The sequence below is a fragment of the Paramisgurnus dabryanus genome, chromosome 24 (genome assembly GCF_030506205.2).
Source record: "Paramisgurnus dabryanus chromosome 24, PD_genome_1.1, whole genome shotgun sequence".
Taxonomy (NCBI): Eukaryota; Metazoa; Chordata; class Actinopteri; order Cypriniformes; family Cobitidae; genus Paramisgurnus; species Paramisgurnus dabryanus.
In genome coordinates this window covers 13,069,944-13,214,122 of record NC_133360.1, presented here as the reverse complement: position 1 = coordinate 13,214,122, position 144,179 = coordinate 13,069,944, and the positions used below count along the sequence as shown (strand labels likewise).

Below are 144,179 nucleotides of genomic sequence, written 5' to 3'. Positions count from 1 at the left end.
TTATATTTCAACACCATTTTGCAAAAAGAATTATGTAGGAAGAGTCATTTTCTAAAATGTCGCAGACCAACAGGTGGGCCCAAGGTGTTAAAACATTTGTAAATATCCTATAAACATGAAATAACCTTGACAAACTATATATTGTTGGAAAGGTCTGTTGAAAAAATATATATTTTTGATGTTTAGTTTGATGACACGCAGAGCAAATGCGCGATCGGTTAAATTGCATGCGTCAGCACCATGGCCACTGAGAGGAACTGAGGTCGAATGAACCCAAACGCAAACGATGTCGGGGAGAACAAAAAACACTTTATTAAACTAACAAGAAACAAAAACCCACGAGGAGGTACACAACATGAAACACTAAACAGATACACTAAACTTGACAAGATATTTGGTTTAAGCTACCACACGAAACACGGGAACAGAACAAAATGAACCAGCACAGGAAGGGATTAAATAGCAAAAACTAAACAAGATAACAAGGGAAGAACAGGTGATGGGAATTAACTAATGATTAAACCGTTAACAGGAAGAGTCAAGAGACAAGACACCGAAGGCACATGACTCAAAACACAAGATCATGAGCCTTCACATAAGACATGGGACTGTCAGAACCCAGCCATAATGACAAGACATAATATTAAACATGATACCATGACCGGATCCTGACAGCCACCCTACAGCGCAACATTGATACAAGAAAAAGCAATCCAAATATACAGACTTAAACTAGATCAGATTTTTCCTTTTATAACAAATAAAAACTAAAATAAAGTCAGAAATAAAAAGATGCAGAACAAACGTGTGCACAATGCCTGAAGTGCAGGGGAACAAAACACTAGCCACAAAATAGTTGAATCTGATAACCCCGAGTGATCTATAAATAAAATAAAAATAAAGAAATTATTAAAATAACAAAAGTCTAGCCAGAATTGCCAGCTTTTCCTTTTTTTAACTACAGAAACACAGAGACAACTGTCTGCTTCGCAATGATTTATTAAAATGGAAACCTCTTACAATATGGACGTGTTGGATTATATTAATTGAAAGTTACTTTTTCATATGTTATTTGCATAGTATTATCATAATGATAATAGGCTTTATATTAATATATAAGGAGAAACCTGTTATAGCCTATGCGAAATCAATTGAATGATCCTCATTTCATAACACATCTGCCACAATTCGACTGTAATCAAGCTTCTCTTATGGAAGCACTGAATTTTCGATATATTCAGGTTTTCTTTGTTGTTGTATATAGTAAGATTGTTCAAAGCTCTGTACGTTGCTCACTATAGCTGCATTTTTTGTGGTTGTAGGCTATTACCAAGATGTTCAATAGTTCATTAGTTAACTATTAGTTAATGTATTAAACAAACCATGAACAATACATTTGTTACAATATTTATTCATATTTGTTAATGTTAGTTAATTAAAATGTAAGCTTTAATTGTTTGTTCATGTTAGTTCACAGTGCATTAACTAATGTTAAAAATATTTTAATAAAGTTTTAGTATTTGTTAAAATTAAGATTAACAAAGATTAATAAATGCTCTATAAGTGCAGTTCATTATTAATTCATGTTAACTAATGTAGTTAACTAATGCTGACTAATGAACCTTATTGTAAAATGTTACCAAATCGAGAATAAATCATGTAAAATTACATAAAATATAAAAAGTTAAGCCTACACTACAGTCTACGAAATAGTATGCACTTTGCTAAATCTACTCAATTAAATGATGGGAACAGATTACAAACAGCTAAGCACATTATTACATACAACAAATATGATAAGCAAGTAAAAAGATACTGGCATTAACCTAGTGAATGCATCGCTCTTGAGTGATTAACAGACGTGATGACTCAAAAACACAAGCACCAGTGTTAACCACAGAAGTCAAAACTATAACAGAAGCTCTTTTAAAACTCAAAGATGATTGTGTCATGATCTTATCCTTTGTTTAATCTAGTCTTGTGGCAGGATCATGACGGGCCCATGTTTGTGTGGGATCACGTGGTCTTAGTATTGGTTTTACTAGACCACGTGTTTCCCAGTGTCTTGTCACTTTTACCCCACACCCTTGTCACGCTCATTGTTTAATCCATGTCACCTGTTGTCTTCATTAGTTCTCCCCTATTTAAGGTCCTTGTGTTTGTTACTCTGTGCCTGCTCATTGTTGTTCCATGTGTTGTACTATGCTTCGTTACATCCGTTTGAGTACTTTGTCAGTCTAGTCTAGGTTAATCCCGTGTATTGTGTTCTGTCAATTTATTGTTTAGTGTTACCCAGTTTAGCATATTCTGTATTCCTGGCTATGTTTTGCCCCCTCGTGGGTTGTTGATTTCTGTTTTTGTGTCACAATAAATTCCCATTTTTTGTACATCTGTGTCTTGCACTTGGGTTCTCTCCTACGTATCGTGACAGAATGAACAATAAACATTATCTGAATAATTCAATCAGTAATGTCTTTCTTTAGGAATAATTCAAATAAACAAATTATAATCTTAACAACAAAATGAGATTTCATCCAAATGTTTTGTTATTATTTTATCATTTTAATTAAACTTTTGGTTTAAAAAAAAACATAGTTATTAGTTTGTTAAAGAATGTTTGTAACAAAGCTGTTCTGGGGCACGATTGACTCCCATAATATTATAAATAATATTATCTGTTTGGATAAAAACATTATTAAATCTATTATGTTCAGCAAAACAAAGTAATTTATACAGGGTTGGAACAACTTGAAAGTGAGCTTTGGCTGAACTATCCATTTAAGGACATTAAACATTTAATAAACTTGTAATTACTTTTACTTAAGTAAAGGCAAAGAACTTATATTGACAAGAAGTGAAAGTCAATAGAACGTTCCATTGCAACACCAGCCCCCAGCAGCAGCAGCCCTACAAATCCGCCATTTTGTAATGAGAGCGACTCAGGAGTCAACTAGAAGTGATGGCAATATCAGCTATTTTGTACATTAAAAGATCAAATTCAAACTGAATGATGATAACACAGAATAACATACAATCAGACCAGTGATCATTAATAATTTTTTACAACTTATTTTCAGATATTTAGACTTAGTCTTCCACTTTCATATAGGCTAATTTTACATACACACATATCGACATAAACTCATCCACACATAATATTTTGGCTCCACATACACATAAACACACATATACATCTGAATTCCTCGAAATGGATTAAGTTAAAAAAAACACAGCCACTGTCCAATTATAGGATAACAGACAGAACAATGCATCATGTTCTATAAGATTATAATGTTTGTAGCGGGATCCAGGGCATTAATATGTACAAAATATATTTCATACCTAGTGGAGTTGGTAGTAAATGTGTAAAGTAGCAAAAAATAGAATTACATAATAAAGCAAGAAAAAACTACCTCAAATGTGTATCTATTTAATGATTGGATTCCACAACTGGTAGCAACAACAACACAACACATACATACAATATAATACACTGTTTCGTGTAGGTGTAGCAAATGAACAAAAATTTTATCTAAGAAACTTACTATTGCGCTTCTGATTTGGCTGTGAGATTCGCTGAGAATGAATTGGCTGTGAGAATTTTCATTCCAAAATGGCGGCCGGGCTACTTAAGCACCACCTAGTGACTGTTGCCAAAAACGAATCAGAGTTTCCCCTCTTGTGCTTCTATACACTTTGGTAAAGGTTATACTAAAGCTTTGTTTATGTTATTATATATTAAATAAAAAAATCATAATATGAAATGCAGTATAAACAGCCTAAAAAGATCAAGGCATGGATTCAGCAAAATATACCAGGGGTTTCTAAATTTGGTCCTGGAGTTTCTGGCAATCCTGAAGTTCTCGAATCAGATTAAATTTCGCAGGACAGTGACCCTCCAGGAACTGTGTTTGTTTTCTTCTCAGCCACCTGAGTAGTAAGACCTTCATTAGCTGGTTCAGGTGTGTAACAGTAAATTAGGGTTGGACCTAAGCTCTGAAAGGCATTCAAGGAGCAAGACATTGATGTAGGTTGTTGTTGCAGAAATCATTTTAACAGACTTGTGCAATGATAAAGGTTTTCTTTTATTTCAATTAGGTACATAAAAATGCTGAAGAACTTAAATCAGACATGCTTTCATATTACAATGTTGAGTTGATCCAGCTTTGCCTTCCATGGTTTGTGTTGCTTTAAAGAGGTGCATTCATGATTTTATGAATCCATGGAAGGAAGTGAGAGATTTTAGTATACATCGTTTTGTAGCCTGTAGACTCATTGTAGAAAGACACAATGCCATGTGGGACATTTCCACAAATAAGTGGCCCGCCAGAGTCTCCCTATAAGAGAAATTGTGGTTTAGTTAGCCATAAATATAGCATTAAAATACAAACACAATTTTACCAAGAAATATTTTCAACATAATTGAAAGCTTATGAAATACCCGTGATGGCCCGGTTCCTCCCTCAGTGCGTATAAGGTCAGGTGTGGCACAGTTTTGAGTAAGAGTCAAGTTCACTTCTTTCAGGACATTTGATGGAGACGTGTGAGTGTATTCTTGCCACCCCCAACCCATGGCCATGCAGTTACTTGGGAATGCCTCTCCCTTAGTTCTTGGCATGTCAATGGTTTTCACATTCTTGTTCAGAGTTGCTCTTGTTTTAAGCTAAATAGAAAGATGTAATGTTTTTGCTTGACTAGATGTCCTATATGATTGTTAAAAAAGTGTGCACATACCAAATGCATATAAGACGAGACAAACCTTCAGTAGCATGATGTCGTCATGACCTTTCTCATTTGCAAAATCTGGATGTGGAATGGCTAAGACCTCTATACCCTCAGGTAAACGATTTGTGTCATCAACACCCAAATACACCATGAGATGTCTAAAGCAAACATAATAAAGTAAATGTTAAAATACTGCCACTATTTCAACCATACAGTAAAGACTTACACAATTATTTCACAATACTTTGGTTGCATCGTGCATATGTACAAATATACATTCATTTGATAAGCGTATGAATGTATGTTTGTTTTGAAAAAGTCATTTAATCTTTGTGAGATGTCCAAATGCATTGGTTATAAAGTTAATTTGATCAACCACATTTTCAATTACCTTGTTCACTATATAGAAAAATTGTAGTTTTTATTTTTGCAATTTTGCTTTTATAGTTCATTATAGTGACGTATAAAAATCAAAGTTTGTGTTTTGATGCGACTGATAGTATATTATTTTACTCACCTACTGTTACAGTGGGCAGCCGTCATCACAAAATCTTCTCTTATCAAAAATCCACCACATGCTGCATGTGTGTAGTTGTCATGAATGTAGACCATGTATGGGCGGCTGTGTGGAATGGACTCCTTACCGCCAACGATACCATGATTCATGCCGACACCTAAAGAGAGAATGTAAATGCATATACATATAAGAATATTAAATGTGATACCGTTTGCATGGTAAAAACAGATTCACTGCAATTTCCTCCTATTGTAGGAACTTTTAAAACTATTTAAAGGGTTATGAGAAACTGTCTGCTGTTATTAGTGTAGTCTGATATGAAGTCATTACCTGGGGTGCAGGAGTGCAGCAGTAGCAGTGTAGTTATAAACCAAAAGATGCTCATTGTAGTCACTGTTCAGTCCAGCGATGTGAGAAGCACAGTGAAGTCGTCTTCTGCTTTAAATACAGAGTCAAGGGACTCAGATCAGGAAGATGAAGCTAGAAATTGAACCATGCACTGAATTCAGATCGGTCCATCTAATTTAACACCTCTGAAAAGTGCTGATCATCAGCATTTGCTGATTTATCATGAAGTAACCACACTTTTGGTGATAAGACCAAACATACATGCTTATGTCAGCGATATCCAATCTGTCTCCTGGAAGACCACTGACCAACCCTAATCTGATCCAGACATATCTGCCATTAATGTTTAATCTCACAGATCTTTATTAACTGATTGAATCGACATGTTTTTTTTCTGTTCTTATGTGACTGCAGTCGAATGAAATGATACTGAAATAAGATAAGTCAAGAACTGATGAGATGTGCCACTTGTGTCATTTATAAAAAAGATCGATAAAATTGTGTTCCTTTTCAGTCAGTCACTACGACGTCACGTCGTGACCGACGAATTGGGAACTCGCTTAGAGAGACCAATCTGCTTCGTACTCTACTAAAACGCCAATGAACTTGGCATTGAGATATTTGCATAATGCTGGCGCCGCCCCGCCAGGTGCATATATAAGCCACAGGTGCAAATATGGAAATTAGCTTTTTCGCATCAAAAGCCGGCATTATCTGCTACTGAGAAGCTACTCTCTGCTCTTCTGGGAACAGTTGCTGAAGTTGATTGACAAGCAGTACTGACACAGCGGACGCTCCCAGTATTCCACTGCTCTGCATCTTTTTTGTTTTGAGTTTAGTGTGTGCGTTGCCTCTCCCTGTGTGCATCATCAGCTGAGCACCTAAGAGTGATTTCCCTAAAGAGTGATAGGTGAGAGCTCTGTGTCTTTTTAAGGACAGCCACTCTCTCGTATATTCGGAGATCAGCGTCCTTTTCAGGATAGCTTTTCCTCCATGCGATCTTGGATGCGAGAAGTACAGGGATTCCAGTGACGGTCACGAGTGCTGTCTTCGTGCTTGGGCATCAAGCACTCCGAGGCTGCGTTCGTGGAGAGCTTTTGCTCTCTCTGTGAGAGCATAACCCTCTTGGATTGCGGAGACGACTATCGTTTCTACGGGAACGACGTCCGCGCCTTTGCAGTGCTGAACGCCGCCATGGTGCAGCTATCAAGCCCTCGCAGGACGCTCTTCGCATCACTACGCTGAGTAGGACGGAGGATGCGTCCTTCACCTACCGGCCTTCTCATCCTCAGCCGGTTGAGGCTCGGGTGGAGACTGCAGAGTCGTGTTCTGCGATTTCTGCCGAATCCATTGGACCTCCTTCTGATCCCGTCACTTCTGCAGCATCAGAGGGGTGTCCATTTTTTCCTCCGAGGCGGAGTCGTCCCGGAGATGGCGGCCGTGCCCGCTCGAGCGGCGGAGACGGTAGAGTTGGAGGGGTTAATCCCTCTCCACCCGAACCGTCCCGCCCACATGATTGGTACTTCGGAGCTGCCCGGGCCTCTACGGTCCTCACCTCCTGTGCCTGCCTTTCCCGACGGCACGAAGAGCTGACGTGATTTGCGGCCGTCTCGGCCGTTCAGCTTTCACCCCTCACCTCCCTCACCAACGGAGCCGCTATAAGGACGGGGATCCCTTCAGTAGAGCGGGGGGTTGCGTTGCAGCTGCGTTCCTGGAGGGACCACCCAACCCTTCCCTCTCGTGTTTGTATAGACAGTCGTCCGGTTACGGGCGCTGCCCATCAGGCATGCGGAGACGCGGCTTCAGCCCTGCACGCAATAACGTTGCTGCAGTGACTTTAGAGATTTACAAGGGAGGCCACGACCTTCAGTCGTGCGATGTCCACCACAGTGGTTCAAGATCGCCACTTTTGGCTGTGTCTGGCTTACATGACTGACGCAGACGAGAACAACTTCCTGAATGCTCCTGTCTCACAGACCGGCCTCTTCTGCGAGCCCGGGGAGTCGTACAGCTCCGCTGCGCAGACTGAGGCGATCTCCTAGGTCGTGCCCCGGCGGAAGAGAGCTTCCCTGGTCCACCAACGCCGTCTCCTCAGTCTGCCTCTCGCCGTCGGCGTCCTGCGGCGGCCACCTCCTTTCCCCTCCTCGGACCCCATCTCGGCAGCGCAGGGGAACCGGTCATCAGCAGCTCGCCCCGCCCTCTTAGCTGCTTCCCGTGAAAATCGGGAGTTTAAGTGGCCAGAGACGGGCGACCCGGAGTGGCAGAGGATCACTCTTCAGGAGACAGTGATTCGCTCCTTCCCCCGGTAGAGGGTCGGGTGGAAAATCCTTGGTTTGCATATGTTCCACCGGCTGTCCAGCCGGTACCCACTTAACCACACATAAGAGTGCATTCCTCTTTCCTCTCCAGGTCTCCGGAGGATCGAGAGAGCCGTGAGCGTACACCTGCTCACCCTACCTCTCCTATATCGCCAGCCGGTGTCCTGAAGAGTCCGAGCTCTCCACTGAGGAGACCAGACGACCGTCACCCTCAGCGGGCTCAGGTCAGTGTCACACACACACACACATACTGTAGATGTTTATGCTGTCACAGCAGACGCACCGGCAGTCCTACCTGTCTCGCTTCGCTGCCCCACCACGGGTACTTCGGTAGTGTCGTTAATTCTCCTCGTACGGTCCCTAGATGCTTCGCTTCAGCTCCCAGCCCGTCTCGTTGGGTTTTACGCACTATCCGCCTCGGTTACGAAATACAATTACCGGCACTCCCCCAAATTCTCGGGCATTCGTTTCACTATAGTGAAAGCGTCCGATGCACATGTCCTGCTTGCAAAAGTCGATGTCCTGCTGGCGAAGGACGTTTCGAGCCGGTCCCGCTTACCGAGAATGATGATAGGGTTTTTCCAGCCTTTATCTCATAGTACCCAAAATACGCGGTGGGTTACGACCGATTTATTTACGCACCGGCTCTACAAATGTGATCCTTAAAGCTCCACTGTGTAAGATCTACTCCCATCTAGCGGTGAAAGTCTATATGACAAGCAACTGAATAATACTTTCTAGCCCCCCCCCATTCGGAATGCGTTTTAACTCATACGGTGGCCCGGCCGTGTCATGCCAATGTTAACATGGCTTCCAGTAGCTACAAAGCAAAAGCAATGAGTAAAAAATGAACAATTTGCAATGTCCTTTGCCTGTGATCCATCAAAGCACACAGATTTATGTTTAACATGAAAAAAGTCTGATTGTCATGATATGTCCGCTTAAAATCACATACAAAAAGCAACCATGACGGGTTTAAATGGACGCGAATTAATATTATGTCAAAGTACAATGCTTATGTTTTAAGTAAACGTTACATGTCCGTGTATATGTAAGAGCTTTCTCTCATATTGGTGAAAAAAGATCGCGCAACTTTCACACGCTTGTAAAATGAAACGAAATACGCGCAGATCAGACGCTTTTATCAGAGTATTATGTCAGACATTATGTCAGAGTACAATGCTTATGTTTTAAGTAAACGTTACATGTCCGTGTATATGTAAGAGCTTTCTCTCATATTGGTGAAAAAAGATCGCGCAACTTTCACACGCTTGTAAAATGAAACGAAAGACGCGCAGATCAGACACTTTTATCAATGAAAGGCTAAAAATAGCGCTGTCACCGTGTGTTTGTGCTAGAGGTCAGAAAAGATGAAAAACATTTATCTCAGTACCTCAGATTACATAAATGGGCGGAGAGACGGCGTGTGTCGGTTTGAACACATTAAACCACATGCATGTTTACACTAACAAGTGTTATGCATAATCATGCTAAAGTTAGCCAAGGAACTATAAAACTTCAAGTTTACAACATGGACTGTATAGATGTAAACGAATATGCTGAATTACCTGTGGAGAATATAGAAAGTGCAACTTCAGTGTCCCTTGAGCCCCCTCTTGGAAAACTAACTCCAATAGTGACTTTGGTCTTGATGTTTTTCCTGTCACGTTGTCGTTTAAAATCCCCGTTTCGCATCCTTGGCGACTTGTTTTAATGTCCTCGAGAATATGTCCTCATCAGGCTTTCAAATCAAAGCATTAGATCGCAGGTTCATCACGGTGTGCGGTTGTTGTAAAATCCGAAGGATTCAGCTACGCAGGTCACAGGCTGGATACGATACGTCATCAAGCCTGGTTTATTTAAATCAACTGAGCATTACATTCGCAAGTCATACGCATATTACATCAATTTACAATTAACTAAAAATAATTGTCAGCTTTATAATTGTTAATATTCTGAAATAAGACTGTCTTGATGACGTATACCGCCTACACATGCAACCTCCGGAGGCTTCAGCTATCGGCCAGCATGAGTGTAGAGTGAAAGCGCGAAAGGCGGAGCTTGAATTTCAGGAATGTCCCTCGTCGGCGAATGTATTTCAAAGATGGAGGCACAACATGGATTCAGCCAGAGAGCGCTTCGACGGTATGCATTTTAAATAGCAGATTCTACAGTTACGAGAATACTTTCATTAGTGGGTGGGAAGTAATTACACATGAATGAGCACATACTTTTGAAAGAAAACATGGGTTTTTGTTAAGAATTAACTCAATAAAGTACACAGTAGAGCTTTAAGGATGATACGCCGAGGCTTGTATTTCAATATTCAGATCGGTTTGCAGCATAGACCTGTAGACGTGTACTTCATGTGTCCATCTCCCCTCGCCTTAGACCATTTTTCGCTCTGCGTTCATGGAGTGGACATATTAATACTAACTACACCATTCGAGCTGTCTCTCTCTCCCCGTGTCTCCATGAAACACTGCATGAAAAGTGGGATTTTCGTCCCCGTAAGCGCCTGTAGGCTCCCGAAAATCTCTCTAATTTTCGGCAGCTTTCCTCAATTTACAGGCAGCGAGCGTCGCGTTTGTCTGTGTCACAAGTTGTCGTAAACGAACCATGACGCAGGTAGAGAGCCCCGTGGGGGTGCGATGCCTCTAATTAGCATATGAAAAGCAGCGAAACCTCTGCCGGCCAGGTAGAGCGTCTCTGGCCTAATTAGCATGTGAATAGCAGAAAACTAGAGTAACTGCCCACTTGAATGTAATCACTCAGTATTGGCTGAAGCCACTACTTTTAAACAACTAAAATGCCCCGTGAATGGTTGGCAGATCACTTCAAACCAATCAAAAGGTAATTTTCTTGTTTAAAAGTAGTGGCTTTAGCCAATACCGAGTGAGTAACTCTAAAGAGGGGGGTTATTGGGCACCCTGGCTCATTATAAATGTACAACCCCAAAACAGAAAAAGTTGGGACACTGTAGAAATTGTGAGTAAAAAAGGAATGGAATAATTTACAAATCTCATAAACTTATATTTTATTCACAGTAGACTATAGATAACATATCAAATGTTGAAAGTAAGATATTTTGAAATGTCATGCCAAATATTGGCTCATTTTGGATTTCATGAGAGCTACACATTCCAAAAAAAGTTGGGACAGGTAGCAATAAGAGGCCAGAAAAGTTAAATGTACATATAAAGGAACAGCTGGAGGAGGACCAATGTTTAGGAATGGGAATGTTGTCCTATTCTTGTCTAATACAGACTTCTAGTTGCTCAACTGTCTTAGGTCTTCTTTGTCGCATCTTTCGCTTTATGATGCACCAAATCTTTTCTTTGGGTGAAAGATCTGGACTGCAGGCTGGCCATTTCAGTACTCAGATCCTTCTTCTATGCAGTCTTGATGTTGTAATTGATGCACTATGTGGTCTGGCATTGTCATGTTGGAAAATGCAAGGTCTTCCCTGAAAGACACGACGTCTGAATGGGATCATATGTATCTAGAACTTGGATAAACCTTTCAGCATTGATGGTGCCTTTCCAGATGTGTAAGCTGACCATGCCACACGCACTCATGCAACCCCAAACCATCAGAGATGCAGGCTTCTGAAAAGAGCGCTAATAACAACTTGGGTTGTCATTGTCCTCTTTAGTCCGGATGAAATGGCATCCCAGTTTTTCAAAAAGAACTTCAAATTTTGATTCGTTGGACCACAGAACAGTTTTCCACTTTGCCAAAGTCCATTTTAAATTAGCCTTGCCCAGGGAAAACGCCTGTGCTTCTGGATCATGTTTAGATATGGCTTCTTTTTGACCTACAGAGTTTTAGCTGGCAACGGCTAATGACACGGTGGATTGTGTTCACTGACAATGTGTTCTGGAAGTATTCCAGAGCCCATGTTGTGATTTCCATTACAGTAGCATTCCTGTATGTGATGCAGTGCCATCTAAGAGCCCGAAGATCACAGGCATCCGGTATGGTTTTCCGGTCTTGACCCTTACGCACAGAGATTGTTCCAGATTCTCTGAATCTTTGGATGATGATATGCACTGTAGATGATGATAACTTCAATCTCATTGCAATTTTTCTCTGAGAAACTCAGAAAACTATTTTTTCGCCGCAGCATTGGGAGAATTGGTGATTCTCTGCCCATCTTGACCTCTGAGAGACACTGCCAATCTGAGAGGCTCTTTTTATACCCAATCATGTTGCCAATTGACCTAATAAGTTGCAAATTGGTCTTTCAACTGTTCCTTATTTGTACATTTAAATTTTCTGGCCTCTTATTGCCTGTCCCAACTTTTTATGGAATGTGTAGCTCTCATGAAATCCAAAATGAGCCAATATTTGGCATGACATTTCAAAATATCTCACTTTCAACATTTGATACGTTATCTATATTCTACTGTGAATAAAATATAAGTTTATGAGATTTGTAAATTATTCCATTCCTTTTTTACTCACAATTTCTACAGTGTCCCAACTTTTTCTGTTTTGGGGTTGTAAACACCAATAATAATAATTAATATATAATTTATGTTATAATAATTTTTTATATATTAATGTAATTGTGTTATGTACTACATTATTCACACCATCAAGAAATATAAGAGAAAACAAAGAGGCTTATTTAAAAACACACAGCTGTTTATTCAAAGAAAGAGCTTTAATTTGAAACACACAACTATGTACAAAGCAGAATAATGTCTCTTATGTTGTCCTCCAAACACGTCAAAAAGTGCCCAAGACATTCGGGAAAGATCCCTAAAAATCTTTTTCAAAGTGATCAAAGTGTTGAAAAAAAAGAAAACTCAAAAACGTTGTAAAAAAGTCACTTTTGCAGGCATATGGTGAGTTGCCCTGTACTTTGGTATCGCCTCTAATCTGGATTTCAGCGTGGCACAGCGCTCGGAGAGTTCCAGGCTGCGAGAGGGCGGTGGCCGCACAATCCATCCAGACACCCCGTCAACAATGCCGTCTTCATCAGACATGAGATCTATGGTGGCGCACTTCCAAATGTCCATCTCATCCTCAGCCAGCACACTTCGTCTTGCTTCCAGCAACTGTAATACAATCAATAAAGACAATAAGTGACCTGAAAAATACTCACATTGACAAAAAACTGATCTAATATAATAAATTTTACCCTCTTTCTTCTGGATCGACTCCGAGCTAAACTTTTCGCATTTTCCGCCTGCGATGCGAGTTCAGGTTGTTTGTATCTGAAGCTCCGGCGTACCGACTCATAATACGTTTAACAGGCAGCTGGAAAACAATTAAATGAGACTGGTATTAATAAAAAGAGTCACGGTACAATTAAACAATAAATGAGGAAAAACATTAGAAGTTATACTTACAAACAATGTCATCATTCTCAGCAGTTAAATCTGGACTTGCTGAAATAGCCCCAAGCAAATAGTGTCACAGTGTCAAACTGTGTTCTGTGTTTGTAATATGTATTAGTGTTGTTCCCCGAGTTAGCCACCAGATGTCTCTTGTCTTCACTGCCACATGTGTCATGAACTGCATATCCCATAATCCTGTCTGTCATCATTGATCATTGTTTTCAGCTGTTCCCACTCACCTTGTTAGTGTTGTGTATTTAAGCCCTGTCTGTTCAGTCTTTGTTGTGGATTCCTTGTTGTAGTTACATCGCCTTCTGTGTCTGTGTTTGTATTTATGTTCTGGATTGTTTCTATGGATTTTGACCTTTTGCCTGCACGGATTATGATTTTGGATCACCCCAATAAACTGCTTTTGGATCTTACTTTTTGTGTGAGCGAGTCGTGACAGAAGGAATCCACCATGAAAAGATCCAGCGGATTGGGGATCCGGATCAGTCCGCCCGCTACTGCTAGAGAGAGAATGGGGCGGATAAGCAACATAAGGGCCCTACGCCAGCAGGGTCAGCCGGTGGGTTGTCTGGCCCAAAGTTTTTGGACCTTGTCTCGCGGCCTAGGTTATAACGATACAGCACTGAAGGACCTGTTTAATACCTGCCTGGATGACCCTTTACCTAGGTGGGAAATGAACGGACTGGAGATTCTGGATTTCTGGGGGTTCACTCGTTACTTAGAGCATCGTAGCCAGTGGGATGACACTGTCACACCTGTGGGGCCGGACAAGATGGCCGCCACCAAGCCAGCAGCTGTTCCTAAGGTGGCTGTCTGCAGGGCTGCACCTGTTTTTGAGACTGCCACTACGATACCCGCACCTGTTCATCAGAGGGTCACGGTGGTAGAGGGGACTGTTTTCAACAGGGCTGTGTCCGTGCCGGCACCCGTTCTCAAAATGGCCGCCACTAAGCCAGCAGCTGTTCCCAAGATGGCCGTCACAATGCCTGCACCTACGTTTGAGACCGCCACGGTTATACCGGCCTTCACTTTCCAGATGGCCACGGCCTCACAGTCACCTGCTCTCAGAAGAGCCATCATCACACCTGCACCTGTGCTCAGAGAGGCTCCAGAGGTATGTCCCGTAGGCTCTATGCTTCTTATGTTTGCCATGGCTCTGTGGTGCGGGTGGTCTGTCTTCTGCTCTTTTGTTCAGCACGCCTCTGAGCCGAGGGAGTCATCTGAGCCGAGGGAGTCATCTGAGCCGAGTGAGTCATCTGAGCCGAGTGAGTCATCTGAGCCGAGTGAGTCATCTGAGCCCCCTGTGTCTCGTTGGCCAGTTAGGGTGGTCACCCCGAAGAGCCAGAGACTTTTTATTGTCACTAAGACTATGGCCAGTATTGAACTTTATGCCTGTCTTAAGATGGCGGTTCCCAAGCTCCCTGCTCTGCCGGACCCGCCCTGGCCTCCTGCTCTGCCGGACCCGCCCTGGCCTCCTGCTCTGCCGGACCCGCCCTGGCCTCCTGCTCTGCCGGACCCGCCCTGCCCTCCTGCTCTGCCGGACCCGCCCTGGCCTCCTGCTCTGCCGGACCCGCCCTGGCCTCCTGCTCTGCCGGACCCGCCCTGGCCTCCTGCTCTGCCGGACCCGCCCTGGCCTCCTGCTCTGCCGGACCCGCCCTGGCCTCCTGCTCTGCCGGACCCGCCCTGGCCTCCTGCTCTGCCGGACCCGCCCTGGCCTCCTGCTCTGCCGGACCCGCCCTGGCCTCCTGCTCTGCCGGACCCGCCCTGGCCTCCTGCTCTGCCGGACCCGCCCTGGCCTCCTGCTCTGCCGGACCCGCCCTGGCCTCCTGCTCTGCCGGACCCGCCCTGGGTTCTAGACCCTCCATCCCTCCCCCAGGTCCACCTCCGTTCCTCCACCCACCTGAACTTTTGTGTTTTGTCGTTGGGAGTGTCTGGAAGCCACTCCGTTAGAGGGGGGTACTGTCACAGTGTCAAACTGTGTTCTGTGTTTGTAATATGTATTAGTGTTGTTCCCCGAGTTAGCCACCAGATGTCTCTTGTCTTCACTGCCACATGTGTCATGAACTACATATCCCATAATCCTGTCTGTCATCATTGATCATTGTTTTCAGCTGTTCCCACTCACCTTGTTAGTGTTGTGTATTTAAGCCCTGTCTGTTCAGTCTTTGTTGTGGATTCCTTGTTGTAGTTACATCGCCTTCTGTGTCTGTGTTTGTATTTATGTTCTGGATTGTTTCTATGGATTTTGACCTTTTGCCTGCACGGATTATGATTTTGGATCACCCCTAATAAACTGCTTTTGGATCTTACTTTTTGTGTGAGCGAGTCGTGACAAATAGGAGGTCACGGCTTTGTTATGAGGCGATGTTAGTCTGTGAAAACAAAATGTGCGGGTTTAAGCTCGGATCTATTAACGTATCTATTTCCTTATACAAGAATAAAAACATATTCTTTAAATCGTAACGTTACCTTTGCTCTGGTTCATAGCGCCTGCAGTGTGCCTCAGAGACACCTCCTAAAAATTACAAGACAAAAAACACCTCTAAGTTATAAAACTCACAACTTGGGCTACTTAAAAATATGCTTTTACATAAAATTATTCTTACCGCAATCTTGGGATTGTGCATCCGTCTTCTCTTCTGGAAGAGTTACAAACACCAAACCAAACGTCTCTTATGCTCGTTTTGTACTGCTGTGTGAGTCGTGAGCCGTGGCCATGACCTCGCACGTGTTGGACGAAGGCGAGAAGCCTGTCGGGCTCCTCCAATCACATGCGAGGTTATTGATATAAGGAAAATCTTGTGAGACTTGCGCACATGCGTACAATCAAAGTATAATATAAACAACAAACGCGATGTGCCGGAAGCTCTGTGTGATATCAACACAGTGTGATGGAAGTACCAAGACTGAAGAAACGACTTCGGCACTTCTGTGAACATTGCAACACTGAACTGTGTCATACAAAATGGAGTTTGGGAGAAGAAAATCCAAAACGCCTACGTCAGATAACGTACAGAGCCTGCTGCTATCCAGTCATGAACCCGCTGTGAGTGATGTCCCGTCATGTGTAAAGACCCGGAGGATAACTTTACTGGAGTTAGAGAGATTGGTGAAAGTGAAATGCAATCCGAGGACCCAGAAAAATAAGTGATTGAAAATGCACCCAGCGAATTGCAGTTCAGACAACGGTGAGCATAATTACATATTTTTTATATAAGCTTGGCTTGCTTTACGTATGTTAACATTTTAAACAATACTAAAACATATCAACAAGTAAAATAAAATAAAATCAACAAGTTAAACAAAAACGTTTTGAAGATGCTATATCAAAAAGTAGCCATCCAGCATGTTTTATTCATTGTGGCAGCCCTTGCTCAAAAAAAGGTTGAAGACCCCTGGTCTAGTTAAATGTGGTTGATTATCACTGTTGTTGTTATTTTAATAGTAATTTATAATTAAATAGGAATATTGCGTTATAATGCATAACAGTATCTTCTGTTTGTTGTTTTTCAGACGAAACAGCAGATGACCAAAGCATTCACCTTTTCCTGGACATCTCCTGTTGTGTGGTAAGCATGAAATTACATTTGGATATACTAGTTTAAAGTTCAATACATGCTAATCCAGAGCTGAAATGGGAAAACCTAACATATTTCACCAACATGATTGTTTCCAGTGTTCGAATTGAAGGGGGTCTGGGGGGGTCCCGGACCTCCTATAAGCCTTAAGGGACCCCCCATAAAGCACAAAAATATAAATTAGGGGGGTCCCCTGGTTTTTATTAAAATTAAAATACTACATAAATTTAAAATCCTCATTTTGCGTGTCACAAAGCGATACTGTCCATTATTTGTCCCAATTTCACAATTAAATAATTCAAATGACTTCTGTCTGAAATAAAGAAACTCGCAAGTGCGCCTCATGCTGTTTTCTGGAGGAATTGACAGACGAGTTAATGTCTCTATCTGCGTGTGGAGTATTTTTTACCTCAGTTGCAGTAAGAATCTTTAGTAATCTTTAGGTTTAAGGGTTTTTTAAAAAATCTTCTCAAACAATTATTTCATAACAGTGGCAAAGCTATCCACTCAGACTGACGGCTGGTCAACCCAGTCACACAAAATATTTTATTAGGAAAGCAGAAGAAATCACGCTTAAATGATAATAAATGATAGTCTCTTTAATACTAGCCTATCGCTCAACTACGCATCTTTCAGAAATAAATAATTATTTGTAGAAAGTATCTTTTGCATGTGTTTTTTTAAACCTTGGAAAAATGTAACGAAGTGGGACTCATTTTCAGCCCTGGAGTTTCATGTCTTAGACCGGCCCACTTTAGTTCACCACTGACTATATTAAAATAATATAATTAAATCCTCAGTGCACTATTCTTTGCAGCCTTGCAATTAATATATTTTCCAAAAATATCATTTCCAATTCAATGCAAATAGTCTAAAAACAGCTATGATTTTGCCATAATCATGCAGCCCTACCATAAGGTATTTTAATATTATTCAATTAAACTTATTCAAAAACTGCTAAAAAGGATCAAATGTTTTCCCCTATATTTTTCCCCTAGCGTTTTGCATGAAATAGATGAAGAATAACAATTAATAGATTAATCATTGTTACATATATAACTTACCGGTAGATTTTTTTTTAATTTACATTTACCTTTTATCAAGGTATCAAGTTGCGCTCAAGTTTATTTTAAATCTAAACGTGCAGCAAGTGCACTCAAATAGACGCGTCTAAAACAAAACTCGTGTTCACAGCGACCGCTTTGAAAAGCAGAAGGCAGCGGCGCGTCATGCGTTGTCCATGCGTTTTAAATGAATATGGACCCTAATTATGATTATGAACGCAAGAATTACTTCGTGGTCGGAAGTTGGGCACAATCAACTTGGTCATAAAGCGATGGGGACGTATACCACGGGACGGCTGCTGTGAGTGCTGGGGACAGCAACCTTCAACCTGGTGGCATGATAACTATCTTTAAAATTATGTATCTTTAAAAAGATTAATTATATGTAATTTATACAGTGAAGAAGACAGTGTTATTATTCATTTGATTCTATTTATGTACCTAAATACTACTGTTAGATCTTGCTTTATTTGTAACTTTGTTCTTTTTTTCTATTTTTATATGCTCATAATTTCCAGTTTTGCTGATCCGAAAATTATTATATCTATGACTCAAAAAACGCAATGTAATCATCCATTTAACCACTACTATATAGTAAAATTATGTAATTTAAGAATGAGTCCACCCTATTTCACCCCTATTCTGTTTAAAAGTTCTGCCCTTGCCAGTGTTTCACACTAATTTGAGGGGTAACTTTTTTTAGAGTTTGAGTTAAGGGTAATTTGGGGTTTCTTTGATTAAAACCAGGATCAGATGATTGTTGATCAAGGACGATCACATCTTTAGTTGTGAAATCACAGCGACCCTATAATGAGGGGGGTGGAGCTTGGCCGGGGGGGTGGGGCTTAGCTAGGGGACCCCCCATAAGCTTTGACATAATTCGAACACTGATTGTTTCCCACTCTCAAATTTCTGTTAGTTAATCTATGAAAGCAACTAAAGTATAAACACACTTTATAAAGTATCCTAAAAAATCCTAAAATGAAGTTGAAGTGGATGAAGTTCCCACAAAGTACTTAACTGGTTCATTACACTAAAGCTAGCTGTTTGAGATGCACATGATCTTTTCCAACTACAGTTTTAAAATCTTTTCATACTCAAATGGCCATATTGATGAGAAATGACCATATTAATTATGTTCTTTTTAAATCTCAAATGACCATATTAACGAATAACGATGGGCTTTTCAATCTCAAATGGCCATATTTATGATGGACTTTTCAATCTCTAATGGTCTAATTGTGGTGCTGAGTATGTGCATTTCATGTGTTTTAAATATGTCCTTTAAATTTTCATAGGATGACTATGTGGATGAAGAGGGGGAAATCCTTGCTGAGGAGCAGAGTGAAGCCTATCCTCACATACAAGATGGGGAGGAGCATGGAAGTGATCAGTCCAGAAGTGAAAAACCAGAACACTTGTTGATGAAACTTTTGGCCATGATGAAATTGACTGGTATCCTCCGTGACGACTTCTTACAGTATGTGGTTTGTCCGAAATGTATGACACTGTGCATGCTTACTGAAACCTATGAGCGCAGACGGGATGGTACAAAGGTTTGCAGGACTTGTGGTCACATCCCATTCTACAATCACCCACAGCAGAGGTCTATATAAAGGAAGAAATGTGGCTCTGCCTTGCTAAGAAAGGCTACATATTCGAGCGGTGAAGAGAATGTCCATCCAATACGTTCTTACTGATACAAGAGTGTTGTGCAGTCTCACCAGTATGTGAATTTAATAAACTGTAGTCATGCCACTATGCACAGTATTTGAGCTGTGATGTAATTGCACAAGTTTCCTTGCTTCATTCCCATCCAGACAGACATTTTGTTGTTTGACATGTTGTTTGATGTTGTTTGCATAGAATGCACAGATTGAGCCTGATTAAAACTCTGTGAAATAAATTGTTTTGTGTATCTTTTTTTACCTAACATTGGTTATTGCTAATGACATACAGAGTAATTAATATACACTGTTAGCCTGGACAAATTGAATCTACTTTAAAAAATAGTTTTAAGTAGGATAGTTTAAAAAAAAATTAGGAAAATAGGAAAAAATATTTTGAAAGTTTTATGATAAATGATAAAGAAAATATTTTGATAAATGATTGTCATTAAACTTAAAGTTGATTTTGAATTACTCTGTCCAACATCTCCGCTTATTTAACCGAGTTGAAAGATTTTCTATTTTTAATTAATTTATTATTATAATTCTCTTAGTGTTATAAATGGTATTATAACACAAAACTCATGACTAATTCAGTCATTAAATAAACTTGATTCTCCACTGAAACACACACAAAATTGCGAAAAATACAATACAATGTGCTGTTTATGTCAATAAACACTGATCACCTGAACGGTGACTTTCATTAACAAAAGCAGGTAATTTATCATTTACAACTAAACAACATGAATAATATAAGAGCATAAACCTCTATGACATTTTAACAAATATTTAAGTAGTTAAAGTTCTTATTAGTTCTTAATTCTGTAAAAAAAGCTTAAATAATCATAATATTCAGGGACAATGGATTATGGGTATTCCTTACAACATGTACTGCTAAAGTTCATTCACTTGAATGTTTTAGTTTAATTAATTTTATATGCTTAAAAGTTAAATGAATACAGATTTTTTAAGTAAATGTCCAAAACTCAAAATATTAAGTGATGTTTACATCATGAAGACAATATCTGGGTTAACAGTGTACACAGCAAAAACTGGAGAGTTAAAATTTCAGTGTTAAACATTTCTGAGTTGAATTCAACACCCAAAGAGTAAATTTAACATATTTAGAGTAAATTGTTGTTCAGAGTTGGAGTTAATCTACAGAGTTAATTATGGCGGTGTTAAACTAACTCCTTGAAGATGTAATTACACTCCGCCCACACATTTCAGTCTTCCATTTCCATGTGTCCTGAAGATTGAATTGTAAGTAAAACTAAATTGTTTACACTATTTTTCTTAAATGCTCCTCTGTAACTTTATCTTCTCTATCACCATCTCTGTTTGAAACCTAAAGTTTCATTTTACATCTAACTTGTAAAGTTTGTTGGCTGTTTTATTTAAAGTCACCATCATTGTGATCAGTGTTTCCATTTCATTAGCTCATTTGCATTTTAATGGTCACAGCTAAAGATGGCACACTTTTGCCTGCACCTACAAAGTGGTAATTTTAACAGGTAAATTACATGTGGGGTATTTTGAGCTAAAACTTCACATTTGCACTCTGGGAACACCAAAGAGTTATTTTACATGTTAGAAATCTCATAATATGACCCCTGTAACACTTTTATGAGTCAAAGAAACTCTGGCCTAGTGTTAAAATATTAACTCTGACTTAGTGTTAAAAAATTAACTAACACTTATTTGAGTCAAAGAAACTCTGACCTCGTGTTAAAATTTTAACTCTGACCTAGTGCTAAAAAATTAACTCTCTTGAAAGTGTTCATTTAACTCTGATAAGTGTGGAGCTATATAAACTCTGAAAAAGTGTTGAAATTAACTCTGTGAGAGTTAATTTAACACTGGAGTTTTTGCTGTGTAGCATTCTTTAAAAATAAATAAATTCAAGCTAAAATTTAAGAGTCTGTAATTTGCTATACTGGTACCAGAGATTTTCTTAAAATGAAGTTAACACCTCTCAGAATGTCACCTGAGTAAAACTCCCCCAGCTGCTACCCTGATTTGTATTTGTATAGCTCACAGCATGTTCATTTACATGTTAAAGCCTCCTCTAGAGTTAGGGGAAGGGGGGACAACTTCCAAGCAAGACCCACGTCAACTTCTGACAACTTACGGCAGTTTTCGGTGTTGGTTGCAAATTGTCGTGCGCAGTAGTAAACTTGGAGTTTCACAACAATCTATAGTGCCACATTCTGACGAAAATTCCAGTTTTCATGCAGTGAAAGTGCTAGTCACGGCATTAAAATCTCAGAGAGAGAGCGTTGTTCGCATTCTGCTTATGTTTACGTCAACTTATAATAGCTTGTTCTTGGCAGACGTGCGCGAACACAGAGATTTAATGCTTCAGCATCTCGCTCGTTAAGTCATCAGGTCAACTGGGAAAAGAGCAACTTTGCCCCGTGCAGAGGATCCTTTTCTCAGTATGGAAATAGACTCGATCGACTAATTGGCGTGTTTTACAAGAGCGCGCAACCAGTCAGTTCTGACTTGCCTCGGTTTAATTCGAGGGAAGTACGCGGTCCCTCTGAAACAATTTCAGAAGCTCCTGGACATATGGCAGCAGCTGCGGCGTGACACTGCTCGAGCTGCTTCATATGAGACAGCTTCAGCATTGGTTTTACGATCGAGTCTCGAGGAGAGCGTGGCGCAATGGCATACACCGTGTAACCATTACACCTGCGTGTCATTTCTATTTTACCCCGTGGTCAGACCCAGCATTTCTGATAGCAAGATATGCCTCTGAGTCGGGTCTCCTGGCATTCTGTAGCACATGCGATGCCCCCAGCACGGGATGAGCAGCCACGTATGACGGGCTTGCAGTCTCAGGGGTGTTCATAGCACCCCAACTGCCGCGAGCGGTGCGCTGTATATCTGGGACTTGTACGCTCCGCTATGGAGATGCGAGGGAAGGATGTATTAGCCGACACCGACAACATTGCGACTGTTGCGTTATTTACCGTTAAGGCGGTTTTTGCGCTCTCGTCACCTGTCGCATCTCGCTCGTCATCTCCTCCTTTGGAGTCAGAAGCATCTGAGGTCCCTTTGTGCCATTCACATTCCGGGTTCGCTCAATACAGCGGCAGATGCGCTTTCCCGAGCTGTGCGCCCCGGAGAATGGCGACTCCACCCCCAGACGGTCCAGCTAATTTGGAATAAGTTTGGTCGTGCGCAGATAGATCTATTTGCGTCACCGGACGATACCCACTGTCGCCTGTTTTATTCACTAACCGAGGGCAGCCTCGGCGTGGATGCGCTGACACACAGCTGGCCGCGGGGGATGCGCAAATACGCATTCACTCCAGTGAGCTTAATCGCACCGACACTGTTCAAAGTCAGGCAGGACTAGGAGAGCCTTTTATTAGTCCCCCGTACTGGACGACCAGGAATTGATTTTCAGAGTTAATGCTCCTCGTGACAGCCCCTCCCTGGCGAATTCCCCTGAGGAAGGACTTTCTTTCTCAAGGAAGGGGCACATTGACACAGTTTTTGTCAATGAAAACTCTGACCCTGCTAGCATTGGCCTCCGTGAAGGCGAGTAAGGGATTTATATGCATTCTCTGTTGACAATTCGTGCCTTCAGTTTGGTCCTGCTGTCTCACTGAGACCCAGACCAGGCTACGTGCCCAAAGTTCCCACCACTCCCTTCAGAGATCAGGTGGTGAGCTTGCAAGCGCTGCCCCCGGAGGAGGCAGACCCAACCCAAGGCTTTATTATTATCCCGTACGAGCGTTACGCCTCTACGTGGATCGCACACAAAGCCTCAGGACCTCAGATCAGCTCTTTGTTTGTTAGGTGGTCAGCAGAGAGGGAAAGCTGTCACTAAGCAGAGGATGTCTCATTGGATAGTTGTTATTATCGCCCTTGCTTATAATCTGCAGGGCATTCCGTGTCTATTTCATTTGAGAGCTCACTCTACTAAAAGTGTTGCCTCATTTTGGGCACTCGCTCGTGGTTCCCCGCTAACAGACATCTGCAGAGCTGCTGGTTGGGCGACACCTCATACTTTCATTAGATTTTAGTGTTCGTGTCGAGGCTGTCTCCTCTCGTGCCCTTTCCTCGTTAGGGGAAGCACAGAGAACAGGCTCGCAGGTCGGCTTGCAGCCTCCGACTGCTGCTCGAAACTGAGCTCAGTATGGAAGGTCATCAAGGCAAAAACGCGTAATAATTTGTTTTGCCTTCCTCCGCTGCCTTGGCAGCCTGATGTTCAGAGCATCCGCTGCTAGCCTCTGACTAGCTGCATCCTTGTGTACCTGTGTTTGGCTTGGGCATCCACATTGCGTCCCACCGGGTTCCTTTGTGAGTATTTTTCCGTGGGGTTAATCCTACTAGCCCACGTTTCCCTCAGCAGAGCACTGCTTTGCTTACACAGCCACGGCTGTCATTTATACCTCAACTACGGTTGACTTTCGCCCACCAATAGCCCTTAACGGGGCGGTGGCTTCCGAAGCGTCCCTATACCGCTCAGATAGGGCGCTTCCCAGTCGCTGGCACTACTGTGGGGTTAAAGGAACATCTAGTGCACGGCCTTCTGCCTTAAAACCTAATTCTCCTTATCCTTAAGTGGAACCGGAGGGCTTTACGCAGACACTGGAAGAGGTCAGCCCTCAGTGGCGTTTTGGTAGGGATTCCCAATTCGTCGGTCACCCTTCAGGGAACGAGGGTTACATACGTAACCGAGACGTTCCCTTTCAGTCGGTCACTAAGACGTCACGTCCCGTCGCCACAGGGCTGCTCCCTGCTGTTTATCGGCCGGTCACACTTTCCTGCTTTCTCAGCAAAATGAAGCTAATTTCCATATTTGCACCTGTGGCTTATATACGCACCTGGCGGGGCAGCGCCAGCATTATGCAAATATCTCAATGCCAAGTTCATTGGCGTTTTAGTAGAGTACGAAGCAGATTGGTCTCTCTAAGCGAGTTCCCAATTCGTCGGTCATGACGTGACGTCTCCGTTCCCTTCCTTCAGGGAACGAGGGTTACATACGTAACCGAGACGATATTTTTACTTAATTTATTTATTGAGAATTTGACTTTTTTTTCTTCTGTATGATAAATTATTTATTTTTTCAGTCTGAAATGCTGAACATGCTGCTAGTTTGGAGGTGGAATCTAAACTTTTGTGATGTAAAAAGCTTTGTTTCATGGCAGTGATGGTAAGATGTGTATTTGCTGGTAGCATTTAATCAAGAATTTTTTAAGTTAAAACTAAATTTACATTTACAAAACACCGCTTTGGTTTAAAGACCAGAATAAATGCTTGGAAAAAATCTGTAAATTCTGTGTGGTGCTTGTGTGTGCGTGTGTTTGTGAGTGTGTGTGCGTGCGTGCGTGTTGTCTATTACCAGGGATGGATTAAGACAAAACAATCAGCCGACAATGAAAAATACAAATAGACGAAATAAAATAATTGAATGAATACATATTTACAATAAGCACTTAACTCAAATAACTAGTGCGTAATATTTAGAGTATCTGTTGTTTAGTTTAAGTTTAAGCATGCACAACACGTTCTCCCGTTCTACCACCCATCAGCGGGCTTAGGTGAGTGTTACATCACCTAATGTCCTATGGGCGGCCAGTCGATGTCCTATGGGCGGCCAGTCCCTCGAGCCGAGATGAGGTCAGGGTTTTACAGCCTTTACTTTATTCTACCCAAGATAATCGGCGGGTTGCGACCTGCGTACGCTGGACCGTGCACTTTACAAAATGCCGTTTAAAAATGCTGACGCCCAAAAGCATATTTCCATGCATTCGTCCAGACTATTGGTTTGCATCTATTGACCTGAAGGACGTGTACTTTCACGTACCAATTCTCCCTAGGCACAGGCCGTTTCTCCACTTTGTGTTCGAGGGGCAAGCATAGCAGTAGAAAGTCCTCCCATTCGGGCTATCTCTCTCGCCCCGTGTATTCCCAGGGAACTACACTAACCTTTTCCACTGGTGGCACTTGCGCTACCAACTTTTTCAGTTACTGGCGCAAAATATGATTTGGTCGCACATATTTTTTTCAAGTTGTATTAAGGCGCTCTGGATAATAATGAACAATAATGAAACTGTATTGCATTCAGATATGCTTTTTATTTTACTTGCCATCTTTTAAACCTCATGCCTTCTTGTTTTCTTAAACGTTGCACTGTTTCTCACAGATCTGAAATTTACTTGTGGTGGTAGCCGGTGAAAAGGGCAATCATTACCCACTGACAAATAATGGTCTACTATACATGTGACGTAGAACTAATAATGTGTGACACAACACAATACTTTGATTTATTGAAAATGATTATTAATTTCACATTATATTTCGTTAATCTAACCACCCCAAACTTTCTTTGCCATTAACAAAGCTGACACTGTTTGTAAAAGCACCACGAAAACACTTACTGTTTTTGCACTGATATATGAAGCAATTAGACCCCTTTTATCAAACTCAATATAATACAATACCATGTATAGTATATTAATAGACAGTGCAGGTCTATAGATTATAAATGTGACTGACTGATGTTATAATGGTAATAATTTCTATTAGATAGGCACTTTTACTGCTTCTGCTCTATCTTTCTATTTCTCTCTTGCCGATTTAAAAAGCTTAATCCACTCAGCATTTCAGATTTAAAAGTCTACTTGCTGTCCCGGTGACAGACTTTACATTGCTTTGCTCGTTCAGTGCAATGGGCTTGACATTAGCACTGCTTTTTGCTACAATCTCTGTGCAAACTTAATATGGATATGGTTTTAGAAAAGATATGGTTTATTAATAATAAGATTATTAAAAAAATGTGAGAAAGAAAATGCAGCGCGTGGTCGTAACAAGAACCATCGCCATAGAAACCGGAGGCACGCTGAAACTGCACTCGAGTTTTAGCGCGGTAGCGCTCATGGCCGTTTTCCGATCGACTCGGGTTATAAACACAATATTAATCAGACTTGGGACCCAAAGTAATTAAACTAGGACCTAACCGGACCCGACAGAACATTTAAAATATAAACCCGAAACCATACGGGTCCCGCGTCCTCAGTGAAGAAAGACCTCTGCTCAAGTTCAGAAACATGGAAGACACTTTGCGTCGCACCCAATTCATTGAGAAACGGCTGAGCACGCTAACGCACACTGATAGGGAGAGACACGACGTGCTTTCACGCAAAATGAAGCCAACGTGTTGAAGGCTCAGAGCACGTTATAAAACATATTCTTAAAATCCACATTTCTGTTTTAATAAATGCTCATAGTAAATCATAGCATATTGTCTAAAACATTAGGTAGCACATTTGCGACCCATTAAAAATTAGGGTCGCAACGGCAGTTCAAAAGGTCGCATATGCGACCATTTTGGTCGCAGTGTAGTTCCCTGATTCACCAAAGTAGTGGAGGGGGCATTAAAACCCCTGAGAGAGAAGGGTGTGCGCATTCTCGCGTATCTAGACAATTGGCTCATAATAGCGCAATCATGTCAGACGCTTTGCGATCACAGAGATTTAACTCTAAACCACCTCGCTCATTTGGGTCTTCGGATCAACTGGGAAAAGAGCAAACTTTGCCCCGTGCAGAGGATCTCTTTTCTCGGTATGGAACTGGACTTGGTCGATTTGACAGCTTGTCTAACAGATGCGCCTGTAAAGTAGATTCTGACTTGCCTGAATACATTCAAGAGCAAGAGTGCGGTTCCGCTGAAATTATTTCAGAAGCTCCTGGGGCATATGGCAACATCTACGGCTGTGACACCACTTGGGCTGCTCCATATGCAACCGCTTCAGCATTGGCTTCACGACCAAGTCCCAAGGAGAGCGCGGTTCACTGTGTTATCATTACACCTGCGTGTCGTCGCACATTCGCCATTTGTCAGACCGTTCGTTTGTCCAGGCCGGTGTGCCTCTGAGACAGGTCTCCAGGCACGCAATAGTATTCACAGATGCTTCCAACACAGAGTGGGGGGCCACGTATGATGGGCTTGTGGCTTCGGGGGTCTGGACGACACCCCAGCTGCATTGGCACATAAACTGCTGAGAAATGTGGGCTGTATATCTTGCACTCGTCCACTTCAGCAACAAGTTACAGGGCAAAGACATATTAGTTCACACAGACAACAATGTGACTGTTGCATATATCAATCGCCAAGGCGGTTTATGCTCTTGTCACCTGACGCATCTCGCCCGTCATCTCCTCCTTTGGAGTCAGAAGAATCTGAGGTCTCTTCGTGCCATTTACATCCCGGGCTCGCTCAACACAGCGGCAGATGCGCTCTCACGAGCTGCACGTCCCGGTGAATGGCGACTCCATCCCCTGTCATTTCAGCTGATTTGGAAACGTTTAGGAAAGCAAAAGTATATCTGATTGCTTCCCCAGAAACAACCCACTGTCGCCTGTTTTATTCACTAGCCGATAATTCACTCAGAGTGGTTGCACTGGCGCATATGTGTTTCCCCCAGCGAGCCTCATCGCACAGACTCTGTGCAAAGTCAGGGAGGACGAGGAGAGCATTTTATTAGTTGCGCCTTATTGGACAACCAGGAGTTGGTTTCCAGAACTCACCCTCCTCACGACAGCCCCTCCCTGGAAGATTCCTCTGAGGAAGGACCTTTTTTCTCAAGAAATGGGGACATTATTGCACTGCTGGGATAAATCACTTAGAACCCACGCCAGCTATCACACATGGTTCCAGAGGTCGGGGAGCAGAGATTCTGAGTGATTTACCACAGTGGGTATCTAACACTATAGCTGCAGCTCGAGCGCCATCTACGAGACAGGCTTATGCACTTAAATGGAATCTGTTCGTAGTCTGGTGTTCTTCCCAACGTGAAAACCTGATCAGTGTTGTGCTTTCTTATCTCCAGCACCGTTTGGAGAATATGCTGTCACAATCTACTATCAAAGTCGATATCGCTACGATATCTGCCCACCACTTGCCCGTAAACGGCATAACTGTGGGTCAGCACGACCTGGTCATTTCTTAGAGGCGGCTGGTCATTTCTTAGAGGCACTCGCAGGTTAAATCCCTCGCACCCTCCCTCTATTCCTCCTTGGGATCTGTCCGTGGTGCTTTCAGCCTTACAGGTAGTTCCCTTCGAGCCTCTGCATACTGTGAGTATTACGTTTTTTACAATGAAAACTTTAAAGCTCCTCGCATTGGCTTCCGTTAAGAGGATAGGGGATCTCCATTTTCGGTCGAACGATTCGTGTCTACAGTTCGGACCTGCTGAATCCAGTGTAACATTGAGACCCAGGCCCGGCTATGTGCCTAAAGTTCCCACCGTTCCCTTCAGAGATCAGGTGGTGAGCTTGCAAGCGCTGCCTTTGGAGGAGGCAGACCCAGCCATGGCTTTGTTGTGCCCTGTTTGTGCACTGTGTGTGTATAGACAGAACACAAAGCTTTAGAACCTCAGACCAGCTCTTTGTCTGTATCGGTGGCCAGCAGAAAGGGAAAGCTGTCACCAAGCAGAGGATGTCCCATTGGATTGTGAATACTATAGCCCTTGTATACCAAAAGCAAGACATTCCTTTCCCATTTAATTTACATGCTCACTCTACATGTAGTGTGGAAGAATCTTGGGCACATTAAAAGAAATAATAGAACAATTTGCATGGGATAGATTCACGGTATTTCCTCCTATTACTTATTATGACACTATTTAAATGGTTATGAGAAACTGTCTACTGTTATTACTGTAGTCTGATATGAAATCATTACCTGGGGTGCAGGAGTGCAGCAGTAGCAGTGTGGTTATAAACCAAAAGATGCTCATTGTACTCACTGTTCAGTAAAGTGACGGGTGAAGCACAGTGAAGATGTCTTCTGCTTTAAATACAAAGGACTCATACCAGCAAGATAAAACTAGAAATTGTACCATGCACTGAATTCATATCAGTTTATCTAATATATCACCAAAGGAAGTGTTGCTCGTCAACTTTTGCTGACTTATCATAATGTAACCACATGTTGGTGATAACATCAAAATACATGCTTTGGAAAAACAACTTTTGGTTTTACATTTGTGTTTGTTGTTTGTAGCAGACAAAATGTAGGCATCATACTGTCATGTACAGATAAATTCAGCAGTGACAATTTTAAATAAAAAAAATGTCTTTGTTTGGCACATGTTGTCATGGTTACGAACCTGGCCCAAAGTTAACTTCTGGTCTGTTTTTCTTTATTGGTTTGGCAACCTTCTTAAAAATAATAATGTTTTGGTTTCCTACAGACGATGGGGACAGGTAGCATGGATCACGGCTGTGCGAAGAGAGGTTTGGCAACCAGGCAAGAAATCAAAGATCTGTAGATAACATTGTATAGATTCATTTTACACAGTAACGTTAGCTCAGTGTAGTAGTTGATACACTTAAGCTATGATTTGAACTAAGGTAATTTAATTAGAAATAATCTACTTTCAAAAGGTCTCTGTTGTTTCCCTTACATGGGAACTGAACTTTTTTTGAGGGGGAGGCATGTAAACATTTTTAAAAGCCACCGCTGAGAGTGGTTCGCTCCTGTATAACATTGTTTGACAATGTCAGGCAATGTCTTCAAACCTCATGGTTCGGGGATTTGTGTCTGCTGAGGCAGAGCAATGTCTACAATCATGGGGCTCGCAAATGGAGTTCTACCATAAAGACTCAGAAGGCAAGTGAACGTTTGAATGACATTTATTCCATGTTGAATTAAAAGACAGAAATTCAAATCAGACTCAATTAAATGGATGCTTGAGTCTCGTATAGATTCTTTTGGCGTATGCCCCGCCTTTCGTCCGGGTCTAGCTGTAGTCCGGCAGATCCTGCCTGATGTTGAAGGCAGGGGCGGAGCCTACCCCCGGACAAAAGAACAGGGAACAACCTGGTGGTGGTGGGGAGGATGGAGGCGAACTTCAGCTAAGACACCTACGGGCAGCAGGAGAGAGTGTTAGTTCAGCGTTTAAATAGTCGGCATTGAGCTGTGATTGGTAAGCCGATTCTATGAATGAATGACGTGGTATTAGAGTCTTCCTGGTAGAACTTACACTTACGCTTTCATTTCTCTGAGGGTTATGAGATGGCTTCGGCCCATTCTCACCCCAATAGTTCTATCTCTTCTGGAGGGGATATGGGGGCCCAGATTCCGTCTTCACCCGCCTCAACTGGGAGTCCTATTCACTGCTCTAGCTCTAAGGAGTTAGCAGACCTTTCTCTCCAGGATACAAAAGAAATGCTTGGTTAGTCAGACGCTCTATGACAGCCCTGATAGCCAATAAGGGTCTAAATGGAGATGTGGTAAATAATGTAGTAGACATTCCCAAGAGGACAAACATCAGGCATTTTTTAAAGTTTTTACCTCGCTGCTCTTTCCCTCATAAAATCTAAAAGAACCTACAGACAGCAGCAGAAACAAAATGTTGCTTCTTGTGCCCCCTACTCAGAGAGCTTGGGCGATGAGACAACAGCCTCAGAATCTGCCAAGACAGGTAAACTGAGAACAGTTATTGTTGCAAACCCTAAGGCTACTGCAGGGTTTCTAGGAGGGACCTTCTAGGAGAGACCTTCTAACTCAGGCAGGGGGCACACTATATCACCCCCGATCAGAGCTTTGAAAATGTGGGTATGGCTGAGACCATACTTAATTTTGGAGGTCCTTTCACCAGGAAACTTTATTAAAAAGTTGAAACTATTTACTTCATGGTGTAGTAAAAAACATTTAGTGGTTTCAGTTCTGGAGTAATTACAAGAACATTTTTGTTCTGATCTATCTCAATCCACCATCAGAGTATATGCTGTAGTTATCTATGCTTTTCATGGTCCTCTTCCTGAGGGGTCTGTTGGGAAACATTGCTAAGTAATGCCACACTGAGGATAAGGCCTCCTACTCAAGTCAGAGTTTCAGCATGGCACTTGGCAGTGGTCATGGAAGGGTTTTTTATGGCTCCCTTCAAACCTATTGATTCTTGTTCAGACAAACATTTGTCTTTGAAATTAGCCTCCTTATTAACCATTACTTCTCTAAGGAGAATTGGCAATCTGCCAGCATTATTAGCTTCCCCTTCATGTCTGGAGTTTGCTCCAAGAAAATGTTAAGCTATTTTACACCCGAGACCAGGCTATATTCCCAAAGTTCCTAGCAATGTGGCTAGGACATTGGTTCTTCAGGCCTTTCAACCTCCTCCACCTTAGTCAGCGGATCAACAGAGGCTACATATTCTATGCCTGTTAGGGTATTAGAAGAATATGAAAGATCTTTTATTTGGAGAAGATCCAACCAACGTTTGGTCTGTTTCGGTTCTCTTAGTAGAAGATGTCCAGCATCTAAGAAGACAATCAGCAACTGGATTGTAGAGGCTATGTACGGTCTAGGCTCTCTAGCGTATAAGGTGCGCAATATGCCTTCAACTCTATGAATTAGGGTACACTCAACTAGATGTATGGCATTCTCTCAGGCCTCTATTCAAGATGTTTGTGATGCTGCAGGATGGTCTTCCTCCCATACATTTATGAGGTATTATAGTTTTGACCTCCCTTCTTTACCTAGAACTCAGGTTCTTACGTAACCATGGTTCCCTGAGATAGGAAACAAGACACTGTGTATCTCTGTCATAACTCCTTGTACCTGTTGCACTTGCTTCTTTCTAGCAGAAGCTGTTTAACCTAGTTTCCACTTTCTATTTATAGCTTTGGGGCACAATGTCACAGTGACATCATCCGCCAGTGTCTATTAGGGGTGTAACGGTTCTCGGTAAAGAATCGAACAGTCCTTTTATCCTCCCACGGTTCGGCACACACTTGCACCCCGGTGCACCCTGTTTGATTCAACCACCGATTTCTAATATAGTTTGGTGAAAAACAATGCATAAAACCGCTAATGTATAGTTCTCATAGTAACTCGTAGTATTCAAATCTGTTGCCACCCTCACAGTTCCTCCTCACGTGTTGTGTGTGTGTTGTGGACCATTTAGCGCGGCAAGGGAAAAAAGAAAAGCTGCTAATAGAGGCACTGCCAGCTTCATTTAAGTCTTCTGCCGCAGCGATGCTCAAGAAAACGTGGACAAAACTGTAAAATTCGCAGGTGCCATATACTCAAGGCAATACATCTAATATGACAAGTCGCTTATTGCACCGTCATCACCAGGGTGATGTTGAAAGCACGTGATCGCAGGGGAGATCGAAACAGCATACATTGTCTTCTGTGTTTAAATGTTAACAAACTGATCTTCTTGCGAACAAACTTGAAGATAACGCCATAGAATATAAAAAAGTAACCCAGTGTTCTAAGCTATTTTATGTTCATTTTGAATCGCATTGTATGTTGGTATATGTAGTATAATAATACAAGTGCTCTTAAGTGAAAATTTTGATTTAGGTTAAAAACTGCTTAGGTTTTTTTGTAAAGGAAAGGAACCACCCACTGGCCCAACAACGGAATACCAAAAGTGTGATTATAAAAAGGCCCGTTCTGGTTCTTCATTCTGATTGGCTGAAACGCGTTCTAAGCCGTGATAAAATACCCCACCCCACGGTTCAGACCGCATTACAGAAGTATCACTGCGCAGATGTATCCACTGTTGCTGCGTACTGATTTATGTAAATAAACACCACAGTCTTTAATCATATTTTTTATTGGTATACAATTGCACAATTAATGGCAATATCCAGATAAATGTCAATAAATATTGTTGAGTCATCTCGTCAATGAAGAGAAAACGTTCCCTGAGGAGTTTCTACCTCAAATTCATATCTCCGCTATTATCCACTGGGTGGCAATCTTACCCAACTTAAAGGACAAGTTTGGTATTTTACACTTAAGGTTTTCAGATTGTTTATGATGAAATAGAACGGTTTTGACTGAAATTTGGACATATGCTTCTGGCCCAATAATTTTCGGTTTCTGTGGTATCCCCCCTCACCTCCACAAAGGCTGCACAGGTGCACTGGAACAATCCTTCCCAAAATGCATTAAACTTTCGTTTACAAAGACGTGATACTCACCGAGTGGTCAGGGGTGTTCACTGATATGCTCACACAAAAAATCCCTGCAAAAGATGTGTCACAGAGTGACTTTTAGGGTGGAACCAAAAGTGAGAGGAGAGGTTCCGCCCTGACCGAAATTTTAAAACACAATGACTTCCTGGTTTCCCTTGACAACCAAAATGGGGCTTATTAGAGGCAGGTGACACCGTTTAGTGTGCCGATCGTGATTGGGTAATGCAGCAGGGGAGAGACACATAAATGGGACATCCAAAAACACAGGGAGAGCGTTCGACTTCAGGCGAGTTCACTTCCGCCATGGGCACCACAACTACACGATCCCGCTGAAGAGTCCGCGAGCCCCGCTGATCCGGCAGATGCTAGGGCGAGCGGAAAGAGTGCGGGGCCGTAAAAGGACGAAAGGAGGGAGATGTAGTTATTTAGGAAGTGTGGAAATCATCTCGTTCGCTGTTCATGTTCATGTTATGGAAGTGGAGAAGCGGCGTTGTGGACTAGGCGGCAAACCAGTGGCGTGAGGACAAGGCGAACAGGCTAAAGCATTGCGAAAGGACTCGCTGGATTAAATGAAGATTGGTGTTTTACCAGTAGCATCGGTGGAAAGGTAAAAGCTGTGTTGTTGCAACCCATACCTTACCCAACGTGCATGTTGTTCTGAAGGCTGCTTGGGAAGTCATCGGCAGCAGAGCTATTGTAGCATTGTGGTCACCGAAGAGCTGTAAGGTGAAGAGAACGATACGGGAGCAGTGAGACAGAATTCAACGAAGGCTGTGAGTACAAACGTTGTTTACTTGCAAAGTACGTTGGTACATAGAGGCTTACTGTTGTGTGGAGGATTTTCTTTCTGTAGTGGCCCCACCGTGAGGATTGTAGCCGGTGGGTGAGCCAGGGGAAGGCGTGACACGCAGAGGACCGCGAGGGGGTTCCGATCTTCATTCCAACCGCTGTGACAGCGCTCCAATGACTCCCCCGGGTCAGAGCTGGACCAAGTGTGGAAGTATTGGCCTTATAACTCACCAAAGAGTGTGTGTTGCTGTGGGTGAGTGTGCTATTTTGACGTGTGTACACCTGGAGTGTTGCAGTGTTGTGCTGTGTCTCCTGTCGCCCATACTTACCCCCAGATCCGGCGAAGCGCCGTGTGTGTGGATTCGTGGAGTCCAGTAACAGTAACACAGACGTGGATTTATCCAGCTACCACCCCCCGCCTGCGTGTGTTCAGCTGCGAAGAGAAACTGTGAGTACAGTGAACGAAATATTGCAAAAATAGCTATATAGAGAAAATAAATTCCTTGCTACCTACCTAACCATGGTGTGCTATCTTGTCTTGGAGGGATGCTTTGCCATCTTCCTCTGAAATAGGGACTCCCCATACCCCGGGACGGGGCAGAGAGTAGGCCTAGTGACCAGCCGCACGGACGAAGCCTGTGGTTTCCCCTCCCCGGTGCTCCATCGATGAATGATGCCTGCCCGGCTCGGCTAACTAGGACAGTAAGACAGGAACAGTAGTCAGCCACCCAGCCTCATACCCCGTTCAGGTGATGTACAGGTGATGTACAGTCTCCTTTTACCCTAACATTGTTCAGGGGAGAAGCCTCAAGTGTGGTCGAGGAAACCGACCTAAGAGTCATACTTACCCAAACCACCTGTGAGTCCACAGTAACATGCCCAGCGAACCAAGAGCCTTGTAAACCCAACTTAAGAGTTATACTCATCTGGGGCCATATTCACAAAGCATTTTATCTTATCACTAAGAGTACTCCTAAATCGCACTAAAAGATTTTAGCTAGGAGTTTTCTCTTAAAAGTTATTCACAACGCCTTTCAGACCTACTTTTAGTAAGGAAAAATGATAACTCTTAAACTAAGAGTGAGTCTTCGTTGCTACGGATGACGTCAATTCTCATGCACGAGCTGCCTCGCAATGACCACGGTGATTGGTTGTTAGATGACAGGGCTGTCATGCGTAACATAACACAGACGCACCAAATCATGGAATTACAATATCGAAATATGTCTGTGTCCTATACAAAATAATAATAATAGTAATGCCATCGAAATGCATATATAAAGGAAAAGTCGTGAATTAAATTAAATTAAATCAAGCCTAATACAAATGAAAACCGCCAATTGCCTAATAATAAAACGACTTTGCATTACTTGCTTGATTAATGTACATCCTATTAGCCTAAATAGACTACTTAAAGCAAGGAAATGTTGCCCATATTAAAGAAGCCTGCCTAATGTAATAAATAAATGATGGTGGAACTCGCCAAAAGAAAGCCCAAATGGATGCAGGATCAGTTACTGCTGCTGGCCCAGTTGGTGCTGGAAAAAAGAAACGTAATAAAAGGGAAATTCGGCACTGAGATATCAAGCAAAACTAAGCGTGAGACATGCGAGAAAGTGATGCGCGGGTCAATGTACAAAACAACTGGCACCCGACCAACGTTTTCAACTAACCCGCCCGCAACTCGGACCGCAAAAAATAAAAAATAAATAGTGTACCCGACCCGCTCCCTGGCCAGCATTTTTTTAAAGTAGTAATTGTTTAATAGTTAATTGCCATCTTTATTTCAAACGACCCGACCGAACGCGACCCGAATATCATAAAAAATATTTTTGGATGACTCGTGACCGCGGGTGACCACATGCATCCGCTCATTTCCGATCAACCCGCGCATCACATCACTGGGGAGAGGATTTGTTGCAGATCAATGCAACATTCCCGCTTATGTTGCGGACCCCGGACGAATGCGAGAGGCGGTGGTATGCATTACAATCGCAGTAGAGGGTTGAGATTGCAGCCTTTAACTCTTTCACCGCCAGCGTTTTTAAAAAAAGTTGCCAGCCAGCGCCAGCGTTTTTCATGATTTTCACCAAAGTTTAATGCCTTCCAGAAAATGTTCTTCTTTAAATAAATAAACATACAATATACCAAATGAAAGAACAGACCCTCTGCTTTCAAACAAAAAAAACCGTTTCATCCTACCTTTAGTGGTTCTTTTGCAATCAGCTTTTGAATATGGGTAGGTTTTTGCAAAAACACCATATTTTGAGCAAAAAGCAAAAATAATTCCATATTTGTGACGGACTTTTCATAGAGATCCCATTCAGAGTGATCTTTAAAACAGACACGGACATGCAGCAGCTTGCCATAGGGCAATACTTCCGGTTTTAAAAAGTTGCGGAAGGTAATAATAGCGGTATTGCGGAAAGACGGAAATTCTCGTCATTGGCGGGGAAGCGTTTTCTCTTAATTGACGAGATTTCTCGTCAATGGCGGGGAAAGAGTTAAACAGACTAGCATGGCAACAGGTATGCCTATAATATTAAATATTTAATATCATTATTGTTTCATGTAATTCTAAAAAACTTCCTGCTTGTCATGAATGTAATGAATTATGAAACAAATGTCATAAACAATATGCTTACATTAAAGTGTGCTTTTAAGTATGTGCAATGCTTTTGAGTTGGTGAAACTGTCCATGTTAAGGAGGATCAGCACCTAAGACATTTTAAGATCATTTGTGAATAGGTCTTAGTGAGTTAGGAGTCCTCTCGACTTCTTTTAAGCTGTCCCAGACTTAGGTGCTACTTTTAGGGCTAAAATGCTTTGTGAATTACTCTTAGTGAAAAAAATTAGGAGTCCTAAATTTAGGAGTTGCTTCTAAATTCGCCAGTTAGGAGCTACTTTTAGCCTTAAAATTCTTTGTGAATACGGCCCCTGATCTGCTCTGCGGTCAACACTGGATTGGCAGGAAGGGAGTACCCTAGCCACAGGAGGTCGCTAGGGCGAGGCCAGGACGCCTCACACAGGGACTGAGCCACAGGTAGCTGCTGGACTTCCGGCCATTAATTGTGTGTTTCTTGTCTGCCTCCAGGATCCGAGAAGGGCGCCACGTGTTCACTGAAACAAAAACAGAAAGCCAAGATCAGAACCATTAGAAGAGGAAATACTTACCTGAGGATGAAGGAGCTCCATCCTCTTCCCTTGGCCCCCCTCTTTCCCTGCAAAGAATAACACACCGGCCATTATTTTAAAGTCCCCTTCCCCCTCCCATCTTGGTTTTAACTAATTTAAATAAAGTTTGTTTCAATTTTACTCATTCGTTTTCGTTGCTTGGTCATTGGGGTGCTTTTGGGGACCTCCCCGAGGTGGAACGTCCGGAGGGGAATTAGTGGCCCGCTCCGGCTGGTAACAGATGCATTCCAACAGGTTTTATCATATTTTTTGTCCAACTCCATTGTATTAGATGTGCTGTGAGGTACGGTATTACTCCACCGCCGGAAACAGAAATGGAGTTGTTTGTATTCTGGCAATTGGCAAAGGTGGATTATCGCCACCAACTGGGCTGGAGTGTCTGTTATTCAAGCTCTCAACGGAAGAATGTATGGGTGTGACGCGTTTGGAAGAATAGATCCACAAGTTTACAACGAATGATAAAAAACCTGTTGGAAAGCATATTTTGCAGCGTTTTTTATGTGGGCATATCAATATTTGCAAGAGGATGCAAAAAGTGTGAAACCTCCCTGTTTCAGCAGTGCTTTTTCAAACCTACTACTTGAAAACCTTTAGAAAAGGGGCATTGTTAACTGGAGGTAAGGTGGGAGGGTAGAGCACACACACACATGCCACAACTCTTTACAACAATAACGAGTGATGACGCGAGTGATACTTTGCATGCATAAATACTGTGATAGCTAGTGCAAATAAAGGCGCAGTGATTGGATTAGACAGGTCATTTCTTATGAATAATGTTCAAAATTCAGTGCCATGCATTCTTAATGTGCAAGTTGAAATTGTTTAACTTAATTTTTTTAAGTTAAAGTAACATAAAAATATATGTTGATTTGACAAAAATACTTTTTTTATAGTGTGGCAGCCAATGATTACGTCACATATTATGATGTGGCTTCAACTGAACATTTCAAACCGAAAAAACAAAATGATCCCAAAAAGTGCCACTTTTTCCACTTTGTAACATAATTTGTGACAGCTGTCACTGTTTTGAACGATGTGCAACAGGTATATATCTGTTAATTATTCAAAAAAGGTGTTGTGGATCTTCATGAGCATTTAAATTTATTGATATGCAGGAGGATTAGCAGTGTTGGCAACCTTTTCTATTGGCTGTGCTTTACTTAATGCATTCATTTACGAGATCATTAAAGTTTCGTGTCCGTTACGATCCTGTCCTCGGGTGCGTTTCCCGAACAACGACGTAACTCGCTGCTGAACCACCATAGTACAATGCATAGATGGAGAAATTAACTAGCTTTCCCGAAAGCATAGTAACTTTGTCGCAGATTCTTCGTTTAAACCATTTTGGTTTAACAACATAGTTGATAATGTCATGTGTGAGGTGAAGTACTGATTAATCTGAGCAAATTAATTTAATGTCAGATTATTGCTGTTAATAGCGTAAATTGCATCGAAAGACTGATTTTGTTATCGTGATTTAGTTATCTGTTGTTTTATTTCAAGATATTTCATTCACGCGCAAGTTCCCTCTTACGTCACTTCTCCCAGGGATTCCCCAGGGTCTTAAAGCTCGTAGGACTACACACATGCGCAGTTTAGAATGATGGATATAGAACACACTACATGTTTTTTGCTTATTTTGTTCAAAAGCATGATCAACATAAGTCTACATATTATAATAACATGGAACTATGCTTCTAACCACAGGTGAAGAGAGCTGTCATTCAAACCACAGAAGTTGAATGTTCGTTTGACTATGGTTTCGGGGAAACACCAAATTGTTGAACTTTGTCTGTAACAACGAAACTTACAACAGTAGTTGGCTAATGATGCTTTTGGGAAACACACCCCTGGTCTTTTGTTCTCTGTGGACTTTTGGTTTGTATTTTGTGTACTGATTTTTCTGTCTGTTGTCCACGTTTGTAGTTCTTTTGTTGATTGTCCCTCAGGTGCGTTTTGTTTGCTTGTTATCCCCTGTGTATAGCCATTTTGATATTGTACATTTAGAATATATTTGTATTTATAACTATTTGGAAATCTGGAATCTGGGGGTGCCAAAAAATCTAAATATAAAATTGTCTTTAAAGTTGGCCAAAAAGAGGTCCACTGCATCCACTCAGAAAAATAAAGTAAAATAAAGGAAATGTACAAAATATCAGACAAAATATTTTTTACATAAAAGATAACTCAATATGTTTGACCCATAGAATGTATTTTGCTGTTTGCTATAGATTTACCTGTGCTACTTATGACTGGTTTTGTGGTCCAGGGTAACATTAGGGTCTTTGACTAAAAACAAGATATCAGTTTTGCTGTATGGAATGCAAAAACTTTGTACAGAACGTATAGGACCTTATAATACTAACGCGGCAGTATGTTTAGAAACTGCTTGAGTTTTGTGTGAAAGTAAAGGAAATCCCCTTACAATTGGCGTCAGCCTGAACTTTTGATATTTTTATCATAAAGCTTTTTAGTGCCACCGGTCTTCGTTGGTTTGTTCAACAGGCAAACCTAAGGCATTGTAGCATGAAGATAAAGCTAGAAATGTCAGCATACACTGAATTCAGATCAGTTTATTTCATAACAGCATCTAAGAGGAAGTGTTGATTATCAGCTATTACTGATCTAGTTGAACTGATCAGTGAACTTTTAGTCTTGTGAAACTGAACCTCTTATGGTTGTGATGGTGTGTTTTTGCTGATAGCATTACATCAATCAAATTATTTTAGGTCAAAGCTAATTTTACTTTTATGGCTAATATAGTTTCTCACTATTGAATTGACCAGGTTTGACTGAAAAAATCCCGCCATATCAGTTTATTTAGATGTGTAGATGCAAAAAGTGTCTCTTCTGTGTGGGAAAACTTGCATCTTTTAAACATTGAGGTAAACTCAGGTTGTTTAAATTCATTTTCATGCTGCATGAGGATTGCCAGTGTTGGCTACTTTTTCTTTAATCTGTGCATGCTTTACAAAATGCATTCATTTATGAGAGTGGTTAATGTGGTTGCAAAAAACCCAGATGCAAATCATTTTATAAAATCTTATTTTAGAGAAAACAAACTTTCAAAAGAATTCAAGAATACTTCACTAAAGATTCAACAGGACCTCTAGATTGAAGTTGTGTTGTTGAAAGAGCTTCAAAAACTCTTGGATAAATTCCAAAGCTAATGTAATTGTTTTATAACATTTAGTGTCAATACTTTACTGCAATACAATTGTTTGTCATTGGTTGCATATTGATAGTTTAAGCGGTTTATTTTCCGTTTATTTTAATCAGTGGTATAAACTTTTACCACAAGATGACAGTTTTGGCCTGCTGTGAACATTTGCAATACAACTACTGTAGATCATGTAGATTGTAACTGCGGAAATCATTTTAACAGACTTATGCAATGCTAAGGGTTTGTCTTTATTTTAATCTAGTACATTAAATTGCAGATGAAGAGCTTTCATAATCAGAAATGCCTTGAAAACAAACATGTTGAGTTTATCCAGCTTTGCCGTCCATGGTCCGTGCTGCACTAAAAAGTTGGATTCATGGTTTCATGAATCCATGGAAGGTAGTGAGAGATTTTAGTATACATTGTAAGGTAGCTTGTAGACTCATTCATTATGTAGTAAGACACAATGCCCACTGCATCATTTCCACAAATAAGTGGACTGCCAGAGTCTCCCTGTAAGGAAAATTGTGGTTTAGTTAGCCATAAATTAAAATTCAATAACAATATAATCATTAAATGTTTCTATTTAAAAGAATAAGTTAGTTGAAAGAAATACCAGTGCTGGCCCGGCGTCTTCCTTCGTGCATAAAGTGTGGGGTCTGGCACAATTTTCCGAGTCTAGTAGAGTCAAGTTCACTTCTCTCAGGACTCTTGATGGAGTCTCCTCATTGTATTTTGGCCACCCCCAACCCATGGCCATGCAGTTAGTTGAGATTTCCTCTTTATTAGTTTCTGGCAGGGCAATGATATTCACAGTCTTGTTGAGAGTTGCTGGGGTTTTAAGCTAAATGGGAAGACATGTAAAGATGCTTGAGTAGATGCTCCATACTTAAAAAAAAAAAAAGGTTAAAAATTGCACATACTAATGCATATGAAAATTGATGAGTTTGGTTTGTTTTTAATATTTATAAAGCACACATAAATAAAACCAACACTATGTCACGAGAAATTATACATATTTTATGAGTTGTTTAATTCGTATCAATTCATATGACCACATTTGTAAGTTTTGGTACGATTTGCCTTGACCCCTGTGACGTTTGGGTTAGGTGCGGGGTTAGGGGTTTCGGTTTTTTTTTTTTTCATGAGAATCATATTTTGATTTTGCACAATTAACTTCATATGAAGTGATATGAATTAGCCAACTCGTAAATATGTACGATTTCTTGTGAGATCAGGCTGATACAACTACTGTTGCCCAATGTGCTTTACATAAAATAACAGTAAAAACAATTAACACGGAAAGATAATTCAAAAAGCACAATTCATTAACATCCATTATTACACAATAGAGTTGAAAGCCTTTCATAATATATACGTTTAAACCATGTTTAAAACTAAATGTTGTTAAAGCTGCTCTAATATGCAAAGGTAAGAGATTTCATAGTCTCAATGCAAGCTCGAACTGATTTTGCCAAGTGAGAGACATATTGTGTTGACCCCATGACAACATTTTTCTAAATAAAACCTAAATCCACCCCCAAACCCAACCATAACCAAACCCTAAAATCAGAGGGACATGATAAGTGAAAAACAATGGTCTAGAATAAGGTACTCCTGGTTGTAAGCTTAAATTTAAAACAAACTGTAAACTTATTTCTGAGATCTGATTGGTTGATTGAAATGTTGTCCCAGGGAAAACATAATGTTGCCCTGAGAACATCAACCACATGGCAAAATCAGGAGAGCCCTCAGGGAAACTACTGAAAAGCCCGGTCACCCCAAAGTTTTAATTTGGACCTAAGAACAATTAGAAGCAGCCAATCAGAGAATTAGAGATCTGCTAGGTGTGTGCCAGAAGGTGTCAGCCTATTTAATGATTTAAAAACCATGTTGAACCATATGTGGTGCTAAAGTGGTGCTATATCACCCTGTATATGGTCCTTCACAGGTGCTATATAGCAAAAAAAAATGGTTCCTCTATAATTACGAGCTTTTAGTAAAATTATTTAGTATTATTTAGTGCTATTTAGTAAATTTTTTTTAGAATGTACTCAAACCTTGAAAAAATGAAGACAATCTCTAAAATTCTCAGGTAGAAATATCTTAATTTAACAACAGCATTAATTTGCTTATCAAATTTAAAAACATTGTCAAATAAAACACCCAGATCTTTGACCATCATCTTGTTATATGAGGTCAAAGAGCCAAGATTAACACTATCATTCAGCCCAAAAATTATAATCTAATCTAATAATTAAATAAAAATTCCCCAACTTTTACAGCAAACTCCTATTTGACAGATAAGACTTAAACCACTGTAGAGTCACTTCTTGAATGACTACATATTGCTCAAAATGAGAAATCAAGATAGTGTGGTCAACAGTATCAAATTCAGCACTAAGATATAATAAAACTAGAATTGCAGAAGCACCAAAGTAAAATCGTAAAATATGTAAAAATTATTGTGAGATCACCCTGGAACATCAAATGTGAAAAAATATATGTATATACACAGTAGTAGGGGGTGTGCAGCGGAGTCAGTATTTGTATCTGTATCTGTATTTGTAACAATCTCTAATTATTTGTATTTGTATTGATTTTTATTATACTTATCACTTACATACCTAAATATCTATTAAAATGCTATTAAAAACAATAATACAAAATGTTAATCGAAAAGACAAAAAAAAAGATTCTCGTTACTAATAGCCTATGCATGGAAAACAAACTTCTCATTTTCAAAGCCCCATACAGCTTGTGCCTGTGCTATGCATCACTGTATTGTAGCGTTAAAATAACAAACTTGAGAGCACAGTTACATATGTTACTTATTCTGTCTAAATGAATGGGGGTTTTCATAGAAAATAAGTAGCCTACATTAATCTCGTCTATGGATCCCAATACTCGAATGAAACATCTAAAATTATCTTTATTGTACGTTTTCTGAGAGGTCCACCATCCTGATTAACCTAATATTACAAAGATGCGTGTGCATCCACATTTTGGTTTCAGTTTAAAACAAACATGCAGGAATTTTAAAATAAAATGAAGGACTTGCTTGATGTTTAAAGAGTTATTAAAAGAGACTAAGTTCAGGACCTGATTTATGTTAAAAAGTTATTAAAATCGAAAAGACTCGCGATGACTGACAGATCCGAAACGCACAGACACTCAAGTGCGTGCACGGATATACGAATACTGTATACACAGAATAGTTCGAAAACATCTGTTTTGACAAGAATTCACAAAAGCATAATAAGCATTACAACAAACTTGCTCATTATTATCTATGCCCATACAGCGTTTGTGCTAACATAACAAATTGTTTTAATCTTCATCTAAATAAATAAATAATCAGATATTCGATAAAAATTTCAAATAACAGTATGCTATTATTTTAAAAACAGTTTTGACAATAAGTTCAAAACAAGCAACATGATTTTAAACCATAAGGTAATTAAAAACATTTAATTTAAATGGTTTCATGGTTATACTGCAAAAAAGGACTTTCTTACTTAGTATTTTTGTCTTCTTTCAGTAGAAATATCTAAAAATTCTTAAATCAAGATATTTTCTTGATGAGCAAAATGACGTAAGAAAATAAGTCTAGTTTTTAGACAAAATTGTAATAATTGTAATATACAATTTAAGTGAATTTGTGCTTAAAACAAGCAAAATTATCTGCCAATGGGGTGAGAAAATTTTGCTTAAACTAAGTGTTTAAGAATAAAATAAATCTTATTTTTAGATTTTTTTCTCACCTTGTTGACCGATATTTTAGCTTGTTTTAAGCACAAATTCACTTAAATTGTATATTTTTTTGTCTAAGAACAAGACTTATTTTCTTAGGTCATTTTGCTCATCAAGAAAAACATTTTAATTTAAGAATTTTTAGATTTTTTTACTGAAAACAAGACAAAAATACTAAGTAAGAAAGTCATTTTTTGCAGTTTACTTTATTTTTATGTTAATTGCAATTCATGTAGTAATCTTCAGTTAAAATTTTGTTTTAAAATGTTACATTTTAATATTTTATTTATTTATCTATTTATTTCATATTCACCTAGATTGACAATAAAGCTTGCTTTAACTTGATGTAATTAAAAGATGATCTGTGACCGGAGTCACACGGAGACACAGAGTTATTAACAAATATTTTATTATCAGAGTGCAGCATGTTATCAAGCTTTTCTAGTCTTGTGTAATTGAATGAAACGAAAAAAAAAACTAAAAGAGTAAATTTTTACAGTTGATTTAAAAGAAGTTTGATATTAACATCGTTTTAAAGATTTTTAAACAACCCAGTCTCACCCCATGTCGTCAATATTTGACGACACTTGACCATTCGTCATATGTTGACGCGAAGGGTATACCTTTCGCGTCATTTTTTGACGAACTGGGGACTTCAATACTATTACGTCCGTTGCATTCTCTTTCCTATTTTCTTACCATTTCCGCGTCGGTTTAGGGTTAGATTTACATAATGACATCCCTACCCAAACCTAACTCTAACCCCAACGCCAGGTGACAACTGTTTCATTTCGCGTACCTAACTCTAACCCCAACGCCAGGTGACAACTGTTTAATTTCGCGTAGACTGTTTAATTTTGCGTAATCTAACCCTAAACCGACGCGAAAATGGTAAGAAAATAGGAAAGAGAATGCAACGGACGTAATAGTATTGAAGTCCCCAGTTCGTCAAAAAATGACGCGAAAGGTATACCCTTCGCGTCAACATATGACGAATGGTCAAGTGTCGTCAAATATTGACGACATGGGGTGAGACTGTGTAGCTTTAAATTAATTCCAAAAAAGCTCTAAATTTCTTATTTCTAAATAACAGACACGCAGAAAATGTCATTGATTTCATTTTTAAAGATTACGCTCATTCTTCTTAACAGACAGAATATTGGTGCTTAAAGGGGTTTATAATTAAGCGCTGTTCCAGACGTGATTGTGTCTGGCCGAATTTTTTTTCTGTTATTCGGATGAATTTGGTTATTCGTTTTGAAGCCATTTTCCGTGCCCTTCCGAATAAAGTATTCGGTTGTTTTTTATTCAATTGTTTATTATTTTTTTTGCTTATCTACTTATTTTTGTCGGGTGGTGTGGGAAATGGTATTCTGTAACTATTCTGTATATTCTGAATTGTTCCTTGGTGGTTTTATAACAAAAATTAATAAATACAGAGTTTAAAAAAATGTTTAAAATTCTCCCAGATACAGTGTCAAACTTATTAAAAATCTTCTTAATAAAGTGTTTTTTTAAATCACACGTTTGTAAGGAAGCCTTATGACAAACTGAACATGTGCGGCTAAAATAAATTTTGTAGACAAATACAAACCTTTAATAGCATGATGTCATCACCTGGCTTGTTTGCAAAACTTGGATGTGGAATGGCATCGACCTCAATACCCTCAGGTAAATGATTTGTGTCATCAACACCCAAATACACCATGAGATGTCTAAAGCAAACAAAATAAATTAAATGTTAAAAGACTGCCACTATTTCAACCCTACAGAAAAGATTTACATAATTAGTTTGACAATACTGTTGTTTCATCCTGCATATGTACAAATATACATTCATCAGCCACTTTATTAGTGTATGAGTGTATGATACTGTAGCTTAATCATAGTTATTAAATGGTTATTACATGTGTAAATGCATTGATGATGAGGATTCTGTTATCAATACCTCAATTCAGTTACAGTGTATACATAATAGAAAAATCATAGTTTTGAATGTTGCAACTAAGTTTTTATAATTTATTATAGTGAAGTATTAACATTATAATGATGTCACCTTTCGATGCGACTGATATTATATTATTTTACTCACTTTTTATTACAGTGGGCAGCCGTCATCACGAAATCTTCTCTTAACAAAAATCCACCACATGCTGCTTGTGTTTGTGAGTCACGAATGTAGACCATGTATGGACGGCTGTGTGGAATGGACACCTTACCGCCAACGATCCCATGATCCATGCCGACACCTAGAGAGAGATTTGCAAAACCTCTGGTGATGTTTTTATTTGTGTTAATACAAACAACATGTGATAATAAGACAGTTTGCATTGAAAAAACAGATTCACTGTATTTTCTTCTATTATATAAACTTATTATCTACTGTTATTAGCGTAGTTTTATATGTAGTCATTACATGGGGTGCAGGAGTGCAGCAGTAGCAATGTAGTTATGAACCAAAAGATGCTCATTGTAGTCACTGTTCAGTCAAGAGATGTGTGAAGCACAGTGAAGTAATTTCTGCTTTAAATACTGCGTCATTGATTCATACCAAAAATATTAAACCAGATATTTCACCATGCACTGAACTCATATCAGATGATCTAATATATTAGTATTTAGAAGGAAGTGTTGATCATCAAGTTTTGCAGAATCATCATCATGTAACCACAGTTTGGTGACATGAACAAAATACATCAGAGAAAAGAAGTATTTGACACATCAGCATTTTTATCAGTAAGGGGATTTTTGACACACAAAAGTGGGCTATTGACACAAAATTTCCACCAGATGTAGCCATCAAGCCAAATATTGAAAGCATACAACGAAATGAGAACATTTAAGTATACAAGTTGAGTCATAATTATTAAAGTGAAATGACACAGGGAATAAGTACTGAACACATTAGGGCTGTCAAAATGGCTGAACAAGTACATTCGAAATTCGTCCTTGAAAAATAATAAAATTCGAATTTTATTCGAATTGTAAAGACCTACTTTATCTTGGAGAAAATACTCCTAAACGCCCACAAGAGGGCGCAGCACAAAGCCCCAATAAAAACAAATCATGCACGGCATATTTTTTGTTAAAACGAATGTTATAAACACTACTAATGAAATCAAAATTAACCAGTATAGTTGTGCACCTGTAAATGTACAAAAAGAATGCCATACATATATTAATATAGGGCATTTTATATAAGTAGATAAATTAACGTGTTTCTAATAAAGTATGAAAACGAATTAATCTTTATTTAAGCCAAAATAAGTGGGAAAGATCATAAGTCATTTAAATTTTGTCAAGCTTAAACGCTATTCACAACAACTTATATTATATTTTCTGTGTTCCTTGGTTGAAAATATGTAGAAATATATGCGAGTAATAAAGTACAGAACAGAAATGTTTAACTTACGCGCAGAGCGAAGCCGTTAATAAAGCAGACTCTGTTAGGACTCTGCCATAATCTTGTTGGTAATTATATCTAGTTTTGTATGGCAGGGTCCTAACAGTACAATGTTTTGTGTGGGAGAGCGTGGTTTTGGTATTGTCATATTAGACCACGTTTTTCCCGTGTCTTGTGACTTTTTCCCCGGTCCCTTACTTGTGATTCTTTTCAGGTGTGTGTCATTAAGTTTTCCCTATTTAAAGTCCTTGTGTTTGGTGTCTTGTACGGGTTCGTTTTGTACTGTTACCTGTGAATACTAATCGTGTGTGTATATTAAGCCAAGTTTAGTGTCATTTGTTTAACTGTTAAGTGTAGTCTAGTCTTGTGTTTATTTAATGTTGATTCCTGTCTTTAGTTATAGCTCCGTGTATATCCTGTCTTGTTTTGCCCCCTCGTGGGTTTTGTTTTCCTGTTTTTACCCTATTTTGTCATTAAAGTTCCGTGTTGTATATCTACGTCTGCATTTGGGTTCTCTCTGTGTCAAAATCCTAACAGAACGAACCCGTCAACACCGAACCCAGCAGACATGCACAGCCGTCAAGCGAGGAGAGGTCGTGGTTTCGTCCTGGAGTGCGAACCGGGTCCAATCTGGTACGATCCACTCGTGTATGGACCCGGTGTTAATTCCAGGAGGAACCCAACCAGAGCCACTGAGCCTGTTCCGCTCCCTTCTGTCCCGGAGGGTCGAGTCATGGGAGTTCTGACCCTGGGCGGTCCGAGGCTCACCTCTCCCAACCCAGAGAATTCCTCTCCACCAGTCTCTCTTCGGGGAAAGCGAGAGAGGAGGATTTCATGGGAGTCTGCATCCGGTGAGTCCTCATCTGAGTCCGTTTTGCCTGCCACAGTGCCTCTTCTTCCTTCTGCACTCTCTGCCCCCCGACCCAGGAGAAAGAAGAGGAAGAAGGGAGCTTCCTGTTCTCAGTCTTCTCCTGGGCCCACACTGACTCCTCAGCTAGTTGCAGAAACCCCTGTCTCTGCGCCGCAGCCAGAGCCTGCGCAACCGCCGCAGCCGCAGCCAGAGCCTGCGCAACCGCCGCAGCCAGAGCCTGCGCAACCGCCGCAGCCAGAGCCTGCGCAACCGCCGCAGCCAGAGCCTGCCCAACCGCCGCAGCCAGAGCCTGCGCAACCGCCGCAGCCGCAGCCAGAGCCTGCGCAACCGCCGCAGCCGCAGCCTTGTCCCCCTCAACCATTTAATCCTGCCTCATCCCCTTTTGTGTCCCCTTGTACTCCAGCCTCAGTCATTCCTCAGTTTGCCCCTGTTGGACCAGCCTCTCACAAGGCTCCCCCAAGACCAACTCGGACTCAGAAATCAAGGACTACAACACCACCCAATCCCACCCAGTCTGAACTACCACCCATGAACTTTGTTGTTCCCCCACCCCCCCCTCCCTTGTTTATTATTTTTGTTGTCCCACCCTAACCCTCTAGTTGTTCTGTCTTGTCTTCCTCTGTTGGTCTTTGTGATGTTTTCGTGGATGTTGTCCAGTGTCCAATCTGTCTTGTCCTGTGTCTCTCCTTGAGGGCCGCCAGGGGGCGTCCCTTGAGGGGAGGGTCCTGTTAGGACTCTGCCATAATCTTGTTGGTAATTATATCTAGTTTTGTATGGCAGGGTCCTAACAGTACAATGTTTTGTGTGGGAGAGCGTGGTTTTGGTATTGCCATATTAGACCACGTTTTTCCCGTGTCTTGTGACTTTTTCCCCGGTCCCTTACTTGTGATTCTTTTCAGGTGTGTGTCATTAAGTTTTCCCTATTTAAAGTCCTTGTGTTTGGTGTCTTGTACGGGTTCGTTTTGTACTGTTACCTGTGAATACTAATCGTGTGTGTATATTAAGCCAAGTTTAGTGTCATTTGTTTAACTGTTAAGTGTAGTCTAGTCTTGTGTTTATTTAATGTTGATTCCTGTCTTTAGTTATAGCTCCGTGTATATCCTGTCTTGTTTTGCCCCCTCGTGGGTTTTGTTTTCCTGTTTTTACCCTATTTTGTCATTAAAGTTCCGTGTTGTATATCTACGTCTGCATTTGGGTTCTCTCTGTGTCAAAATCCTAACAGACTCTCGTAATTAACATAAAGGACGTGCTGAAACAGTCGAGTTGGCAGATGATCATCATGTTTATATTTCACGCAGATAATGATGATGAAAAACTTGCATATCAAATGTCCAGGTGAAAGTCAAGTTTCCAGTCAGTTAAAATAAAGCCACCGCGGCGTTACATTGCAACTCTCTCATATGCGGTGTGGACTATGTAGATGCACATATGGTTTTAATTTTGCTAAACAAGCAGCTGTATTATGGCACTTTCGTGTTGATCAGTTATTTTAAACTTTAAAACTGCATTTAGAAGCAGACGACAATAATTCATCTCAGTTAGTTTCACTTTGCGGTTGAATTCCAGTTGATGTTCCAAAAACCAAAGAAGCATCACACAGCCCTTTTAATATGTATTCTGTCCGACTCGTAATCCCCACTGTCTTTTCTTGCTATTTTTCAAATGAATAACGCTGGCTTGCTCCGCAAAGTTGGCTGAGCCGCTAACGCTCTGTATAACAATCCGCGTCAGTTACGTCATCATCACGTTGCGTGAGCTTCCTGACACAGATAAAATTCGAATGTAAAGTTTTACGTTCGAATATGCATATTTTTTGTACATTCGACGAATATTCGAAAATCGAATTAAAATTTGACAGCCCTAGAACACATGAAGAAAACAAGGTGCAAAATGGCATAGAAAGCCAGGAGATCACCTGAAATCTGTCAGTATTGAGAGAGAAACCCTGCCCCCATCAGTACTAATTGAAATCAGCTGCCTTAGTCCTAATTGATGGCCTATAAAGGCTACTCATTACCCAGGAGGCACACAGGAAATACTTCATGATGGGTAAAAGCAAAGAACTCTCTCAAGATCTTCGTAATCTTATCATTGAAAAGCATTTTGATGGGAATGGTTATGGGCACATTTACAGAATGCTGAATGTTCCTTTGAGCATTGTGGGGGTTGTTATCAGGAAATGGAAAGAGCATCACTTCACCATAAACCGACCAAAATCAGGTGCACCATGTAAGATCCCTGTCCTTGGAGTCCAAAGAATAATCAGGAGAGCCAAGTTCGGGCTGAACTTCAGGAAGACATCAGCAGGTACTGTTGTTTCAAATAAAACTATAAGCAATGCACTGAACTGCCATGGCATCCATGCACAGTCACCACGCAAGACTCCATTGCTGAACAAAAAGCATTTTGAGACTCCGTTAAAGTTTGCGAAAGAGCATTTGGAGAAGCCTGTGGATTATTGGGAGACTATAGTATGGTCAGATGAAAGCAAAATTGAACTTTTTGGCAGTCATTCTACACACCATGTTTGGAGAAGAAATGGAACTGCCCATCACCCCAAGAACACCATACCAACAGTTAAGTTTGGGGGTTGGAAGCATCGTCGTTTGGGGCTGCTTTTCAGAAACTGGTAGGTACTGACAGACTTCATATTATTGAAGGCAGGATGAATAGAGAAATAACAGGACATTCTGGATAAAAATCTGCTGCCATTTACCAGAAAGCTGAAAATGAAAAGAGGGTGGACATACAATGATCCCAAACACAAGGCCAAGGAAACAATTAAGTGGTTTCAAAGAAAGATAATCAAGTTGCATAGAAAATCAATGGAGAGAATTGAAGATCAAAGTTCATAAAAGAGGCCCAAGGAACCTTCAAGATTTAAAGACCATTTGTGTGGAAGAATGGGCCAGAATCACTCCTGAGCAATGCAGACGACTGGTCTCTTCATACAAGAGGTGTCTAGAAGCTGTAATCACCAACAGAGGCTTTTCTACAAAGTATTAAATAAAGTGTTTTCAATAATTACAGTATTCATTGTGTCATTTCACTTGATTTATTATGACTCAACTTGTATACTTAAATGTTCTGATTTCTTTGTATGAATTCAATATTTGGCTTGATTGCTAGATCAGTTTTGTGTCAATAGCCCACTTAGAAATCCCCTTACTGATAAAAATGCTGATGTGTTAAATACTTATTTTCCCCGCTGTACATGCATGGGAAAAACATCTTTAAGTTTTACCCATATGTTTGTACAGATGTCAGTTTCAGACATCAGTGTCATGCACAGATAAAATCAGAAGTGACTTTCAGATTTTCTCACAACGTTTAATGCACACATCAGACTGATTTTCTCATGGCATGGATTTAACAAAGTGCTGAAAACATTGCTAAGACGTTCTGGTCCATATCGACATTTCTTCATAGAGAGAAGTCACAAAGTGACCTTTAGGTCACGTGAAACTGAACCTCTTCACCAACATGGTCTTCATTGATTCTGTGTCATGTTTGTTGTGATGAACATCATAACCGTGAGACACACGCATTTCAAGTCAGTTCACACACTCACACAGCACACCTTATATTTCTCACGCTGAGATGTAAGAGGTAAATTGTCCTGCTATATACAATTAATGGACGAGGCGCAGGCATACGCAGGGCAGTTCTATCGAGTTCAGCTGCTTTGAGTTTTTTAAGTGTGCTCAACTTTACGCAGTGCCACAAGAACTGACAAGCGGATGACATCAGAGTACCGTGAGAAATCTTGCAAAGGAGGCTGATTTCAAATCACTCTTGCATTACTCTGATGTCATCCACTTGTCGTTTCTTGCAGCGTCTCATGAAGTCGTACACACCTATTGATGCATCCTACAAGGCAATCAGAAAGAAATGAAAAGTTGTTTCTAGTTAAATGATATTATCCCGCTGGGAAGACCAGCTTAGACCAGCTACTGCCACCTTAAACCAGCTACCAGCTTATGCTGGTCGTTGCTGGATTTTTCTGTAGGGTTTTAATGTACTAATTCCTACATTTTTTTGTTCTTTAGTACATTAATATGAAATATGCTAAAATGTAATTAAAAAATGTATTTAGGTACTACTTGTAATACATTTGCACCCATCTTTGTATGAAAGATGAGTACAAGTTTACTTCAAGTGTATACATTTTTGTAATACGAGTTCATATTCATGACATCTCAAAATAACACAGATTAGGACACTTATGTTTTTAAGATTATCTTAAGTACTAAAAATAATTTTTTGGTATATTATGTAGTGTGTGAAAATAGGGCACTTTAAAGGGATAGTTCACCCAAAAATAAAAACTCATAATTTCTCACTATCATGTTGTTACAAAATACAAAGGACAATAATTTTAAGGGAATGTTTGTAACCAAACATTTAATGAGCCCCATTCACTTCCATAGTAAGAAAAAGAACACTATGGACGTCCATGGGGCTCAGTAATGATTTGTTTACGAAACATTAGGTAAAATTAAGATGTTGGCAAAAACTTGAGAATTGGGTGTGGCCGAGGGGTCGCTGTCGCAAATACCCCTCAGCTGACCGATGTAATCTCACTCAAAACCTTTGGTAACATTTGAGAGCCCTGAATCTATTAAAGTAAAATTGTGTTTGGTGAAACCTAATTTTACATTTTTTTGATAATTGGGCTTGCAGTTTGTGATTATCATACAATCATTGACCAAAAGCATAAGGTTTTACTGAACGCATCCTGGCATAGACAGGCAGTAGTAGTGGTGGTACTGTACCTAGTGTTTTATGTTACGGTCTAAGAGCCTTAAAAGTTAAGGTATGAGATAAATGCTGCCATCTAGTGGCATTGTTGTGTTTTTTCTCCACCCCTCTCTCTCTCACGCACGCACACACACACGCACGCACACGCACGCACGCACGCGCACGCACGCACGCACACACACACACACACACACACACACACACACACACAACACACACACACACTTTTGTTTATGTAGGTCAAAACAAATGTATTTTTATAGCTAAAAGTGCTTTCTCAGTTTTGTAAAATAACTGACTGGTTTTACTGAACAGATCCTGGGTTATTAACCTTGTTTATCTCTAGTTATTTTAATCAGTGGTAACTTTCAGCAGAAGGTGACAGTGTTGGCCTGCTGTGAACATTTGTATTACAGCTAGATCATGTACTGTACTGTAGGTTGTAATTGTGGAAATAGCAGACTCATGAAGTGATAAAGATTTGCCTTTATTTTGATCTGGTACATTAAATTGCCGATAAAGAGCTTTCATAAATCAAACATGTTGAATTTGTCCAGCTTTGCCTTCGATGGTTTGTGATGCATTAAAGAGTTCCATTCATGATTTTATGAATCCATGGAAGGTAGTAAGGAATGTTAGCATACATTGTAAGGTAGCTTTTAGACTTGTCCTTTATGTAGTATGACACAATGCCCTGTGGGACCTTTCCACAAATAAGTGGACCGCCAGAGTCTCCCTGTAAGGGAAATTGTGGTTAAGTTAGCCATAAATATACAATTAAAATACAATAAAAAATAAAATCATTACATGTTTCTATTTAACAGAATAAGTGAAACCTGAAACTTATGAAATAAATACCGGTGCTGGTCCGACTTTATCCTGAGTGCATAAAGTGTGACGTGTGGCACACTTTTCAGAGTTCAAACGAGTCAAGTTCACTTCTCTCAGGACGCTTGATGGAGTCGGCTTATTGTATTCCTGCCATCCCCAACCCATGGCCATGCATTTCCTTGATTTTGTATTTTTTGGATTTTTTGGCAGGGCAATGATATTCACCGTCTTGTTCAGAGTTCCTGGTGTTTTAAGCTAAATGGGAAGACATTTAAAGATTAGATGCCTTGTGTGTTTTATTAAAAAAGGTTATGAATTGCACACACTTATGCTAAATGCTACCAGCTGCTAAAATAAAATTTGTAGACAAAGTCAAACCTTTAGTAGCATGATGTCATCATTCATATTCTCGGAATCAAAATCTGGATGTGGAATGGCATAGACGGATATACCAGCAGGTAAATGATTCGTGTCCTCAACACCTAAATACACCATCAGATGACTAAAGCAAACAAAATGTAAAACAAATGCCACTATTAAAACCCAAAATAAAAGATAAACACAATAGATTTGACAATCCTTTGGTTGCATCGTGCATATGTACAAAATACATTCATCAGCAACTCAATTAAGAGTGTATATTCCAGGCAATAAAGGATTTTAACTATAGTATATATACTTAAAAAAAACTTTCGACAAACACAATCTCTCTCTCTCTCACCCTCTCTGAATAATTAAAATAATTCATTTAATTAAATGTCATTTTATCGCCCTACCTTATGTCTGTCTGTGCCTGATTTAAAGTAGCCAGATCCACGTGCAATAACTGACGAAAATAGCTGTCATTTTTACCCATTCAATCAAATATTTTACTCACTCTCTTTTGCAGTGGGCAGCCGTCAACACAAAATCTTCTCTTATCAAAAATCCACCACATGCTTTATGTGTTTGTTTGTCACGAATGTAGACCATGTATGGGCGGCTGTGTGGAATGGACTCATTACCGCCAACGATACCATGATCCATGCTGACACCTAAAGAGAGAATGACAAAACCTGGTGATGTTTATATTTATGTTAATGCAAGCAACATTAAATGTGAGATTAAGTCTGTTTGATTGGGATAAACAGATTCACTGTATTTCCTTCTATAGTAAGAACTTATTAATGTGAGCAGTTTGATGAAACTATTTAAACGGTTATGAGAAATTGTTTGCTGTTATTAGTGTAGTCTGATATGAAGTCATTACCTGGGGTGCAGGAGTGCAGCAGTAGCAGTGTAGTTATAAACCAAAAGATGCTCATTGTAGTCACTGTTCAGTCCAGCGATGTGTGAAGCACAGTGAAGTCGTCTTCTGCTTTAAATACAGAGTCAAGGGACTCGTGCCAACAAGATAAAACCAGAAATGTAACCATGTACTGGATTCAGATCAGTTTGTCTAATTTAACATCTCTAAAAAAGTGCTGAATATAATTTTTTGCTGATATATCGTAACGTAACCACACCTTTGGTGATAAGAGGGATCTCTGTAGGAGGGAAATCTATAAGATCTAACTTTGTTTGCGTGCGTGCATCTGTGTTAGAGGACTAGTCTAGGCCCAAAAAAAACCCTGGCATTTTTTGGTTCATGAAGCCCACCTCTATGATCCATTATCAGTCTGGTTGGAATATGCATACACAGTTGATCAAAATACACATCCCAAACACTGTTTATGTGTGTATACATTCTGTACAAAGTTTAAGCATGCTCATGCAATATCTGAGTAAGAGCAGAACCGATTCAAATGAAAACACTGTATGTTAATAAACTGCTGGTTTTGAGATCCCTTTCAATATGGTTCACTTTGCATTGCGTCAGTAGCTGACACTATGGGGGAAACTTCTGTTTACTCGGCTATTGAAGCCTATTGGTTAGCTCTGGTCTGTGAAATTTACAGACTTCAGGCGGAGGTTATGCTAAAAAAAGCAGTGGAGCCACAATCCGAACCGGTGGTCTAATGAAGCTTAAAGTTTACGTGACGGCCATAGCAGAAATTTATGCTCCTATTGCCAGCCAATCCTTGGGGAAACACAACTTTGTTATTAAATTTCTCAGAGGCATATGGAGGCTAAAACCTCTCTGACAGTGCACAGTGCCATCATGGTCATGAGAGCATGCGCTCAAGTAGATGGACTTGCTATCCCTCTTGTTCAAAACCGCTCTGCTTCTGGTGTTGGTTAAATGGGTTGGCACTTTGCATGGCTGTATTGTAGACCCTTCATGTCTAGAACTTTGGTTATCTAAATAGATCATTGAGGCCATTACATTGGCATACACTTCCTTAGACGTGCAGTGCCGTTGGCGGTTAAGGCCCACTTGACGTGAGGTATGGCTTTTACTTAGGCATGGTCTTTCAGGGGTTTCGCTGAAATTTGTGCAGTGGCCTGTTGGTCCTCATGGTCCACAATAGTTCAATTCTATAGTTTGGACTTTTTTGCATTGCAACGCAGGTTCTGTCAGCTTAATTGGGAGTTAGCTGCATGTATTGTTATTTATCCTAGACAGATGTCTCGTGTCTTACAATCCCGAGCTCCGAAGTTCCAAGCTCGCACGAAAGGAATTTGTCTCGCACTTCTGCATAGGTCACCGAACAAGTAGGAGCGTAAATCCTTCTTGACTGTTTTAAGCCTCCTTAGATGTCGTTTTACTGTAATTAAGGGGTTTTGAGTACACAGATATGAGGTATGTGCTCTTTCTCAGTTTCTGATTGGCTGTCCGTTGCTAAACATCGAGTCACAACATTCCAATCCCGCTTCATTTTACACTGCATGCATCAATGATCTATATAAATGACTGGATTGCGCATGACGTCACAACTGTGAAGCTACCGCGCCGCCATGTTGGTATACCCAAACATTCCATTAAATCAATGGACGTTATCAGATTTTAATGATAAAACATCACTTTACTAGTCTCTGTTTTTATATCTGAAGTCTCCCTGTACATTATTACATCGCAAACGTCCTAAGCATGTACATAGTTATTTACTGAAAGTTGTACATTTTGCTTTTTAAACAGTTATTATACATTTATCTTTATTACAGTATCAGATCAGCAGACAGGCCGCGGCATATTTAGTATTAATGACAAACGTGCTCATTCTGAAATCTTAATAAATAATCATGCTTTGTACCGTATGTGCATGCAATAATTTGCGGGCAGTGCCGGTCCTAGATGCTGGGGGGCCCTAAGCAAAGCTTTGTGAGGGGCCCTCTGTCAGTGCATTCAGACCCTTATAGCATAGCACACATACATCTCGGAGACGTCTATTTGATGTCTGCGTTTACATCTGCAAGATGTCTTATTTAAATTGTTTTCTCATCTGCAATACGTCTGTGAGACGTCTCCTAAAAGATGTCATATAGACATATTGAAGATGTCTGCAAGACGTTTTTGATTTAGAATGTATGTAAACCAGCTCTTTTCCTTTATAAGATGTTTTTACACACCAGATGTATTCCAGATCTCCAGATCTTTACCAGACATCTCACAGACGTACCTGTGCTATCTGGGTAAAACCCAGTCAATGTTGCTGTTAGTTAGTTGTTAACTAACCACATAGTGTATTATCTTATAGCTGTATAATATTCCCATATGCACATTATTTTGAAACCCTGACTGATAAACTTGCTGATTATAACATGAAACATGTATTTGCTGATAAGTTGTTTTGATTTAAAATGTGTTGTGAGAAGCACTAAAAAATTAACCTGATCTAAATGAATGTAATGAATCAAATTAAATTACATATAAATACATACTGTTAATACACAGGGGTTAAATTGGGATTTGTTATGTGGGGGGGGGGCTCTGTGGGGAGGGGTACTTCGAGGGGTAACATGTTTAATACTGATGACAGCAAAGCCACTGGTGTGTTTCAATGACATTCTGGACCTCTGATAGGATTTGATAAGTTTCAGCTTTAAAAGAGCATTGCACCCGTAGAAACATTAATCTTTATTGAAAGTGTTATATTTGTAGTCGAAATGTAACATACATTTAGAATTTGGTGCCTATTTTACAGAGAAAAGGGGTGTTTGTAGTCTCATTCCCTCAACAAAGACATTGCACTTCCTTCTTTCAATGATGCAAAATGATGATTTTTACATCATTGAAAGAAGGATGTGCAACACTGAAATCTGTATTTCTCCAGTCTCAGCGGCAACTGAGGAAATGATGCATGACCATTCAAAAACATGACTGGAGTTCTAACTATACAAAGCTTAATGCAAATGGGTGAAGTGTCACTTTAAAGCTGTCACAGAGGTTGACCCCAAATATTTTAAAAATAGTGTCTGATTTTAAATATTGCAAATCTATGAGTTTGACACCCTATATCCATTTGTTGCACATGCCATTATGCACAACTGATCAAACTTTAAAGGAAGTTAAAAGAATCAATCTCCTTGAATAATTCTAGGCATAAGATGCCCAAAAAGACTCAATTAACAAGATAAGGTACAACACACAGTACTGTATCAGCAACATGTCTTAGAAATTAGCCATAGAGATTCCCTATGCTGGTCAGCAGCTACAATCATATAGTTAGGTTTGATTTGTGTAATCAAAATACATTATTTTATTATCTATACAATGAGTTATATCCAGTGTTATCCAGTTAACATACTGTAATTAAACGAGTGACATATACTTTAATCCTTTACAAATTTCAAGTCTTCTATTAAGTTTTCTCGACGTGGGCACCATTCTTACCTCTCTCTCTCTCTCTCTCTCTCTCTCTCTCTCTCTCTCTCTCTCTCTCTCTCTCTCTCTCTCTCTTTCTCTCTCTCTCTCGTCAAATTATCCTGCACGAGAGCGCGTTCTTGAAGTTCAAAGGAAAAAGCGCGTGTTTTCGCGGCAATTGCGTCACCCAATTCGCGTCATTTGAATCGCCCCATGCTAGGACGCGTGTCTTTACATTGACTTAATCTGCTCGCGCAAATCCTTTATCTTGTTCCCTTGCTTCACGTTTTTTTCCCTTTATTCTGCTCCAGACGGATAGCTTTGTCTTTGTTTTAAATCAATGGTGGGCATATAATATGCGCATCGTTACCAAATCACTCTTCTGCGTCATGCACGCGGCCGTTTCTAAATTTGAAGGCTGCAACCTCCGGATCATGTCGCATATGCGCGCTGCATACGTCATCAAGCCTGATTTATTTAAGTTAAATAAGCATTTCATTTGCAAGTCATAAGCATAATATAACAATTAACCATTAACTAAGAATAATAGTCAACATTATAATTGTTAATATTCTAAAATACGTTTTTATGACGCATATGCAGCCTACAAATGTGACCTCTGAAGGCTGCAGCCTTCGGATTGAGAAACTGCCTGCATGTTGTCCGAGTACATATCAGTGATTTAAGAAATCATTAAGTATTTTTAAAAACCCGCACAAATTCGGAAGTTTGCAAATTATATAAATTATAGCGTCTTGTTTTCATTAAACATAATAATAATTTTTCTTTGATATAATGGTTTTAAATAATTCTGAGATCAAGGGGGCCCTCTAGTGGTGCGGGGCCCTATGCAAATTGCGTACTTTGCGTATAGGAAAGACCGGCACTGTTTGCGGGGTTTGTAATTATGTTATCTTTACAAGTAACCTAAACTTATTCGGAGAAATAACGCTGATTGTGCAGCTTTAATGTCAAAAAACTTTTTTTATACCCGTGTTGTTAACAAATGCAGCGGACACACTCACCTCAACGTTTTTTTATAAATCCATTATCCTGCCCGATTTAAACATAAACATTGCAAATAACACCATAATTAACAATTAATTTAGGTAAACATGTACTAAAAACGTACCTTGTGTGACTGATACGCTGTAAAGCGGGTGAAATTAGACCATGATTTTGAATGGAAGTCAATGACGCCCTCTGCCGGTTGGGTATACCAAGATGGCTGCTCGAACTCTGCGCTGGCTTCACTTCACGCTGTTACGTTAAGCGTTCTATGCGCAATACAGTCATTTATTTAGATCAGTGGTTATGCATTTGGCACTGCAATGCTTGGTTAACCCCGCAAAAGCAGGGGTAACCATGCTTTGGAGAAGGGTTTCATAACTTACACTCTAAAAAAACAAACGGTGCTATATAGCACCAAAACTGTTGCTTTGGATCGTAACCATAGAAGAACCATTTTTAGTGCCATATAGCACCGGTGAAGCACCTGTGTAGAACCATATAGGGGCCATATAGCCACTATAGCACCACATATGGTTCTACAAAGCACTATATGGTTCTACACAGGTGGTTCACTGGTGCTTCACCGGTGCTATATGGCACTAAAAATGGTTCTTCTATGATTACGAGCAAAGAACCACTTTTGGTGCTATATAGCACCGTTTGTTTTTAGAATGTAGGTTAATTTCAGAGATAGCCTCACTTCTGTTTGAAACTCTCCTCAACCCATAGTTAAAAGTGTTACTTAGAACGAAAATATCCCTGGGTTAAGCACAGCATGAAAAGCCTTTTTATGTGGTTTAATTGTTAGACAAAATAGCAAATAGGGTCAGTGGTGCATAATAATGACGTTATGATTGGTCAGGTTGCCTATCAATCAAACTCCAGTGAAGGGTCTAATAGATATTGATAGTTTGTGCTGTTTCAGTTATTTTATTCAGTGGTATTTCACCACAAGGTGGCAGTGATGAACTGCTGTAACATGAAGATTTGTAATGCAACTAAAGCTCAAGTTATAGTCGTGCATAAGGGCTATGTAGGTTCCTGTAGCCTGTGTGTAGCCTGACGCCCCATTCAGACAGCCAGCGACCAGAAGTAGCAGAGAGACATGATCTCATTCATTTAAATGGAAACCGGGCGACTTCCGGCGGCACGAGCGAAAGTGACCGTTGGCGACACAAGACTTACACAAGAAGTTGCTTCTTCTTCTTTATTTGTGTGTTTACTGGCCAAACTGCTGCTTCTTAGGCAATCGAGCTGCTACTGTGGTTACACATGTGGATACTGCCTACCAGGTGTATATGAAAACCGACATGTAAACTACGCCATCGCGGCTACGCCTTTACCCTCGTTCAGACAGCCAGCTATGTTATCAGGTGCTGCAAAAAGAGAAGATTACTTCAAAGCTACCTTCAGATTTTGTGGATGGTGACAGTTCCTATAATAATCCATTTGACATAGTTTAAAAATTTAATGATTTTTTTGTTAACATTGGTCAAACATTGGCTAATAATATTCCTGTTGGTAGTGGCAAACCTTTGGATTATTTATCAGGAAATTTTCCTGTTATCTCGATCTTTAAATCACCTGAGATTGATGAAATAAGTGAAATAATTGATGATTTAAAGTTATCTTCAGCTGGACATGACAATATTTCTGTTTTTCTTGTCAAACAGGTGAAAGGCTTAATATTACATCCGCTTGCTCATATCTTTTCTCTTTCCTTGAAAACAGGCATAGTACCAGAAGATTTAAAATTAGCCAAAGTTATTCCTCTGTTTAAAGCAGATGATCCTCAATGTTTTAACAACTATAGACCTATATCTATTTTACCATGTTTTTCAAAAATCTTAGAAAAAATTGTATATAAAAGGATTTTATGTCACTTAAATTCTAATTCTATTCTTTATAAACATCAGTATGGATTCCGCAAAAATCATTCTACATATATGGCTCTGCTTCACCTGATTGACAATGTTACTCTTGCACTTGAAAATCATGAATTCACTTGTAGTATTTTTATTGACTTGTCAAAAGCGTTTGACACAGTTAATCATTATATTTTATTGGAAAAGTTGTACAAATATGGCTTTCATGATTTTTCATATAAGTGGTTAAAAAATTACATCTCTAATAGAAGACAGTTTGTTTGTGTTAATGGTTGTTATTCTAATACAGCAAGATTACTTTGTGGGGTTCCTCAGGGGTCCATTCTTGGACCCTTACTATTTCTTATATATATAAATGATCTATCGAAGGTTTCAAATATTCTTACCCCAATAATGTTTGCAGATGATACCACCTTGATTTTCTTTCATTCAAATTTTAATTTATTGATTAAGAGTGTAAATGATGGCCTAACCGCTTATGCTAATTGGTTTAATTTAAATAAATTATCTCTAAACTTAAAAAAATCTAATTTGATTATTTTTAGTGGAAAAAAATTATACCCTAAGGACTTAGCAAAAATCACAATTGAATCTATTGAGTTGCCCCAAGTGTCAACTGTAAAGTTCTTAGGAGTTTTTGTTGACGAGAGTTTGAGTTGGAGGGAACAAGTTGATTATGTAAGTAGGAAAATACATAAATCTACTGGAATAATAAGGAGGGTTAGGCATCTTATTACGACGTAGTGTCTTCTTACTCTTTATTATAGTTTAATTTATCCGTATCTCTCATATTGTAATATAGTTTGGGCGAGCACTTTTCCTACCACTCTTCATAAAATTTTTTCCCTTCAGAAACGTTTTGTAAGGATTGCAACCCGATCCAATTCATATACCTCATCGGCTTCTCTATTTCAAAAACTTCAAGTTCTTACTGTTTATGATATCAACATTTCTCAAATTTGTGTCTTTATTTATAAAATATATTCAGGTGAAGGTAACATCCCAGAGCAATTTGCAGGGTATTTTAAAGTTAATTCACAGGTTCACAGTTACTTAACTCGTCAATGTGCAGATTTTCATTTCCCTAAAATCCTTACTTGTAGAGGTCAATATTCTATACGATTTAGGGGTATTAAATTGTGGAATAATTTATTTCATTTAGTAGAAAAATGTTCTTCTTTAAAAAGTTATAAAAGATGTATAAAGAATAAATTTATTGCTGATTTGTAATTGTGCTTTTGTTTATTGAGGTTTCATGTATTTTATTTATATACTCTATATAGTTTTGACGTTTATTTTTATTATTTTCTTTTTTAATTTTATATTTTGTTTAGTTTTGTTGTTGTTTTGTTTAGGTGGAGGCTTTAAATAAGCCCTTTGGGTTTTTTGCCTCTCCCTGCACAATATATGGATTGTATTTTGTTTTTATTGTATATATTTTTGTATCTGTGCAAATAAACCTAAACCTAAAAATAACCTATCGCTGTGTGTCGCTCGTCTCTTTCAATGAGGCGTTTCTAAATCTGCTTGTCATAAACAAATGAGTACGATCCACTCCAGTAACTGACGAGAGAAGGATGACGTGAACTCCACTGCTTCGTTCTCATTGGTAGTCGCTCCCGAAATTCGCTGAACATTTGCATAAAGTTAAACTTTTCTTAACTTTCTCGAATCGCTGGACACGCCCATATGGTCGCCAACAGTCACTTTCGCTCGTGTCGCCGGAAGTCGCCAGGTTTCCATTGAAATGAATGAGATCGCGTCACTCTGCTACTGCTTGTCGTTGGTTGTCTGAATGGGACGTTAGGACAGACGCACAACTATAATGAGCCCTTGGTGCTGCAGAAATAATTTTTACAGACTTATAAAGTGATAAGGGTTTGAGCCTTTATTTCAATTAAATTGCAGATGAAGAGAATCCTTCTTAAATCAAACATGTTAAGTTTCTCCACCTTTGCCTTCCATGGTTCATGATGCATTAAACAATTACATTCATGATTTTATGAATCCATGGAAGGTAGTGAGAGATTTTAGTATACATTGTAAGGTAGGTTGTAGACTCATCCGTTATGTAGAAAGACACAATGCCCTGTGGGACATTTCCACAAATTAGTGGACCGCCAGAGTCTCCCTGTGAGTGAAATTGTGGTTGAGTTAGTCATAAATATACCATTAAAATACAATAACAATATAATCATTAAATGTTTCCATTTAACAGAATAGGTGAAAGTTGAAAGCTTATGAAATAAATACCCGTGCTGGCCCCACTTCTTCCTTAGTGCATATAGTGTGAGGTGTGGCACAATTTTCAGAGTCTAAAAGAGTCAAGTTCACTTCTTTCAGGACACTTGATGGAGAGTTCTCATTGTATTCCTGCCATCCCCAACCCATGGCCATGCAGTTACTTGAGATTTCTTCTCCCATAGCTTTTGGCAGGTCAATGATATTCACAGTCTTGTTCAAAGTTGCGTTTCTTTTAAGCTAAATGGGAAGACATGCAATGTTCTTGCTTAAGTAGATGCCTCATATAATTGTTAATAAAGTATACATTCAAATGCATATTAAAAATGATTAGTTGCTGCTTAAACAAATACTGTAGACAAAGACAAACCTTTAATAGCATGATGTCATCACCTGGCTTGTTCACAAAACCTTTATGTGGAAAGGCATCGACCTCTATGCCCTCAGGTAAATCATTTGTGTCATTAACACCTAAATACACCCTGAGGTGACTGAAGAAAAGAAAATAAAGTGTTAAAAATGCCACTATTTCAACCCTACAGAAAAGATTTACACAATTCATTTAACGGTGATTTGGTTGCACCATTCCTATACAGTTGTGGTCATAAGTGCAGAATCTGGAAAATGTTGAAAATGTAAGAATATAAGAGTATATAAAAGAAGATATTAATGCTGGGTTGTTTTTTCTACCCAAACGTGGGGTTGAGCCTTTCTCAGTCTTGGGTAGTCTGGTGTAACCCAATTAGTTGGGTTAATATATGGTTAGTTTTCACAGAATGAATGCACCCCCTCACGTGACACATCACCCCAAATGCTAGGTCAAATGAACTCAGCACTTGGGTAGGTGCCATAGGCCAGGGTTTCCCAAATCTTATCCCAGAGGGCCGAAGCACAGCAGAGTTTAGCTCCAACCCTGATCAAACACACCTGAGCAAGCTTATCAAGGTCTTCATGATCACTAGACAATCACAGGTGGGTAAGTTTGATTAGGGTTGGACCTAAACTCTGTAGTGCTCCGGCCCTTCAGGGTAAGATTTGGGGAACTCTGCCATAGACTTTTAAAAAAGATGGACAACGCAACGTCACTTCCTTCCATTGTAATGAATTGAAGCTAAAAATGTCTGGGCGCTGCCATGTTATGTAAAAACGTCAGTTTGGAGCCAGGGCATGCGCAGAAGGAATCGTCTGTGGAGCCAGAGGTAGAGCTGCGGTATCAAACGCTTCGTTTCTATAGCATCAAAGTACTACATAAATGAAACTTATTACAAAAATGCACAATTGAAGATATCAGTGTGATAACAACTGCCTTAAAGGACCAAAAGCCAAGTTTCAGACAATTTTATTGGACGTGTGTAAATATTTTTATATTTAAAGCTGAATCCTGTTTGTTTGCATGGAGAGGGCAGGGTTTATGACTTGTACTGCAGCCAGCCACCAAGAGGCGATCAAAGAGCCAGCGGCTTCACTTTTCAATATGTATGAGGCACACCCGGTAGGGGCACAGTGCTGTTTGAATTTACTTCAGGTGTGGAGAAGATGCGGTTTTTACACAGACATATTTATGTGGATAAAAAAGGTTTCGCTATGGTAATTAGCCATTAGCTTGTTTGATAAGTTGCGCCCACATGATAAATATGTTGGTTACTCTTTTTGGATGTTCAAAACGCCTCCTTTAGTCAAAATCCGACATTTTCGTCATAAAAATATGACTTACGTGAGGTTTTTACTCCGTAGCCTAAAACCTAAGCAAATAACAAGTTGTAATAAAGGAAGACGAGTGACGTGATTAATGTCATGTAAACACACTGCTTTTTCAGATAAATAAAAATAATTTTTTTAACTGTTGCATAAACTGCTTGAGCAGCTCTCACAATACATTTCTGAACATCTTATTGTGTCCGATAAAGAGTTAAAGTTGCTTATCCTGCTCCTCAATGATGTACTCTGCAAGTCAAATCAACCCCACGGTTAAGTTACATGTGGCGGGCATTTTGGACCATCATCAGGACAGACTCCAGTGAGCACTTTTCAAGAGGATATACGAAAGTTACATTTTTTTCAGTTTTATTCTAAGTTCTTAGATATGTTTGACTGTATTACAGCACATGCAATGTAAATTATTGATATATTATACATATTATATGCAATGTAATCTTATTAATAAAAAAGTAAAGGTGTTGGCATGTGTTTTTAAAGTGGTGTATTTGACATCTGCAATAATAGTTCTTAATATAAAATAAAAACATGATATTTGGGTTGTTTTTAACCCAAAGTTTTTTTTAAGTGTATGAATGCATTATCAATGATATATTAATAATAAAAAATAAAAAATAAGCTCTATATTAAGAATATCTATTAAGAATATATCAAAAATAAGAGAATTTTTGGGTTGATTTCAGTACTTCCCCGAAGAAGTTATTTCACATAACAAATGTTGGTCACTTATAGCATATAATTTTACTCACTTTCTTTTGCAGTGGGCAGCCGTCATCACAAAATCTTCTCTTACCAAAAATCCACCACATGCTGCTTGTGTTTGTGTGTCACGAATGTAGACCATGTATGGGCGGCTGTGTGGAATGGACACCTGACCGCCAACAATAGCATGATCCATGCCGACACCTGAAGAGAGAATGAGAAAACTTCTGGTGATGTTTCTATTTGTGTTAATAAATGAGAATAATATAAAATAAATGTGATAATAAGACCATTTGCATGGGGAAATAAACAGATTCACTGCATTTCCTCCAATTTTAAGAACTTCTTATTAAACTTTTATGAGAAACTGTCTCTCCTGTTATTAGTGTAGTCTGATATGAAGTCATTACCTGGGGAGCAGGAGTGCAGCAGTAGCAGTGTAGTTATAAACCAAAAGATGCTCATTGTAGTCACTCAGTCACGCGATGTGTGAACCACAGTGAAGTCGTCTTCTGTGTTAAATACTGAGCCAAGGGAAGAAAAAAGAAAGAAAATTCACAATACACTGATCATATGTTTATCTTTACATCAGCACTTGAAAGGAAGTGTGCATCATAACCACACTTCAGTAATAAGACCAAAATACAAGCCTGCAAAAAAAAACGTTTTCTCAATATAAAGCTCTTAAATAATGACTCTAGATCAAGCTTTATACTGTATAGATCTGTGTGTAGTTGTCTGTAGCAAGGCATCATCCTATCATGCAGTCACATTATTCTGATTTTCAAAAAAAGTGATATCACTTAAAACTAAAGTTTGACTAAGACTACGAATCTTTATGTATAAATCATGTAAAATTACCTAAAATGTCAAATTAGTTAAGCCTTCACTGTAAATTACTTTATATTATAAAAATGCAGTATATTGCGCTATATCTGCACAATTAAATTATGGCAGCAGCCCACAATCTTGAAATCAACTTATTTTTAGCACATTATTGCATAAAACAAAAATGATAAGCAAGTAAGAAGATACTGATCTCAGTACTGGCATTATTGAGTGATTAACACACGTGATGACTCAAAAACCCTTTGCAAGCACTAACCAGTGGTAACCACAGAAGTCAAAAATATAACAGAAGCTCTTTTAAATCTCAAAGATAAATGAACATTAAACACTAACAAATCTAAAAACATCAAATAACACTAAAATTAAAAAAATACTTTCCAAATGCACTGCTCAGTTTTGTCAACAAAAATCATTCATGTAGTCCCACCACAGAATTATTAAATTAATTTCCTTTTTAAAACAACAACAAACTAAGAAGACTTCATTCTACACACATTTTTAATTAATAATTTAATTATTTTAATTTTGGTACAATCCTCATTTCAATTAACTAAAAGTGTAAAGTTACTCAAGTGCATCTGTACTTTATCAGCGTTTTACTTCACATAGTATTGTGCTTTTACCTCTAAAACAATGGTTCATTTTTTATCCTTTGTCTTTTGGTAAATGAGTGTTCAGTGTAGATACTACAGATCACAAGTGAAATAATTTACCATTGAATGTAACTTATCTCCAAACTGCTAACTTGTCTTCTTCCTGACATGCATGCACAATCACGCACACACATTCTGTTTTTGATTTTTTTGTGGAAACATTCTACACGTAATAGTTTTTATCCCTTCCCCTGACCCAAACCTTAAGCCCAACCCTTACAGAAAATGCTGCTATTTCAAATTTTCAAGAAACATCGTTTAGTTTGATTTATAAGCTTCTTTCCTCACAGGCACCTAAAAATGTCCCCACAAGGTCAACAATTTACCGGTATTCCTATCTTTGTATATCTGTATGGGTGACCCTGGACCACATAACCAGTCAGAAGGGCTATTTTTTGAATTTGAGTTTTATACATCATCTAAAAGTTGAATAAAACCCATTTTATATCTGCTCTATTTATGTCACCTTACCCATTCCTCTGAATTTCTGTGAATGAAAACTTAATTTTGACCCATACAATGTATTGTTTGCTATGGCTACAAATATATTTGTGTCACCTAAGACTTTTGGGGAACACTTACTTAAAGGGGTGTTCATAAGACTGACATGACATCTTCATATTCAAGTCAAGTCAAGTTTATTTATATAGCACAACATTAACACAACCGCAGTTGATCCAAGGTGCTTTACAAAATGTTGCATTAAAAGCGACAGAGATAAAAAGGAAAAAGAAATAATAAAAATAGAAATAAAATGTAAATATATATATATATAATAGCAAAAACAATTAAAACATCACTCAAAAGCAAGGGTGTAGAAATAAGTCTTTAAGTTAGATTTAAAAACACTGAGGGATGGAGAGGCTCTGTAGGTAAAGGGTAAACTGTTCCAAAGTTTACGTGCGGCAACAGTTAAAGCTCTATCTCCTTTGGATTTACAACGAGAGCGAGGAATCGACAGAAGCAGCAGGTTGCCGGATCTTAAAGACCTAGAGGTTGTATATGGTTGGATGAGGTCACAAATGTAGTCAGAAGCTGACTTATGCAGGGCTTATAAACAAAAAGAAGAACCTTAAATCCAACCCTGAATTTGATCGGGAGCCATTGCAATGAGGCAAGAACAGGAGTGATAGGCTCCCTCTTTTTTGTTCCTGTCAACAATCTGGCTGCTGCATTCTGAACCATCTGAAGCTGAGAAAGAGTGCTTTGAGGAAGGCCAACATACAGGGAATTGCAATAGTCTAGCCTAGAAGAGATTAATGCATGAATGACAATTTCAAGATCTTTACGAGAAAGTGTTTTACTTTCACAACAGATCTGAGGTGAAAGAAGCTACTCTTTACAACCATATTTACATGCTTATCAAATTGTAGTAGTGGATCAAAATAGACCCCTAGATTTTTTACATGAGGTTGTCACCAAGGGAGCCTAACCTGCTTGTGACAGTAGGATTAAGTGCAGTTGGGCCTAGCAGAAGCACCTCAGTTTTATCAACGTTTAATTGCAGGAAATTTTTGGCCATCCAGGTTCTTATTTCATCAAAGCATGAAAGTGGAGGTTGTAAAGAGAAGTAAGCTTCAATTTTATTAGGAAGATAGAGTTGTAGGTATAGAGTTGTAGCATAGCAGTGATAGTTAATACTGTATTTCTGAAAAATGGAGCCTAGGGGAAGCATGTAAAGCGAGAACAGTAAGGGGCCGAGAATAGAGCCCTGAGGAACGCCATAAGGGACGGGCGCAGGAGGTGAGGTGAACGAACCAATATTTACTGAAAACAACCTATTTTTTAAATAGGAGGTGAACCACATAATCATGACATGACAAAGTCGTGACAAATGACACGTCATGACATAATCATGACATGACACGTTTCATGAACATGAAGGAGATTTTATGAACGTATATGACAACTGTCATTAAGTGTCATAAGCTAAATTATGTCATTTGTAATGCAAAGATGACATTGTTTGAGATGTCTTTGTTATGACAACTTGACACAAACAAAGACATCATACCTTGTCATACAAACTTGACATTACCAAGACAACATAACTTGTCATAAATCTGTCAAAACATGACATAGCAGATAAATAATCAAAATTAAGAAACCACCTAGCTTTATGAACTAATATTACGATAAATTGTCATGTGGTTGGTTTTGACATTCTCTGTCATGAGGCCATTATACTGTAATTGTGAAAATTAAGCAGTTAAGTAGTTTTATAATGGCGTCATGTATATTTTTCTTGACCTCAACTACAGAGGTTCAAATAAAATTTGTCATTAAAATGTCATCAAGTGTTAACACTCTGTGAAATAGTTTTATAACAGTGTCGTGAATATTCTTCATTTCATATTTTTCCCTCCAGGTGTTAGAGAAATAAAATCAATCACTCAATAATAATAATAATAAAAAATGATCAAATATATGAGAAGTTATGTTGTCTTGGTAATGTCTAGTTGTCATTACAAGTTATGATGTATTGGTTTATGTCAAGTTGTCATAACAAAGATATCTCAAACAATGTCATCTTTGCATTAAAAATTACATAATTGAGTGAATGATACTTAATTACAGTTGTCTTAAATGTGCATAAAATCTCCTTCATGTTTAAGATGTGTCATGTCATGATTATGAAGGTGTCATGTGAGTAATGTGTGTCATGAGATTATGAACTGACGGCAGTGAAAAAAAGATGAGAGCACAGATACAATGGCAACAAACTAGAACTTCAAAATAAGAGTACAAGACATAAGAGCACAGGACATGATTCTGCCACACAATTATTTTAATACAAGATTATATAATATTATACAAGATAACATTATACAAGTTAACAGTTATAACGCAAAACATTTATGTAGAGAGAAATCGACCTCTATACCAGCAGGTAAATGGTCTGTATCATTAACACCGAAATACACCATGAGGTGACTGAAGCAAAAAAAAAGTAAAACAAATGACACTATTTCAACCTTACAGAAAAGATTCACACAATTAGTACTTTGGTTGCACTGTTAATACAAAATACATTATTACTCGAAAAATAATGTATTGTTTTCAGGTTCGGTCAAATAAGTTTTTTTCTAGGTTATTTAAACAAACAATTACATTTAGTCATTTAACAGACATTTTTAACCAAAGCGACTTACAAATGAGGTAAATAAAAGAAGCGATCAAAACATAAGTGCACTGAACTGTCTCATCAAGCCCTGCAAAACAGTATACAAAGCTAAGTTGTTTTTTTTTAAGAACAGAAGAGAAAAAGATATCGAATTCTGTACAAGTGAGTCAGGTTTGTGTTTTTTAACAGATTCTTAAAGATGGCTGCAGAATCAGCAGATTTTTTCACAACAGATGTGGAACAGAACCAGAGAAGATATGTGGTAGTTTTTTTTTCCTTTTTTGGGATAGCACCACAAGACGTGTGTGGAATGGACTTCTCACTATTACCAACACGACACCTTAGGAGATATTTTGAAGCCAAAACCTCTGCTGAAAACTGTTTGCATGGTGAAAAACAGATTCACTTTATTTCCTCCTATTCAACTTATTATTAAACTTAAACGGTTATGAGAAACTGTCTGCACAAATTGTTAACATCTCTCTCACATCATCTGTATAATAAAAAACATTTTTATTTTTCAGTCGGAAATGCTGAACATGCTGCTAGTTTGGAGGTGGAATCTAAAATTCCATGTACAAAGTCTCGACTGACTTTCCCATTGTAAAGATACTGGTATGTGCTCTGTGCTTTTATATTTGCGTATTGAAGACCCATCACATCTGATCAACAACACAAAATTATTGAATATATCTTCATATTTTAAGCCACTTCTTAATTTCATCCTCACGCTGGTTCATACATGGCAGGTGTAGTAAATATTAACTGTTTAAATCATGTTTTATGCTCCCACTACACTGTTTTTTACCGGCTGGCAATTGAAACGGAAGTCTCGCACCGGAAAGGAAGTACATCACATCACTTACTTCCGCGTTTGAGAAAAAGGTGGATAGGTAGAAACTAATGAGGGAAACAGGTGACAATGATTAAACCATAAAGACAAACAAGGGAGCGGGGTAAAAGTGACAAGACACGGGAAATACGAGGTTCAATATAACCAATACTGAGACCATGCATTTCGCACACGAAACATGGTACTGTCAGAACCTTAATTCGTTTTTAAAACTGTCATATTTATTAAAAAAGCAACAATATGTGTTAAGTTTATAATAGTAATGTAGAATATTGTAATGTAGGCATTCATAGTGTTATAACAGTCTACGTTTTACAATTTCTAAGCCAAAATTTAATTTTATTCTGTTCATTAAAAATATGGCCGCTGTTCTCCTTCCCTTTGTGTTTTAACCTGAACTTCAAAATAAGAGTACAAAACACATGACATAAGAGACACAGGACATGTTCATGACACACCATTATTGAATCCTTTTAATCAATAAACTTTCACTACAATATAACAGTTGTGGCCTCCTGTAAAGATTATTTGTAATACAAATAAACAATGTAGGTTGTAGCTGCAGAAAGTAATGATTTGATCTGGCTTATGGACTGGTCATTTTACAATCATACACACTCTAATATCAGATATTTTAAATGCATCCAGCTTTGACTTCCATAGTTTGTGTATATTCAGCATTTCATGAATCCATGGAAGGTAGTGAGAGATTTTAGTAGACATTGTAAGGTAACTTGTAAACTCATTCGTAATGTAGTAATGTAGCATGACTACGTAATGTAGTAATGTAGTAAATGCCTTGTGGGACATTTCCACAAATTAGTGGACCGCCAGAATCTCCCTGTGAGTGAAATTGTGGTTGAGTTAGTCATAAATATACCATTAAAATATAATAACAATACAATCATTAAATGTTTATTTAACAGAATAAGTGAAATCTTATTAAATAAATACCCGTGCTGGCCCGGCTTCTTCCTGAGTGCATAAAGTGTGAGGTGTGGTACAATTTTCAGAGTCTAAAAGAGTCAAGTTCACTTCTCTCAGGACGCTTGATAGAGACTTCTTTTTGCATTCCTGCCGGCCCCAACCAATGACCATGCAGTTGCTTGAGATATTCTCTCTATTTGTTTCTGGCAGGTCAATGATATTCACAGTCTTGTTCAGAGTTACTGGAGTTTTCAGCTGAATGGGGAGACATGCAATGTTTTTGCTTAAGTAGATGCCTCATACAAATGTTAATAATGTTATAAATTGCATATAAAATGCACAATAAAATTGATTAGTTGCTGCTAAAATAAACTCTATGGACAAAGACAAACCTTTAATAGCATGATGTCATCACCTGGCGTTTTGTTCACAAAATGTGGAAAGGCATCAACCTCTATACCCTCAGGTAAATAAATTGTGTTATTAACACCCAAATACACCATGAGGTGACTAAAGCAAACAAAATAAACTAAATGTTAAAAGATTGCCACTATTTCCACCCTCCAGAAAAATGTTTCACAATTATTTTGGCAATATGTTGGTTGCACTGTATATGTACAAAAATACTTTACTTGACACTTTATTATACTCAAAAAATGTTGTTGTTTCAAGGTTGGGTCAAATATGGATTTTTATTATTTTAAACCAACAGTTGGGTTTGCTCATATGTTACCCAACTATGAGCTGAAATAATCCAGCATTTTTAGAGTATAAGTGTATGATAGTTTAATCATAATCAGTAGTCAATAAATGGTTATTACATGTGAAAATGCATTTTAATTTTATTATACAAATAGAAACATCATAATTTTAAGTTTTGCAATTAAGCTTTTAGAGTTACAGCGAATTATCAACACACAGATTTTTTTGTTTTGATGTCAAAGGTCACTTTTATCATATCATTTTACTTACCTATAGCAGTGGGCAACCGTCAACACAAAATCTTCTCTTATCAAAAATCCACCACATGCTTCTGAAGGTGTTTGTGGGTCACGAATGTAGACCATGTATGGGCGGCTGTGTGGAATGGACTCCTTACCGTTAACAACATCGACACCTAAGAGAATTTTTTTTTTTTTCAGACAAAACCTTTGCTGTTGTCTCCATTTACATTAACACTTTCACATTAAATGTGAGACCGTTTGCATGGGGAAAGACAGATTTACTGTATTTCCTCCCATTGTAAGAACTTATTAATGTGAGTGGTTTTATGAAACTATTTAAACGGTTATGAGAAACTGTCTATTGTTATTAGTGTAGTCTGATATGAAGTCATTACCTGGGGTGCAGAAGTTCAGCAGTAGCAGTGTAGTTATAAACCAAAAGATGCTCATTGTAGTCACTGTTCAGTCCAGCGATGTGTGAAGCACAGTGAAGTCGTCTTCTGATTTAAATACTGAGCCAAGGGACTCAGACCAGGAAGATGAAGCTAGAAATTAAACCATGCACTGAATCCAGATCAAATTATTTAATTTAACATCTTTAAAAAGTGCTGATCTTCAGCGTTTGCTGATTTATCGAGGTAACCACACTTCGGTGATAAGACCAAACATACATGCTTATGTCAGCAATGTCCAATCTGTCTCCTGCAGACCACTGACCAACATTAATCTGATCCAAACATATCTTCCAGTAATGTTTAATCTCACAGATCTTTATTAACTGATTCAGTTGTGTTTGATTAGGATTGAAGTTCTTGTTTTTCTGTGCTTATGTGACTGCAGTGGAGTGAAATGATGCTGAAATAAGATAAATCAAAATCTGATGAGATGTGCCATTTGCGTCATTTGTCTTTAAAGGGCAGCTCTGTGGAGAACCATAGAAATATTCTGCCTTTTTTGTGCTGTTTTTAAACAGGTTTTTTAGGGGCGGTATTATCCCCTTCTGACATCAAAAACTAAAAAAAAGTTATGTGAAACTGAACCTCTTCATCATGCTGACATGCTTTTATGCATTGACGCTGCTTAATGGCCTTGATGGTGAGGTGTGTATTTGCTGATAGCATTAAATCAATCCAATTCTATTAGGTCAAAACTACATTTACATGCTGAATGTTTGTAAGTTTAGTCCTGAATATGAATCATGTATGGTCAGCAGTGTGAAATGGCAACCTTACGTCATCAACTTCATGATCCATGCCGACACCTGAAGACAAAGCACGTTGCTTTGGTAATAAGAATCTGTAAGTTCTGCCTGTGTGTGTGTGTGCGTGTGTGTGTGTGTGTGTGTGTGTGTGTGTGTGTGTGTGTGTGTGTGTACCTGGTAATTATCACGCTGTTGGGACCAGTTGTCCCCACAAAGATAGGAATACCGGTATTTTTCTGACCTTGTGGGGACATTTTGAGGTCCCCATGAGGAAACAAGCTTATACATCAAACAGAATGATGTTTATTAAAAATGTGAAGTAGCAGAAAGTTTTCTGTGATGGTTTTGGTTAGGGTTTGGGGAAGGGAATAGAATATACAGTTTGTATGGTATAAAAACCCTTACGTCTATGGAAGGTCCCCACAAAACACACACACACACACACACCACATACACACCGTATGTACTGTATGTGTGAGCCTGGACCACAAATGCAGTCATAGAGGCCTTTTTTTAGATGATGAAAATGATTTTTTCAATTATTTTCCCTTGTAACATAACACCTACCTAAATTATGCCAACTCAACAATAGAAAATGCATGCAGCCCTTTTACTGTCAGCGACGACAAATAAAGAGCACTCGGCAGAGTCGGCACAGGGTGACACCCATTTTGCAATATAATAGTTTGTCACAATAATTACACTTATTGGAACAACATCCCAATGTGTAATATGCATGAAAGCTCAAATAAAAACAACAAACCGTTCTCAAACTGATACGTGTGGTTTCTAAGTGTGTTGCTAAGGGCGCAGTGATAAATATAACCGCTGAGTGAAGCGGTCATAGCCGTGTTTTATCATGAATAAAGCACAGCTATTGTCCAATCAGAATCAATGATTGGAACTAACTGTTTTATGAATATTTACTTGGCAATACAATCATAAAAAAATGAAGGCGGTAAATCAACATCCTGCGCTAATGAGCCACGTAAAATCCGCCACAGGCCTATAGCAATTTCAACCAGAATGCATAAACAGAAATACAGAGATGTCCAGTTATTTCTAAAAAACAGAAAATGAGAAAATTATGTTCTTTGCACTTAAGCCAATATCTTTGCCATATCGTTTTTGTACATTCTGCCACACACTTCATCCTTAGAGGTCAGAATTTGTTAAGTCGTAAGGAAAAATCTTGAGTGTGATTGCGTCAGAATTATTTTGGCATATACTTACTTGTGACGTGTGCGAGAGCTCATAGCACTCCAAACGTCAGAATTCACATTGTGTACACCCAGCTTAACAACCATGACAACAAACAGGCAGTGGTGGAGTATGTCCACAGCAACAAACAAGGGAAACAGAGATACTTTAATTAGGGAGATAACAACCTTCGGTATTCAACCATTGGATAAACCGCAAGGGTCAACTTGGCTAGTGTGATCAGTGATGTCTGTTGTGGGCATTCATAGTGTTATATCAGTCTACGTTTTAAAATTTCTAGCCAAAATTTAAGGTTACATTTAATTTTGTTCATTAAAAATATGGCCTCTGGTCTGCTTTCCTGTGTATAGCAGCATTACTGTCACGACACGCACACACAAAAAGGTAACATCCAAGTGCAGTTTAATGCAGGGTAATCCATAATGCTATTCAGCCAGGCAAAGGGTCAAATATCCCAGGGGCTGTTACACCTGGTGTTAAGATGTGTTTTCGTCATTCGGATCACAAGTGGATGAGAGAGACACATCACGTTTACACTTATCTGTCTCTTTTTGTCCATTTTCGACCGCTTCTCTCCAGATTACTGAGGGGATGGTCTGTGGACGAGTCCCTCTCCTGTCATTTAATATTGAGCAGGAGTAATGACGGGTTTAAATGGACTCAAACTAATATTATGTCAGAGTCCAATGCTTATGTTTTAAGTAAACATGTTACATGTCCGTGTATATGTAAGAGCTTTCTCTAATATTGCTGAAATAAAATCGCGCAACTTTCACACGCTTGTAAAATGAAACGAAAGACACGCAGATCAGCGGCGTTAATTTTATCAGTGAAAGGCTAAAAATAGGGCTGTCACCGTGTGTTTGTGCTAGAGGTCAGAGAAGATGAAAAACATTTATCTCAGTACCTCAGATTATATTAATGGGCGGAGAGACGGCGTGTGGCTGTTCGAACAAATTAAACCACATGCGTGTTAACACTAACAAGTGTTATGCATATAGTTAGTCAAGGAACTATAAAGCTTCAAGTTTACAACATAGACTGTATAGATGTAAACGAATATGCTGAATTACCTGTGGAGAAGATAGAAAGTAGGCAACTTCTGTGTCCCTTGAGCTCCATCTTGGAAAACTAACTCCAATATTGACTTTGGTCTTGTTGTATTTCCTGTCTCGTTGTCGTTTTAAATCTCCTCTTTTTTAGACAAACTTTGCTGATGTCTCCATTTACGTTAACACATCCACATTTAATGTGAGACCGTTTGCATGGGGAACGACAGATTTCTGTATTTCCTCCCATTGTAAGAACTTATTATTGTGAGTGGTTTATGAAACTATGTAATGAGAAACTGTCTGCTGTTATTAGTGTAGTCTGATATGAAGTCATTACCTGGGGTGCAGGAGTGCAGCAGTAGCAGTGTAGTTATAAACCAAAAGATGCTCATTGTAGACACTGTTCAGTCCAGCAATGTGTGAAGCAGAGTGAAGTCATCTTCTACTTTAAATACAGAGTCAAGGGACTCAGACCAGGAAGATGAAGCTAGAAATTAAACCATGCACTGAATTCAGATCAGTTTATTTAATTTAACACCTCTGAAAAGTGCTGATCATCAGCGTAACCACACTTCAGTGAAAAGACCAAAAATGCATGCTTGTCAGCGATATCCAATCTGTCTCCTGGAACATCACTGACCAATAATCTGATCCAAACATATCTGCCAGTAATGTTTAATCTCACAGATCTTTATTAACTGATTGAATTAAGGTGGTTTCTGTCCTTATGTGAAGTGAAATAAAACTGAAATAACATAAGTTAAGATCCGATGAGATGTGCTTTTAAGTGCGTCTCCATGGAGAACCATAAAATGATTCTGCCTTTTTTGTGCTTATTTTTTTATTGTTAATACATTACTTTTATCTCACATCTTCTGTATAAAAACCTTTTTCTTTTCAGGCCTTTAAAGGTACAATTAAATGTTTTGTACCACTAACATTTATCTGGTACAAAATTGGTCTTTAAAGGTACAAAATAGGTCCTTAAGGTATAATATTGTACCCCAAAAGGTACAATATTTCAATGTGTTCCCCAAAAGGTACAAAACTGAATCTTTAAGGGTACCACCCCAGTGACAGAATAAGTACAATTTCAAACCTTTTTTTCTTACAGTGTAGTTTGGAGGTGGAAGCTAAAATTTGTGATGTAACAGCTCTGTTTCATGACAGTGATGGTAAGATGTGTATTTGCTGGTATCATTAAACCGTTCTCATTTTATTAGGTCAAAACTAAATTTACATGCTAAATGTTACTGTGTGTGCATGTGTGTGTGTAATTGTCTGTTGTTTGTAACCAAGGCTGGATGGGACAAAAAAAATCAGCAATAAAAAATACAAATAGACTAAATAAAATAATTGAATAAATACAATAAGCACTTAACTCAAATAACTAGGGCGTAATACCTTTATAAAACTGTGCCTAGGATCCTTACTAAAAGTCTATGTTTAAACAAAATCCAAAAATGGCATACGCCAAAAAATATAAAGACTTATAAAACAAAGCAAAACAAAAAAATTAAAAATATGATGGAATTTAATGGGTACCGTCAACTGTGTGCTTACCATCATTTATCAAAATATTTTCTTAGTCATTTATCACAATACTTCCAAAATATTGTTTTCCTACTAAGGAAGTCTATGGTCACTTACTGCTGTGTGTTTACCATCATTTCTCAAATTATATTTTTTTGTGTTCTTCAGAAAAAAGAAATTCATACAGGTTTAGAACAATATGAGAATGCGTAAATGATGACAGAATTTTTAAAGTGAACTATTCCTTTAACTAAGAAGAGTTGAAACATCCCTCTATCATCTTAGTGCGTGCACTTAATTGCTGTGGCACGCGGCGACACTTTGATAGCACTTAGCTTAGCCCAGTTCATTCAATGTTACCAAACAGAGATGAAGTTAGAAATGACCAAACACATCAATGTTTTCCCTATTTAAAACGAGTAGTTATACGACCAAGTATAGTGGCATAAAATAAAACGTGCCGCTTTTCTAAGTGGGTTAAAAAGGGTAACTTTAATGTATGGCAGAATAGCACTTTTGGAAGTACTTCGACTCGGCGCAGTAAAAAGTCATGCCTGAAAAATCCGCTCTCCCTCTCCCTTATGAGAGGGAGTGGATTTTTCAGGCATGACTTTTAACTGCGCCGAGTCGAAGTACTCCCAAAAGTGCTATTCCGCCAAACATTATAGTTACCCTTTTTAACCCGCTTCCACCACGGTCTATTGTGGGAACTGACTTTAAGTATTCAAGTGGAAAGTCCTATAGGTCAGGTGACTTGTAATTTTATACAGGGATCTGATTCCTTTCTTATGGATCCGAATCCAGAATTGGAATCTAAATTCGATTCCCAATCCTACTCAGGAGCAAATCCTTGATGCACTGTATGAGAATGAGTTACGAGCAGAGCATGTTATGAGCACCTCACGACCTCCTGATCATTTTTAAACCTGTCAAGAAAATTCAGGAGCTGTCGGTAAGAATATGTAAGGTCGGGTGAATGAGACCGTTTGGTGGTGCACTTGAAATTGACCAATCAGAAGATGACAAAAAACAAACAGAAGAAAGGCAAATGTGGCACTGCTACCTTAAATCTGGACACACCCACACACGTTGGTGACCGGACATCCTGACAAATATGACATGTATAGAGGTCCTTTTAGTGATGACTGCTTGATCAGCTTGTGTTAAAGGGGACATTTCACAAGACTTTTTAAAGATGTAAAATAAATCTTTGGTGTCCCCAGAGTACATATGTGAAGATTTAGCTCAAAATACCCCATAGTTGGCAGTGACATGGTTGGTTAGTGCAGATTAAAGGGTGGTATTATCCCCTTCTGACATCACAAGGGGAGCCAAATTTCAATGACCTATTTTTTAACATGCTTGCAGAAAATGGTTTACCAAAACTAAGTTACTGGGTTGATCTTTTTTACAATTCTAGGTTTGATAGAAAGACTGGGGACCCAATTATAGCACTTGAACATGGAAAAGTCAGATTTTCATGATATGTCCCCTTTAAGGTTGTGACTTAAAAGACCTGTCATACGTGTCATCAGGATGTCCGGTCACAGCAGTGTGTGTGGAAACAGTGTTGTAGTTTAATACTGCTGTTGTGATTGTTTATACTGCACAGGATGTACAAACTAGAACGTCACAATTTTTGTGTAATCCAAACTGTGCCAAAGTCACTGTTCAGTAGGCTTACAGGTTTAACATGATGATCATGTGTTGAGACAACATTCTCTTCATTATTATGCTACACAGGCATTTTGTTTGTGCCACCTATGTAAGCTTAAATGTTTCTGTTCTGTATTTTTTACCCACATATATATATTTTTTACATATTTTCGACCAAGGAACACATGAAACAGCCCAATGTTAGTTGTTGTGGTAGCCTTTAATCTTGTTCTAATGATTCCCCGAAACTTCCTTGAAATAATTATTAATTTGTTTTCATGCTATATTTTTATAGCTATTTATTATTTTGCATACCATGAAAAATGCCCTATATTAATATGCAATGCACTTTATATGGCATTTGTTTTGTGCGGTTACAGGCACACAAATACTGGCTCACTTTTACTTCATTGAGACACCGCATTGACCAAGGTTCCATACATTTGCACTAAACAATGTGCTTTAAATTATTTTTGTTTCAAAAATGCATATTTGGCTGTAGATATATTGTCTTAATACTTTATTCATAAGTGGTAAAGACATGCAGCCGCGTTTTACCTCATTGCTCCTCCTTCTGCATTTACAAATAAATAAATAGACCTACTTCATTTGTTTTTTAAACTGTTATATTTATAAAAAAAGCAATTCCAACTTAGCTAGTGTGCAGTAGTGATCAGTGATGTCTATTGGGGGCATTAATAGTGTTAAAACATACTACGTTTTACAATTTCTAGCCAAAATTTACCGTTACATTTTATTCTGTTCATTAAAAATATGGCCTCTGCACTGTAAAAAATAAATTGTTGGCTCAATGAATTATTTTACGTTCACTCAATTTCTGACTCCAAAGTGTTACCTGAATTATTGTTTTTTAGTTGGCCCAAATTTGACTCAAATATAAAAAAGTATGTTAGCTCAACTAGCTTTATAGTTCATTCAACTAAAATGTTTTAATCAGTTAAATCTTTAAAAACTTACAGCAAAGACTCTGTCAATTAAAATGTAAGTATTTACTCAATGTTTTATGTGTTACTTCAATTAATATTTATAATTTGGGAATTTTTAATAAACTTTATTTTTTATGCTGGTGTTGTTAACAAAATTATTAACTTCAGTCACATTAAAACAAAAGCTTTATTCACTTATCATACAGACTGAACACAGAATTAAGTCTTCTCTAAATAGAGGGCATAAAACAGTCCAAAAAGCACTCCAAAGTCAGTCAGAACATCTGAAGGGCCATTTAGGAGAACTTCTTTCGCCATGTATCCCTCTGGTCTGCCTCTCTCCACATCATCACCGCTCTGGTTTGATAAACAGAGGAATATAAATACATACATGTTTAATATAGTAAAGCTTGATGGTGAAAGACTTTATTCCCTAAATAACGTTAACGTTATGCCAAATTTCCCTCAGACATCACACATAATTAAACACTATTGAGCGGTTTTCTCAGACAGGGCTTATCACTGACTAAAACATCACTGACATCTCTTAACATATGAGTGCTATTGTTTTGTCTCAAAATGCACGCCAGTATTGTATTTTATAAGGTTTGTTTGTAAAAATGTCCCAATTATAATTAAGACCGAGCCCTAAACCCTGTCTGGTAAACCAACCCTATATCCAGGTTATTTTAACTAAAATACCTCCACTTTACCTTGGACACATAACATAACACACCTTTATATATATATATCTCTTTACAAAAACGTTGAGTATTTGCGTCTTTGCCAATTAATATAGTCGAAAATTAACATTTATTTACAACCACTACTTACCGGACGTGAACTTGAGGAAACGTCTGATGACTTGTGTCCTTGTGTAAAACAGTGAGTGATTCCATTACGTGCGGATTGATCTCAGATGAAATGACCTGTGATCCAGATCCTTCCGAGTTAAGACATTCTAAATTCAAAACACACGCACGCACATACATACATGCGCGCGCAAGACGCAGTCCGGTTATAACAAATGTGAAAGATATGAACATCACTCAACAGCAATAATTAAGTGCAATCCTGAAATATGATTTAAAACATAACCCTTTCATTATTAAGTATAAGGAATTAAAATGAATTAAATCACGTTTAAACGCCACCGAGATATCAGAGCCAGCAGTCGATTTCTGATGGGCTTGCCGAGGCGAGGCTGCGCTAGGCGGGGTGTGAGCGCTTAAGCGTCGGTTATTTTCTTAAGCTCTTCTGGAGCTCATCTCCGTCCGAAAGTGTCCGAGCACACTTTTAAATAGACGCTATCTTTATTAACCGACCGCATATTTGAACTGTAAGCACATACATTCACGCCTGAACAACTCTTACAATTACATTTTGTGACCAAATAACAGTAATATTAGGAGCATTTTGTTGTCAGGAAACAAAGCTGTCATAAGTCCACATATTTACCTGATTTGTCTTAATTAGTTCAGTCAACATAGCCATTCTGAATGTTGACTGGATTTGAAATTAACCATTCGTTTAATGTTTTAAACACAGATTTATCTAGACTTAAAATAATATGTCTTCTCAACTAAGCCCAAACAAGAAAATTGGTTTAACTTATATATTTCTGCCCATCCAACATTTCATTAATTGGATTTTTTACAGTGTGGTTTACTTCCCTGTATGTTTTGACTAGAACTGAAAACAAAATAAAGAGTACAAAACATAAGACAAAAGAGACACAGGACATGTGTGTGACACACAATTATTTATTCCTTTAAATCAATAAACTTTCACTACACGATAAAAGCTGTGGAAATAATTTTTAATACAAATAAACAATGTAGTTTGTAGCTACATAAAGTAATGATTTGATCCGGCTTATGGACTGGTAATTTTTACAATCATACACACTCTAATATCAGATATTTTAAATGCATCCAGCTTTGACTTCCATAGTTTGTGTATATTCAGCATTTCATGAATCCATGGAAGGTAGTGAGAGATTTTAGTATACATTGTAAGATAGCTTGTAGACTCATTCGTAATGTAGTAAGACGCAATGCCCTGTAGGACATTTCCACAAATTAGTCCCTATGAGTGAAATTGTGGTTGAGTTAGCCATAAATATACCATTAAAATACAATAACAATATAATCCTAAAATGTTTCTATTTAACAGAATAAGTGAAATCTTATGAAATAAATACCCGTGCTGGCCCGACTTCTTCCTTAGTGCATAAAGTGTGAGGTGTGGCACAATTCTTAGAGTCTAAAAGAGTCAAGTTTACTTCTCTCAGGACTCTTGATGGAGTAAACTCATTGTGTTCTTGCCATCCCCAACCCATGGCCATGCAGTTACTTGAGATTTCCTCTCTATTAGTTTCTGGCAGGGCAATGATATTCACCGTCTCGCTCAGAGTTACTGGAGTTTTCAGCTGAATGGGAAGACATGTGACATTCTTGCTCCAAAAGATGCCTCACACGATTGATAAAAATGTTATAAATTGCATATAAAAATGCATATTAAAATTGATTAGTTGCTGCTAAAATAAATTCTGTAGACAAAGACAAACCTTAAGTAGCATGATGTCATCACCTGGCTTGTTCACAAAACCTTTATGTGGAAAGGCATCGACCTCTATACCCTCAGGTAAATGGTCTGTGTCATTAACACCCAAATACACCCTGAGGTGACTAGAGCAAAGAAAATAAACTAAATGTTAAAAGACTGCCACTATTTAAACCCTACAGAAAACAAGTACACAATTATTTTGGCAATATTGATTGCACTGTTAGTGTACAAAAAAACTTTACTGGACACTTTATTTATACTTGAAAAATTATGGTTGTTTCAAGGTTGGGTCAAATATTTTTTATTATTTTAAACCAACAGTTGGGTTTGCTCATATTTAACCCAACTATGAGCTGAAATAATCCAGCATTTTTAGACTGTAAGTGTATGGTAGTTTAATCATATAATTTTACTCACTGTCTTTTGCAGCTGGCAGCCGTCATCACAAAATCTTCTCTTATCAAAAATCCACCACATGCATTATTGGTGTGTTTGTCACGAATGTAGACCATGTATGGGCGGCTGTGTGGTATGGACATTGTTCCATTAACAACACCGACACCTAAGATAGAAAAACTTTGCTGATGTCTCCATTTACGTTAACACTTCCACATTAAATGTGAGACCGTTTGCATGGAAAAACAGATTTACTGTATTTCCTCCCATTGTAAGAACTTATTATTGTGAGTGGTTTATGAAACTATTTAAATTGTTATGAGAAACTGTCTGCTGTTATTAGTGAAGTCTGATATGAAGTCATTACCTGGGGTGCAGGAGTGCAGCAGTAGCAGTGTAGTTATAAACCAAGAGATGCTCATTGTAGTCACTGTTCAGTCACGCGATGTGTGAACCACAGTGAAGTCGTCTTCTGTGTTAAATACTGAGACAAGGGAAGAAAAAAGAAAGAAAAATTCACAATACACTGATCATATGTTTATCTATACATCAGCACTTGAAAGGAAGTGTGCATCATAACCACACTTCAGTAATAAGACCAAAATACAAGCCTGCAAAAAAATGTGAACGTTTTCTCAATATAAAGCTCTTAAATAATTACTCTAGATCAAGCTTTTTATTAATTTATACTGTATGGATCTGTGTGTAGTTGTCTGTAGCTAGGCATCATCCTATCATCCAGTCACATTATTCTTATTTTCAAAAAAAGTGATATCACTTAAAACTAAAGTTTGACTAAGACTACGAATCTTTATGTATAAATCATGTAAAATTACCTAAAATGTCAAATTAGTTAAGCCTTCACTGTAAATTACTTTATATTATAAAAATGCAGTATATTGCGCTATATCTGCACAATTAAATTATGGCAGCAGTTCACAATCTTGAAATCAACTTATTTTTAGCACATTATTGCATAAAACAAAAATGATAAGCAAGTAAGAAGATACTGATCTCAGTACTGGCATTATTGAGAGATTAACACACGTGATGACTCAAAAACCCTTTGCAAGCACTAACCAGTGGTAAGCACAGAAGTCAAAAATATAACAGAAGCTCTTTTAAATCTCAAAGATAAATGAACATTAAACACTTACAAATCTAAAAACATCAAATAACACTAAAATTAAAAAAATACTTTCCAAATGCACTGCTCAGTTTTGTCAACAAAAATCATTCATGTAGTCCCACAACAGAATTATTAAATTAATTTCCTTTTTAAAACAACAACAAACTAAGAAGACTTCATTCTACACACATTTTTAATTAATAATTTAATAATTTTAATTTTGGTACAATCCTCATTTCAATTAAAGCTCCACTGTGTAACATCTACTCCCATCTAGCGGTGAAAGTCTATATGACAAGCAACTGAATAATACTTTCTAGCCCCCCCATTCGGAACGCGTTTTAACTCGTACGGTTGCCCGGCCGTGTCATGCCAAGGTTAACATGGCTTCCAGTAGCTACAAAGCAAAAGCAATGAGAAAAAAATGAACAATTTGCAATGTCCTTTTCCTGTGATCCATCAAAGCACACAGATTTATGTTTAACATGAAAAAAGTCTGATTGTCATGATATGTCCGCTTAAAATCACATACAAAAAGCAACCATGACGGGTTTAAATGGACGCAAACTAATATTATGTCAAAGTACAATGCTTATGTTTTAAGAAACGTTACATGTCCTTGTATATGTAAGAGCTTTCTCTCATATTGGTGAAAAAAGATCGCGCAACTTTCACACGCTTGTAAAATGAAACGAAAGACGCGCAGATCAGACGCTTTTATCAATGAAAGGCTAAAAATAGCGCTGTCACCGTGTGTTTGTGCTAGAGGTCAGAAAAGATGAAAAACATTTATCTCAGTACCTCAGATTACATAAATGGGCGGAGAGACGGCGTGTGTCTGTTCAAACACATTAAACCACATGCATGTTTACACTAACAAGTGTTATGCATAATCATGCTAAAGTTAGCCAAGGAACTATAAAACTTCAAGTTTACAACATGGACTGTATAGATGTAAACGAATATGCTGAATTACCTGTGGAGAATATAGAAAGTGCAACTTCAGTGTCCCTTGAGCCCCAAACTAACTCCAATATTGACTTTGGTCTTGATGTTTTTCCTGTCACGTTGTCGTTTAAAATCCCGTTTCGCATCCTTGGCGATTTGTTTTAATGTCCTCGAGAATATGTCTTCAACAGGCTTTCAAATCAAAGCATTAGATCGCAGGTTCATCACGGTGTGCGGTTGTTGTAAAATCCGAAGGATTCAGGTACGCAGGTCACAGGCTGGATACGTCATCAAGCCTGGTTTATTTAAATCAACTGAGCATTACATTCGCAAGTCATACGCATATTACATCAATTTACAATTAAGTCTTGATGACGTATACCGCCTACACATGCAACCTCCGAAGGCTTCAGCCAGCAGCCAGCGTGAGTGTAGAGTGAAAGCGCGAAAGGTGGAGCTTGAATTTCAGGAATGTCCCTCGTCGGCGAATGTATTTCAAAGATGGAGGCACAACATGGATTCAGCCAGAGAGCGCTTCGACGCTATGCATTTTAAATAGCAGATTCTACACTTACGAGAATACTTTCATTAGTGGGTGGGAAGTAATTACACATGAATGAGCAAATACTTTTGAAAGAAAACATGGGTTTTTGTTAAGAATTAACTCAATAAAGTACACAGTAGAGCTTTAACTAAAAGTGTAAAGTTACTCAAGTGCATCTGTACTTTATCAGCGTTTTACTTCACATAGTATTGTGTTTTTACCTCCAAAACAATGGTTCATTTTTTATCCTTTGTCTTTTGGTAAATGAGTGTTCAGTGTAGATACTACAGATTACAAGTCAAATAATTTACCATTGAATGTAACTTATCTCCAAACTGCTAATTTATCTTCTTCCTGACATGCATGCACACCCACGGACACACATTTTGTTTTTCATTTTTTGTGGAGACATTCTAGACATAATGGTTTTTATCCCTTCCCCTAACCCAAACCTTAAGCCCAACCCTCACAGAAAACGCTGCTATTTAAAATGTTCAAGAAACATCGTTATGTCACGACTGGAACTAGGAAGTGAACCCAAACGCAGACAATGTAACAATAAACTGAAGGTTTATTTAACTAATAAACACAAAAACCCACGAGATGGTAAAACAGGAGATAAATGACGAAGTGGATAACAAAACCAGGAACTAACACGGAATACAAAATAACAATGACTCAGAGAATATGATTCAGGTAACACGGAAGACATGAAGTACATACACTGAATCTAGACGAACGAACGAGCACAAGACAAAGAACGAGAGGGCATTATAAAGAGACAACACAAATGGGGAACAGGTGAACATGATTACAATAATCAGGACGAGAGCACATAAGGAAGTAGGGTAAAAGTGACAAGACACTGGGAACACGTGGAAGCCACATACACAATATAACTCCACATGTCCCCACACAGAACATAGTACTGTCATGGTCTTGCCAACTGAATAAAGACCTGAATCTAGCACCAAGGTCTGGCAAGACCATGACACGTTAAGTTTGATTTATAAACTTCTTTCCTCATGGGAACCAAAAAATGTCCCCACAAGGTCAACAATTTACCGGTATTCCTATCTTTTTATATCTGTATGGGTGACCCTGGACCACATAACCTGTCAGAAGGGCTATTTTTTTAATTTGAGTTTTATACATCATCTAAAAGTTGAATAAAACCCATTTTATATCTGCTCTATTTATGTCACCTTACCCATTCCTCTGAATTTCTGTGAATGAAAACTTAATTTTGACCCATACAATGTATTGTTTGCTATGGCTACAAATATATTTGTGTCACCTAAGACTTTTGGGGAACACTTACTTAAAGGGGTGTTCATAAGACTGACATGACATCTTCATATTCAAGTCAAGTCAAGTTTATTTATATAGCACAACATTAACACAACCACAGTTGATCCAAGGTGCTTTACAAAATGTTGCATTAAAAGCGACAGAGATAAAAAGGAAAAAGAAATAATAAAAATAGAAATAAAATGTAAATATATATATATATAATAGCAAAAACAATTAAAACATCACTCCAAAGCAAGGGTGTAGAAATAAGTCTTTAAGTTAGATTTAAAAACACTGAGGGATGGAGAGGCTCTGATGGTAAAGGGTAAACTATTCCAAAGTTTAGGTGGGCAACAGTTAAAGCTCTATCTCCTTTGGATTTACAACGAGAGCGAGGAATCGACAGAAGCAGCTGGTTGCCGGATCTTAAAGACCTAGAGGTTGTGTATGGTTGGATGAGGTCACAAATGTAGTCAGGAGCTGACTTATGCATTGCCTTATAAACAAAAAGAAGGACCTTAAATCCAACCCTGAATTTGATCGGGAGCCATTGCAATGAGGCAAGAACAGGAGTGATAGGCTCCCTCTTTTTTGTTCCTGTCAACAATCTGGCTGCTGCATTCTGAACCATCTGAAGCTGAGAAAGAGTGCTTTGAGGAAGGCCAACATACAGGGAATTGCAGTAGTCTAGCCTAGAAGAGATTAATGCATGAATGACCATTTCAAGATCTTTACGAGAAAGAAAGTGTTTTACTTTCACAACAGATCTGAGGTGAAAGAAGCTACTCTTTACAACCATATTTACATGCTTATCAAATTGTAGTAGTGGATCAAAATAGACCCCTAGATTTTTTACTTGATATTGTCACCAAGGGAGCCTAACCTGCTTGTGACAGTAGGATTAAGTGCAGTTGGGCCTAGCAGAAGCACCTCAGTTTTATCAACGTTTAATTGCAGGAAATTTTTGGCCATCCAGGTTCTTATTTCATCAAAGCATGACAGTGGAGGTTGTAAAGAGAAGTAAGCTTCAATTTTATTAGGAAGATAGAGTTGTAGGTATAGAGTTGTAGCATAGCAGTGATAGTTAATACTGTATTTCTGAAAAATGGAGCCTAGGGGAAGCATGTAAAGCGAGAACAGTAAGGGGCCGAGAATAGAGCCCTGAGGAACGTCATAAGGGACGGGCGCAGGAGGTGAGGTGAACGAACCAATATTTACTGAAAACGACCTATTTTTTAAATAGGAGGTGAACCACATAATCATGACATGACAAAGTCGTGACAAATGACATGTCATGACAATCATGACATGACACGTTTCATGAACATGAAGGAGATTTTATGAACGTATATGACAACTGTCATTAAGTGTCATTAGCTAAATTATGTCATTTGTAATGCAAAGATAACATTGTTTAAGATGTCTTTGTTATGACAACTTGGCATAAACAAATACATCATAGCTTGTCATGCCAACTTGACATTACCAAGCCAACATAACTTGTCATAAATCTGTCAAAACATAACATAGCAGATAAATTATTAAAATTAAGAAACCACCTAGCTTTATGAGCTAACATTACAATAAAGTGTCATGTGGTTGGTTTTGACATTCGCTGTCATGAGGCCATTATACTGTAATTGTGAAAATTAAGTAGTTAAGTAGTTTTATAACAGCGTCATGTATATTTTTCTTGACCTCAACTACAGAGGTTCAAATTAAATTTGTCATTAAAATGTTATCAAGTGTTAACACTCTGTGAAATAGTTTTATAACAGTGTCATGAATATTCTTCATTTCATTTTTTCCCTCCAGGTGTTAGAGAAATAAAATCAATCACTCAATAATAATAATAATAATAATAATAATAATTGATCAAATATATGACAAGTTATGTTGTCTTGGTAATGTCTAGTTGTCATTACAAGTTATGATGTATTGGTTTATGTCAAGTTGTCATAACAAAGATATCTCAAACAATGTCATCTTTGCATTAAAAATTACATAATTGAGTGAATGATACTTAATTACAGTTGTCTTAAATGTGCATAAAATCTCCTTCATGTTTATGATGTGTCATGTCATGATTATGAAGGTGTCATGTGAGTCATGTGTGTCATGAGATTATGAACTGACGGCAGTGAAAAAAAGATGAGAGCACAGATACAATGGCAACAAACTAGAACTTCAAAATAAGAGTACAAGACATAAGAGACACAGGACATGATTCTGCCACACAATTATTTTAATACAAGATTATATAATATTATACAAGATAACATTATACAAGTTAACAGTTATAACGCAAAACATTTATGTAGAGAGAAATCGACCTCTATACCAGCAGGTAAATGTTCTGTATCATTAACACCGAAATACACCATGAGGTGACTGAAGCAAAAAAAAAGTAAAACAAATGACACTATTTCAACCTTACAGAAAAGATTCACACAATTAGTACTTTGGTTGCACTGTTAATACAAAATACATTATTACTCGAAAAATAATGTATTGTTTTCAGGTTCGGTCAAATACGTTTTTTTTCTAGGTTATTTAAACAAACAATTACATTTAGTCATTTAACAGACATTTTTAACCAAAGCGACTTACAAATGAGGTAAATAAAAGAAGCGATCAAAACATAAGTGCACTGAACTGTCTCATCAAGCCCTGCAAAACAGTATACAAAGCTAAGTTGTTTTTTTTAAGAACAGAAGAGAAAAAGATATCGAATTCTGTACAAGTGAGTCAGGTTTGTGTTTTTTAACAGATTCTTAAAGATGGCTACAGAATCAGCAGATTTTTTCACAACAGATGTGGAACAGAACCAGAGAAGATATGTGGTAGTTTTTTTCCCTTTTTTGGGATAGCACCACAAGACGTGTGTGGAATGGACTCCTCACTATTACCAACACGACACCTTAGGAGATATTTTGAAGCCAAAACCTTTGCTGAAAACTGTTTGCATGGTGAAAAACAGATTCACTTTATTTCCTCCTATTCAACTTATTATTAAACTTAAACGGTTATGAGAAACTGTCTGCACAAATTGTTAACATCTCTCTCACATCATCTGTATAATAAAAAACTTTTTATTTTTCAGTCGGAAATGCTGAACATGCTGCTAGTTTGGAGGTGGAATCTAAAATTCCATGTACAAAGTCTCGACTGACTTTCCCATTGTAAAGATGGGTATGTTTCTGTGCTTTTATATTTGCGTATTGAAGACCCATCACCTCTGATCAACAACACAAAATTATTGAATATATCTTCATATTTTAAGCCACTTCTTAATTTCATCCTCACGCTGGTTCATACATGGCAGGTGTAGTAAATATTAACTGTTTAAATCATGTTTTATGCTCCCACTACACTGTTTTCTACCGGCTGGCTATTGAAACGGAAGTCTCACACCGGAAAGGAAGTACATCACATCACTTACTTCCGCGTTTGAGAAAAAGGTGGATAGGTAGAAACTAATGAGGGAAACAGGTGACAATGATTAAACCATAAAGACAAACAAGGGAGCGGGGTAAAAGTGACAAGACACGGGAAATACGTGGTTCAATATAACCAATACTGAGACCACGCATTTCGCACACGAAACATGGTACTGTCAGAACCTTAATTCGTTTTTAAAACTGTCATATTTATTAAAAAAGCAACAATATGTGTTAAATTTATAATAGTAATGTAGAATATTGTAATGTAGGCATTCATAGTGTTATAACAGTCTACGTTTTACAATTTCTAAGCCAAAATTTAATTTTATTCTGTTCATTAAAAATATGGCCGCTGTTCTCCTTCCCTTTGTGTTTTAACCTGAACTTCAAAATAAGAGTACAAAACACAAGACATAAGAGACACAGGACATGTTCATGACACACCATTATTGAATCCTTTTAATCAATAAACTTTCACTACAATATAACAGTTGTGGCCTCCTATAAAGATTATTTGTAATACAAATAAACAATGTAGGTTGTAGCTGCAGAAAGTAATGATTTGATCCGGCTTATGGACTGGTAATTTTTCCAATCATACACACTCTAATATCAGATATTTTAAATGCATCCAGCTTTGACTTCCATAGTTTGTGTATATTCAGCATTTCATGAATCCATGGAAGGTAGTGAGAGATTTTAGTATACATTGTAAGGTATCTTGTAGACTCATTTGTTTTGTAGTAAGACACAATGGCCTGTAGGACATTTCCACAAATTAGTGGACTGCCAGAGTCTCCCTGTCAGTGAAATTGTGGTTGAGTTAGCCATAAATATACCATTAAAATACAATAAAAGTATAGTTATTAAATGTTTCTATTTAACAGAATAAGTTAAAGCTTATGAAATAAATACCCGTGCTGGCCCGGCTACTTCCTGAGTGCATAAAGTGTGAGGTGTGGCACAATTTTCAGAGTCTAAAAGAGTCAAGTTCACTTCTCTCAGGACACTTGATGGAGTCTTCTCATTGTATTCTTCTAAGCCCCAACCCATGGCCATGCAGTTTCTTGAGATTTCCTCTCTATTAGTCTCTGGCAGGGCAATGATATTCACAGTCTCGCCCAGAGTTACTGGATTTTTCAGCTGAATGGGAAAACATGTTACATTCTTGCTAAAAAAATATGCCTCACACGATTGTAAAAATGTTATAAATTGCATCTAAAAATGGACATAAAAATTGAATTGTTTAGTTGCTGCTAAAATAAATTCTGTAGAAAGAAGACAAACCTTTAGTAGCATGATGTCATCACCTGGCTTGTCTGCAAAACTTTCATGTGGAAAAACATCGACCTCTATACCCTCAGGTAAATCATTTGTGTCATTAACACCCAAATACACCATGAGTTGACTAAAGCAAACAAAATAAACTAATTGTTAAAAGATTGACACTATTTACCCTACAGAGAAAATAGTGTCAATTAGTCAATCAGTAGTCAATTAATGGAAAAATGCATTTTTAATTTTATTGTACACTTAGAAAAATCATAATTTTTGCAACTAAGCTTTTAGTTATAGTGAATTATCAACACACAGATTTTTTGTTTTGATGTAAAAGGTTTTTATAATATATTATTTTACTCACTTTGTTTTGCAGTGTGCAGCCGTCATCACAAAATCTTCTCTTATCAAAAATCCACTACAAGCTTTATGTGTTTGTTTGTCACGAATGTAGACCATGTATGGGTGGCTGTGTGGAATGGACACCTTACTATTAACAACACCGACACCTAAGAGAAATTGTTTTTTTTTTTCAGACAAAACCTTTGCTGATGTCTCCATTTACATTAACACTTTCACATTAAATGTGAGACCGTTTGCATGGGGAAAGACAGATTTACTATATTTCCTCCAATTGTAAGAACTTATTAATGTGAGTGGTTTTATGAAACTATTTAAACGGTTATGCGAAACTGTCTACTGTTATTAGTGTAGTCTGATATAAAGTCATTACCTGGGGTGCAGGAGTGCAGCAGTAGCAGTGTAGTTATAAACCAAAAGATGCTCATTGTAGTCACTGTTCAGTCCAGCGATGTGTGAAGCACAGTGAAGTCGTCTTCTGATTTAAATACAGAGTCAAGGGACTCAGACCAGGAAGATTAAACCAGACATTTTTATTTAATTTAACATCTCTGAAAAGTGCTGATCATCAGCGTTTGCTGATTTATCATGAAGTAACCACACTTTTGGTGATAAGACCAAACATACATGTTTATGTCAGCAATGTCCAATCTGTCTCCTGGAAGATCACTGGCTAACCCTAATCTGATCCAAATATATCTTTAATCTAAGTGATCTTAGTTAACTGATTCAGTTGTTTTTATCTTCTTATGTGACTGCAACGGAGTGAAATGATGCTGAGTCAAGATCTGATGAGATTTGCCATTTTCGTCATTTGCCTTTAAAGTGCGTGTCTGTGGAGAGAACCATATAAATATGTTTTTTGTGCAGATTTTTTTTTTTACTTTATTTTTAATGAGAAATTGTTAATATGTTTATTAATGTTTGTAACTTTGTAATTTTCTGTAACCAGCTAAACTTTTAAAGTTTTTATCTAGAAGTTTTTCAGCAACACCTTTCCTTTGGTTTGTTTAGCAGGCTAGAAATGTCAGCATGCATTAAATTCAGATCACTTTGTAGGTGTGAGCAAAAATTTGCCATTTTTGGGTGTGACCTTTAAAATGCAAATGAGCTGATCTCTACACGAAATTGCATTGCTGTGGTTGGTTAGTGCAGATTAAGGGGCAGTATTATCCCTCTCTGACATCAAAAGAGGAGCCAAAATTTATTGACCTATTTTTTCACATGCGTGCAGAGAATAGTTTACCAAAACTAAGTTATAGGGTTGATCTTTTTTACATTTACTAGGTTGATAGAAGCACTGATCTATCCTAATCCTAGCACTGATCCTATCTTAATCCTAATCTTTGGTGTTCCCAGAGTACATATGTGAAGTTTGGTTTACAAGAACTAAGTTACGGGGTTGATTTTTTTACAATTTCTAGGTTGATAGAAAGACTGGGGACCCAATTATAGCACTTAAACATGGAAAAGTCACATTTTCATGATATGTCCCCTTTAAGGTTGTGACTTAAAAGACCTGTCATACGTGTCACCGTGTGACTTTTTGCATAGGCGGAACGAAGATTTGGAAGTTTATTTCCGCCTGAAGATGGTTTCCGCCCGGACGACTTACCCGAAACACCGGAACTTCCTGTAGTTTTTCCAAGGACAAATTCAGCCTGATGAGACACAGGTGCGGGAAATCAACGCAGCGGTTAGCGATTGGCTGAAGAGGAGGAGGGAAGGAGGATAAAAGGAACTTTGGAAACACAGTTTGTGAAGAGTTTTTTTTTCGTGTTGTGTTCTGTTGGCGGTGTTGTGTTGTGTTGTCCTGTTGTGCTGTGGTTACTACGGAGGAATCGGAGTTGGATGAACTGGGCGAAGAAACATCGCTAAAGCGAATCACCAGGACGGCTAAGTTGAAGACGGTTGCGGTTTTCAATGCGGATAGCCGGGGAGCCTCAGTAAGTGTGAGTAAACGAATTCTACCATTGGGAAAAACTAAGCAAAGAGCATTACCTGATCTTGTGTTGTGAGTAGCCACGTAGCGTTGCGGCCCCACTGGAGAGAGAAACGTGGGCGAGCCGGGGAGCCACACTGGAAGCAGAGAACATATGTGAGTAGCATCGAAGTTTGTATCGTGGATTGTAAACACAAAAGTATTACTTGACCTTGTGTTGAGAGTTCTCCCGTAGCGTTGCAGCCCCACTGGAGAGAAAGAGGCGTGGGCGAGCCGGGGAGCATCAGAATCACCACAGGGGTGTCCTGTGTTCATCTCCTATCCACTTCATCCCCTCCACCAAGAAAAACCACCCAACCAACCACACGGCGTGCCCGGGTCGAGTTCTGGCTTAGTCCGTAATTCACGAAGTGTGTGTGTAGTGCCATGGGTGAGTCCTTGTCTTCATTTGTGTGTGTACACCTAACAGCTTGCAGTGTCGTGCTGTGTTCATGTCGACAGAAGCCACTTCGAGGCCAGAGGAGTCGTGAGGAGATTCTAGCTGTTGAGATCGGTGGAGTGTGGGTTGAAGAAACTTGTAAAGTTGGGATTTCCTTGAGTGTAAAGTGACGGATTCTTTCTGACTGTGAAGAAGGGCAGTGGTGAAGTATACCTACGAACTAGAGTGAGTAGACCATCTGGTAGTTGTTATCTTTGGACGAAGGGTGCCTGTGATTTTGCTGTGTGCTTTAACCACTCTTGTGTGTGTGTGTGTGGAGCCTCTTCGAAAGTTCGCCCCTGCTCAGCATCTCTGAAACCATAGGTGGAGGAGGAGTAAGGGAAGCGTTCGTCTCCACACGAGTTATTGGCTGTCCCTTCGACCGACAGTGAGCCTTAGGTGGGCCGTGTGCTACCCCGGCCCTTCTGGAGGCCCTTCAAACCAAATGCCTGTTGTGTGGAACCTCACCCCGTAAGTCCACTGCCCCAGTGTAAAAAATTGTGGAAACCAACCGTTGTGTAAAAGAGGAAGAAAGTTAAAGTCCCAGTCTTGTGTAACACTTACCTTTGCTTACAGCACGAACCTAGAAACGGAAGAGAAAGCCACTGTCTTGTGTAACCCTTACCTTTGCTTATAGCACGAACCTAGAAACGGAAGAGAAAGCCACAGTCTTGTGTAACCCTTACCATTGCTTATAGCACGAACCTAGAAACGGAAGAGAAAGCCACAGTCTTGTGTAACACTTACCTTTGCCTACAGCACGAACCTGGAAAAGGAAGAGAAAGCCACTGTCTTGTGTAACCCTTACCTTTGCTTATAGCACGAACCTAGAAAAGGAATAAAAAGTCCCAGTCTTGTGTAACACTTACCTTTGCTTACAGCATGAACCTAGAAACAGAAGAGAAAGCCACAGTCTTGTGTAACCCTTACCCTTTGCTTACAGCACGAACCTAGAAAAGGAAGAAGAAGTCCCGGTCTGGTGTAACACTTACCTTTGCTTACAATGCAAACCTGGAAAAGGAAGAGAAAGCCACAGCCTTGTGTAACATTTATCTTTGCTAACAGTTCGAACCTAGCAGAGGAGGAAAAGTCCCAGTCTTGGGTAACACTTACCTTTGCTTATAGCACGAACCTGGAAAAAGGAAGAAACGTCCCAGCCTTGCAGTACGCGTCCCTGTTCACAACACGAACCTGAAGGAGAAAGGAGAAGGCCGGTATCAGTATTTGTGTACAGTGTGATAATCACTTCCTCTGATTTTGCCTCCAGGAGAAGGGGAGCGCGCCACGGGTGCAAGAGAACAAACCCCAAGGACTCTGTCCCCCTGTCCCCGTGGAAACCCCGCCTGGGGGCGTGAAGGAACTATTGTTTTAAATTGCCCTTTCCCCTTCCCCTGTTTGATTTTAAGTAATTTAATAAAGATTTATTTTAATTATAACTTATTCCTTGTGTGTCTGGTCATTGGGGTGGCTTTGGGACCTCCTCGAGGTGGAAACTAGGAAGGGGCGTGGCACGTTACATTCTGTGTTCCGCCCCGACCTGTGACATACGTGTCATCAGGATGTCCGGTCACAGCAGTGTGTGTGGAGCCAGTGTTGTAGTTTAATACTGCTGTTATGATTGTTTACACAGCACAGGATGTACAAACTAGAACGTCATAATTGTTGTGTAATCCAAGCTGTGCCAAAGTCGCTGTTCAGTAGTAGGCCTACAGGTTCATAAATAAATAGGTATTAAAAGGGCTGTTGCGGCAGAGAATAAAAAGCATTTAAATAATGATTCATTTGTTTTCATGCTGTATTTTTGTAGCTATTTATTATTTTACATACTACAGTATTTTTTAAATTTGTTTTGTGCAGTTACAGGCGCACATATACAGGCTCACTTTTATACTTTATTAAGACACCGCATTGACAGAGGGTCGGTACATTTGCACTAAATGTGTTTAAAAAAAATTGTTTTTAAAAATGCATATTTGACTGTAGATATCTTGTCTTGTTACTTAAATCATAAGTTGTAAAGACATGCAGCCTACCCTGCATTCTACCTCATTGCTCCTCCTTCTGCATTTACAAATAAATAAATAGGCCTACTTAATTAGTTTTTTAAACTGTCATATTATATAAAAAAAACTATATATTTTACATTAATAATAGACCCCTTCAAGGTTTGTAAACATTGAATGACTATCGGGTGCGCGCGCAGCATGGGGTCAAACTGTTCATACCATCCAGGCTTTATAATTTAATCTAACACGGCTGAAAAATGATGACTTACCTCAAATGAAGTGAGCACTACAAACACAAGCCTCTTTGATATTTGCATTGTTCCAGTCTGCACGTTAATTGCTTGCAGCCGCAGATGTTGTATTTTTTTGTTTTTGAGATTCTGCATGAATCGCGGAAACTTAACGGAAGACCTGGTGCGATTTTCACAGCCCACGACGTAAATAGGCATTTTTGACAATACCGAATAATACGCAACTCAATCTGCTCTAATGACTTTTCTGACCCCGACATGCGCAGTGGGAACCGCCTGTGACCTGAACCGTGAAGGGGTCTATAGCATATATGTAAGCAATAAGGTACGAGAGGCTGTGTTGTGTCGTGAATAAGTAACAGGTGAAGGGCATTGTTAGGTACGACATGAAGCAGAGTTACTTATTTACGATGCACTTGCCTCAAGTACCTTATTGCTTTTATAAAACGGCTATAAAAATAGTCCCTGACCATGAACAACAACCTTCCAATGTGTATTATGCATGAAAGCTCAAATAAAAACAACAAACCCTCCTCAAACTGATACCTGTGGTTGCTAAGGGCGCAGTGATAAATAAAAACGTTGGGTGAAGCGGTCATCGCTGTTTTTTTGGTAAATAAAGCACAGCTATTGACCAATCAGAATCAAGGATTGGAACTAAACCATTTTATAAATATTTGGCACAAATGATGTTTTATCAACAAGGTTCAGGAGGAGCACGATCAGATAATTAACTAATTCAGCACAGGTGCATCTCATTAGGTAATCAGCCAAACACTACATATACAGACATCCTACCTACCTTAGTCTTGAGATCGTTTTCCAACATCCCTCCACCACCCCAACTCGCCACTCTAATCTATTCTATCCCACTTTGGGATGGGGGAGTTCTCCGTGTTCGGCCATACCCCGGATTCGGAGTTCGAGCTACACTCCGGATCCAGAGCCCTACGCCAGGATAGCAAGCAAAATATGCTCTCGCAATCAGATTAGATGTAAGCGCGAACTCGTGAATCATAAAAAATAAAGTCGGTAAAACTGTGCTAATGAGCCACGTAAAATCAACCACAGACCTATAGCAATTTCGTCCAATTATTTCAAAAAAAAAAAGAAAGAAAAGAAAACTGATATTGAAAAAATATGATGTTCTTTGCACTTAAGCCAATATCTTTGCCATATATTTTTTTGTTTGTTCTGCCACACAATTCATCCTCAGAGGTCAGAGTTTGTCAAAGTCGTAGAGTAAAATCTTCTTAAGTGTGACTGGGTCCGAATTATTGTGGCATAAACTTACTTGTGACGTGTGTGAGAGCTCACAAATCTTCAGTATTCAACCATTGGACAAACTGCAATGGTCAACTTGGCTAGCGTGCAGTAGTGATCAGTGATGTCTGTTGAGGGCATCCATAGTGTTATAACAGTCTATGTTTTACAATTTCTAGACAAAATTTATGGTTACATTTTATTTAAATATGGCCTCTGGCTTCCTTCTCTGTGTATAGCAGCATTACCTAGTGCAGTTTAATAAGGGTAATCCAAAATCGTATTCAGCCATCAGGCAAAGGGTCAAAATCCAAATAAACAGTCTAGAACATAAACCAAACAAGAACACTATACAAGAAAGCTGTGTGACATATAACAAGGTAACACTTTATTTCGATAGTCCACTTTTTGACATTTTACTAACTACAAGTAACTTTGCAACTACTTATCAACTACCAATCTTTAGAGAATTAGTAGACTGTCTGCTTAGTATCTACTAACACTTTATTGTGATGATATCTCAACAGACATTTAACTGACTGTAAGTATCTTTTCAGGTGCATGTCAACTTATTCCACTAACTTATACCTCTTCCCTAACCCCAACCCTTACAGTCTAATAATACTCTAATGACAGTTAGTTGACGTATAGTTGCAAATTATTGAAAGTTAGTTGACATGTAGTTGCAAAGTTATTTATAGCTAGTAGAATGTCTAAAGTGGACTATCAAAATAAAGTGTAACCTATAAGGGGGACTCCATAACATAATTTGAACAGACAGGAGCCGTTTCTCAATATGCGTTCTTGTCTGTACTTGTGTTCTTGTGGACTTGTGAAACGTCATCAGCCGCGGCCCAAGTCATGTTCCATTTCAAAGTTCGCATCAAGCCCAAGTTCACACAAAATCCCCGGATGTGTTCTTGATCCGCCCATTTTATCGAGGATGCATCAGAGGAGACTTGTGTGGACTTATGACAGCGAAGTTTCCCAGAATGCCTTTCGCGTCAGGAGTTCGTTCTTCCGAGTCTGAACTTGCAAGTTCGAACTACAAAGGACACAAGTCCGAGTTTGGCGTACCTGGTATTGAGAAACGGCTAGGGTTTAAATACACAAACACTAACAAGGTGAGTTGGAACAGCTGAGTGCGATGATCAATGATGACACAGACAGGATGATGGGAAATGCAGTTCTAGGTGAATATGACAGTGTGGGGAAGAGGCCTCTAGTGGCCACCCAGGGAACACCAACTAGACATCGTGACAGTTACATGTTTTAACAAGAACTAAAAACAAAATTACAGTACAAAACACAAGACAAAAGAGACACAGGACATGTTCGTGAAACACAATTATTAAATCATTGTAATCAATAAACTTTACAAGATAACACCTGTTGTAGAGATTATTTGTAATACAAATAAACAATGTAGGTTGTAGCTGCAGAAAGTAATAATTTGATCCGGCTTATGGACTGGTAATTTTTACAATCATACACACTCTAATATCAGATATTTTAAATGCATCCAGCTTTGACTTCCATAGTTTGTGTACATTCAGCATTTCATGAATCCATGGAAGGTAGTGAGAGATTTTAGTATACATTGTAAGGTAGCTTCTAGACTTGTGTTTGTAGTAAGACACAATGCCCTGTGGGACATTTCCACAAATTAGTGGACTGCCAGAGTCTCCCTGTGAGTGAAATTATGGTTGAGTTAGCCATAAATATACTATTAAAGGCGAAGTGCACAATGTTTGAAAGCCAATGTTGATATTTGAAATCACCTTAACAAACACGCCCCTACCCCAATTTGGACCTTCTTTTGATAGACCCGCCCCACACATACGCAACCCCGGCAAGGATGTCAGTAGACACGCCCCTTACTGCTGACTGGCTACAAGTGTGTTTTGGTAGTCGGCACGACTCCCTTTTCCAAAGCGTTTTTAATCATTGTGCACTTGGCCTTTAAATACAATAACAATACAATCAATATATGTTTCTATTTAACAGAAAAGTGAAAGCTTATGAAATAAATACCCCTGCTGGTCCGGCTTCTTCCTGAGTGCATAAAGTGTGAGGTGTGTCACAATTTTTAGAGTCTAAAAGAGTCAAGTTCACTTCTCTCAGGACTCTTGATGGAGTAAACTCATTGTATTCCTGCCGGCCCCAACCCATGACCATGCAGTTAGTTGAGATTTCCTCTCTATTAGTTTCTGGCAGGGAAATTATATTCACAGTCTCGTTCAGAGTTACTGGGGTTTTCAGCTAAACGGGAAGACATGTAATGTTTTTTGCTTAAGTTGATGCCTTATACAATTGTTACAATTTTATAAATTGCATATAAAATGCACATACAAATGTATTAGTTGCTGCTAAAATAAATTTTGTAGACGAAGACAAACCTTTAGTAGCATGATGTCATCATCTGGCTTCTTTGCAAAACATTTATATGTGAAGGCTTCGACCTCTATACCCTCAGGTAAATCATTTGTGTCATTAACACCCAAATACACCATGAGATGACTAAAGCAAACAAAATAAACTAAATGTTAAAAGATTGCCATTATTTAACTCAACAGAAAAGATTTACACAATTATTTTGACAATACGTTGGTTGCACTGTTAGTATGTACAAAAATACCTTACTAGAAGTTTTGCAACTAAGCTTTTATAGTTACAGTGAATTATCAACACACAGATTTTGTGTCAAAAGTCACTTAGCATATTATTTTACTCACCCACTATTGCATTGGGCAGCCGTCATCACAAAATCTTCTCTTATCAAAAATCCACCACATGCTGAATGTTTGTCACGAATGTAGACCATGTATGGGTGGCTGTGTGGAATTGACATCTTACTATTAACAACACCGACACCTAAGAGAGATTGTTTATTAGGCAAAACCTTTGCTGATGTTTCCATTTATATTAATGCTTACAAGCTACATTACTGTAAATGTGATATTAAGTCTGTTTGCATGGTGATTCTGTGTTTTTCCTCCTATTGTAAGAACTTATTAATGTGAGTTTTATGAAACTATTCAAATGGTTATGAGAAACTGTCTGCTGTAGTTAGTGTAGCCTGATATGAAGTCATTACCTGGGGTGCAGGAGTGCAGCAGTAGCAGTGTAGTTATAAACCAAAAGATGCTCATTGTAGTCACTGTTCAGTCCAGCGATGTGTGAAGCACAGTGAAGTCGTCTTCTGATTTAAATACAGAGTCAATGGACTCAGACCAGGAAGATGAAGCTAGAAATTAAACCATGCACTGAATTCAGATCAGTTTATTTCATTTAACACTGGAAAGTGCTGATCATCAGCGTTTGCTGATTTATCATGAAGTAACCACACTTTTGGTGATAAGACCAAACATACACGCTCATATCAGCAATGTCCAATCTCCTGGAAGATCACTGACCAACCCTAATCTGATCCAAACATATCTGCCAGTAATGTTTAATCTCATAGATCTTTATTAACTGATTGAATTTAAGTGTTTTTCTGTCCTTATGTGAAATAAAACTGAAATAAGATAAGTCAAGATCTGATGGGATGTGCCACTTGCGTCATTTGCCTTTAAAGTACGTCTCCATGGAGAACCATAAAAATATTTTGCGTAACACTTAGCTTATCTGGGGTCTCATTTATAAAACTGTAGGTAGGATCCTTACTAAAAGTCTACGTACACACAAAAGCCAAAAATGGCATACACCAAGAAATATTAAGAGTTATAAAATAAAGCAATATTCCCTTTATAAATCACAGATCACCTGCAAAGTGTGCATACATGAATCATCCTCAGATCCCACCCTGCAAGCCCATTTTCCCAAATTTTTTTTTTATATAGATCACAACATTTGTGTGGGAACTGCCGTACGCACGTTTCCACCCCCTATTTGTGCGTATGCACACTTTATAAATGAGACCCCAGGTGTTTAATTTAAAGGAGCGGTGAATCAAATACTCAATTTTAATTTGATAATTTGTTATATAAGAGGTCATCATACTTAAAGGTAGGGTAACACATTTTGAAAAATGCTAACGGTAGCCGCCTAGCAATGAAATCCCGATCCCACCCTCAAGTCAAATCACCATCCAAAGTCACGCTTCTTTCCAAACACATGAACACGCACAGATCAGACGGTCACATCTCATGTCTCATTCAGCAGTGAGAAAACTTTGCAGTACAAAGTCGAATAACACTTCCAAAATAACCAAACAACTGGTTTACATCAGAATTAGTTTAAGCACACATTCGGTTGTGTAGACGTAGTAACTATATCGTTACGCTTATCCGTAAACGAACACAAATTTCATAAGCAACACAATGTTTCATCAAAGTAGAATATATGAATCCATCTCAATACAAACATATCGTGTACCTACCTTACCAAAATAAACAGTGCAACGACCCTTTCAGACCCTTTGCCTCCTGCAGCTGTTTCATCTCGTGGTGAAGCAGTAAAGTTACCGATGTTAATTTGGGTTTTTGCTCTTGCTGATCCAGGCAGTTTTTGCTGTTGTTGAAAAAAATGTCTTTCATTGTGTGCCTCCTGTGTTGGTTGTCAATTCAGCAGAAAAGTTTGCTGTTCTCACTGTTTACAGACACCAGGAGGTGAGCGCACGTGAACGCGCCGATGACGTATGGTGTCTGCGTGGCCTCGCTGCGCGGTGGGCATTCAAATTACGCTTACGTATGAGGGACAAAAATGGAAACGTCCGTTCGGACCGAAATCTATGATTTGTTGAACATTTTTTGGTCCTACGCCTTTCACAGATGACATAAATTTCTACAAATACATTTAAACAACTTAACACAGTGATTGCTATCAGGATGTGAGGAGACTTTTAACCAGCATAACAAAAAATGTTTCAGGATCAAATCTGTTACCCTACCTTTAAATGAACATCCTGCAAATTTCAGAACTGAAAACGTCTGTGCTACTGAAATATAACAGTTTTTGGCACCAAGCCAGTATTACGACAGAGTGAGGAATTCTGAGAAATATGACGTCAAAGTAGAATTGAAGCACCTCCCCATACCTAAAGACAACGACCACTTTTGTAGCCCCGCCCACAGCTTCGCGTGACACACGTGTGTCTCAACAATCAGTAAACATGTCTTTAAAGATTGCCAAATGTAACCAAAATGACTTTCAAAAAAAAAAATTCTGAGAGACTTTTATTTTGACGCGGTGATCTGTTATGATAGAGTAACCATGGAAACGCATTTTCGGTTGTGGAAGAACTGTCTATGGGAAGAACACAGATGCTGGATAACGGAGGCTCAGAACATAACATTAGGAATGCGTGGATAAAGTTTGTTTTTGAATAAGAGTGTTTGTTTACTTTGTGTACCGCAGATTCAGAATTCGATGCTGGATTTGCAGAGAGACTGTGATTAAAAGCACCACTAATATTGGATCTGACAAAAATGACACAGCCATATACACAGTAAGTTAAACATTTAACTTTATTTAAGTTACTGCGTTTCACTATTGCTTTGTTAGAAGAGGTCGCTTGATATGTCCTGTTGTAACATCCGTGTCTAAACACGTATGTTTGACTGTTTTAATTTACTTAAAACATTAAATGATTAATAAAGGTACAACACTTAACAATACGACTGTAATATAACAATAGAAATATACAAAGTTAGTGATAAAGAAGGACATACCAGCCGCAATTTAGATTTTGATGCCCCCTTACTGTGTTGTATACGGTAATTTAGGCGAGTTGCGTTTGAAAGGTCAAACACTCAACAAAGCTTTTTTATCATAAAACTGTGTTATGTAACGTTACGTGTATGTAAGAGCAACCTCACAAGCACAATCGAAATATACAAAGTTAGTCATAAGGATTAATCAGCCGCAGTTTAGATTCTGATGCGCGCTTACTGTGTTGTGTACGGTAATTTAGTCACGTCGAGTTTTGTTTCTACTTTACTATACGTATTGTCATTTATGTGTATCATCTTTAGCAGCCAGTATCGTTTGTGGCTCAAACATATATGTGTTCGGCTGCTATTTTTTCACATCAATGTTTTTAAAACTTTTTCCCACATGTAATGATGGGGAATGAAGCTGTCCAATCATAGCAGTGGGCGTTTACGTCCAGGTTTTCAATGCGGCCCGCCCCTTCAAACGAAGCTTTTCTCCAGAGAGCCATAATCCATGTTACAAAATAGCATTTAACTTATTGCTTTTAATGTTTTTGAATGTAAAAACCAAGCGAACATCACAAGTAGACATCAGACAACAGTATAAAACAATAAAATCAACTAATTCACCGCCAGTGTTGGGAACGTTACTTTAAAAAAGTAATTAGTTATAGTTACTAATTACTTCTCAAAAATAGTAACTGAGTTAGTAACTGCGTTACATTATTATAAAAGTAATTAATTACCAGGAAAAGTAATTATTGCGTTACTTAAAAAAATCTAATATTTCAAATAACTTGAATACCCCTTACAAATTAAATATGTTAAATGACTAAAATGAATACTAAAGAGAAATCACTAATTTTTTGGCAGCATGTGACGATTTGAGGTGCTTTATTAGATCAGAATTACTTGCCACAGACGTGGAGAGACTTTTTCTTCATGGGCATAAGTTGCACATTACACAAACATTCTTGCGTTTCACATCAAAAATGGAAAAGTAGTGCTTTATACTTCGTGTTTGCGATCGCTACCTTTGAGCTTGTTGTACTTGCCATCACCCTGTCGCCTGTGTTTTCCGAGTGATTGATGCGCGATGACCGGGCTGCATGTCAGTGCTTTGAGATGGGGCACAGCAGCAGCACCACCGCTGCTCGTTGAGAAGAGAAAACGACGCGTATTTTCATGTCAGTTTACAAATGTCTCCAACCACGTCAGAAAAGATCGCTAGATTAGTCCTATAAAGTCGCTAAAGTGATAGAAAGTTGCTAAATCTAGCGACAAAGTGACTCAGTTGCTCAGACTTTTTTACACTGCTCGCTCGCTCAGACTCGGAGTCGGACTGTGCGAGTGGGCGTGCCTGTTTGTGAACTCTGCCTCTGGTTGGCTAACGTTGGAAACTAAGCCAATCACCATCAGCTATGTGGTTCTCCCACCCTCTAACACAGAGACACACCAATCATCATTAGTTATGTTTCTCCCAACACACACACAAGAGAACAACAGTGTTTGGCTGAGAGAGTGAGCATACGCGGCTGAAAATCACTTCAGTGAGATCAATTTTAGTAACGCGCAGCATTTTAATGTCAGTAACGATAACGGCGTTATAACGGGGGAAACAGTAATTTATTTGATTACTCGTTACTGAAAAAAATAACGCAGTTACTAACGCCAATTACTTATAACGCCGTTATTCCCATCACTGTTCACCGCCCCTTTATGTTTAAGCATGCAAACATAACTTCTTTTTCTATTTACCAGCCTGTGTTGCCTCTTTTTAATGTTGCAACCATGAGCCGGTTGTAACATATGGGGGCTCGTTGTTCATTTCTTTTAAGAGGCACATGGCGTGGTAATTAGTGAAAAAGAATCAGGTGTGCGCAGGTAAGCAGTTTGTTCGTGTTTGTCTTCGGGCAGGTAAGTCAATGCGGCTCATAAATGATTTGCTATGCTCCCCAGATAGATTGTAGTTTTTTTTTTGTGTGTGTATTCCTGGTTTGAGTGCACGGCCGTGGTGGCGGGTCTGGACTGATTGTTCAGCTCTGTACCAGCGGTATTAGTTGCTTAAAGAGGCTCGACTCTTGGGAAAACACAGAAGAGTTAGGGTTGAGATAGCTGGGGTATGGGTTGTTTAGGAGGAGATTTGGTTATGAGCCGGATTGTATCTTATCGTGTCTGATGTTTGTGAATGACATCGTGTCTTATTTATCGGTCACTGTGTTTTGTTTGGACATCGTGAAAAATTACTTCATTAGAGGAGTTCATCAATTTCCCGTCAGAAGAGAAATTAAATTTGTGTTCAAAGAAACAATTGTGGGGGATTGAAGAAAGTTATAAATTGGTGGGTATCGATAAACATTTGCGAAAAGACAAATTGAGAAGAGTGATCAAAAAGAAGCTGATTGATTGTGGAGTGATAATTGAGGTGCCAGACGCGGCTGCGGTAGGATCAACATTTGTGATGAGTGACTTGTCATTTGAACAGCGGAAAGGAATGTTAGAATTGCAGTAGGCACATGATAAGGAAATGTATAGACATGCTACGGAGTGTGAAAGAGAACTTAGGGAAAAGGAAGTTGAGTTGGAAAAACTTAGGGACGAGGATTTGATAAGGATAAGTTGGATCGACAAACCCAAGATCATCAGTTACAAATAGAAAGATTAAAGCTTATGGCTGATGGGAAACTATCAGCAGGTGGTTCGGGAAGTCGTAATCGTTCCGGAGAATTAGTAAGTAACTTGAGGTTGCTACCAAAATTTAATGAAAATGATTTTTTTCATTATTCGAAAGTGTCGCCGATGAACGAGATTGGCCTAGTACTGATCGGACAATTATGTTTCAGTCCGTATTAGTTGGTAGAGCTCAAGAAGCTTATACTGCGCTTCCTGTAGAGCAGGGGTGTCAAACATACGGCTCGCGGGCCGCATACGGCCCACAAAGGTGTCCAATCCGGCCGGCGTGATGATTTATACAGTTTTATTAAATATGAAATACATATTTTAAAAACCCTTTCAGGCGGGCGTCTAGTTCGTTTTTAATATGAGAGACTTGCGGAAAGCAGCAAAACGCGGAACATAGACTAAACACGGTCCCCAAAAATCTTGCTGTTTTATTGTTACTGCTCCGTTAAAGATCCACTGATTCCAGTAATCCACTTCGTGTTTTCCCGCCCGCTCCGCAGCATCTCTGTCCACTCTCTGCCTGGAGAGCGAAGACGACAGTTTCCGAAGTTCGTTGCATTAACAGGTAGATTCATTACATTATATCAGAATTAGTAATTTGGAAGTTTGTTTATGTATTTCTTCCGGTAATGATTTGCTTTCGGTGTTCTAAAAGTGCTAACAACTTGGCAAGCAAACAACAAAATATCCACATTCTTAGTATTAACGTTACAATGCTTGTCTAATCGATTTAATCTTCCTGATCACATCTAAGTTAATATAAACACTAAACTTGCTGTTGTTGGCACACTTTGTAGACAAAAACACCAATGCCTTGTGTTGGACTTTAAGGCGTCCATTGCATGTTCATAATTTAGAGGAAAGGCACAAGATACAAATATCTAAGTTCAAATATTTATTGATCAGATATGAAAAAGTTTAACAGCGCGCTGGGTCGTCTCAAGTGGCGAACATCCAGCTCAGGAAGTAACATGTATATTTATAGAATATGTGACGTCGATCTTCTTCTGAGAATCTCCACCCACAAAGGCCGCTCTTCCTCTTGAATCTGACTCCCACACCCAGTTTCAGCCTGCCGGCGAAGACAGACACACAGACAAAGAAAAAACAAACTGTTCTCCGCTCATCCCTGGGAGCCCTGCAGTTCCTCCCTAGTACTCCTCCACTTCACATATGGTTGACTTCACATAGCATGTTATAATGCTTTCTTAAAAACAAATCATTAATAAAACATTCATTTATTCATAAAAAACATAAGCTGTAAGATAAAAGTGATTATTATGTAAAACATATTTCAATATCATGACATCATTTCATTATTCGTAAAATTGGTTATATGAATAAGGCACACATTAACTTCTTTAGATAGATAAACACATATTAAATCTTTTACTGCAATACTACTTCTAAGCAAACACTTTAATCATTATTAAAAACCATCTGTTAGGGAAGAAAACACACACACACACACACACACACACCCACACCACACACACACACACACACACACACACACACACACACACACACACACACACACACACACACACACACACACACACACACACACACAGGCACGTGCACAGATAGGGCTCAACCTGTGCAGAACACATGCCCTTTTTGTCCTTACACTCCGAAGTGCCCTTTTTTGGAGGTGTTTTATTATTACCATTTTATATATTTAAATTAATGCTATTGTTAAACATTTACCTCTGTCTGTGTGTTTTACAAATATATTTATCAAGTAAAATTATAAAAAAAATACATATTTTTGGATCCGCTCAAACTGTCTGTCAAACACAGGGCCGGCCCTGTGCATAGGCGGAATAGGCAAATGCTAAGGGCGCTGCCGACCCCTTGGGGCGTCCGTGCGCCCAAATTATTATTTTTTTAATATATGTATATAAACATTTAACTATAAATATTTAATTTTGCACAAGAAAACAGCAGTTACTGATGAATTATTAGTAGCATATAATCTCGGAAGATCGTGCTTGTTAAATAGCTCTGTGGCTATACTGCACTGAAGCGGCAGTTAAAATATAAACCCAGAATTCAGCAAAGGTCAAGGACAAGAAAACGGAAACAACAATCAGACAGAGACGCGGAATTTACATAATGTTACACAGACCATGTTTAAAATAAATTTCAATGTTTCTAGACAGAAATAGCAACTTGTTCACTTTGTTTGGTATTAATAAGCTGCGCATTGGAGTGCTGGCCGCGGTGCTGAAGACGCGCTCAGACAGAGTACTGGTGGCAGCACAGATATTTACGTGCAACCTTTTGGAGACTATTATTCGTTATTATATAATTATTATTCGTTATTTTACTTTATTACTTCCACTTAAGAAGAGTTTTGCACTTTTATTTCAATATTTCTCTTTATATAAATACTATTTTGTACTTAAATCTATAATTTCATTATTTTACTAACCAAACTCATCTGCACTTTCCGATAGGTTGCACGTATGACACACAGTCTCACATTTTTTGACGAACTGGGGACTTCAATACTATTACGTCCGTTGCATTCTCTTTCCTATTTTATTACCATTTGCGCGTCGGTTTAGGGTTAGATTACGCAAAATTAAACAGTGTACGCGAAATTAAACAGTGTACGCGAAATTAAACAGTTGTCACCTGGCGTTGGGGTTAGAAACAGTTGTCACCTGGCGTTGGGGTTAGAGTTAGGTTTGGGTAGGGATGTCATTATGTAAATCTAACCCTAAACCGATGCGCAAATGGTAATAAAATAGGAAAGAGAATGCAACGGACGTAATAGTATTGAAGTCCCCAGTTCGTCAAAAAATGACGCGAAAGGTATACCCTTCACGTCAACATATGACGAATGGTCAAGTGTCGTCAAATATTGACGAAATGGGGTGAGACTGGGTTGGCACGTAAGGAGAAAAGTAGCTTACTTCCCCTGGAGAAGGGTTGTGTGTTTTAAACTTTTAAAAACATATATCTCTTTACAAAAAACTTTTTTCTTCTATTTAAAAGCTATAATTTCGTTATTTTACTAACCCAACTAATGACTCCTCCGCTTTCCAATAGATTGCACGTAAATATCTGTGCATATGTGCCATCACGCGCCTTCAGCACCGCCACTGTGCAGCTTATTAATACCAGACAAAGTTGGTATTTCTGTGCAGAAACATTGAAATTTAAACATGGTCTGTGAAACGTAATTTAAATCCTGCGTCTCTGTCTGATTGTTGTTTCCGTTTTCTTGTTCTTGACGTTCGCTGAATTCTGGGTTTATATTTTAAACTGCCTTTTCAGTGACAATGTCAAGACCAAATGCCTGAGTGACAGGGTATTGTGTGTATGTGTGCGTGTGCGTGCGTGCATGCGTGTGTTTCCAAAATATTTTCAAAATTAAGAAAAACTAGACAAAGCTTTGCATTTTTTTCTGTGTAAGTTTATGAACAAAATGATTCTAAAGGGCACCAGGTGAAATCTTGCCTAGGGCAGCAAATTGGCCAGGGCCGGCCCTGGTCAAACATCTTAACTCCGCCCCCTGAGTGCAGCGAGCTGAAGTTCCACAGCAGTCAGAGGCAGCTGAACGTCTTGCAATGGTAAATAAGTATCTTGTTGTTTGAGTACAATGCTGTCTCATTACGAAAGAAACACTAGTATGTATATAACGGCGCATGTTTTATAAATTTGAGCAGAGCCGAATTATCCATAGACGGGATTGGTCGAGTGGGCAATCAGGGGGCACTAAGAGCTCCAAACTGCGACCAAATTGAGTTTTTGACAAAGCGCGAGCAGTTTTTAAACAAGTGTTCACTCATGTGAAGGGCACCCGTGACAACAATACGGAATGCACGGTCGGGTTTTTACCGCTTTTTTTTTTCATGACGCGTCTCAATCGTTAAAATCGTTAAAATGTCTAGCCTACATTAACACCAAAAACATATCAGATTAGAAAGGTCTTAGACATCAGATGCCCAGTTGGGAAAACTGGATAGAGACGAAAAACGTGTAAAGGATACAAGTATGTACATTATATTGCCCTGTCACTCATTATAGTATGCAATCTGGATATAATTTATTGTATATGCATGTATCTTATGCATTGAATTAGTCAAGGGAGTTGTATGATTGTTGTATGATTATTTGGTTCATAACTTTTTATTCTGAAATCAACTGCATAGAGTTAAGTCTACTTAGTATTTAGTATATTTTTCAGTAATGCAGTTATTTGCACCTTCAAAAGACCAAGGTTCCTGGTCCTCAGCACAGTTTTTGCCAGGTAGGCAGAGATACATGTTGAATATGCTTATGGTATGGCTATAGTATAGTATTATCTCCTATTTTGATCTTTAATCTCCTATTTTCCCTCTTCTCAATCACGTATCAATCACACAAACATGTTAACCAAATAATAAAAATTAGCTTATAAAACAAACAGAATACGTTTTTTTCTTCAAACATATTTTAATGTAACTTTATGTAAGCAGAGGAAAAAATTAAAATTAATATATTCTACAATTAAATAAGAGCGAGTACACAAGAGCACTTCACAAAAACATGACTACAAATAGGCCTAATACAGACAAACACCCAGGATGTAAATTGTTAAAGCCAACTTAAAAGGGCAGATATCTTTTGCACTGTATAATGCCAAGCTATCATAAAATGTAATTTTTCATTCATTAATAGTGATTTTTTTCAATCATTAATAGCGAATAAATATAAAGCTATTAAGATGATTATTAAGTGATATTTATTTGGAGGGGGTGCCCTTTTTCAGTTTCAGCACATGCCCCTCAAAAGGTCTGTGCACGGCCCTGCACACACACACAAAGAACAAGCACAGGAGATTCTGTTCTTCAAGGTTGAGCTGCCATGCCCCCATTAAGTTATTCTATATGCAACCTTCATTTCATTGGTTAATACACCTTTATCAAAGACAATCTTATATTTATTACATCAATTATTCAATGATTAATACTGATTAAGTAAGAAATACATTGCATATTTTATCCTGTGAATATTAAAGCATTGGTTAATAACATGGTTGCCTGTTTGCTTTTCCCCCTCAGGCCTCTCTCTTATCTTAACAATTTCCAGACGTACATTCCTCAGCATATGCTGTTTCTCCCCCAACCGAAACCACACAGACAACTTTCTTGTACTCAGCACAGAAATCTTTGTTGTAACAATACACATTAATTAAGATTATAAACAGCACGATTAGTAAAACAAAATCAAATCCCACAATTTGACAAAATAAAGGCAGAGAACGGAAAGGGAGGCTGCTAAAGGCAGTTCAACATTGCAAACATGGATTCAAAGCTCCATCAAGCCAGCAGGTAAATCATATTGAATATTTAGCAGATTGTCACACTTTAATTCTTGTTATTATATTTCCCATTACAATCACATGCTAGTAATATAACACATCATATTTATAATACTTTATTAAAACCATAATAATAGTACAATCCCCCTTAGTGCCATTTTTGGTTTGGGCCACTGCCCCATCTAGCATTTTCATTTTCTAAATGACTGTTCTCATTACAAATATATTCCAAAGAAAAGTGAATGGTTTATAAATAATTTTGGCATTAAGGAATAATGCAAAAAAAGTTAAATTAAGGCTTTTCAACCTAAGGCCAGTGGGTTTTGTACAGATGTAAATTTGTGTGTATAATATGTACAGTATGAGTTTGACCTTATGAAATTGAGTTTTCACAGAGCTGTGTGTTTCTCTAGTTTTCTTGCTGAACAAACAAATTCATTTGTTTGTTTAGTTAATATTAACACAATTATCAGCACACTAAGGTTTAAAAAAATTATCCGGCCATCACATCATGGCGTTATTTACCATCCGGCCCTCAGCCTAAAATGAGTTTGACACCCCTGCTGTAGAGGATCCCAAAGATTATTTGAAAGTAAAAGCTGCAGTTCTTAAAGCTTTTGAATTAGTTCCGGAAGCTATCGACTGCGTTTTCCAGTTGGAAGAAAAATGAGCGACAAACGCATGTTGAAGTTCTTCATGAATTAAGCACTCATTTTGATCGTTGGTGTTCTACTTCTAATGTGCAGACATTTGAGAGCCTGTGAGAATTAATTCTTACGGAGCAGCTTAAATGTATTATCCCTGACAATATTGCTACATGTATTAATGAGAACAAGCCTATGACTGCTGGGGAAGCTGCAGTGTTGGCTGACGATTTTGTGATAACGCACAAAAGTGGAGTTGGTGATTATCAAGCTATAAGTTGTAGGAATTATGGTGAAAATCACTGGTGGTCCAAATTTCGGAAACCTGATCTATAAAATATAGACAGAGGGCATAATGTGCTTTCTAGAGCTATTCCTTATTCCATGTGCCGATATTGCTTCGAGGAAGGCCACTGGAAAAAGGATTGTCCGGTTCTTAAAAATAAACAATTTCAAGGTAATGGTCTAATAAGATCACAAAATCTTTCCTCACCGGTATTGTTGACTGATTTTGTCCACTCCGAGCTGCGTCCCGCTGAGAATTCATTTCAGCATTTCTCGCAGAATGATTCTTTAACCGAATTAAATCCAAGTTATGCTCCATTTGTAACTGATGGGTTTGTTTCGCTGCCGGGGGTGGTAAATATGTACTTGTTAAAAGTTTGTGTGGCGAGGCAGTGGGGAGAAACTAAATAATTAAAGCTCTTAATACTCAATTTTAAGATGTAATAGAAGCAGACTACGCCACCCCTGTTTACAGGGGAAAATGACAACCCAGAAATAGGGCACAGAGGTTCATTACCATGGATGGCAGAGAGACGTGGATGACGGTACAAAAATATATTTTATTTAATCACACAAAATGGATAAAAATGTTCAATAGTGTCAATTATAAAATATTGCTCTAGAAGCCACAATGCATCACAATTTTCCAAACAAACACACAAAACAAACTTTAAGGCAACCAGTGATGGGAATAACGGCGTTATAAGTAATTGGCGTTAGTAACTGCGTTTTTTTTTTCAGTAACGAGTAATCAAATAAATTTCTGTTTCCCCGGTAATAACGCCATTATCGTTACTGACATTAAAATGCTGCGCGTTACTAAAATTGATCTTACTGTAGTGATTTTCAGCCGCGTATGCTCACTCTCTCAGCCAAACACTGTTTTTCTCTTGTGTGTTGTGAGAAACATAACGGATGATGATTGGCTTAATTTCCATCGGTAGCCAACCAGAGGCAGAGTTCACAAAAAGGCCCGCCCACACGCGCAGTCCAAGACAAGTCAGAGGAGCGAGCAGCAGTGTTAAAAAGTCTGAGCAACTTGGTCACTTTGTCGCTAGATTTAGCAACTTTCTATCACTTTAGCGACTTTATAGGACAAATCTAGCTATCTTTTCTGGCATGGTTGGAGACTTTTGTAGACTGACATGAAAATACGCGTCGTTTTCTCTTCTCAACGAGCAGCGGTGCTGCTGCTGACTGTGCCCCATCTCAAAGCACTGACATGCAGCCCGGTCATCGCGCATCAATCACTCCGAAAACACCGGCCACAGGGCGATGGCAAGTACAACAAGCTCAAAGGTAGCGGTCGCAAACACGAAGTATAAAGCACTACTTTTACATTGTTGAGGTGAAAGGCAAGAATGTTTGTGTAATGTGCAACTTATGCCCATGAAGAAAAAGTCTCTCCACGTCTGTGGCAAGTAATTCTGATCTAATAAAGCACCTCACATCGTCACATGCTGCCACAAAATTTGTGATTTCTCTTTAGTATCCATTTTAGTCATTTAACATATTTAATTTTGTAAGGGGCATTCAAGTTCTTTCAAATATTATTTTTTTTTTAAGTAACGCAGTAATTACTTTTCCTGGTAATTAATTACTTTTATAATAATGTAACGCAGTTACTAACTCAGTTACTATTTGTGAGAAGTAATTAGTAACTATAACTAATTACTTTTTTAAAGTAACGTTCCCAACACTGAAGGCAACCAAGGCTTTACCGTAGCCGGGCAGGCTAGCAAAGAGTAATTATCATAGGCAAACCACACACACACACACACACACACACAGTGAAGTGTAAGCAGTTACAAGCGGCAAACCACACTCCGTGCTCGAAAAGACCACCACCACACGGCAAGAAAGCTAGCCTCCCGACCCGGGGCCTGGCTGCCTAAAACCAACAAAAGAAAGACCATTAATGAAGGAATAAACAAACAACAAATGACAATAAAAGTGATTTCCAAGATTTTAGGGGGACAACTTACAGTTGGTAATCAGTCAGAGAAATCACTAAATAACTTAAATGAATTAGTGTTAACAAAACAGAATATCCATAGACAAAATGAAATAAACAAAACAAATTAATTCATACAATTGTATGAATTATTAAACTTTTGAAAACAATACTCAAATCACATACACACACTTACACGCAGCCAGCGGCGGTAACTAGGGAGGCCCGCGCACACGTCGCACATGCGACAAGGGATCGATTAAAGCAGTCCTATTCCAGCCACCAGCTGTGGTATAAAACAAAAACAAAACAAAAGGAAGTCTGCATACATGCAGCAGAGCAATGCAGCCAACAGCAAAGCAGAGCCACCAAGCAGAGGAGCGAAGCAAAGCAGAGAAGCAGCAAGACAGCAGCGCCGTCCTAAGGCATTTAAGCAGCAACCAGCCACCGCAGTATTGTCTTAAGAGCGCTCATTCAGCAAATCAATCGTCCGGTGGTTCTGATGAGACCCACACAACGCAATCACTGACTGTTAATAAAAGAAACTCAGTTAACTAAACTGATTTAAATGTTCATCAAAATAGAACAGACAACTATACGTACCAGATAATGATCACAGAACCACACATTGTACCGTAGCTCACAGTATATGCCACCACAGCTAACACGCCTGAGTGAAACCTCGCAGCTAAAACAAAAACACGATTTAACGTAACGGCCTAAAGAGTGAAAAATTCAGTTTGACATACCTGAGGATTAATGACAGCCTGGACCCACCGCAATGTCTCAACAACGTGTTATTCCAGCTATAATAAAATAATTGATTTACAAAGATGCCAAAAAGAGCACAGCAACATTAGCCTCTTAGCTAAACATACCTTTGACGGGAAAACACTCGCATGCACACAAAAGGGCGGAGTCACCAGTGACGCATATCCAGGTGGCATAAACGCAGTCTTTAAATAGACCAGCATTAAATGCTGATAGGCTACTAATAATTAATTGGGAGGGAACTTACCCTACCACAATCTTCCCCCATCTTTTGCATTGTCGCCCCAACGATGAAATGACTCAAAGCCTAGCAGACTTAATGCCAAGGCCTAAACAAGGCAGAAACAGAATGCTGGCCAGCATTAACTCTCCCAGTACGTCGCACCATGGCATCCCCAGCGCTGGACTGACTTTCCAACAAGGGGTCTACAACCACAGGCTCCGTTACTGGCATCACAACTGGCAGTTCAGAAGACACAGGTACTACCCCTTCACTATGCCCTACACACTCTGATGAAACCGAGGGAACCCCCAACACAGGGCCCTGGACAATCATCCGATCACCCATCGGTTGAACTTCAGGTACCGAAACCCACAAGTCCACCTCTTCCGCAAATGTGGACTCCTCCAGTGGTGGTGCCTCCACCACCTCAGGCACCCTGTCAGAAGGTAAGACCAGGGACTCTCCTTGAACTCTGATTTTAAGCAGGGAGCGATGGACATGCTTCACCTTATTCAAATCATCTACTGGTGCGATAGTGTAAACAGAACCTCCCATCTTAGGCGCCTTTACCACCTGATACACCACTGGGCTCCAAAGGTCCTGGATCTTATGACGACCTCTCACCCCATAATTGCATAGGTAGACCAGCTGGCCCTCCCCCCCGCACATGCAAATCATGATGCGCCTTACGCCGATCTGCAGCTGCCTTCACATGCTCTCGGGCCCCTTCGAAAGCCACCTGCAGCCTGGTTTGGTGCTCTAAGACCCACTCGTTTATGCTACCATGCCCCATCTCCTGACCTCCACCCAGCAGAAAGTCAATAGGGAGTCTTGGCTCTTGACCAAACATTAAAAAATAAGGAGATTCACCAGTTGTTTGATGAGTGGTGGTATTGTAGCAAAAAAGCATTTGTGGGAGTGCAGAAGGCCAGTCTACTTTCCGAGAGTTCAGTAGAGTGCGGAGGAGATTGTGCAAGGTTCTGTTAAACCGCTCGCATTGCCCATTGCCTGCAGAATGGTATGGTGTAGTATGGGACTTCCTGATCTGATAAAGACTGCAAAGTTACTGAACCAGAAAGGACTCAAAACTACGGCCCTGGTCTGAATGAATGCGAGCAGGGACACCAAATTTATAAAACCACTCGGTAACCAGGACTTGAGCCACCGTCTCAGCCCGCTGGTCCCGAGTGGGAACTGCCACCGTGTACTTGGTGAAGACATCAGTCATCACCAAGATGTTCTCCAGCCCAGAACGTGAAGGCTCAAGCAAAGTAAAATCTATGGCCAAGATTTCATTTGGTCTACTGGCTAGCAGGTGGCCCATAAAACTCTGGGCAACAGGCTGGGTGTCCTTAGCGGCCTGGAACCTCTCGCAATCCCGACACCACTGAACTACATCAGAAGTCAAGCCAGGCCAATAGCAGCGTTGCCTCAATAACGCTGTGGTACGATCGACACCTTGGTGCCCATGTCCTTGATGCATTTGCGTAAGGACCTCACTTGGCAAAACAGATGGGAGAACCAGTTGTAAAACCTCTTCACCCCCATCAGAGCGAAAAACACGACGGTACAGCACCCCTTCCCTTTCTACAAACCGATCCCACTGACGGATTAGGACCAAGGCCATCTTGGATAACCATTTATGCTCCTCATATGTAGGAGGTATTCTACGTCTCCAAAAAGTCAAAACCCTACCAATTACTGGATCTGCTTCCTGCATTGCCTTAACATTGCTTATGGAACTTGGCAAGGCTGAAATCACAGCTTGTGTTACTGGTGGGACTCCAGCTACCCCCACTGCTTTCACCACAGCAGCTGGGACCTCTGTCCCAGGTAGAAACTCTCTCACCTCACACAAACCAGAACGGTCCTGCCTCGAAAGAGCATCCGCATTTTTGTTACTCCGACCGGACTGATACCTGATCTCAAAATCAAAGACTGCAAGCTGAGCAGCCCAACGCTGCTCAGTGGCCCCAAGCTTGGCAGTATTTAAATGACTGAGAGGGTTGTTGTCTGTAAAGACAACACATCGATGGCCCAATAGATATTCTCTGAATTTCTCAGTCATGGCCCACTTGAGCGCAAGAAACTCCAACTTCATGGAGCTGTAGTTAGACATATTGCGCTCAGTGGGCCGAAGACTGCGGCTGGCGTAAGCAATGGGCCGCACCCTACCCCCTTGTTCCTGGGATAAAACTGCTCCTAAACAATCATGACTGGCGTCAACTTCCAGGACAAAGGGGAGGGAGAAATCAGCGTAAGCAAGCACTGGAGATGTAATAAGCCTACCTTTTAACTCGTCAAAACTCCTTTGACAATCCTCTGTCCAAACATTAGAAAACTCCTGCCTTGCTCTTACCTTGGGCCCAGCAGCTACACACTCAGCCACCACCCTGTGGAGGGGAGCCGCCATTTTTGCGAACCCCTCCACAAAGCGACGATAGTAGCTGGCAAAGCCCAAGAATGAGCGCAACTCTGACACACTAGTGGGGCATCTCCATTCAGCTACAGCTTCGATTTTACTAGGATCTGTAGACACTCCCTGTGCTGAAATCACATGTCCTAGATATCTTACCTGTGGCTTAAAAAAAGCTCATTTACTCAATTTGGCCTTTAAGCCCTCACGCCCCAGGCGATCCAACACAACCCCCAGCCGTTCTACATGTTGAGACACAGAGGACGAGAAAACTACGATGTCATCCAGGTAGAGGAGAAGAGACCTACCTTGATGGTCCCCAAACATCCGTTCCATTAAACGCTGGAAGGTGCTTGGGGCATTGCAAAGCCCAAATGGCATTCGATTCCACTCGAATAAACCAAAAGGGGTGCAAAAAGCAGTCTTGGGCCGATCTCCTTCAGTGACGGGGACCTGATTGTACCCGCTGGCCAAATCCATAGTGGAAAACCAACAGGCCCCCGTCAAGAAGTCTAAGGACTCCTCAATGCGTGGCAAAGGGAAGGCGTCCTTTCTCGTCCTCGCATTTAACTGACGGTAGTCTACGCACATGCGTAGACCACCGTCCTTCTTTTTAACAAGAACAAGAGGGGAGGCATAGGGGCTGCAACTCTCCTTAATAATGTTTGTCTCCAACAACTGATTTATATGAGACTTTACAACTTCATACTCTGATGGAGGAATCCTCCTGTATCTTTGCCGAACAGGAACAGAGTCTAAAAGGGGAATATCATGAGATATCAAATTTGTGCATCCTAGATCGCCCTCGTGAGATGAAAATACTGTCTGGTACTTGTGGAGGAGAGCCCTGACTTGACCCTGTTCAGTCTCAGAAAGAATAGACAAATCAATGGCTTCAATCTGTTCTTGAAGGGAAGGAGACACCTCTATGGCATGGGAGTTCACTGTAGCAGTTGCAGATTTAACCTCAGTGATCCCAGCAGGCAAACTTACAACACAAACATCATTAAGAGTTCCAAGAACAGTATTAGCGTAAAGCATAACATCCACAGTGCCTACATTAACCACAGGTAAATAAACAGTACCTCGTATGACCTGCACTAATGCGGGAGAAGCCAGCAACCCAGCTGGTAACCCAGACTCTGGAGGTTCAAATAGTACTACACTCCCTGCATACTGCCCTGAACAAGTTGCCGCAACAAACTTCATCATGCCACCTGGAATGCGGCATGGCTGGCGGCCTCGCAATTTAACACTGCCTACTTGACTCCCCACAGCTCCGTCATCTATGCGATGGCAATGTTGCAGTGCCTGTATCACAAAACTAGGGACCTCAGTATTTAAGGAGGGATCAAAAAGGGCCAGACCATGTTGTCCAAAGAGCTCCCGGTAACACCGACTAAGGACATTCATCCCAAGCACCCCTGGAACTTGGGTACGAATGCCACCGGGAGGGTCCCTGACAACAAGCACTCCACATTTTGAAACAACACGACCACATTATTCCACGTCCAATTCCATATAACCTATATATGGAATTGAAAGGCCGTTAGCAGCCCGCAGCTGCAACCACTGGCATGACTTAAGTCGGTCCTGACCCCATGGTTCGAAATGTTGACGAAAACAACTTTCAGTAATTGTAGATACCATGGAGCCAGTATCGACCAAACATGGTACTGGAACCCCACCCACTTGTACAATCAGGTGTGGACAAGACGACATTAAATGAGACATACTTGACTGATTACTTAAGTAATTGGAGCCGGTCACTTGCCCAACCATGCTTTGGCTCGGCGGCGCGGTGGGGATTAGTTTCCCGACAACACAGATGGGCCAGGCTGCCCACCCCCAGCTAATGACGAACCACGCGAAGGTGGTTGAGGGCGAGGGGAGACACGGTCCCTTTCACATTCTCTAGCAAAGTGGCCAGGTTTTTGACATCTCCTACATATAATAGGGCCTCTATAAGAGAGGTGACTACGTGTCGGAGGGGCCTGCAAAAGGGCAACACTTTGGGTTAGCTTGTTTAGCTGTTCCTGCTGTAATTTCAACATTTCCCTCAACTCACCCAATTCAGTCTTTTGTAAGGGCCTACCATCCTCTAAGGAGGATTCACTGTGCACCCCATACTGAATTCCACAAGCAGATGGAACGGAATGACTACGAGCCCTCATACTCCCTGGCATACCCTCTCTTTCCCATCTAAGGGCTTCGCTTCGGACCTCTAACAAGGTTAACGTAGGTTGACGACGTATCAACTGCTTTAGTTCATGACAGGTAAACCAAACCAGTCTCTTAGACCGGCTCCTTTACGTCCATTTCCAGCTTTGGGGCAACCGTTTGAGCATCTTTAAATTGACTGCATGGGTCCATTGCCTCCTTCAAAATCGGGGAATACATTTTTGTTAACGGTCATGTGCCAACCACGCTGTATCCTGCAGCTTTTCTGTTACAGAAAATTACCACCAAAGCCATAGTTGAAGCTTTCTCACAATTCATTAACATTTTTGGTATCCCGAAAATTATACAAAGTGACTGTTGAACAAATTTTACCTCAAAAATTTTCGCTGAAATATTAAAACAGTTACGAGTGCGACATCAACAGTCAAGCGCGTATCATCCGCAAAGCCATGGCGCTCTGGAGCGTTTTCACCAGACGTTGAAAGCTCTGTTGTGTGCCTACTGTACTGAATTGGGTGGCGATTGGGAGGAGGGAGTTCTGTCCGAGCTTTTTTAGTCCAAATGACCTGGTTTTCAAGTCTGTGGTCCTTTATCCATTCTGCAGGATGATTTGAAGGGAAAGGAGCCTCCAATAAGTCTTCTGGATTATTTGAATGGGTCTAGTAGAAGATTGTTTTCGACTGGTCAAACTGTACGCGAGAATTTGGAGAGAACGCAGAAAAAAATGAAGCAGTTATTTAATTATAATTCTCAAATGCGAGAGTTTTCTCCGGGTGATCAGGTTTTGGTATTGTTGCCTTTGCCTGCTTCACCATTTCGGGCAAAATTCTCATGGCTGTACACTGTCACTCAGCATATGTCGGAGTTGAATTATTTTATTGCAACGCCCGATCGTAAGACGTCGGAGCAGCTCTGTCATGTGAATCTTTTAAAGCCGTATTTCTCTCGTGATGGTTCAGCATCCAAAAATACTGCCATGTTAGCAGTTTCCGGTGGGGACTGTGTTGTGCCAGGGGAAACTGAGGACGTTGAACCCCCTGCAGATTGTGTGATTCAGCCTAGTTTATCCAATTTAGCAACTTTCCTCGAACTGGATATTTTAATGATCCATCTGTCGAGTTTGCAGCAGAGAGAGTTCATTAAAAAAATATATGAATTTCCAGCTTTATTCGGAGATACTTCATCATGTACGCATTTAATTGAGCAAGATGTGGATGTTGGTGATGCTTTTACCTCTGCATTTAACCCATCCATTGAATAGTGAACACACGCATTGTAAGTCGTGAACACACAAACACCCGGAGCAGTGGGCAGCTATCCCTGCAGCACCAGGGGAGCAATTAGGGTTAAGGTGCCTTGCTCAAGGGCACCAGCAACGCTAAGGTTACAAGCCCGGCACTCTAACCACTAGGCTACAACTGCCCTAGGCTACATGTGTTGACTGTATGAGAAGGAGGAGATGTACCGTATTTCTCCAGTTACCTCATTATCTGTAATGAGATGTCTGTTGCGGGCATTCATAGTCTTATAACAGTCTATGTTTTACAATTTCTAGCCAAAATTTAAGGTTACATTTTATTCCGTTCATTAAAAATATGGCCTCTGGTTTCCTTCCCTGTGTGTTTTAACTACAATTTCAAAATTAGAGTACAAAACACAAGACATAAAAGACACATGACATGATCATGACAAACAATTTTTTATTCCTTTTAATTAATAAACTTTCACTACAAGATAACAGTTGTGGCCTGCTGTAGAGATTATTTGTTATAGAGCTCGGGAATGGACGTCATCATTCACGGCATTCCGCCATGTTTTATGCTACGTGTGTGACAGGAGACGCTTCTCTAGTATGTAGCAAAGGAGAATTAGTATGCGGCCAAATGAAGCAATATTAATGCATCGAACGTATACGATGCTAATACAACAAACAACATCTTTGGCCTTATGATTTAGATTAGATTCAACGTTTTTGTCATTGCACATGTAAACAAGGCAACAAAATTTAAATTTAGTATGTACACAGGTAAACAATAAATAGAGATTTTACTATGGGTCTATACAGAATATATAGAATGTGAATATACAATGTGGACATTATTTGGATTTATATGATATTAAATGCTCTCTAAGCGAATCTGCAAGAGTACATTGATCTAGTACGAGTTCACGGGAAGGAAGTCACGGGTTTGACTGCCGTTCCAGTGCACTTTCACCAGTAGAAGGTTGTAAAACACGAGTTACAGGCTGCCTGGAACGCATAGGGTCGTGAGTCGTGGTTTTGAAGTCGTAACTTACGGATTTAAAAACCTGCCTGGAACGCAGCATAACTCCTCCCCCTCCCTTCCGTGCTTTCAAATACGTTTTTTGAACAATTACGTCACAGTATTTGCAGCGGAACTGCCAAATAAGGACATCGACTCCCAGCCCAACACTTCGAGCAATCCGCCATTTTTTATTTCTCGCTGCGATATTGTAGTCCAAGCTCAATGATGCAGAAGTTACGAGAGAGTAAGAAATGTACCCACATCTGTGGGTAAAGTCATGTTTGTGTGCCCGAAGCACTTCAAGGATAACTGATTCACCAATCTCCGCCAGTATAAAGAAGGATTTGCCGATAGATTTCGTCTGATTGAGTGATCAATTACTTATATCTTTGGAGACGACGAGCAGAGCACTTCGGTAAGATGTAAATAACTTTAAAAAAAGTAAAGTACACGGTGGTCATGGTTTAGCAGTGCCGTTTCTCAATTCGAAGGCTGCAGCCTTGCGGAGATCGCTTTTTGGTCATCAAGCCTGGTTTAATTAAGTTAACTGAGCATTATTTGCAAGTCATAAGCATATTACAACAACTTACGATTAACTAAGAATAATAGTCAACTTTATAATTGTTAATATTCTGAAATAAGACCGTCTTGATGACGTATGCAGCCTAGAAATGCGACCTCCGGAGGCTGCAGCCTTCGGATTGACACATTGCAATACCTCCATATGAAGACGTTGTTCTGCGGATTTGTCGTCTTCATTTTCATCTCGCTCCGTTTCCGACTCTGGCTCGAACATGTACGGCTGGATGGACAAGTCTTCCGTTGTTGGCATTTGGTGAATAACGAGTGAATAAAAAGTTTCTGTGCCGGTAGATAATCGTATCTCTGCTATAAAACTACAAAAATGGCAGAACGGGGTGGAGTTTAACCGAGTGTCACCTCTGCAACCTGAAGAGGGGGCAGGGTATGACGTGCATTTAAAAAGACAGTACCAAAGTGAGTTGCTCTCAGATGCACATCAGAAAAGGGGTAGAAAGGGGGCCTGTGGAGCTATAATAATGAGGAATTCAGACCCAAGCATTGCAGTTCCGCTTTATATAGACCACAAATAGATGATTTATATATAAAAAGGACAGATTTAAAAGCATGATATGTCTGCTTTAACCATTTTCATACATACATAAAATGTCTGGAAAGAAAACAATATTTATTTCCGACTAAATGCATAATTATGTGGTGCAATGTTGTTTTCTTGGAAAGCATCATTCATCCGTGAAGCAGCATCTACTGTTGTGGCTTCATCAATCTCTGATACCTGTACAGCTTGATATCAGTGAATAATGCTGTGAATAAACATGTTTTCGGGAAATGTTGAAGGTTATTTTTTTGTCTTCTGCTATCCATGCCATGTGTTGCCAGGGCCGCCTTAACCTAATGTGAGGCCCTGGGGCTGAGAGGTTTTTGAGGCCCCCCATACCCTCAATTTATAGTCTCATTAAAAAAAAAGTGTAATATCTAGGTAATCTACATCACAAAATGCATTAGTTTCTTTCAATACATACAACTGTGAGTTTTCCCTCTTTGACCCAGAAAACACCATAATATAATTATTAACATATCACTGAACCCACTTGAGCATAAACACAAGACACATTATTTAACAACCACACACAGCAACTTGTTTGAGAGTATATATGTTTATAAGCTTTATGTCTACATAGTTTTTGGAATATACAAATTTGCAGAAAATTGCCACTCACTAACTAAATGCTCAGCACAGTTTAAAAAATATAAGAAGTTAAAGTTAGTTTTAAAGTGAAAATGCATTAATGTTAACAAAAGATAAGTCTTTATAGACAGAATCTTGTTTTTTAATCAATTATTTATTTTGTAGGCTATTGAAGATATAGTATGCATTGTATTTAGTATTTATGCATACATAAGCATGTAAAACGAACACGTATGAATATGCACAAAACAGACAGGGAACATACATGTTTATAAGATCTTTAGATAAGGACTTTATAAATATGAATGGTGCGATCAGGGGATGATCATTAGATATGGTCTTGTCGCGTTTTGACTTGCACATTTACCGTTGCGTCGTCTTTCTAAACCAACAGATGTGTACTGTGAGCTAACATCGCGTCAAACTACATCGCAACAGCTGCGCACGCGTCACTGATATAAACGCGAGTAAACTTAAACTTTATGACAACGAACAGCATTAATGTTCGGGAACTCCTTTCTTTATTTGGCGGCACAGTATCTTGCGCACAGTTGGAGAGACTTCTGCATGCCAGAGACTCAAGACAGCTGCACGAGCACAGAGAGAGAGAGAGAGAGCGCGCGCGCGAGAGAGACCTGCACCTCAGTGCTTATTATGAAATTTCAGAAATTACTCTTTCATTTGTTGGTGTATTATTTCCCGTTTCTCTGTCACACTCAGTCTAACATGCAGGAATGCCAAGTTGAAAACGCGCACATTACGCGGAATAGAAAAATCTGTTACGTCTGATATTTTATTTCACGGTAAGTTACCACGGACGAATCAGCAGTCATGTAACGTGCAGTTAGAGTGATTGACAGATAACCTGACGAGTTACAAAACAATATGAACGTGAACTTGGGAGGCCCCTGAACTTGAGAGGCCCCTGGGCTTCAGCCCAGGTAAGCCCGTGCATTAAGGCGGCCTTGTGTGTTGCTGTTTTGTTAACTCGGAAATCTGAGTTTCAGCGTAAGTTACTGTAACCGAGAAAAGGGAAAATAAATTGCACTTCTTTTAGGATTAACTTAATTTTCTACGCCGATCGTTACTGCGGTAATGACAGTTAATTACACAGCTAGAGTTTTTGCTATTTAAACATCTTTTAGTCAGTAAAATGCAAACTTTGGCAGCTACTTTACCAGTCTACACAGCGTCCAACACAACTTCCTGACCAAAAACTCCCAGAATGCATTGCGTTTCATTTCGTCTGTGACATCAGATTCCCGAGCTCTATACAAGTAAACCATGTAGGTTGTAGCTGCAGAAAGTAATAATTTGATCAGGCTTATGGAGTGGACATTTTTACAATCATACACACTCTAATATCAGATATGTTAAATGCATCCAGCTTTGACTTCCATAGTTCGTGTACATTCATTATTTCATGAATCCATGGAAGGTAGTGAGAGATTTTACTATACATCATAATGCCTGTAGCCCCCTTGTTAATGTAGTAAGACCCAATGCCGTGTGGGACATTTCCACAAATAAGTGGACCGCCAAAGTCTCCCTATAAGAGAAATTGTGGTTTAGTTAGCCATAAATATACTATTAAAATACAATAACAGTTTTACCATGAAATATTTTCAACATAATTGAAAGCTTATGAAATACCTGTGATGGTCCGGATTCTCCCTCAGTGCATATAAGGTCAGATGTGTCACAGTTTTGAATAAGAGTCAAGTTTACTTCTCTCAGGACATTTGATGGAGATGTGTGAGTGTATTCTTTCCAGCCCCAACCCATGGCCATGCAGTTACTTGGGATCGCCTCTCCCTTAGTTTTTGGCAGGCCAATGGTTTTCACGTTCTTGTTCAGTGTTGCTATTGTTTTAAGCTAAATAGAAAGATGTAATGTTTTTGCTTAAGTAGATGTCCCATATGATTGTTAAAAAAGTGTGCACATACAAAATGCATGTTAGACAAAGACAAACCTTTAGTAGCATGATGTCGTCATGACCTTGCTTGTTTGCAAAATCTGGATGTGGAATGGCAACGGCCTCTATACCCTCAGGTAAACGATTTGTGTCATCAACACCCAAATACACCCTGAGATTACTAAAGCAAACAAAATAAATGTTAAAAGATTGCCACTATTTCAACCCTAGGGTAAGGATTTACACAATTATTTGACAATACTTTAGTTGCATCATGCAAATGTACAAATATACATTCATTTAATTAGCGTACAAGTGTATATAGCTTAATAATATCATTAAATGTTTGTTAGATGTAAAAATGCATTGGTAATAAGTTAATTTGATCAATATCACATTTTGTTAACCTAATAGAAAAATGTTAGTTTTCAATTTTGCAACTAAGCTTTTATAGTTCATTATTGTGAAGTATAAAAATCTAAGTTTGTGTTTTGATGTCACTGATAGTAAATTATTTTACTCACTCTTTTTTGCAGTGTGCAGCCGTCATCACAAAATCTTCCCTTACCAGAAATCCACCACATGCTGAATGTGTTTGTGTGTCACGAATGTAGACCATGTATGGGTGGCTGTGTGGAATGGACACCTTACCGTTAACGATACTATGAACCACGCCAACACCTGAAGAGAGAATGAGAATTTATACGCATATATGTAATATTAAATGTGATCCTGTTTGCTTGGTGAAAAACAGATTCACTCTAATTTCCTATTATTGTTAGAACTTTTTAAAACTATTTAAAGGGTTATGCTAAACTGTCTACTGTTATTAGTGTAGTCTGATATGAAGTCATTACCTGGGGTGCAGAAGTGCAGCAGTAGCAGTGTAGTTATAAACCAAAAGATGCTCATTGTAGTCACTGTTCAAACACGCGATTTGTGAAGCACAGTGAAGTCGTCTTCTGCTTTAAATACAGAGTCAATGGACTCAGACCAGGGAGATGAAGCTAGAAATTAAACCATGCACTGAATTCAGATCAGTTTATTTAATTTAACACTGAAAAGTGCTGATCATCAGCGTTGGGTGATTTATCATGAAGTAACCACACTTATGGTGATAAGTCCAAATATACATGCCTATGTCAGCGATATATGTCATGCCATTCGTGTCTCCTGGAAGACCACTGACCACCCATAATCTGATCCAAATATATCTGCCAGAAATGTTTAATCTCACAGATCTTTATTAACTGATTGAATTAAGATGCTTTTTTCTGTTCTTATGTAACTGCAGTTGAGTGAAATGATACAGAAATAAGAGAAGTCAAGAACTGATGAGATGTGCCACTGGTGTCATTTATAAAAGAGATCCATAAAATGGTGATTTTTTTTTTTTACTTAATTTCTTAATGTGACTTTATTCTTGCATCTTCTGTATAATAAAATACTTTATTATTTTTCAGTCTGAAATGCTGAACATGCTGCTAGTTTGGAGGTGGAAGTTAAAGTTTTGTGATGTAAACAGCTCTGTTTCATGGCAGTGATGGTAAGATGCTGGTTAAAGTCAACTTTATTATCAATTCTACTGAATGTGCCAGACAAACACAGTATCGAAATATCGTTCCCTCAATCCTCGCAGTGTAAAACATCAACAACAACAACAACAACAAACAGTTACAAGAATTATAAAATAAATAATATACAATTGTATATAAAAGTATACAGACATTTACGGCAAATAAGAGTGGTGACTATCCTCTGTGTATTTACATAGTGCAACCAATGTTGTATGTTTGATAGCAGCATTTATATCAAAGAGACTGGTGCAAAGTGTGATTAGTTGTTTGTGGATTTTTTGGGGGGTGCTGGTATCATTAAATCAATAATTTTTTAGGTTAAATTTACATTTACAAGACACAGAACACCACTTTGGCATAACGACCAGAAAGAAAAAATCTGTAAGTTCTGTGCGTGTATGCGTGCCCGTGTGTGTGTGTGTGTGTGTGTGTGCGTGCGGGCGTGCGTGTGTGTGTGTGTGTGTGTGTGTGTGTGTGTGTGTGTGTGTGAAACCCCATCACACAGACCTTTGGTCCCAGAAAATACCTGACTGTAAGGGCGGAACCAAAGTGTGGAGAAGAAAAGTTCCGCCCGGGTCGTTTTGTGCAAACATCGGCACTTCCGGGTAACCCCGGGCAACGAGATCAGAAGAAACAAGCGGCAGGTGTGTGTGATGAGTTGGCGAGCGCTGACTGGACAGTTCACGGGAAGCAGTAAGTATAAATAGAGCATGGCAAACACTAAGCGGTTTTCATGGTTTTAAACCTTTGATCCCGGTGGACGTTGGAGCGAGTGTGGTGGCAGAGCGACGCTCGATGTGGCACAGCGGATAATCAGGAACCGTAGTAAGAATCTGTGGAGAAGAAAAAGCAGAGAGAGGAGTTACTGAATAAGGCTGGACAGCGGATGAATCGTAGTTAAAGAGGCATTGGTTACAAGTGAGTGCATATACCTATGGAAGGCCATCGTGTTACACGAATGTTGACGGAGATTTCTTAGAGTTGAGTGGCCTTGGGAAGTTGAAAGGAGAGGACGGACAGACACAGAAGAGAACCAATGAATGGTATCAGACCGTGAGTACAAGCATCTGTTTACATCTATTGAGGTATTGATGAACACATCATAAACTGTTTGTGGAACGTGTTGTCCTGTAGTGGCCCCACCTTGGAGAACAAAGCCGGTGGGCGAGCCAACAGTTGCAAAGTAGCCGGACCGTGGTGTGGAGACTCGTGTTAACTACACAACACTGGATTTATTTATCTATTCCCTCCCCACCTATGTGTCCGGGCAACGAAGGAGACTCTTTGAGTATAGTTATCGACGTGCTGTGGGAGAGAACACAGTAGAATAAGAGGAAGTAGAGAAATTGACTCAGAGCAGAGCCACACTAGACTCAGAGCTAAAGCTATACTTACCCAAGCTGTCTTGTTGTTCCAGAGCAGCACGCCTATTGAGTCGCAGAGCCACACTAGAACCAGAGCTAAAGCTATACTTACCCAAGCTGTCTTGTTGTTCAAGGGCAGCACGCCTATTGAGCCACAGAGCCACACTAGACCCAGAGCTAAAGCTATACTTACCCAAGCTGTCTTGTTATTCCAGAGCAGCGCGCCTATTGAGTCGCAGAGCCACACTAGAACCAGAGCTAAAGCTATACTTACCCAAGCTGTCTTGTTGTTCCAGAGCAGCACGTCTATTGAAAAGCAGAGCCACACTCGACTCAGAGCTAAAGCTATACTTACCCAAGTTGTCTTGTTGTTCCAGAGCAGCACGACTATTGAACCACAGAACCATACGAGAAACCAGAGCTACACTTACCTGGGAGTCTGGTAGGTCCCTTCGAAAGGTGTTTAGTGAAATTCATACTTGTCTTGGAAATACGCCCGCCTCGTGAAGCACACTCTCGCAGCATCCCCGGAACCACCTGGAACAGAAGGGAGTATTCCTGTTATTGACTGTCGAGGACAATCGTTGCTCCGGATCAAGCACGGTAACTCAGTGATACTCTCTCTAACCTGTTTCTGTGTGCACAGGGCAATAGCTAGCATCCGAGCCGAGCTGCGAATCCAGCAATGGTGGGTTGAGGCCAGACGTCCAGGTACCCTGTGGGAAGACAAACAAAAGAGGAAGTCATAGATCCGAAAGAACTCCTGTGATACTTACCTGTTTGATCCCGCAGTGGAGTAGGTAGTTGTCTCACACCCCTACGTTCAGTAATTGTGTTCCTTTCTGCCTCCAGGAATCAGGGGAGGGTGCCACGCATTCAACTAAACAAGAGAAGGAGAAATAAGGATTAGAACCCCAAGGAAGTCGCAATACTTACCCAGGACGAAGGAGCTCCGTCCTTTCTCCCCTTGGCCCCCCTCTCCCCCTGCAGGATTAAAGGAACACGGCAGAGTTATTTTAAATCCTCCTCTCCCCATCCCAGTTATATTTTAACTAATTTAAATAAAGATTGTTTTAATTGTACCTATTTGCTCTCGTGTTTGGTCATTGGGGTGCTTTTGGGGACCTCCTCGAGGTGGACAGTCCAGAGGGGCATTAGTGGCCCGCCCCGGTTGGTGACATAAAATTGCCAGACAAGCGTCTGTGTGAACACAAACACGTCCCGTAAATCTTCTGAGATTGTTGCCGGAAAGAGGACCTATTCAGATACACGGAAAACCCTCTGTGTGAACAAGAAGCCGAAACAATGCCGTAATGGGCGTGTCGTAGTGAGAGCGTCATCACAACAAAAGTTATGGTTCAGCTCTCTAAAATGAGAGATTTACATGTTTATCAACGTTCACAACGAGAAATTTCGCAAACTAGATTGAAGCAGTTATCAGGAAATTATAAATGAGACGCATAAACATTGACGCGCGTGTTATGGCAACATGAAGTTGGTTCAACTCTTTAAAATGAGGGATTTACATGCAATACAACATTCATGACGAGAAATGTCAGCAAACTGGACTGAAGCAGATATCAGGTAAGTTAGCTCGTCACTTACTGGGCTGAAGCGGAGTTCAGAAGCATAAAAGAATATTGCGTAATGTGCTCATTTAAGCTTCTAATAAACAAAAATGCCTGGGCTCATCCCAACAAGATATATTGTTCAGCAGGGGTTTTTAATGCATATTAACAATCACAATGAGAAATGTCTGAAAACTAGATTAAAGCAGAGATCAGGGAGCACGTCAAATATCCACTCAGAAGCTGAGATCATTCACCAGCATTAGAACAGCGCGTCACACGCTCCTTTATAGTCTTACAAACAAAAATGGTTTCTGGAGAGAGGAATAATCAATAATAGGCAAACTTCAGACGCTGCATAGAAGATAGGGCAGGACTTTCAACAGGTTACATGTCTTTCCGGGACCTTGCAGATGCCGGCAAATCATTGGCAGTGTGAATGAACAAAAAACAAACGATCCCGTAAAAATCCAGGATGCATTTTCTGTGTATTTTCCTGAATGTCTGTTTGAAAAGGGCTTCACAAACACAAGCACAACTCTAACCAGTGTTAACCACAGAAGTCAAAACTATAACAGAAGCTCTTTTTAATCTCAAAGATGAATGAACAGTAGAAAAATTCACTCAGTAATGTCTTCCTTTAGGAATTATTCAAATAAACTAATTATAATTTTAACAACAAAATGGTGGAATAGCACTTTGGGAAGTACTCCCAAAAGTGCTATTCCGCCATACAATATAGTTCCTCTTTTAACCCTTGTGCATCCTTGAGGACATTTTTGCCCTTTTCAGTTTTGTTTTTTTGATAACTTTGCCTGCGTTAATGCTAACTGCATAAAATTTGCCACAGGTGTGCATTTTTATTGGAATTTTAACATTTCACCTTCATTTCCTTTAAAAAATCTATTTTCTACTAGGTACACAAAATACTTCCTCTCAGGACCTTTTGGACAAAAATGTCCCCATTGAAACCCATTAAAACTGCAATTTTTAATCCCGGTGCCATTCAACTATAAAATAATGCAATCTTTGTTAACAGGCTTTCATTCTGGTGGCAAGGCTTCAAAATTTTAATTTTTACTATTTTTTACCAGATGGTGCCATTTTTTTAGGTTTGGCATATAAAGCAAATTATCGCTTAGTTGTTTTCTGCTTATGCATATTATAGAGCCAATTAGATACAGTCTTGTTCAAAAAAATAGCAGTACAATGTGACTAACCAGAATAATCAAGGTTTTTAGTATATTTTTTTATTGCTACGTGGCAAACAAGTTACCAGTAGGTTCAGTAGATTCTCAGAAAACAAACAAGACCCAGCATTCATGATATGCACGCTCTTAAGGCTGTGCAATTGGGCAATTAGTTGAAAGGGGTGTGTTCAAAAAAATAGCAGTGTCTACCTTTGACTGTACAAACTCAAAACTATTTTGTACAAACATTTTTTTTTCTGGGATTTAGCAATCCTGTGAATCACTAAACTAATATTTAGTTGTATGACCACAGTTTTTTAAAACTGCTTGACATCTGTGTGGCATGGAATCAACCAACTTGTGGCACCTCTCAGCTGTTATTCCACTCCATGATTCTTTAACAACATTCCACAATTCATTCACATTTCTTGGTTTTGCTTCAGAAACAGCATTTTTGATATCACCCCACAAGTTCTCAATTGGATTAAGGTCTGGAGATTGGGCTGGCCACTCCATAACATTAATTTTGTTGGTTTGGAACCAAGACTTTGCCCGTTTACTAGTGTGTTTTGCGTCATTGTCTTGTTGAAACAACCATTTCAAGGGCATGTCCTCTTCAGCATAGGGCAACATGACCTCTTCAAGTATTTTAACATATGCAAACTGATCCATGATCCCTGGTATGCGATAAATAGGCCCAACACCATAGTAGGAGAAACATGCCCATATCATGATGCTTGCACCTCCATGCTTCACTGTGTACTGTGGCTTGAATTCAGAGTTTGGGGGTCGTCTCACAAACTGCCTGTGGCCCTTGAACCCAAAAAGAACAATTTTACTCTCATCAGTCCACAAAATGTTCCTCCATTTCTCTTTAGGCCAGTTGATGTGTTCTTTGGCAAATGTGACCAGTCACGGAAAGTAGGGACACAAGTCGGATTTGGGCATTTTGAGTTATTCACGGATTCTGAAAGTGCAGTTTCTAAGCTTTCCAACGATGTGTAACACATGGAAATCTGATAAGATTTGGAGAAGTTGTGGCCATTTGAATATAGGAACTCAGAAATACTCAAACCGAGAAAATCGAGACGAAAGGGACTCTTCTTTTCAGCTGGGGGAGACAATAGGGCTCATTTACATCTCATTTAGCTAAGCCATACCCCCTGTAAAACCCTTTTTGAGATGTTCTAGCATCATATGTAGTATTTTATGATCAAATGACAACCCGCAAAAATAAACATGACTCTTTTACCTTTGTGGGGATCACAAGTCGAATCCAGTCTGTTTCAGATTATCCAATGACCATATTTGTCCACAAATGCGTATAATCCGTGAAATATAGATTGTTTACATCAGATTTCGCATGAATGCTTGGTAATACAATATAATATCTAATCTGAAGACTATTTAAATCGTAACATGTAAGGGTATATGAGCTTACACTCCGTTAAACACATGAACCCGCCTTCAAAGTTTGTATTTAAAATAGGGAAGTAGTATAATAGATCATCCAAACAGCGCCGTCGAAAACGTGACATCCTTTAGAGATGTTACCAATGGCTCGCTCGTTCCTCCATCAGCCAATGACTTCATGGAAAATATTGATAAACAAAACATGTAGCCAATTATATGAAGAATACAACGATATCTGTGTAACTTCTGTGTGTCTGGACTCATGCTGCGCTGCAAGAACTGACATAGAGATGACGTCAAAGTACCGCGAGAGCGAATCGAAATTAAACTACTGCGTAAGATTTCTTGAAGAGCTCTCGCGGTACTTTGACGTCATCCCACTGCGGCGCCGCATTCATGCGAAATCTGACGTACGATGCGGCTGACTGTTATTTGTTCCGCCCCAGCTTCTTGTATTTTTCTTTTGTTTTGTGCACCCGAGCTTTACAGTCTGGGGAGACGCACGCTATAAGTTAAAAAAAAAAAAAAAAAAACGTAGCAAACATGTCTGAGGAACAGGGCACTACAGTCACGTGACTTCACGCTCGAGCCGGAAGAGAAGACAATGCTGAATAAAGTCGTAATTCTGCTATTTTTGGACCAAACTATATTTTCGATGCATCAACACAATCTTACTGACCCACTGATGTCACATGGATTACTTTGATGATGTTTTTATTAACTTTCTGGACATGGAAACCATACATAGATTTTCAATGAAGGGGATAGAAAGCTCTCGGACTAAATCTAACGATAAAACATCTTAAACTGTGTTCCGAAGATGAACGGAGGTCTTCCGAGTTTAGAACGACATAAGGGTGAGTCATTAATTACATTATTTTCATTTTTGGGCGAACTATTCTTATTTAGTAGTCACGCTGTTCCCTTTGGAGGTGGAGGCGAAAACAAAAGCTTATACAGTATGTAAATATACACACAGACAATGACGCCCCCCGCTGCACGCTAGAATCTCCGGAAAAACAAGCCTATTTTAACCGCAAAATGTACGCTTTTAAATATACAAAAACTGCTATCTCAAACATGGAGAGGCTTCTTCGTGATCTCAACTAACAGATTCTCCAATAAAACGAAAATCACAAATTTTGAAAAAAAAACTTTGTTTCTCATTTTGACCAATTGTCCCCACAAAGATAGGAGTTCCAGTATTTTTGTGACCTTGTGGGGACATTTTGAGGTCCCCATGAGAAAACAAGCTTATAAATCAAACAGAATGATGTTTCTTAAAAATGTGAAGTAGTAGAAGGGTTTCTGTGATGGTTGGGGTTAGAGAATGGGGTAGGTAAGGGGAATAAAATATACAGTTTGTATGGTATAAAATGCATTGCGTCTAAATGTCCCCACAAAACATGGAAACCAGAATGTGCGTGTGTGCGTGTGTGAACAGTTTGAATGAAAAAAAATATATTGTACTGGATATCACAAGACTACAACCGCTGCAAAGGAGGTGTCGTTTTTGTTCATAAAAAAACAACAGTGGCATTGTGTAAACAAACCAGCATTTGAAGGGTTAAAATTCTGAAAATAAATGAATGTTTGGTCATTGTGATTAGAGCTGATGCTGGTTAAAAAAATGGCATCAGTGAAAGTGGAAAAAAATATTAATCTATAATATTTTTATGACACTTTTTTGACATGGACATTTTTGTCCTTTATGGACCTGAGAGGTAACTTTTTTTTTAATCTGATACTGCATAAAAAATATGAATGCATAAAAATTAATGTTGTTGTTAATCATTGACATATCCAAGGCTGTAATACTCAAAGAAAAAAAATCTGCTTAGCATTTAGTAAATTTAAAAAAAATAAAAATTTTATTTGTTTCATAAAAAAACAGCAGTGGCATTGTGTAAACAAACCAGCATTTAAAGGGTTAAAATTCTGAAGATTGATCATTGTGATTAGAGCTGATGCTGGTTAAAAAAATTTAATCAGTGAAAGTGGAAAAAAATATAAATCTATAATATTTTTATGACACTTTTTGGACATGGACATTTTTGTCCCCTGTGAACCTATGTGTAACTTTTTTAAATTGATGCACAAGGGTTAAATCCGCTTAGAAAAGCGCTACGTTTTATTTTGTGCCACCATACTTGCTCGTAAAACTACTCGTCTTAAACGTTGATGTGTTTGGTCACTTCTAACTTTATCTCTGTTTGGTACCATTGAATGAATGGGGCTAAGCTAAATGCTATCAAAGTGTCGCAGCGTGCGCGCCACAGCGCTTACGTGCACGCACTAAGATGATAGAGGTATGTATCAACTCTTCTTAGTTAAGGTAATAACATAGTTTAATATGGAAAAAGGATAGACTATTCCTTTAACAGACTTGTGTAATGATAAAGGTTTGCTTTTATTTCAATTAGGTACTGTACATAAAAATGCAGAAGAACTTAAATCAGACATGCTTTCATATTAAAATGTTGAGTTGATCCAGCTTTGCCTTCCATGGTTTGTGTTGCTTTAAAAAGATCCTCTCATGGTGTCATGAATCCATTGAACAGGGATGTGATTTTTCCGGATTAATCCAGAATTCCGGATTTTCCGACCTGAAAATGTGACCTACGTGAAACATGCAGATATGTAAAAAAAAAAAAAAATAGGGGGGAGGGGGGTATCTCACAGCCGTCGCCATGGTAACCCGGAACGGAACCACAATCGCCGTCCCCGCGCAACAGGGCCACACCGGGCAGCACGTCAGATGACAAAGATATGCATTTTCCTTCCTTTTCAAGTATCAAATCGACGTTGTTTTTCCTGCTTTGCTACTGTTCGGACGCTTTTACTTGCGCTCTGTGCTTTGCGCTTTTGCTTTTTCGCTTTTATCTTTTGATTCAACTACCAGCAGTTCAGCACAGTGCTCAAACTAAACAATTGGGCACTCACACTAAAACTACAAATTCCTGGAACTATATTGATATTTGGAACATTCAACAACTTGGGGAATTTGTCAAAGCGGTCTACCAGTCTGCTATTGCCGGCAGCTGACAATCCTAAAACAGGACAACACAGCTGCCCACACTCAAACAGAAGAAAAGAAGAAAGAATGCCTTCTTCTGGATCTAAATCCACCTGCTGCTCAAATTGCCACAGACTTTTACAAAAGATTGCAGTTCTCGAAACAAAGTTACTTGTGGCGCTGCCGACCCTGCCAGAACATACAGCGGAGCTTCATCGTGGTCCTTCTCAACATAAAGCTGGTGAGTCCTGTGAACCTAATGCTTTTAAACAGGTCATAGTGAGCTCAGATAAACCTAAAGAAATTGAGGACACAAACCGATGGCATAAACAGGGTGCGAGACCCAAAAGTGCTCAAGACATTAGACTGTCACGAGTGTCACAAATTGCTGCATTAGCATCATCTACCCCAGATATGGGTACAACTCGAGTAGCCAATATTGGTATTCTACCACCCCCTGTACGGCTTGAAAATAGATTTGAAGCACTAATGAGTTTGGGTGAAGAATCCCCAAATGTTAATGGACACAGATCACGTCAGCCAGTAGCTTACAGAGCTAACAGACGCTCAACATCATATAGGCAGCGGCGCTCCGCTCAGACAGCAGCCGAGCCAAACACGCTGATAGTGGGTGACAATATTATCAGAAACTTTGAAAGCAAGGCTACCCGTACATACTGTTTTCCTCGGGCAACGGTTTCTGATGTTAACAAGGAACTTTGCAACATTCTGATGAAACATAAGTCTGTCAGTCGGATTGTCATACATGTGGGAAAGAATGATATTCGGAAAGAGCAGTCTGAGCTCCTTAAGGGGGATTTCAATGAACTTTTTGAAACACTTAAAAGACTGAAAGTTCAAGTTTTCATCAGTGGACCTCTTCCAGCCCGAGGAACAAATATGTTTTCTCGTCTACTAAGCTTAAATTCATGGCTGCAAAAAACCTGCACCGTGAGAGGACTGAATTACATTGACAATTTCAATATCTTCTGGAGTCAAAGGCAACTTTTTAACACAGATGGTATCCACCCAAACAAACTAGGTGCTAGGTTGCTTAAAGACAATATCTTTTTCTCCATGCATCATCCATCAGCTGAGTGTGCCAGTCCACTACTGAACAGCGGAAATGACCACAGGATTTTACACCAGCACCTGGATGGACATTCAGATGACAAGGATAAAACTCTGCAGTCACAACTACTGTTCACAGACACAGCTCAGGCTGAGCCCTGCCCACAGACCTCGCTACAGCTGGATTGTGAATCAACACCCAAGGACGTTTCTGTTGATAATGACCAGAGGAATGATAACACTCCCTCCCAGCCTTCAGGAACACCAGAATCACAGCTGATGTCGTCACACTCTCTCTCCCTCTCTCCAACATCACCACTTCTGGGCTTTTCAGAGAAAATGGAGAAACTGGTATTTGCTGGAACAAAGCTCTCCCACTCTATTGCTGCGAGTCCCCAAATATCAACCAAGAAACAGCGGGCTCCTCAACCACCAAAGCCTTCGGGCCCAGCCCGCCCTCCCCCTCCATCTCAGAGAGCACTCCGACCTCTGCCTCAACGTCAGGGATCACACCAGCCCTCATCTGCAAACAGCAATGGTAACTGATGTGTGTTGGGTTCCCGCTACGTCAGCAGTAACAATCATAAATATTTTAAGAACAAGCGGGCGCCCGATGTCCCTTTAGCTTTCCCTATCTCTGTCCTGACATGTGATAGAAAGATGAAGGCCGTCTCCAGCCGCACAGCAATTCTATCTAATCTACTGCCTATTATACGTCATTCTGAGATTGATACAGTTCCAAAACCAGTTACTGTTAAGTTAGCACTTCTGAACATCCGTTCACTAAAGAACAAATCCTTTTTAGTTAATGATCTTATCACCACTAACAACCTGGACTTTATGTTTCTAAATGAAACTTGGTTAGATGACAGCTGCAGTGCTACAGTCCTCAATGAATCAGCCCCACCCAACTTTACCTTTATAAATGTCTGTAGAGCTGTTAGAAGGGGTGGAGGAATAGCTGCTTTATTCAAAGATGCCTTTCAGTGCAAGCAAGTGTTACTTGGTGATTACCAGTCTTTTGAATATTTGTGTATTGCTCTAAAAGGTACACCACGCATTCTGTTTACAATTATTTATAGACCTCCCAAATACACCTCAGCATTTGTTGATGAATTCACAGAACTTTTATCAACAATTTCCTCTGAATTTGATTATTTTGTTATTGCTGGAGATTTCAATATTCATATAGACAATTCAGAAAACAATACTGCGATTGAACTGTTAAATGTTTTAAACACTTTTGATCTGACCCAGCACGTGCAAGGTCCTACACACAATCGGGGACACACTCTTGATCTGCTCATTAGCAAGGGTCTAAACATTTCATCCACTGTAATCAAGGATGAAGCGCTATCCGACCATTTCTGTGTTTACTTTGATTTATTGATCTGTCCCGCCACTGATGCTAGATCTGTCTATATCAAAAAAAGGTTCATACATGAGAACACCAGTGAGGTATTTATGAATGCTATGTCAATGTTGCCAAACATATCGGCAGACTCTGTTGATGTTCTCCTTGAAAACTTTAACATAAAAGTTAAAGATGCTATTGATGATATAGCTCCAGTAAAGGTCAGGGTGATCACTGGCAGACGTAAAGCACCCTGGAGAAACACAACAGCAGTACAGCACATGAAAAGAACATGCAGAAAAGCTGAACGTATGTGGCGGAAAACAAAACTTGAAATACATTATAGCATCTATAAGGACAGTCTTCGTGCTTTCAATGTAGAACTAGGCACAGCTAGACAGACCTTCTTCTCCAATATTATAAATAACAACATAAACCACACTCGCACTCTTTTTGCTACTGTAGAGAGACTAACAAACCCCCCAAATCAAGTTCCTAGTGAAATGCTCTCTGACAACAAATGCAATGAGTTTGCAACCTTTTTCTCTGAGAAGATCAGTAATATCAGAATGGCAATAAACACGACCTCAAATAGTACTGTGGTCAGTCAGATATCATTGCAACAACCTCAGAAATTAGTCAGTCTCTCAGAATTTGACATAATTGATATAAAAACCTTGGAAGAAACAGTACAACATCTTAAAGCATCAACTTGCAGCCTTGACATTCTCCCCACATCTTTTCTCAAAAAGGTACTTAACTGCTTAGAAACTGACCTCTTAAAAATAGTAAACACCTCTCTGATCACAGGCACTTTTCCAGAGTCATTAAAAACAGCAGTTGTTAAGCCTTTCCTAAAAAAGAGTAACCTAGTCAAAACCATACTTAGCAACTACAGACCTATCTCAAATCTTCCGTTTATAAGCAAGATCATTGAAAAGGTTGTTTTCAATCAGCTGAACAAATTCTTAAACTCAAATGGCTATCTGGACAACTTTCAATCTGGTTTCCGTCAGCATCACAGCACAGAGACAGTGCTCATAAAGATAATAAATGATATTCGCTTAAACTCTGATTCAGGTAAAATATCAGTGCTGGTGCTACTAGATCTTAGTGCTGCCTTTGACACAGTAGATCACACCATACTTATACATAGACTGGAAAACTGGGTAGGGCTCTCTGGGATGGTTCTCAAATGGTTTAAAACATACCTACAAGGAAGAGGTTACTATGTGAACATAGGTAACCATAAATCTGAGTGGACATCCATGACATGTGGAGTCCCACAGGGTTCAATTCTTGCACCTCTTCTGTTTAATTTGTATATGCTCCCACTTGGTCAAATAATGAAAAAGAACCAAATTGCTTACCACAGCTATGCAGATGACACCCAGATATACTTAGCCCTGTCACCCAATGACTACAGCCCCATTGACTCTCTATGTAAATGCATTGATGAAATTAACTGTTGGATGCGTCAAAACTTCCTCCAGTTAAACAAAGACAAAACTGAAGTCATTGTATTTGGAAATAAAGATGAAACTCTCAAAGTTAACACATACCTTGACTCTAGGGGTCTAAAGACACAAAATAAAGTCAGAAATCTTGGTGTAATTTTAGAGTCTGACCTTAATTTCAGTAGTCACGTGAAAGCGATAAGCAAATCAGCTTACTACCATCTCAGAAATATTGCCAGAATTAGATGTTTTGTCTCAAGACAGGACTTAGAGAAACTTGTTCATGCTTTCATCACCAAGCAGGGTGGATTACTGCAATGGACTCCTTACTGGGATCCCCAAAAAGACCATTAGACAGCTGCAGCTCATACAAAACACTGCTGCCAGAATTCTGACCAGAACCAAAAAATCTGAGCACATTACTCCAGTCCTCAGGTCCTTACACTGGCTTCCTGTTACATTTAGAATAGACTTTAAAGCATTGTTACTCGTTTATAAATCACTTCATGGCTTAGGACCCAAATACATGACAGATATGCTAACTGAATATAAACCTAAAAGATTACTCAGATCATTAGGATCAGGTCAGTTAGAAATACCAAGGGTTCACTCAAAACAAGGTGCGTCAGCATTTAGCTTTTATGCCACCTCTAGCTGGAATCAACTTCCAGAAGAGATCAGATGTGCTTCAACAGTAAACACTTTTAAATCTAGATTAAAAACACATCTGTTTAACTCTGCATTTACTGAATGAGCACTGTGCTGCTTCACACTGACTGCACCTTCAACTCAAGTCACTTTTACTCCTGTTTTATTCTTTTTAACTTTTTAAACTGTTTTATTAAAATCACATTTATTTTCTTTAATTGTTATTTTAAATTCTCATGTATCTTTGTCTTTATTGTGATCTTATCGTGTAAATCTTATTTTTACATTTTCTTTTTCTTTTTTATATATTGTTTTCTCATTTCTGTGTAAAGCACTTTGAATGACCTCTGTGTATGAAATGTGCTATACAAATAAACTTGCCTTGCCTTGCCTTGCCTTGCCAACAAGGACGCGTTTCCGACCGTTCGCAAATGGCGGATGGCGAAGTATGATTGTTTTCACCATTCACCAATCAGACCCGATCGTTTCTCTCCTCTCTTCTCCTCATTTGCGACGTTTGGCTGTCACTCGCGTGACGCGAAACAAAGCGGAAAAACGTATACACGTCGGTTTACTTGGTGGATTTGGAGCGGCAATTTTCACAGAAATGAGAGGAACAACGAGCGCCGTTGCAGAAAATCCTGGTGGCGACTGAGAGGGACGATGCAACAATATTGGTTCCGAAAAAAAGGCAAGGAAACAAGTTACCTCTGAACGTTTCTCAATCGGAAGGCTGCAGCCTCCGGAGGTCTCATGCAGGTTGCATACGTCATCGAGCCTGGTTTAACCTAACTGAGCATTACATTCGGAAGTCATAAACATATTACAACAATTTACGATTAACTTAGAATAATAGTAAACTTCATAATTGTTAATATTGTGACTCTTGATGAGTCTTGATGACGTATGCAGCTTAGAAATGCGACCTCCGGAAGAGAAACGGCCTCTGTATCATCGTTTGTTTCCAAGGTTTCGTGTTTTTAAAGTTTTAAGGTTGACCAGTTTGATTAAAATAAATAGCTCCTGTACTTTTTTGTACAATTGCTTTTATTTATTATTGTCAACCTTCTATTGTTTATGTTTAAGAAAGTTACTCATCTTCAGGGGTCTAAAATTAGAAAAAGAGACCTTTAAGACACTTTATTATAACTAAAGGTCCTGTGTAGCACATTTTACAGATATTTGTATTAAAAAAATACTCTGGTAAAAATAGAAGTACTGATTTAACTTCTTTACTCAAGTAAAAGTATCAAAGTACAGGCTTGGAAATGTACTTAAAGTATCAAATTAAAAGTAGCCATGCCTTTAGTTCTTTATAAGCAATTGCCTACATTTTATTTGGATGTCGGCAAAATAGGCCTTCTTTTGACATGAACATTTGCATGTTGCACATTTAGCTGTTAAAGTTGTGTAAAAATGCAAAACAAAATAAGTTAAAACATATTTTTTTGTCATGGTTGTTGATATAGAGAGAGGTGGTGATGGAGCAGTGGACAAGACACTTGCTTTTGATTCCCACTGTTACACATCCACCAAATAAGTTGTTATGTGTCATACTGTACAAAAAAGTTGTAAAATAAATTAAAATGTGTTTTTTTTTTGTTCAAAAAAGTTGTTATGGGTCCTACTTTACTATCCGTATAGATCCGCCACCAGTTTGATTGGCGTGTGGGGGGGTCTCGATATATTTTCCTGCTTTTTTGTCCTTAGCCAATCACATGCCTGATTGAAGGTAGTGAGAGATTTTAGTATACATCGTTTTGTAACCTGTAGACTCATTCTCATTGTAGAAAGACACAATGCCGTGTGGGACATTTCCACAAATAAGTGGACCGCCAGCGTCTCCCTACAAGATAAATTGTGGTTTAGTTATTTATAAATATACCATTAAAATACATTAACAATTTTTACATTAACCATGAAATATTTTCAACATTTGAAAGCTTATGAAATATGATGGCCCGGTTCCTCCCTCAATGCATATAAGGTCAGATGTGTCACAGTTTTGAGTAAGAGTCAAGTTCACTTCTTTCAGGACATTTGATG

The 144,179-nt window shown here is 39.2% G+C and overlaps 8 protein-coding genes across 9 annotated transcripts; all 8 read right to left on the bottom strand.

The window, feature by feature from the left end:
• Positions 1–4,071: 4,071 nt before the first annotated feature.
• Positions 4,072–5,356, bottom strand: LOC135721748 (granzyme G-like). The gene is made up of 4 exons (XM_065244195.1): positions 5,243–5,356; positions 4,760–4,883; positions 4,442–4,663; positions 4,072–4,337 (listed from the first exon to the last, which is right to left on the bottom strand). The coding sequence occupies exons 1-4, from the start codon at positions 5,335–5,337 to the stop codon at positions 4,191–4,193; spliced, it is 588 nt and encodes a 195-aa protein (XP_065100267.1). The 5' UTR covers positions 5,338–5,356; the 3' UTR covers positions 4,072–4,190.
• A 35,426-nt stretch (positions 5,357–40,782) lies between these two features.
• LOC135721739 (granzyme G-like) lies at positions 40,783–55,566 on the bottom strand. The gene is made up of 5 exons (XM_065244183.2): positions 55,546–55,566; positions 46,523–46,679; positions 46,025–46,145; positions 41,294–41,521; positions 40,783–41,190 (listed from the first exon to the last, which is right to left on the bottom strand). The coding sequence occupies exons 2-5, from the start codon at positions 46,669–46,671 to the stop codon at positions 41,038–41,040; spliced, it is 651 nt and encodes a 216-aa protein (XP_065100255.1). The 5' UTR covers positions 46,672–46,679; positions 55,546–55,566; the 3' UTR covers positions 40,783–41,037.
• Positions 53,969–77,839, bottom strand: LOC135721719 (mast cell protease 2-like). 2 transcript variants are annotated; one of them, XM_065244166.1, is made up of 5 exons: positions 77,737–77,839; positions 66,623–66,779; positions 64,528–64,648; positions 64,170–64,397; positions 53,969–54,201 (listed from the first exon to the last, which is right to left on the bottom strand). In XM_065244166.1, the coding sequence occupies exons 1-5, from the start codon at positions 77,789–77,791 to the stop codon at positions 54,049–54,051; spliced, it is 714 nt and encodes a 237-aa protein (XP_065100238.1). In that variant the 5' UTR covers positions 77,792–77,839; the 3' UTR covers positions 53,969–54,048. The 2 variants fall into 2 exon arrangements, with proteins under 2 accessions (XP_065100238.1, XP_065100230.1); XM_065244158.2 differs by lacking the exon at positions 53,969–54,201 and adding an exon at positions 63,739–64,047.
• Positions 72,997–74,375, bottom strand: LOC135720947 (granzyme B-like). Its single transcript, XM_065243064.1, has 4 exons — positions 74,321–74,375; positions 73,954–74,098; positions 73,374–73,491; positions 72,997–73,236 (listed from the first exon to the last, which is right to left on the bottom strand). The coding sequence occupies exons 1-4, from the start codon at positions 74,373–74,375 to the stop codon at positions 72,997–72,999; spliced, it is 558 nt and encodes a 185-aa protein (XP_065099136.1).
• Positions 77,840–83,346: 5,507 nt separating the features above from the next.
• On the bottom strand, positions 83,347–84,922 carry LOC135721710 (chymase-like). Its single transcript, XM_065244146.1, has 5 exons — positions 84,867–84,922; positions 84,521–84,665; positions 84,105–84,225; positions 83,739–83,966; positions 83,347–83,623 (listed from the first exon to the last, which is right to left on the bottom strand). Exons 1-5 carry the CDS (start codon positions 84,919–84,921, stop codon positions 83,411–83,413), a joined length of 762 nt encoding a protein of 253 aa, XP_065100218.1. The 5' UTR covers position 84,922; the 3' UTR covers positions 83,347–83,410.
• A 7,292-nt stretch (positions 84,923–92,214) lies between these two features.
• Positions 92,215–93,610, bottom strand: LOC135721708 (mast cell protease 2-like). The gene is made up of 4 exons (XM_065244142.1): positions 93,499–93,610; positions 93,144–93,264; positions 92,772–92,999; positions 92,215–92,656 (listed from the first exon to the last, which is right to left on the bottom strand). The coding sequence occupies exons 1-4, from the start codon at positions 93,591–93,593 to the stop codon at positions 92,429–92,431; spliced, it is 672 nt and encodes a 223-aa protein (XP_065100214.1). The 5' UTR covers positions 93,594–93,610; the 3' UTR covers positions 92,215–92,428.
• A 6,044-nt stretch (positions 93,611–99,654) lies between these two features.
• On the bottom strand, positions 99,655–102,292 carry LOC135721701 (chymase-like). The gene is made up of 4 exons (XM_065244136.2): positions 102,170–102,292; positions 101,834–101,954; positions 101,469–101,696; positions 99,655–101,122 (listed from the first exon to the last, which is right to left on the bottom strand). Exons 1-4 carry the CDS (start codon positions 102,283–102,285, stop codon positions 100,898–100,900), a joined length of 690 nt encoding a protein of 229 aa, XP_065100208.1. The 5' UTR covers positions 102,286–102,292; the 3' UTR covers positions 99,655–100,897.
• A 23,948-nt stretch (positions 102,293–126,240) lies between these two features.
• LOC135721693 (granzyme G-like) lies at positions 126,241–128,455 on the bottom strand. Its single transcript, XM_065244124.1, has 5 exons — positions 128,333–128,455; positions 128,000–128,156; positions 127,533–127,656; positions 127,214–127,435; positions 126,241–127,109 (listed from the first exon to the last, which is right to left on the bottom strand). The coding sequence occupies exons 1-5, from the start codon at positions 128,385–128,387 to the stop codon at positions 126,885–126,887; spliced, it is 783 nt and encodes a 260-aa protein (XP_065100196.1). The 5' UTR covers positions 128,388–128,455; the 3' UTR covers positions 126,241–126,884.
• Between the last annotated feature and the right edge of the window lie 15,724 nt (positions 128,456–144,179).

What these genes read in the sequence shown, in the direction of transcription:
- LOC135720947 (XM_065243064.1), bottom strand. Translation starts at nt 74,375, where the DNA reads ATGAGCATCTTTTGGTTTATAACTACACTGCTACTGCTGAACTTCTGC. An exon ending in GCTGAACTTCTGCACCCCAG is followed by an intron (nt 74,099 to 74,320) that starts GTAATGACTTCA and finishes AAATTCTCTTAG; the next exon opens with GTGTCGATGTTGTTAACGGT. An exon ending in ACGGTTGCCCACTGCTATAG is followed by an intron (nt 73,492 to 73,953) that starts GTAAGTAAAATG and finishes TGTTTGCTTTAG; the next exon opens with TCACCTCATGGTGTATTTGG.
- LOC135721748 (XM_065244195.1), bottom strand. Translation starts at nt 5,337, where the DNA reads ATGGTCTACATTCATGACAACTACACACATGCAGCATGTGGTGGATTT. An exon ending in GCTGCCCACTGTAACAGTAG is followed by an intron (nt 4,884 to 5,242) that starts GTGAGTAAAATA and finishes TGTTTGCTTTAG; the next exon opens with ACATCTCATGGTGTATTTGG. An exon ending in GAGGAACCGGGCCATCACGG is followed by an intron (nt 4,338 to 4,441) that starts GTATTTCATAAG and finishes TTTCTCTTATAG; the next exon opens with GGAGACTCTGGCGGGCCACT.
- LOC135721701 (XM_065244136.2), bottom strand. Translation starts at nt 102,285, where the DNA reads ATGTCAATTCCACACAGCCACCCATACATGGTCTACATTCGTGACAAA. An exon ending in ATGACATCATGCTACTAAAG is followed by an intron (nt 101,697 to 101,833) that starts GTTTGTCTTCGT and finishes CTTCCCGTTTAG; the next exon opens with CTGAAAACCCCAGTAACTCT. An exon ending in AAGAAGCCGGACCAGCAGGG is followed by an intron (nt 101,123 to 101,468) that starts GTATTTATTTCA and finishes TTTCACTCACAG; the next exon opens with GGAGACTCTGGCAGTCCACT.
- LOC135721708 (XM_065244142.1), bottom strand. Translation starts at nt 93,593, where the DNA reads ATGGTCTACATTCGTGACAAACAAACACATAAAGCTTGTAGTGGATTT. An exon ending in ATGACATCATGCTACTAAAG is followed by an intron (nt 93,000 to 93,143) that starts GTTTGTCTTCTT and finishes TTTCCCATTCAG; the next exon opens with CTGAAAAATCCAGTAACTCT. An exon ending in AAGTAGCCGGGCCAGCACGG is followed by an intron (nt 92,657 to 92,771) that starts GTATTTATTTCA and finishes TTTCACTGACAG; the next exon opens with GGAGACTCTGGCAGTCCACT.
- LOC135721719 (XM_065244166.1), bottom strand. Translation starts at nt 77,791, where the DNA reads ATGAGCATCTTTTGGTTTATAACTACACTGCTACTGCTGCACTCCTGC. An exon ending in GCTGCACTCCTGCACCCCAG is followed by an intron (nt 66,780 to 77,736) that starts GTAATGACTTCA and finishes TTCTCTCTTCAG; the next exon opens with GTGTCGGCATGGATCATGCT. An exon ending in AAGAAGTGGGGCCAGCACGG is followed by an intron (nt 54,202 to 64,169) that starts GTATTTATTTCA and finishes TTTCCCTTACAG; the next exon opens with GGAGACTCTGGCGGTCCACT.
- LOC135721693 (XM_065244124.1), bottom strand. Translation starts at nt 128,387, where the DNA reads ATGAGCATCTTTTGGTTTATAACTACACTGCTACTGCTGCACTTCTGC. An exon ending in GCTGCACTTCTGCACCCCAG is followed by an intron (nt 128,157 to 128,332) that starts GTAATGACTTCA and finishes TTCTCTCTTCAG; the next exon opens with GTGTTGGCGTGGTTCATAGT. An exon ending in GCTGCACACTGCAAAAAAGA is followed by an intron (nt 127,657 to 127,999) that starts GTGAGTAAAATA and finishes TGTTTGCTTTAG; the next exon opens with TAATCTCAGGGTGTATTTGG.
- LOC135721739 (XM_065244183.2), bottom strand. Translation starts at nt 46,671, where the DNA reads ATGGATCATGGGATCGTTGGCGGTAAGGTGTCCATTCCACACAGCCGT. An exon ending in ATGACATCATGCTATTAAAG is followed by an intron (nt 41,522 to 46,024) that starts GTTTGTATTTGT and finishes CTTCCCATTTAG; the next exon opens with CTTAAAACCCCAGCAACTCT. An exon ending in AAGACGCCGGGCCAGCACTG is followed by an intron (nt 41,191 to 41,293) that starts GTATTTCTTTCA and finishes TTTTCCTTACAG; the next exon opens with GGAGACTCTGGCAGTCCACT.
- LOC135721710 (XM_065244146.1), bottom strand. Translation starts at nt 84,921, where the DNA reads ATGAGCATCTCTTGGTTTATAACTACACTGCTACTGCTGCACTCCTGC. An exon ending in GCTGCCAGCTGCAAAAGACA is followed by an intron (nt 84,226 to 84,520) that starts GTGAGTAAAATT and finishes TCTTTGCTCTAG; the next exon opens with TCACCTCAGGGTGTATTTGG. An exon ending in AAGAAGTCGGGCCAGCACGG is followed by an intron (nt 83,624 to 83,738) that starts GTATTTATTTCA and finishes TTTCACTCATAG; the next exon opens with GGACTAATTTGTGGAAATGT.